Below are 144,179 nucleotides of genomic sequence, written 5' to 3'. Positions count from 1 at the left end.
GTCGCCCAGTTTACGTTTGGTCTCTCCATTGTAGAGGAGACCACATTGGGAGCAACGAATGCAGTAGACTAAGTTGGGGGAAATGCAAGTGAAATGCTGCTTCACTTGAAAGGAGTGTTTGGGTCCTTGGACGGTGAGGAGAGAGGAAGTGAAGGGGCAGGTGTTGCATCTTTTGCGTGGGCATGGGGTTGTGCCATAGGAGGGGGTTGAGGAGTAGGGGGTGATGGAGGAGTGGACCAGGGTGTCCTGGAGGGAGCGATCCCTACGGAATGCCGATAAGGGGGGTGAAGGGAAGATGTGTTTGGTGGTGGCATCTTGCTGGAGTTGGCGGAAATGGCGGAGGATGATCCTTTGAATGCGGAGGCTGGTGGGGTGACAAGTGAGGACAAGGGGGACCCTATCATGTTTATGGGAGGGAGGAGAAGGCGTGAGGGCGGATGCACGGGAGATGGGCTGGACACGGTTGAGGGGCCTGTCAACGACCGTGGGTGGAAAACCTCGGTTAAGGAAGAAGGAGGACATGTCAGAGGAACTGTTTTAGAATGTAGCATCATCGGAACAGATGCGACGGAGGCGAAGGAACTGAGAGAATGGGATGGAGTCCTTACAGGAAGCGGGGTGTGAGGAGCTGTAGTCGAGATAGCTGTGGGAGTCGGTGGGTTTGTAATGGATATTGGTGGACAGTCTATCACCAGAGATTGAGACAGAGAGGTCAAGGAAGGGAAGGGAAGTGTCAGAGATGGACCACGTGAAAATGATGGAGGGGTGGAGATTGGAAGCAAAATTAATAATTTTTTCCAATTCCTGACGAGAGCATGAAGCGGCACCGAAGTAATCATCGATGTACCGGAGAAAGAGTTGTGGAAGGGGGCCAGAGTAGGACTGCAACAAGGAATGTTCCACATACACCATAAAGAGACAGGCATAGCTGGGGCCCATGCGGGTACCCATAGTCATACCTTTTATTTGGAGGAAGTGAGAGGAGTTGAAGGAGAAACTGTTCAGCGTGAGAACAAGTTCAGCCAGACGGAGGAGAGTAGTGGTGGATGGGGATTGTTCGGGCCTCTGTTCGAGGAAGAAGCTAAGGGCCCTCAGACCATCATGGTGGGGGATGGAGGTGTAGAGGGATTGGACTTCCATGGTGAAGAGGAAGCGGTAGGGGACAGGGAACTGGAAATTGTTGATGTGACGTAAGGTGTCAGAGGAATCACGGATGTAGGTGGGAAGGGACTGGACAAGGGGAGAGAGAAGGGAGTCAAGATAACGAGAAATGATTTCTGTGGGGCAGGAGCAAGCTGAGACGATCGGTCTACCGGGGCAGTTCGGTTTGTGGATTTTGGGTAGGAGATAGAAGCGGGCCGTCCGAGGTTGGGCGACTATCAGGTTGGAAGCTGTGAGAGGGAGATCCCCAGTGGAGATGAGGTCAGTGACAGTCCTGGAATCAGTGGCTTGATGTTCAGTGGTGGGGTCATGGTCCAGGGAAAGGTAGGAGGAAGTGTCTGCGAGTTGACGCTCAGCCTCCGCGAGGTAGAGGTCAGTGCGCCAGACAACAAAAGCACCACCCTTGTCAGCGGGGTTTGATGACAATGTCAGGGTTGGACCTGAGAGAACGGAGTGCATTAAGTTCAGAGAGAGACAGGTTAGAATGGGTGAGAGGAGCAGAGAAATTGAGCCGACTAATGTCGCGCCGACAGTTCTCAATGAAAAGATCGAGAGAAGGTAAGAATCCAGAGGGTGGGGTCCAGGTGGAGGGAGAATATTGGAGATGGGTAAAAGGATCCGTTGAACTGGGAGAGGACTCCTGCCCAAAGAAGTGAGCCCGGAGACGAAGACGGCGGAAGAAGAGTTCAGTATCATGCCGAGCCCGAAATTCATTTTTTATGCCGAAATATCACTTCCATTCTCTCAGTCCGAGTCTTCCCAATAAAAAGCGTCGGATCTTTAACAAGGCCGAAGTTCAGTTTCTTAGGTCTTTCTTTTTGAAGGAAATTGATAAGTTTTTTATCGTCACAATGCAGAACTTGAGGATGGAAATATTCTGTAAATTAAATATGGCTATTTGGTGGTTCTTATTCATTCGAAAATCTAACATTGCTTTACTCTATATATCTTTACCTTGACACCTCCTTCCAGTGTTCTTGTGTAGCAAAGCAAATGCACATCACATTTCTCTGTAATGCTTTTCCCCAAAGTGGTGCTGACCGAGATTTATACCCTTGGCATTCAGCCTGTGAATTTTGTTCTTGTGTTCGCATTGATCGCTAGGTAAACACTTGTGCTTCCTCTCAGATTGACATCACGAGTATATATCGAGATGAGGCAAGTTATCCGCTCCAAAATTCACTTAGAATTTGGGAGGCCGGTGTTTAGCTCCGACTATCTGTCTTGGCTTTGTTACTAATTAAAAACACCTTTTGGAAAAAAAAAGGCCCAGTCTTGAAATGATGCGTTCACCACGATTCTCACTGATGCATGACGTTTGGGGTCGGGAGTGGGGGGTTGGGGGGGGGGGGGGCGGGTTCTATTGTTTTCTCCGAACACCTATTGCCACAACAATTAGTCTGCATCAACTCTTGAATTTATGTTTGTGTTTTCTTTTGAATCATTATTTAAAGTTTCGCCAATCAGTGGGAATTTCATCTAACCAACCAAATACTTCATTTTTGAGGAACACGTGAATTTGATCACCGATCAGCTTTGTGTGTTCAAATTAAGTTAAGGTTTCTCTGAAACTTCAATTGCATGAATGATTTTCTAAGCCTCATTCTATTTTGAATTTGCAATCCACTCCATGCCTAATCAGATGCTGAGCCAGAACTGAAGGCAGGAATGTCAGTAGGGTAATATCACAGATCTCTATAACTGAAATATCAAGGTGCATAGAAAATCAAAGTGTCGCAGGCACCTTTATTTTGCACAATATTTGTCCTGTATTTTTTTTTAAATACAATATAACAGAAAAAGAAGCAACATCAAAAGAAGGAGGTGAAAAAATGATTGTGATACCATTACTTAACAGCTGCAATGAAAGTCATAATGTTCTTGAATTTTTATCTTTCGATGAACAAGGTACGGAAAAGATTTTTGGGGGAGATCAGTGGACGGGAATTTTTGAAGTAAATGCTGCTTTTGCCGGTTTTTATTCAGATGATGTTGTGCTTACATCTGATCCGGCCTTCATGCTTTAATTTTTTACGGCACTGTCCAGAGCTTGTATGTTCGCAGGATATGGAAGTAGAAGACTGTCAGCATGATGCCTCCATGCATTTAAAAGCATTTCAGCCTGAATGGCAACTAAGGCATTTTTTTTTTTTGAGCTGAGAGGGGCATTTTCAAAGACCTGAAAGAATAGCCACAGAGGGTCGGTAGCGTCTGTGTTTTCGGCATTAGTACTTCAATTTGCTTAATTCATAATCGTCTAACTAAGTGAATTAGGTTGAATTACACAAGCAGGCATACCGGAAATAGGTCAGACGATCTAAAAGTTCTTTATCTGTGTTTCATTTTGCCCCACTGGCCCACTTGAAATATAATGGTGTACGTAATCAGCAACAATGTTAAGAATCAATGGAGGATGAAAAAAAAATCCGGAAACTTTCTAAGGATTCAATCCAAACTCCACCGCCCCACCCCCACTACCCCCTCTTCCCCACCACCATCCACCACCCCACCCCCCCCCCCCCCCCCACCAACACCCACCCCCCCCTCCGCTTTCCCTCTTCCCTCTTCCAGGTAAATGACACAAATGCTCTATGGGATATTTTGGCTGCTTCCGTATTCTCGATGCCATACACTTGACCTCTGCCGCCGTTGCCACTGGCTGTTTATAATCTGGTCGTTGCAACTGCTTCCCTGGCAGCTCCTCTTGGCATTTTATTGTACGTGTATTTCAACACTGCATACTAGCTAGGGCAGTTTCTAAGATTTGGCCAGGTATCCCATAACGTAAATTATGCCTCGTTGTCACATTTGTTGCGTATAAATTGACGTGTAGATTTCTATGCATTTTGCAATACATTTGACTGGCTATTTTTTGAGAAACCAATTTAAAAACAGACATTGAAAATGCTGCAAATTAATATGTTCATAAGTTCCTTTTCCTAATTCCAGAGCTCACCACATACAAAGAATCTTTGAAGGCATTAGGTGAGAACACAGACATGGGTTATGTAAAATCTTGCCAAATGACATGGAAACGTCTAATCTAAGAGAGAAACAGCACAGATGACATTGCTCTAGATGTGTTCTTTCTTGCACGGCGAAGAAATCTTAGTTTCATTGACTGCTAACAATCTAAATATCAGCTGACGTTTATAACAGATGGTCTGTAAGATGAGACCTGTTTACCACAATGGTCCAAAAGGTAGCTGTGAGGTCACATGACTGACTACAGCGATGATTTATTGATTTCAGCAATCAACAGCACATTGCTCTATATTGCACAAGGCATAGAAATGCTCCGCAATTGTAACAGTTTTCTCCTTATACATCATTAGCGATGCATTGTGTTATTGTCTCTCAAGGTCAATTTGTTTTGCTTTGCAGAAGAAAAGCTGAATGCAAAACAAAATGGTATTAAAATTTGAAGTTCAACTATTAGCAGTCTTCGCAAATAAATTTTGCAGTAATTGTCATTCAATCAGCCCTGCAATTCAGCTTAGTATGTAGACTTAATTATACTACATTAATACTAACACAATAAAAGTTGCCAGGTAAAAGCTAGGTCAGATGCTGGTGGCATTTGCCTGGTAAAGGAGGTATTGCTTTAGGTGATCTGAATATGGGTTTATAACAAAATAGAGGGTAAATTTCGTCATAGCAAATTGCAGGTATCGAGACGATATTGCAAATTAAACAAAAAAAATATATATTTTTGGTAACTACATCGCACCTGAGAGATGCAGACCGTTCATATGGAAGGTCACGTACTACGTTCGTCTTCGAGGGCAACATTAAAGTATATATGGCTTGGTATGCCTGAAGACAGTCGACCAAATTGCCCTTTCATTGACCAAAATGAAAAAAAAAAGAAATGAAGAATGCTAAACACTTGATTACTTACTGATGAAGTGAGGTTCAACTCATTTTAGTTACATAATTGATTAGAATTAAAAAAGCAGATATTGCAAATCATGGTAAGTCAATTACTTAATTAATGCTATTGCATAACCAAACATCAGAGTTCTGCTCTCTGCACTTTTACATAATTTTTAAAAAAGCTGACATTGCCAACCAATGTTTGGGTCTCCTGTGCAGGAAAAAGGCAGGTTCGTACATATGCAATCTCTTGATTATTTATTTCTGAAACGATCTGTTCCTCATTCTTCCAGAGCTGGGAGAAGTAAAAAAAGCCGCCGTTAGACAAGGTTAGCTAATGACGAAGACCGGGCGGGGAATGGTTCCTGGTAAACTGATTGAAATGGACGGACTGCAGAATATACGGCGATGTCAATGCAATTAAATCGACTACCTGATCCATGAGAGATCCGTTTTTTTTTACAAACGTACGAATGAAATTTGTAGGGATGTTTAAATTTATTTTGCACCCCAAAAGACCCAAAAGGAAGAAATTGTTTGTGACGGTTTGGGATGGCGCGGCAACAATGCAGATTCAACTTTGACAATCGTTATGTGCGCAAACCACATGTTGACGTTAACCAAACTCAACGACGGGAGAAATCTCCAAGCACAAGCAAAGGGTGTTTTTATCTTCTTATTCTTTCTAGCCCAACAATGATAAATTTCACAGCTATATACTTGATGGAAATTAGAGTTGAGCTGTTTTTTTTTCAGTATTAAGTAGCATTAGCAATGCAGTTCAGATTGACAGTCCATAAGATTAATTGACACATTCCAATTATAATACAGAAATTTGATCATGCAAGTACAGCTGATCAGTTGAATTAATGGACAGACGGTAACATTTTGGAGGGGTACAGATAAGCACTCTGCCATTAGGGATATTTATCCTTCATACATCCTAAGTAGCAATAGTGCGTTCCCTGCTCAATTATTCAATCAATTTCTCGTTATTTTCTTTTGATGTGTGAAAAATCGAAGAATTTGTTACAACATTGAATCAATTATTGATTTTCAAACGAAATTTTTTGACTGTAAACGACCTCATGAACGTTCTTGTGCTCATAACGACAGCATAGAAATGCAGGTTGTAGTTTGTGCTGATACCCAACAGAAACCAGAACAAGCTTACAAAACTTGGAGATATGAAAACTGTGATTATGGTGGATTATCATAAATGGAACCAATGAATCACATATAAATGTCTTGTAGCGCATAGGGAAATAAAAATAGAAAACACATCTGTGACGCCCGATTATGCAATTGCAAAAGCCTACTCACATTCATGAAGCAGAACGAAGGTAGTGCAATTTAGTGACATCACATTTCAGTTAGATCATTGGAAATCTCTAATCAATTATTCCTGTCCATCTTGTTGATGTTCGTCTTCAAATCGTGGCATTAAATATGATGGTCTCTATTATAAAATTGTGTACTTGACTGAACATTGATTGCTGTACCTGTTCCATTCCATCACGTACCAGCTCTGTTCCCATCCCCACAACATCAGCGAACAACAATGACCATCGGGCATCACCTCGTGAATGTTATTCATATCTTTAGCGAAGTTATTATTGCAGTATCACCAATGAGGTGAATTTCCTTATTTCCATCAGAACTACAAAGTATTGCGTTCATTTTGAAGACTTTAATTGGTTCACCCGCTAACTTTTGGTACTGAAGTGAATTAATGTATCTTCCTGTCTAATTGATTTGTGAGCAATTTCGAAATTCCTCTCCTTAATTGAGGTGAATCTGTAGTACTTCACTTCCAGGTCACCTCCATGGTATATCAGTTGCGGTATGGGTACTCCAAGCAGGATCATGAATTTGGTTGAACCTGAATGAAATCTAACTGCATAATTGAAATTTCCAAAAAAAATATATAAAAAAATAATATTCTAATGCTCTTGAACTGACACAATATTGTCAAATTGATTTTTATTTAACTTTGCAGAGCAAGAAATAAAGTCAAAAAAGGTGAAAAATTATGAAATCATGACTTTAAAACAGTAATTCATGTCATGTCCCTTTTACCCACAACTGGATAGCGTTGTAATGACTACTTTGCAGATTTGTGGACGGGAGTTGGGAAAACTGTTTGGCGAATGTTACGCTTTTACTTTAGATTCTGGTGAGCTTAGATTCTGCAATCTTTCTGTCTTTGATCTTGAACTTCACTGATGTCGGCTTCTATTTTAGGATGATAATCTCGTGCTGTGCTGTATGTGAATTTCATTCCTGCTTTGGTAATTTGAGGCAATCGATACTGAATGGCTGCGAAGGCATTTCTCCTATTCTGAATTGGGAGGAAAATTTACGAATACCTCAGCTGATAAAGCAGGGGCAAGACTCTATCATTTTCTCGAAATTGTTACTACAATATTCATAATTTATTACTGCCTATCTAGTTAGCGTATGCTGATCCATGTGAAAATGCATTAGGGAATCACGGCAAGTGATTCAAACAATCGATGTCTGAGATTGGCGTTGACCAACATGCCCCCCTTGACAATTTCATGAGATTCATTATTAGCAAAAAGTTGAAGCGTTGCTGATATTTGGAACAAAGACAACATCTCCCTAAATTGCAGAAGCTGTCAAATCCTTCCATACCATCCGACCCTCTTTCCTTGGAACTTAAACAAAGAGAATAACTTTCATATATTTGCACGCATCCAATTCTGACCAGTTGTCTATCACTGATTGCAGGTATTGCAATCTGTCCGCCATACAAGTCTGTTTCAATGTTTATTCCTCTTATGTTGTGGAATTCCTGATCAGACATGCCTTTGAGTAAAATTTGACCTCATGTTCCAAAACATCTGTGCCTTTTTTTCACACTTGTTGACCAGTATTTCCTCTGTAATTCTTTCAGTGCCTTTATGTTCCTTTAAAATGATTATTTATTGCAAGTGCTGCCATCAGCACTCAAGTTAATTGTTGTGCAAATGAATATGCTCATAGGTGTCTTTTCTTCTTTCCAGAACTTAACTCATGTAAAGACTCTTTGAAAGAATTAGGTATGAAAATTACCAGGTGATATGAAGATACTCACAGTGCGACAAGTTTTTGTTTAATCTGGATCGGAAACATTTTGCAAGTGATATTGTTTTAACCACCTTTCTCAACATGTCCCATTCATTTCAGCATTCACTTCTCTGCACTTAAATATCATGTGGAGTGGAAACAGGTGGTAACTAACATATTTCACCACATTTCCATTTCCCTTTAGCTCTGAAGAAGTCAGACGAATTTGAAACGTTAACTCTATATTTCTCTCCATGGATGACCTCAGACCTGCTGATTTTTCCCAGAATTTTGGTATTTTTTGTAAATACCATTTCACACATTTAGCACGTTGCCCCAGTTGAAATTGATAGGAGCACATGGCTGAATTTAGTGACTCTTTGTTCAGTACAACATCTCTTCGGCCTATTTTCCATGTTGGGCAGAAATACTCAGCAATTGTAATTTCCCTCGCAATTACATTTATGGCGATAAACTGTTTCTATCAAAGTGAATCAATTCTGCTTTGCAGACATAAAGCTGAACGAAAAGGAAAAGGGTATTAAGTTTTGACATTCATTTATTATAAGGGCATGGATACTGGTGCTCGCACAAGGCGGCACAAGGGATTGTAGCTCAATGATTCGTGCCATTCAGCTCAATAATCATATTTAATTGTAGTTCGCAAATACTGAATTGCAATACATGTTGCAAAAGGAAAAAAAGAATCTGAGCTCAATGCCATTTAACCTGAAACTCGCAATGTTGATGGTAACCCGATTATTTATAAAATTGACTTGCTTGCAACAAACAATTAATTGATTTGGAACTAGCGTTGAGAAATGAACATTTGTTGTCTTAGTAATGGAAAATTCAGTGTCATTATCTTTGGATATTTTTCGGGCTGAGGGAATATTTGTAGTCGAGTTCCACAGGAGTTAGTCTTGGGCGACTTGTTTTACTTTATACATTTATTAAATATCAGGTTTGCAGGAGACAAATTCAAAATTTGTCGATGATAGGAAACTTGGAAACATTGCAAAATGTGAAAGGGCAGTATAAATCCTCAAAAGGGCAGAGGCATGCAGGTGAAGCAGGCATATTGGTGGTAGATGAATTTCAATTCAGAACAAAAACCTTTGAACATGTTAATTCTGGTGGGAAGAGCATGGGGAGAAAACAGAAAATGATGGATGTAATAGCTAAAGGTGTGCAGGAGCAGAAGGAACTGTGTGTATTTGCTCAAAGATAAATCAAGGTTGCAGGAGAGGTGGAGGAAGCAGCTAATATAGCATTCGTCATCCTGGGCTGTATCAATTTGAGCCTAGAGTACAGGGGCAGGGTAGTTCTGCTGAATTTACGAAAAACACTAAATGAGTAAAGGAACGTTTACACACAGCGACTTGATTGCGTTTGGGATACAGTGCCTGGGAGTGTGCTGGAGGCAGGTTCATTCGAGACCAATTGTTGATTATTTTAAGAGAAACAACATAGAAGGGCACGGAAAACAGAAGCAGGATCACGACAATAAGCAATGATGCTCATTTGTTGAGCCAGTGCAGACAAGTTGGGCTGAATGGCCTTCTTCTGCATCGAAACAATGCTGTCATTCCGTTAAATTACTTAAACATCTTAATTGCCGCTTTAGACCTGAGAGTTGGACATCAATCTTGTGAAAGGCAAAGTGTTATATTCATCTTCGGAGACAACTAAATTTATGTTTATTGTTTCGAAAGGCTGCTTGCAGCCGACACAATTATCCCTTCAGTCATCATCAATGGGAAAGCTCAATAATGGAAAATATTTGATCATTCACCAATTACATGTTTTCAAAAGCATTTGATATTCATAGGTGATTGGATATACAACAAATATTTTCGCTGACATACACAATAAATTGAGGTATGTCATGTGGTCATGGCAAAGGAGCATCAAGTTGCTTTTCAATGCATTGTTGTCAAGTGGAATCTTTCTTTCAGCTACCAAGAGATTCGCCCTGATGTGCAGCACGAGGCAGGCTCTTCAAGTTACAGTCTATTGATTTTTTTAAATCTGCAGTGACTTGTTCTTCTTGCCTCCAGAACTGGACGACGTCAAAAAATCCGCCGGAAGCTCAGGTTGGCAAATAAATAGGGTTTTGTTGGGAATCAATCCTGGTAAACACATCGAAATGGAGGAGCCTAGTTTTGGCTATAGATTGTAAAGTGATATTGATGCAATGAAACCGAAAGCAGGATGTGAGTGTTTTTTTTTTAGCAAGCGCCTGAGCCGCAAACAGAATCATGCAGTTCTACGAAAATCTTTGGGGAACTTCTCATTCAAAATGCATCCTATTTGCCTCAACAGAAAAAGAAAATGGTATTCGGGAGAGATTGGGAGGGTGTGCTTAATATACAGATTAATTTTTGACAATAATTACACGTGCAACCAAAACTTTGACGTTAACAGAACTGAGCAATGGGAGAAACCTGCAAGCATTCATTGATGAAGGAACTTTTGGTTTATCTTTTCGTTCTCGTCCACCAATGATTAATTTCATCAGCACAAATCTGATGGGAATTAGAATTAAGATTTTATTGCAGTAGTCAGTGGGATGAAAAATGCAGTTCAAGCACACCGTCCAGAGAAGAAATTTGCACCATACCAATGACAATTCAGTGATCTGTTTATGGTAATCAGTTATACCAGATGAGAGAACTGTTCCTGTGGCTACTTTTCGGAGAAGAGCACATGAGCATTAAGGAGATTGATATCATTTTCTTCCCTTCCGTCAAGCAATCTCAGTAGGATAAATTTATGTGCTGCTCAAATATTTAATTAACTTCAAGTTCTTGTTCCCAATGTGAAAATTCCTGGAATCATGTCCAACATTGAATAACAGATCCATTTTCAAGCATAAAACTCTGTTTGTAAAGCTAGTTTTTTTTTGTGGATGTTCCTGTGCCTAGTAAGGCAACATAGAAATGCAAATAATACCGTGTTACTAAACAGGAAGCAGAGAATATTTAACAAACCTGGACAAATAGAAGCTAAGGTTGTGAGTTTCCCTTCCAAGGGTACAGATGAAATGTTTTATGTTCTCTAATGGAGAAATAAGGGCATGCAAATGCGGTTTAAAGAATGTAGCTAAGTGGCGTTTTCAAATCCCTTCAAATCTGTTACACCATAATTCATTAAACAAATGCATCAGTAGCGAAACAAAATATTAGGCCCCTTTGCTTTGCACTTGTCAACAGGCATCGAGTCGACGGCCCTACACATGCTTCATATTTTCTTTTCTGGATTGGATGTCTTCATGTGTGTCACTGGTTTGGACAACGATTATGGATTATCGCACAAATTAGGATGGAATAAATCTGGAAATATGGCGCAGAGCCTGAAAAAACTCAAATCACAATCTCTGACATCTGATTATGACGCAGCACAATCCAGCTGAAACGCGATGAAGATGGGGCATTTTAGCGGCTCACCATTCAATAAGTTTGTCGAATACCTGCACTCATCTCCAATATTTCGTTTTGGTGTTGTTCTTATTCGATATCGCATAATTAACTATGAGTATCTCGTTTTTGAATGCTACACAGGTGGCAATGTTTATTTTTGGCGATTGTTCCATTCCAAAACCTAGGTGCTCTCCCCCAACAATTTCAACACCTGTGCACAACAAATACTTCTGACATCACCTCGCCAAGCGTTATTAATCATTTCAGTTAAGTTACTAATTTAGTTTCGCCGATCAGTAGATTTATTTTATGTCCATTTAAAGTACAGAATATGTCATACCATTTGTAGTCGTGAGTTGACTCACCTATTCATGTCCGATACTCAAGTGAATTTATGCATCTTCCTGAACAATTGATTCACGAATTACTGTTTAATTATTCTCAATAACTGAGGTGAATCTGCAGTCACTTACGAGTCACCTTCATCCTATGTTGGCTGCGGTGGCGCAACTCAAAGCAGGGTCATAAATGTGATTAAATCTGAAAGTGATCTAACTGGATAGCTGAGGTTTCCAACATTTCAAGAAATCTCCAAATTCTCTTAAATTTGTGCCATATTTCCCAATTGATGTTGATTCACCTTAAAAAGAGAAATGAAATCAAAATATTAAGGAAAATGATTGTTAAATCATGGCTTTTAATCATTATTTCAAGTCAAGTTGTTCTTTGTCACCTGGAATGGGTGATATGGTATGACTATTTTGTTTAGGAGTGGGCTGGAGTTGGAGAACATTTTGGTGTTTTTTTTTTTCTTTCCAGCTTTGATAAAGTTTATGGTGGGCTTAGATGTCTGCCAGCTTTCGTCCTTTAAAGCTTGACTTTACCCACATAACATAGCATTTTAGGACGGATCCCAGTGCAGTATTGAATCTGTATTTTTTTTTTTTCTCCTGCTCATGCAATTTGACACAATGACTCTGAATGAATGCTAAAAGAGTTTCCTAGTTCTGAGTTGGGGGGATAATTCCCAAAGACCTCAATTGCCAAGAGCATGGACCGTGTCGTGCTTCTCGACCGGATATTGTTACCTCAATTTTCATAATCCACAATCAGCTGCCTACATAGCTTATGCTGAAAAACGTGAATCCGCCTTAGGGAAAGAAGTCAATCGATTCCAACGGAAATTGTCTGAGTTCGTCTTTGGACAAGGCGCTGGCTTGGCAAAATAATGAGTCCCATTATTAGCAGGAATGTGAGGAATTTCTGATCAGTTGGAAAAAAAAACACCCCGTCACCTCTTAACGCTCCCCCCTCCCCCAACCCCTAAACTGTGGAGGCTATCAAACCCATCCATGCCTTCCTTTCCCTCTTTCCAGGGAGCTAACACGAAAATGATCATTCTTTTATGTTATTGCACTATTCCCATCCCGACCAATTGTGCATCACTGATTGTGGCCATTGTTATTCCTACCGTTTTAAAATTTGTTTCGCTCTTTATGACTCTCTTCTGGAACTCCTGATTAGCCTTGTCTTTGATTAACATTAACATTTGGCCTCAGGTTCCATGACCTCTTCTGCTGATTTTTTTTTTCATTTTGGTTGAGAACAATGTCCCCCACAGGTCTAGCTGTATTTTATGCTCTTTTTAACGGAACGTTTTTGTGAGTGTCGCGATCAGAATTAAAGTTAATCATGCGGCAAAAGGAACGTGTTCATATGTATTTTTTGTTCTTTTCAGTGCCCAACCCGTGCAAAGACTCTCTGAAGGGATTAGGTACGAAGAGTATCAGGTATTATGACTGCATTGGCAGGACGACAGGGCATTGTTTCTTCTGGGTAGAAACACAGTGCAAGTGATATTGTTTTGAGCGTAGATGTTACCATGGCGCCTTTCAGCTTCATATTCACTTCTACGAATTTAAATATCAAGCCGAATGTAAAGCAGCAGCAGGATGGATGGGGGGGTGGTGTTCGCCGTAATAATACATCATCTGTGTATTACATTTGTCTGCTTGAAACCTATACTGGGCAATGGCTGAATGTGATGACTCTTTGTTCAGGTTATCAACTACCATTTATTTGACTTATAAACTATGTGGTACAAAAATGTTCAGCAATTATAATTTCTTCCGAAATTTCATTTCTGCCATAAATATACTCCTTTCTTTCAAAGTCAGTTATATACTGGGACTAAGATGATTGATCTCAAAAAAAGTTCAAAAACGTTCCTTTGTGCAAGGTATGACTTCCTTTTTTAAACCCCTTATCGCCCTGACTCAAGTTTAGCTTGGCCTTTTTGCGCCAACGCTTGATCAAAAGCTGTCTGTGAATGATGTTGACTTAAACCTCAATTCCTGATTTCACTTTTTTCCCCCGTTGTAGCAAATAAACATAGCATTCGTTAGCAGATTCTTGCTGACTGCTACTTGCTTGATAGCTCTGTTCCCTCTTTCAAAATTTTGTTGATGATTACCGTAAGCTGCTATGGCAGTAATTAGATTTCTCCGACTCCTTGTATAGCAGTCAAACCGGCGAAATTTTCTATATTGCAATTCCATTGCGGCATCTGGAATTTCTTGTCTCAGGGCACAGCTTCTTTTGGTGAATGTGCATGCAATATTATTGCCCAAATGTCGTCAGGGCCCACAGCCTTTACAGTATCCGGTTAACTTTATTCCTTCTTTTGTATCACGTAGAATGATGTGAATTCGCAGAAGACTGTCATCTGTGATGCTGTGGAGTTCAGGTGGGAGAGGGGGGAGATGCATCATCTAATCTTCGCTTCTGGGTGAAGATGTTGCAAATGCATCAAATGTGTCTATTGGATGGAACCAAGGTCACAACACACCCCCGCCCCAGTTTGATGTTTAACTATTCAATGCCTTGCATGGCTCTTTATTGCAAGGCTGCAGAGGTCAGGCCCTTTCCAGTGGGAGCACTTAATTCTGTTCATCGTATCCCGCTTCAAAGGCTTGGCATACAAGACATCAGGGGTTGCAGATTCATGATTTTGGCACCTAATTTTCTGGTATCGCCGGTGCTGCTCCTTGCACACCCTGCTAAACATTTCACTGAACTAGGTTTGAAACCATACTTGATGATAATGGTTGAGTGGGGTATATGCGCTTATGGATTTTGTGTTTCCTACAATTGAGCTGCTGCTGTTGACGCATGGTGCCTTGTGGGTGCCCAGCTCTGAGTTTCGAGATCTCATTGAAACCTGTCCCGTTTGGCATAGATGTAGTGCCAAACAGCACGATGGATTGTACACAAGTCAACGCTGGACTTCGGCCTCAAAAGGACATTGGTTTGTTCACTCCTACCAGTAATGCCTTGGGCAGATATGCAGTTAGATTGGCGAGGACGAGATCAAGTAGTGATTTTCCGCTTCCTTATTGCAGCAGGCACAATGGAGCTCAGTTAGCTGTGGAGCTTCTGAGCCACTCTTGGTCATCGATGTTTACATAATTGAATTAGGTGATGTTGCTTACGACATGGCAGCTAAGTTATCTGATGACACAATAATATGTTTGGAAATTATGATTTGAGGTTGAAACGAGGAGGTTGAAATGGTTATATTCGGTTGAGTGAGCGAGCAAATATCTGACAAATGTGGGTTAAAGTGTTAATAAATGTAGTTTTTCACATCGGCAGGAAGAACACCAAAAAGAGCATTAATTAAATGGAGAACATCTGCATAATTCTGAGTTGCAGCGAGATCTCGGTATTCAAGTAAGAGTCACAAAAAGTGTGTATGCAGTATAACAAGTAATGAAGAAAGCAAATAGAATTCTATCCTTTGTTACGAGAGGGATTGAACATAAAATCAATGATGTTATGCTTCAGTTTGCAAGGGCACGGGTGACACCGCACCTTGAAGCTGTATGCACTTTTGCTCTCCTTGTTTGAGGAAGGATGTAAATGCGTCTCAGGTGGTACAAAGAAAGGTTCCTAGATTGATACCTCGAATGAGCAAGGTTAGATAGTCTTGGCTTGTTTTGGTTGGAGTTTAGAAGAGTGAGGGTCGGCTTGAAGCATTCAAGTCCTGCACAGCCATGACAAGATGGACATTGAAAGGTTGATTCCTCTTGTGAGTCAGTGCAGAACTAGGGGGCACTGCTTCAGAATTAGCAGTGGCCCTTTTAGGACAGATATTAGGATATTTTTTGGTCGCTCTCAGTGGGTTTACTGGCTTTGGAATTCTTTGCCACACAATGTGGTAAAGGCGGAGGAACGTTTGAGGACTCTGGATCTATACTCGATGGAGGTTAGAAGGATGAGGGGGGATCCGATTCAAAATTACACAACAGTGAAAGGCTTGGATAGAGTGGATGTGGGGAAGATGCTTCAATTAGTAGGAGGGACTAGGACCTGAGGGCACATCCTCAGAGTAAAGAAAATACATTTTAGAACAGTGGTGAGGACAAACTTATTTTGCCAGAGAGTGGTGAATCTATGAAATTCATTGCCACAGAAGGCTGTGGAGGCCAGGTCATTGAATGTATTAAGACTGAGATAGATAAGTTCTTGATATCTAAGGGCGGTCAAAAGTTACCGTAAAAAGGCGTGAGAATAGGGATGGGATACTGATCAGCCATGACTGAATGGCCTGGCAGACTTGATAGGCTGAATGGCATAATTTGTGCTCCAATGTCTTATGGTCTTATGGCCTTACGGAGTCTTTTGAATATTTTTTAAGGCACAGCAAGAAATATTCGTGATGGGCAAAGGAATCAACAGCGATGGTTAGATAGGATTATTTAAGTCTAAACATAAGGAGAGCCTCCATGCCTTCATTAAAGATGGATCCGTGTCCGGGAGCAGAAATGTCTGATCCTGTTCTCATTTTGTATGTTATTATATTATTAGGGCATTGCAATTTCACATTCAGAACCCATTTTGTGCCAGTGCAATCCTCAGTTTTTTCTCCAACTGATATTAAACATGGAGGATTTCTGAGTTATCAGCTGAGATAGGCACCGGGGGTTTAGGGGGTAATGGGTGTTGATGGCGTGATACTGGCAACCAGCAGAAAGCTTCATTTCCCATGTTTCACCTGGTGAGCTAAGGTGTTATGTAGTCCAGGTTTGAAGTTGCGATCTTCAACTCCCTCCCGACTGTATCCCACTCTGCCACCAGCACTTTTGGTGAGGTGCTTTCGGTGCGACAGGCCATCCCAAGGGATCGTTCAGCTGGAATCTGGAAAAGTGTTTGTCATTAATTATTCCGTGAGTATGGCAATAACAATTACTTGACTCCTAATTTGGGATAAAAACTGAAAACGTGAAAAATCTCAGCAGGTCTTTCAGCATCTGTGGAGACAGAAACTGATTAAAAGCTTTGTGTCCTTATCGGCCTCCTTCAGGGCCATCACCCTCCTCCCCCTCTCCACCCCCTCTAATACATTCGTTGAGTAATTGGATAAAGGTTTGTGAAGGAAACGCAAGAAATATTTATTTTCTGTTATGAAATATGTCAAAGCCTATAAATGATATTCTAAATATATAGGTATGAGGGAGCTTATTTCAATTTAATCCTACAATAGTGTAAAATAAATGTAGATTAAAACCTGCTTTTAATGTTTCGTGAGCAAAAATAAATAAAGATAACATTCATTTTTGATCAAGAGCATGTCAGTTAATGTAGACCCAGTGCCAATGATATCCTTCGAATTCAGTTCGGTGGAGTCGATACTTACATGCACATGCCAGCTGGGCCAATATTTGTGGCTAATTTCAAAATACCCTTCGAGGTTAGACCTGTAAGTTTTCCGCAGTGCATTGGAAAATCATCATCCTGTAACTCCAAATAGAACACGAGATATTGTTAAGCACATTACTGAGGCAGATAGGATCAGATGTACTGGAGGGAATGAAGGCCCCTTTAAAGTTTACTTTGTTGCCTCAAGACCTGTACTCACTCCAATGTATTTGGCCAAGTATCATTAACATTAAATATCGCCTGATTATAAAATGGCGGTTTCGCATTAGAAATGCTGCACCAGATTCTGAGGTGCATTTTGGAGAATGATCGTCATCCCTGTACCCAACGCCCGTCACAAATTCGTCGTGTTTTTGGAAACATCCTTACATGGGGATCAATTTTTGCTTTAGTTCTGCCGAACAGTGTGCTTGCGTTAAATTTGTCAAATCTACCGACAGTCACATTCCACTTGAACACTTGAATATGATGATCCACAACTGTGTATTATTGGGTGAATTCAAGAGCATCCTTGAAAACATTATTCTTAATGTAATTTTTAAAGTCAGTCTATAATTGTGCTGAATCTGCAGTGGAGCATTTCCAAGTCCATTCTGTTGTAATGAATAGCGGTGCCAGAACTGAAAGCAATAACCTACATGTAGTAAAACCTCAGCTTTATATAATTGCGTAGTTGACCTGTGCAACAACACCAAAAATCTCAAAACGTTGTTCCTTTTGCACATTTTTCTGCAGTTAATTGAATTAAATGCACATTTAACAGAAACAGAAACGAAAACGAAAGAAGACGATAAATAATAGTGTAATCATTTATTAATAAAACGATTATATTTAAAGTTGTCCTCCGTTTGTCTTGTCTTCCCAAGTGGGTGTTCTGGAAGTGACTGCTGACAAACTGATTGAAATAGACGTGGAGATTGAATTCCGACTTTGCTGCTATAGGTTCGGATGCTGGAAGGCCAACATCTGAGAGAGCTTCCCTGTTTAAGCCTGAACGGTACTTTATTAGGCTCTTTTGATTAGACAAGACTCGCCTGCAATTCCGAAAGTGTCATAGGGCCTGTTGGAAACATTTTCACGCAGTTAATGCAGAATCACTGCAACGACAGTTTTTGTTCTGAACTGGGAAGTAAATTAATAAAGACAGTGACGAATGACCAGAGGGCAGAGCAGTGATTTCCTTTTCGTTATCATTATCTCAATTGTTACATCCTATAATGGATATTGCCTATGTTCCGTCGGATCACATGAATTTGAATCAGAAAACAGATCGAACCATCCAAATGCTCAATGTCGGAGTTTTGTTTTGGTCCATTTGTCCTTTGCACAAAGTGATGGGGCACAACATTTGCTGCAACATAGGAAAGTTTACGGTGGAACACAAGCAGCTTTTTTCACGAACTGTTTGCAGTTTTAAACCCTTGCATCCCCTCTGCCCTCTCTTTCCTTGGAGCTTATTTGGATATAAAAAAAAACTGCCAGAACTATGATTGCAGAACTTTGACAGCAGCACATATTGCTCTCAGCAGCTTAACAACTGATCACTGGCAGCCTCTCCCCTAAATCTCGTTGCTTGGCATTTTCTCATTCTAGTGGCATCACTTTCTGTTGCTTTGTAGTTACAAGCGATAATCTATTCAACGTTGTCTGACATTTTGAAATCATTTTGATTGTTTTTATCTTCTGTCTGAAAGCTGCCACATGAAAGCTATTTACTCATGTTCCAAAGGTCTGCGATCATAGGCGTATTTTCACAATTCCAGAGCTCACCAAATGCAACGAGGCTTCGAAAGAACTAGGTAAGTAAACGGATATGTATAATGAAAAGTCTTGCACAGGACAAGGCAGCAATTGCATCTCCAAAAGAAATGCAGCAAGGTTGATCGTGTTCAGGTTGTTCGTTTTACCGCATGATGCATCCCTAATTCAATTCACTACTACGAATTCCGATATGATGAGGGGTTGAGAACAGATATCCTTAAAATACCACATGTTTAGCATTTTAGCTGGCGCGATTTGTAAAGGCACATCCCGAAACGTAGGGGCGTTTTGTTGAGGTAGCCTTCTTTTCGGTCAATATTCTATGTTGTGCAAAAATACTCAGCAATTGTAACTGCATACAACTCCTTGAAACTTACAAAATTCTTACAGGGCGCGACAGGAGGGGTGTAGATATGACATTCCCGTTGGCTGCTGGCTGTATCCATAACCGGGGGCTTAATTTCAGAATAAGAGAAACACCCTTTAATATTTATGTTAGGAGAAATGCCTTCACACAACGGCTGTTGGCTCCTTGGAATTCCCACCCCAGATGGTTGTGGAAGCTAAATCGGTCAGTATATTCAGAAGACAAATGGGTTGGTTAAAAGAGGTCAATAACGCCACAGAATATGTAGACAGCATGGGATGGAGGACACGAGATCGATTAGCATCCTTTGTTCTAATTTAATGGTGGAGAACTCTCGACAGGCTGGAGAGCGTACTGCTTTTCCTTTGTTCGTATAATAGTGTTTATTTCCTGCATTACTTTTTTTTGGCAACAATCCTTACCGTGGCCTTTCAAAGTTAATAAACTCTGCTTTACAGAAGGGAAATTGAAAGCAAAGGAAATAGGTATTGCGTTTTGCAATTTAATTTTGCAAAGTTATATAGCTTTAAATGACAGTGTTCAAGAGAGCCCGTAATTAGATCAGACGTGCCATTCAATATCTATGTACCTTTAAGGATCAAGCGTTCAAACAACAAATAAATAATGTATTCATAGGCAAATGTAAACCTGAACGGAGCCGCATTCAGCTCGTGATATGTATGCTGATGCCCGCAGTAGTGGCGATGTGACTGACGATTCATAATAACATTTTATAATTTTTTCCATACTTATTTATACGATTCTGAACAGTTACTGTAAATGTAAAATGGAAATTACCTTTATGTATTGATGACAACTCCATGTCGGAAAGTTGCACATCCTTCTTCTGAAACGCAAATTGTTGTGCTCTACTAGGGAAGAAAAAACACATTTACATGGCCGGCCATGACTATTTGCAACCTTTCCAATTATCTTTGAATTGCAATCAAAGGCATAGGGGAATAATGCAAAACGTTGGCAGTCTTGCTAATAAATTGTCATCAACTTCTTGATATTCAGCGTTGAATGACAATGTAATGTCATAAATGTAATGACATAAAATTATTTTAATTCGCATTTGCCAGCTAAATGAACAACAAACTGCCGTGCTATGAAGCCTTCTGAAATAAAATTTCAGATCCGACCATCAATGTTTTTTGACTGATGTGAAGGAAGAGTCATTCCCGTGAATCTGCAAATGCGTCACTGTTTCCATCTGAAGTTGTCTGTTCTCCTTCCTTCCAGAACCTGGAAGTGTCAAAAAAGCCGCTGAGCACTCAGTTTAGCACATGGCGAGCGATACCTTGCGAATTCTTCTCGTACAATAAAGAAAAAATAAGGATTGTAGATTATCACCTGATGTTAAATCAATGAAACAGACTGCTTGCTGGGGGCCATAACTGATCCGTGTAGATAAAGAGTGTGGAAAAATAAGAGGTAGCCAGTTGTTCTGAAATTTTGTTGGAACTTCACATTTAATTTAGATCCCAACTGATTCAATGCATGGACGTAATTGAGAGATCTTTGTTCGGCCTGGTAAATGCGTAGGTTTGCTTTGGGCAATTGTTCAGTTTACAACAGGAATATTGACCTTAAATAAACTGTACAATTGGAGAAAAGTGTACCCACTCATTGATGAAGGAAATCCAGTTTGTCATGTCCAGCAATAACATATTTCAGCGATTCAGATTTAATTGAAAATATAATCAAGTTGCAAGAGCAGTGATCCTCTGACATGACCAGATCTACCAGAGATGTGCTGGAGAATTTGCGCCGTTTTTGAATGATGGTTTGGAAAACTGTTTAAGGCAATGCAGCTCAGTGACATATTTAATGGCATCAGTTCTGAGAAGATCACTGGATCCTTTCTGGTGTTAGTTGATAACATGTTATCTTTTAAGTCAACTAGCCTCAGTAAAAGAGATTAATCGGCAGGTCAATTATTCATCGAAGCTCCTGTTAATTTATTTATGTTTTCTGTACGCAATTTAACAGTATCTTTTCTAATAGGGAATCAGTGACAAATTTCCAAACTAATTATTTGGCTCTAAAGCGATTTTGGACGTCATTGTGAATGGAAATTGTTAGTTTTTTCTTGTAATCTCATACCGCGCTAGACCACTGGTAAAGAGACCAGCTTTTACAAACTTTCTGAGACTGTAGTTAAGAATGAAAGTTATTCTTCGAAAGAAAGAGTTTTTTTTTATCCCTCGACAATGAACTGAAGGCACGAGATGTAGGTCCGCAGCAGATGGGCGCTCCTTTATATTCAAAAGCTTAACCACCATTTACTAATTCACTGCACTTTCAAGGTTCGTATTTTGCAAAGCAGAGTATGCTCACTTTTCCTCTCCTTTCTGGACTGCATGGATATTGGGAAGTCCATTTAATGGAATGACATTTAGTTCGATTGAGAGGATCTTTTGTGTGTCTTCGCTAGCTAGGCCAATACATGTGCTTTGCCCTAAAATGTCCAAGTGAGTAGACATGGAAATTTGGCTAGCGTAATATCAAAGCTGCATTCTGTGACAATGGATTGGCATAAAACACAATTCTACACACAGTACTGAATCTTTGCTTAGGAACATATGAATATAAGGACTTATACCATTCAAGAACTGTACTGGTCTCAACCCTACGATCCTATGTTACTTTATTATATATTATTGCCCAATAAAATTTTATGGCTAAGTTTTCAATAGGCGCTTGAATCACAAAAATGCGTGTAGACTAGCGTCCCACTTTTACCTCCCCTTCCTTCCACCCTCCCTCCCTGCCATCGCCCCAAACAGCGACTTACACAAAATATTTCTGGCATCAAACCTCGACACTGTATGGATAATTATACATTGGAATTTTTTTCACTTACTAACACCTGAGGAATTTGTTTAAGCGCACTGAACCTCCGGAATGTGCATTTCCTCGAACAGACTTGCATGACGTCACCCATTCATTTGAATTGAATTCAAGTGTCTTTCTGGAAACTTTAATCATAATTTAAATCTTAACGCGTTAATGTAATTTTTATGACAGGGCATAGCGTCACTTTTGATTATATTCCGTCGTTAATCAGTTGAGTTGCCCAAACACGAAACCAGAATCTAAGTGTGGTCAAACTTGATCATCATCTAACCGAGAAAGTGACATGTGCAAAAGCTAAAACAATCCCAAATGCTCTTCCCTTTGTGCTATTATTGCTGTCTATCCTAAATGTTTTATGCCATTTTAACAGGAGATGGTGGGATAAGTGGATGAGAATTGGAAAATACAATAGCCGTTTGCCTGCCTTGATTCAAATATGTGATCTGTTTACATCTGAGCAAGGTTCCCTGGTTCAGAGCCAAACTGAACTGACGTCGACCTGTATGTAAGGGGGAATTCACGTTCAGCACTGAATGTGTGATTCCTTCTTACCATCGCATTTTGACCCGGTCGATGCTGTTCCGAATTGGGAATAACATTTCCAAATCCTCAAATTTTAAGAGCAAGTGGAGTGTACCGATTATCTTTCCGAAATTATTACTTCATTGTCAACCTCTGTAAATGACTAACAGCGTAGATCATGTTCTATCAAATCAATATGAATCGGGCATACAGGCCAAACAATCCAAATGGTGCACATCAGTGTCTTTTATGACCCCCCCACCCACCTCGCCCTGAGAAATTAAAGGAGAATATTAACAGAAACAACATTACGAATCTCTGCAATGTGAAACAGAAAATATTTTGCCCATGCTCTTCAGTCATTAAGTCATACATACTTGCAGTGTCTTCCTTCCTTGGAAATTATAAGAACACAATGACTCTCCGAAATGTTTGAGTTCATCCAATTTAAAGCAAGTGTGTTTCACCTGTTCCCGACACTTGAAAAATCACATTGTTTCTTCAGCTTTCCATCAACTGATCGCTGGAGTTTCTTCTGGAAACATCACTTCTTTGTTATTTATCAGCCTTGTGTAATTGAATTCATTATCAGCTATGCGCTTCTATTTTATTTTGGCTTCATATCTTATTGCCTGTTTTATTCCTTGTCATATTTGTTGCGAATGAGTTATGGTACAAAACTGTCTGTCCTTCCCAAATACTTTTGAATGACATTTTTCTTATGCAATCCACAATATAAAGACAACGTAACCTTGTTGCAAATTAAAATACTGGCATGCTCCTTTTCTTCATTGCAGAGCTCACCGCATGCAAAGAATCTCTGCAGGCTTTAGGTGAGAAATCGGAGATGAATTTGCAGGTCCGTCAACAGTTCCATCTGGGATTTAAAAAGCAGAACTGGTATTATCGGATTGCCCGACTCTTTTTAACCATTGTGCTATTTGTGATAACAGTTACTTCTGGCGTTTTAATTATCAGGTGTAATCTCAAATCCACGGGAATAAAATACCACCCCTTTAGGGTATTCATCTGAGTGGTATTTATTGGGCCACATGACTGAATGTAATGGTGCTATAATGAGGTTATTTAAACTTTGATGCTGCGGTCGATTTTAAGAATCACCCGCCAGTGAAAATTGTTTACTTCAATCTAACCTACATAAGGCCATTCCACCTGAATGAACCATCGATTATACCCGTATAATCAATTGAATAAATTCACGCTTCTTGAAATAAATATTCATATCTTAGTTCTCAGACGTTCGCTAGGAATGTCATCAAACTACACGTGAATACAAGAAGGCGCTTCGAACATCACTACATCCTCAATTCTTTCGGTGCCCACTAATGAAAGCGGTAAACAGGCATTCAAGTTTGAGTAATATCGAACTGTCGAAAAAAAAACCTCAAAACGACCCTGCAGTTGCTAAAGTGCTTACTGTGTACTCTAATTACTTCCAATGCATGTCAACAGAAGGAAAATTGAAAATAAAAGAGGGTAATGTATTGTATGATTTTTGTTTTACAGTAGCAATGAAAGTCGTATTGTTCTTTTTACACAGCCCCAAACAAGATTTTGCCAAAAATAGTTATGGGGGAGCTTCGGGATGGGAACTCGGGAAGCGATTCAAGTTCCACTCATCAGTCTGATCGTAGCAGGAGGAAATTGGCGTGAGATTTCCTTGTTAATGGTTGCACTGCAGTGAAATGCACTTGATAGTTATGGTAAATTTCCACTGCACCTTTGAATGGGCGTTTCGTGCCTGTAGATGCATGTTGGCACAGTTGATGCTGAATGCCTACAATACCAAATTGTGTTCTATGTTTTGAGGTGGGGGTTATCGGGGCCGGGAAATTTCCAAAGATCACGCTGAACAAGAGCAGGGAACTGTCCCAATTCATTCTTCTGTTTCAGTACCTCAATTATCACTATTTACAATCTACTAGCTGGTTACTTGCCAGTGATTTACACGAATGTGTATATGGTAAACGGACGATTCGTTGCTAATGGATTACATCGAGGTTTGCTTTACCCCAATTGGAGAGACAAATCAACGACATTATATGCATAATTTTTAGGGGTCTCTGAAAGGAAGAAGAAACCCTACTTCTACTCTGCATGGCCAACATTTAAGATGTCTCCAGTCTGGTCTCCTCTTCCATTTGAACATTAGCGAGAGCAATATCGATGCGAGAGATTTAGTCTATTCAAATTCTGACCAATTGTGCTTCAGCAATGTCAGACACTTCAGACTCCAAGTGTTAGATTCAACTGTTTGGAAGCTGATCGATGGGCTTCCACCTAAACAACACAACTTCAGTATGTTTCTTTCTGATCTCATGTATTCCATCAGTCCGATATTTTCGACGTAGGAATTGGCTACAATTCCCTTCACATGCGTTTGTGCCTCATTATCATAAATATCGCATGCCGATTGTTGTGTCAAATTGACTGCCCTTTTCCAATACTTTTGAATGATGGTTTATTAGCATGGTGCCATGTATAGGCTCCTTAATCTTATTGCAAATTAACGTGTCTATAGCTTCATTTTCCTCTTTCTAGAGCTCACTGCATGCAAAGAATCATTGAACATTTTTGGTGAAGAAAGTAGCCTTATTCATCAAAGCTGACAGACGGTAACGTGGCAAAATGTCATCAGAGAAGAATTGCAGCAAAGTCGTGCGGTTTTGGCTTTTTATAGTTCTATTCACTTCTGTGAATTTAAAAATCGTGTGGAGTAGAGAACAAACTGTCCTCATAACGTCCGCCGTACAGTACTTTAGTCAGATAGTAATTTCCAGATCCCTATCACTCAATGTTTTGGAATTGTATTGATGTCACCAGTCACTAGCCCTTTGGTCTATATTCTGTAAGCTTCAGAAATGCTCAGCAATTCGATGTGCTTTCGAGAAAGCCGCTCTTAGCGAAAGCTAGATGTGAAACCTCAAACTAATATCCTCTGATTTTGCTGGAGGAAAGTGACAACAAAGAAAAACAATACCATTTTTTGAATTGACCTACTAGTTATGCATTAAGATCAGTGTCATCAACAAATTGAAGAAGGGTCTATCATTCAATAAGACCGCCCATTTCCGTATTTTATGAGTTTTTTTTATAATATTGTGTTAAGCCCGGGGCAATTGACAGAGGCACAAATAATAATTAGAACAGAAACGCAAACTAGATAGTGATGGTATTCAACTAACAATGGAGTGTTTGGTGGTTGCTTTGGCAAGGGTGCTGAATAATGCTCATTAATGAAATTAAGCCAGTAACGTTGCATACTAACATGGACTTAACGGGATGTTGCAAAGTGGAAAGACAAATTACCATTTTCTATTTGGAGCCTGAAAGCAGTGTGACAGAAGACTGCCAGAAGGTATCCGAAAGCTGGGCGATGGTAGAGGGCACTGCATGTCTCAAAGCATTATTAAAGGAGACAGATACAGTAATTTGACGACAGTGCCAAAGGACGAGAACATGGTGTCTGAAAAGAGCGCGTGAGGTGCGAGAAGCATGTGACTGCAAATAACGCGAGAGGACAGAACAGCAGGAGCCATAAAAGGGAACGGTTTGAGTTGGAGGAGCTCAGTGCATTGGCACAAAGAGTGCTGAGAAAATTCTGTGTGACATCAAGAAACAAAGGGAATTCATATGCCAGTAAGTATTTTTTTCCACTTTAACTTTCAAAGCAGTGGCAACTTATTACTATTTGTAAAGTGTGTTGGTAAAAATAATGTTTCTTATTATTTTTTAAAACAACCATCTAACCTCGGAGTTAGTCATTAGAATGAAATATCAGCATTCAATTAATTAGCACATAACAGAGATGGCAGTTCCGGTGTTGTGACTGCAGAATGCAGAAATACTAGAACCATCTTTGCTCTCCAGTGACTTTTTGAACCTTCAGAAGCATCGGCTCAGACCAATTATGCTCATGACCGTGATGCACACACTCTGGTGCTTCATTGAATGGGGATATTCATTGGACACTTTATTCAAGGTGGCTTTCACAAGCTATCCAAAAGATTCAGATTTGGTCAGCAGTGATGTACAGGAGTTTGCGCGTGCAAGTGAGGTAGGTAAGCTCATTTAGCAAGTTGAAATGGAAGAACCTCAGCTTTGGCAATTCTCCAATAGTCTTGAATATGCTGCATGGAGGAAAGCGGGTCTGCAAGATGGATCAGAAAAAATGACATTATCACAGTCATACCGGAAGCCATGCAATAAGGGTAGCTAATCGGAATGCAAAGTTAGAAGGGGACAGTATACTCTGGGAGTTAGATATCTAGCTCTTCAGTCTGGTGCAGTATTCCTGAAGGCCGTGTTGCTTGACTAGTAGTACTTCTCGGGTGTCTGTTTGCTGTTGAAGAGGCACTCACGAAGGGAGCGGGTTAATCCAGTGGCCATCTCCACGTGCCCAATGACAAAATTGATAGGGCAAGGATCTAGTTTCTGCTTAGAGATAATGAGCAACTAGGGGCTAAAGTAAAAAGAAGAACATACAACGTTATGCACTCAGGTTTATTACCTGAACAACAAACAAATTGGCGTTGAGTAAATAAGAGTGTGTATTTGCATGTGTGAGTGCTGGGCGGGTGTGCGTTTGTGTGTGTGTGTTTGTGTGTGTGTGTGTGCGTGAGGGTGTTGGGGGGAGTGTTTGCTGGCCCAAAACCTGGTCTGGGAAAAATATTTTTTTCCAATTCCGGGACACTGGCTCATTTACTTGTGAATTGATAACTGTAACTTTGGGATTGCATTCACCTGGGTTGTGCTGGGACAAGTAGTCTGCCGAGTCGTATAACCACAGTGCCAGAGGGGGCTTCAATTATTGAAAAGAAGTTGATGGAAAGCATTTATACTATAAGACATACAGTATTTGGAAGGGGAACAACATGTTAAAAGGGAAGGGTAATGGTCTGTGTAATGATAACAATTATAAGGTAGGGATGGTGAGACAGTAGAAACTTAAAGGAAGAGATTGGCAGAAATAGCAGCAACAATACTGACTTAAATGCTCTGCATCTAAAAGCGCTCAAAAATATTAATGAATTGGTAGCACTGATGGAAATGCATTTTTATGCCACCATAACAAGTACATGGATACAGATTTTATGAGCCGAGGACTGGGACCACTAATGATGGAGTAGAAGAATAACCATGATGCTGCAAGTGGAGTATGCAGATCTTTTTCACTTGCATTATAAGGGCAGCTGCTAAGAGATTTGAAAAGGAATAGTGGAACTAAAGCGAACGTTGTTCTTTTGAAAGTGGGCCTTTGGACATCATGAGGAAGACAAGAAATGGGCAGAAGTATTGAAAACGTACGCTGTGTCCTCATTGTAGAAAATTTACAATCCTTCCCAAAGGTTTTTCAAAATCAATAGGTGAAAAATATCCTCATATGTACATCTACAGTCAAATTCTGTATGATTTATTTGAACGTCAACTTCAATAAAAGGCAGCATTCCATTTGAATTCTTAATCATCAAAGCATCTTTATGTGATTGCTGAAACAGGACACACATGTTCCAGTATATTCCTAGTTCTGTAAATTATACCTTCATTGAAATAGGAGGCTGCGCCTCTGCCAATGTGGACAAGTTTAGTTTTGTTCCAGCGTTGTACCTGAAGTGCCAATATTTTCCACAATCAAGTCAACTTTCTACATCCCATTTCAGATTCAGTATCTGGCCATCTTACTTTCGTAAATACATTGATGCAAAATTGAAAACCGTAAACTCGGTACTTCCATCAAAATAATAGATGTTAATTGCAAAAAGTTGAGGCCATAGCACTGATCGCTCCAGCACACTATTAGCATCCGATTTCCAACCGGAAGCAGAGCAATAGTTTCACAAAGCTCTGTTCCTGTTAGCTCAGCAATCTGCACCAATTCTACCTTGCTGCCCACTATAAGGTAAAATTTAATCTTGTCTTGTAATCTTTGATATCATTGCTTATCATTACACTTCTGGAAATAAAATTACAACACATCGATAGCTTCTCCTCCCGCACTTTGCTTGACGTTTACACAAGATGCTGTTAAATTTGAGGCAAAGTCATTGCCCTTTGACCAACTCTTCCGGGATCTGCCTACAACTTCCTTAATAAAGGATTCATCAAATGATCATATAACAAATGTGAGGATAACTGGCGTGCAGTATAAGGCTTTGTCTCTGTCCTCTTTTCTTGAATGAAGGTGTTGCATGAGCTATTTGCCAACCCAATGGGATCCTTTTAGAATCTAATGAATGTTTGGAAGATTAGAATCTATGGATGTTTTATCCCTGCAATCCATTCTTTAAAGGTATTCAGATGCAATAATTTCCTCCTAGGAATTGTCAAGCATTATTGTCAATATTATTGTGACGACCTCAAAGTACTGTTGGGCAGTAGATTTAGTTCCTCCCGCTCCCAGTCACCATTTGATTTCCAACAAACTTTGGGAAATATTCTAAATTTTATGCAATGAGTTAGAGCCAAGACACATGTGATGACACTTCTGCAATGTAGATGTTCTACATTATCCAATGTCAGAATCACCCTGCATTAGACCAAAACTAACATTAACTACATGTTTTTCCTATTGAAATACTTCCCAACGTTCTCCATTCTACTTTTGTTACCCTATCTGTCCAATCTAAGTACAGATTAAAGATTGTTGGTGGTTATTGGAACAGGATGAAATATGAAATTGTGTAAATTTTCCTGCAGCTGAATAGTGCACGAGCACAAATGGAACAGAGTGTACCATTTTTGTTTCCATACTTGATGAAAATAAAAACTTGTGCCCAAAGCAGTTCAAAGAATGTTCATCCAACTCATTTCCGGTTGAGATTGTTATCTCATGAAGAAAGGTTGAGCAACTTGGGGCTCTATTCGTTGGAGTTCAGAAGATTGAGTGGTGTTATCATTGGAACATATAATATTTTGTGACGTGTGAAGCAGTTTATAACGAGACTGCTCCAAAGCAATAATGTGTCTCCATTTCAATATGTTGATGAGGCGATTTAAAAAAAAAGTCGTTAGTACATGGATTTCTCCTCACAAGAAAAGCATGATGTTCCAGTCATGAATTTATTCAAAATGGTGTTAGAGATGTATTTGATGGACAAGGGTTAGGGTTAGGGTTAGGATCTTCTGCAGGGTGATTCTGACTTCGGAAAAGTGCCCAATGCCCAGTCAGCCATGAACTAATTGAATGTTGGTCACTGTCTTGAAGGGCTCTCTGGCCTACTGCTTTTCTTAAGTAATATGTTCCTATGTGCCTCTGTTTTTGAAACCAATATCATACCTTAGAGATGCAAATTGTTATTTTTTTTATGAAAGTTCAAGGATGACATCCGTCGTTGTTGGAAAGACAATTGTTTTCTACTGCCGGTTTATCATCGACCTAATAATCTTTTCAGTTGTTTTTGAGTGGAATGTGCATATCATTGAAAGTACCTGATTGCTTACAGTTCAAAAGTGTTTTAAATCAATTGATTTTCATAATTGAATGTGAGTGGTGGTGGAAAATGATAGCAGGTATACACGTAAAGTGTATATTTCTGAAGTGCTATTATGATAATCTAATACCAACTATGATTCTCTGATGCCTTCTTGAACACAATTCCACGTCGACCAACAAAGCAGCAGGCCTGATGTGCAACAAGAGCCATGTCCATTACTTGACAATCTCTTGAATGTGATTATTTCAAATGGACTCTTCTTCCTCCTGCCTGAACTGGACAAAGTTTAAAAAAGCCAATGATGACTTATGTCAGCAGACAACCAGTAGTACTGGTTTGGAAATGCTTCTTGGTCAATCAATCCAAATTGATAAATGCAATAATTGTCACATGTGCTGATGTTAGCTCAACAAAATAACGTGTTTGATGGGGTTTATAACTGTTCCCGTTTATTGGACGGTTCGACAGCAAACATCTGTGCAGTGTTTTTATTAATTAGGGAGAGAGTGACATCTAAATAAGATTCAACTGGGATGACGTAATTGAGTGGGCTTGGGCAGGAATGGCTAAATGCCAGAGTCCCTTTTGGGAGGCATCATATGTGTACTGCAACTGTTGAAGTTAACAACATCAGAATAGTGTAGGGGTCTGCAATAGCTGATCAGTGAAAGAAATCGTTGTCTCCGTCTCCATCAATGGCAAATTTCAGTCGAATGCATCGTATGGGAAATAGAGTGCAGTTGCCACGGCAATCACTGTGTACATGAAAAAGGCCAGATCAAGCAACCATACGATCGAAACCACACGTTACACTTGCCCTAGATAAACTATGAACACGGGCTTGATAAACAGTTTATTGAATGTCAATCATTTAGTTGAGGGAACAATTCTTCAGCCAACATTGCGTAGAAGGAAACTGGAGCCTCACTGTTGTCCTGGGGAATAGATATTCCACAAACAAACATCAATAAAAAAGGCAAATATAACATCCATTACTTTGAATACGTTACCTTTTATTTATTTTCCTTTGCATAAACACAGGACTTCACTGCAAAAATTGAAACACTGATAACATTTCAAGAATAGATATTTAGCTGGAATATGGCTTTGGCCGACTTCATTTCGAAAAAGGCAACATCAAAATGTAAGCTGCATTATGTCAGACCTTTTTCATCTCCATATTGTTTTCCTATATCTTCATACATTTTCAACATACCAGGAGATAGTGGACCTATTACTGCCTATTTCGAATGAAAGTTCTACTTCAAGTATTTCAGGCACAAGCTAAGCAAAAAAGCTCTGAAATATATAGCTAGGATAGGGGCAACCGCCTATTCAAAATTCTAAAGATAATTTCCTAAACGGAAATATTATTTGTTGGTTCTTTCATTTTTTGTAATCAGAAAGATACAAATGGCATTTGCTTTACCCAGTGACTAGGGCTATAGAGTCCCACCATTACACTTGATGGCTACACACCCCCGTAACGGTTTGCAGCTTTTATTATAGTCTTCGTCATAATTATTATTAATATCATTATAAACATCATCATTATCATGGTTATCATCCTTACGTTTTCATCGGTTGTGAACATACTTTCCTGACATCAGAAGCGTAAATACACAGAAACATGGAATTTATTTCCTTTTCCATAAGTTGTGTCCAAAACTCTACTAAATTAATTTTGGTCTTTGTGTTGCTTGCACTTTTTTTTTCTCCCGCACATTAACTGAAGGGAAAATTAAATCGATAGAGGAGATAATTGATTTTGAACCTATTTGCCTACACCAACAATAAAAATCAATTTGATTTTTTTTTTCCAAAGTGAATTGAACCGAAATGCCTGGTGGGGATAATAGTGTAGTAAAGTTGGAGAAGTGAGTGACGTGTTTTCCTGCCTTGATTCAACTAGTGGTTCGTCGATATTTAAGAGCACTTCCCTGATTTCAGACGGCATTGCATTGACATCAACATGTATGCCAGTACGATGTTCGAGGACATTGCCAAGTGTCAGTTTCCTTGCTATTGGTGAAATTTCGATTTTGACAGAGTTCTAGCAGAATGGCTGTCAGGCCAATTTGAATCCGAATTGTAGGGGGAAATTCACGAGACTTTGGCGACCATAGCGGAGCAGTCTGCATTTGTATTTTTTTGGGGCGGGGTTGGGAAGGGAGAGGGGTGGGTGAAAGTTGTTTGTGGGGGAGGGTGATCGGGGGGTTGAACTGGCCCGATCCTTCTTACAGTAGCATTGCTCAAAATGCCATTATCTCAACGACTCTCTGCTTATTTCGCTTCGAATGGTATCAATTTGATTGCGGAACTGGATGATATAACATATACACAAATATTTTTTTATCCATTTCGCTTCCTTGACAATGAAAAGAGGGAAATTATTATTACCAATTGAGAAATTTCCCGACATTTCAACAATTCCCAAGCTTTTGTCCTCAAAAAGCTCATGGTCTCATAACACACACATCCTGTCAGACCCATTTTTAGTTTGTAAGTTGAAAGAATACGCTACTTCCAGAGATTTTGGTGCTGCTCTTGTTCTGGCCATTTGGTCATCTATGATATCCATCTTAAAAGAGATTCCACTGAAATGTTCAGCTGCTTACGACACCATCACTGGAATTCGTCCCCTGAGCAACTTTTTCAACCTGACATTTGTCGATAGTCTGACACTCTTTAACAACAAATTCTTTGATGAAGCTTTCGGCGATAAATTTCATTTGCTGATTTGTGCTTATTTTTCTCATATTTCTTGTGCAAATGTTGCAAAGTACAAATTGCGATGCATTTATTAATTTCTTCAACAAATTAGAAAGTTCAAAGCTACATTTCAATGCATGTTACTCTTCTTTCCAATAAATACGTTGGCATGCTCTTTTCCCCTCATTCCAGACATTACCACTTGCAAGGAGGATGTGAGAGACTTAGCTGAGAAGAAATACCTTTCCCTGAAAACTCTTGCATAGTCACATCATAAAAATTCCATGTGCGACTGGGATGTGGCTAAGTGATATTGGGTCAGCATCATATTTTAACCACGGCCCAGGTTTTGTTCCATTAACTTTACAGATTTAAGTATTAAGAGGAATGTAGAACAAAACGTTCCTACATAATTGCCCATTCAACCCTTTAGCCAGAGATGAAAATGTAACTGGAAGAAGTGATGTTTTCTTGAGGCTACCGATCACCATCACTATGCCATATATTCACTGCGACACATAAATGACCAGCAATTACAGGCGCTTTCACATCCGCCATGATAAATCTTGCTGTTGAAAGTCAAATTCGGTAACTTGTGCTTTACTGAAGCAGAGCTGAAAGCAAAACAAGAAGGTGGGATGTTTTGAAATTAACTACTGGAAATGCATTAGACCAGGGTTACAAATAACATGAAAATGTTATCATTTAAACGAGCATGCAATTCAAAATGTTGGCGAATGTTTAATAATAACTCAATAAAGTTGAGGCGCAAACATATCTTAGGAGAAATTAAAATCCGACAATGATATCATTAAGATATCACAAAGTAGAGAACTGGTTTTCTTTACTTATTGATACCCAACTTATATATGCCAGATAACACAATACTTCTTGTGAATGAAAAAGTGAGGGATTTGTTCTGCGATTGAACAAAACTGTTTTGTACGAATTCATACCATTAAAAAATATACAGTCGACTAAATCAAACTTTCATTTGCCACGAGTGTGAAATGGAGAACAAAGGGAAATATTTGATTATTTAGTAGTCAAATGACTTTCAACACAAGTAACTTGAGCCATCAAATCAACGTACCAAAGGGAAATGGCCTCAAAGCAAGACGAAAAAATTGTTTTTATGGCACATTGTTAGTATAATTTAACCTAAACTTTGCTCACTAGTTCATCATTAAACACAATCAACATCGGGCCAAAGATAGGTTTAATCATGTGCAAGAACTTGTTGAATTTTCAACCTCTTGATTGCAGATAGCTGAAGTGGCCTGTTCTTCTTCCTTCCAGAACTTGACAAAGTCAAAAAAGCTGCCGAGAGCTCAGGTTTGCACTCAACTAATACTGCTGACTTGGGACGACTTCTTTGCCAATAGACATAGAATGAGGAGTGCAACATTGACTGCAGATTGTAACGGAATATGAAATGAAAGGACAATAATCACCGAAGTTATTGTAATAAACCAGTCTTTTTTTTTGAAAGTTCACAAAAAATAAAATTGCCTGCAACCCCTCTGCAAGTTAAAGTTCAAACAATTCAAAAGATATGAGGTGAGCCCAAGGGCATGAGTCAGTATGGCCAATTGGCAAAAAAAAAATACAACTATTATATGTGTAAGAGGAATATTGAAGCTTATTAAACTTCAACGCGGGAGATATCAATAACCGTTCACCCATGAAGGAAGGCCCGTGCGCCCATCTATAAAATTGGCAACCTTCATGGTGTATCTGATGGGAAATAAAATGAAGATCGTATCGCAGACACTCTATGGCATGAACATATTCAGTATAAGCACAGAATCCGGATGTGAAATTGGCATTTACGAATAATAATTCACAATTGCTTAAAATGAATATACTCGCTCAGCTGATGGAACAGACCTCATGGATACATTCAGAGTGGAACAGAGGCGCCTATTTGCTATTATTGGATATATTTTCTTTTTTCAATTCGCCAACCTCGTTAGAAATAATAAATCTGTTGGTCAATTAGTTGATTAATTTTCTGTTCCTTTTCCCCACGCAAACTGAAAGCTTATTTTCCAACGTTAGATCATTGGCAAATTTTCTGACGTAATTACTTATCAATTTAACGCCATTGAACGTCCGTGTGTCTGGAATGACGACATAGAATTGGAAGTTGTACTGTTGTATAATAACCTATCTTCTTTCGGGAAATTTACACGTTTTAATAACCGTGGATTAATTGAAGTTAAAGCCATGTATATTTGTTCGAATGGATGATGTATTTTTATTCATTTCAGGCAATTCAGAACTCAAAACACTTTGAAAGATACAGGTACGGGTGGGACTCCTATCTATACAAAACCAATACATTAATTTCATAAATACATTCAGATAAAAACAAAGTTGCAATGTTTACAGTGCAGCAAAATAAATGTATCATCATGGTTTGCTGGGGCATTTGTCCGCAGCTATAACGTTGTCCTCATCCTATTTGTTTAGAATTCAGTTTAATGGTGTGGAGATTTTTAAAAATTATCAACCGTTTAACGCACGTGAACGTGGCTGCCTGTGTGAACATTTGTGGATTATTCAAAATATCCCAAAATAATAGAATTGGAAATGTTGCGCAATTTGGAAAAAGTAGCCCAGATTTTGAAGCCGGATTACGATACAACACATTTCATCTCACATTAATGAAGGTGAAATTAGGAACAATCGGAAATTAGGCAGTTTAGCCCCTACAAATTGAATTAGACTGTGAATGATCTGTGTTCAGTTATATCCAGGCGCTTTTGCACTCAATTAGTAATGGCTTATTCAGGCAGAGCCTCAACAGTTCATGTCGGCTAATGTAGAAATTTTCCACGAACGAGAGCGTTTCCAACAGCCCTCAACATTAAATGCATAACTTACTTTTGCTGTCCCTTTCTTACAGCTTCGCCCATCAGTGGACATAACTTATATCTACCTAACCGATAGAACATTTGATATGTCTTATGCTCTTGAATGGGAAAACAAACCAACATTAACCTTGAAGTGAATTAAAGCTTCTTGAAATCATTATTCATCAGGATTTATTTTTTTAAAAATAGTTATGTCTTTGGTAAAAATCTGCTCTGTCGCTTCGAAGGCGATTCTATCCGTAATCAATTGCTCTGTACAGAACTGTAACCAGAAACCTGATCATGCGCTCAATGTTAGCTTTGTCTAGGTATAGAATTGAGGTGTGCAAACTGTAAAAAAAAATGCTACTTTAGTACAATATTTGTTACCTTGCCTAAATGAATATCAGCACCCATTAACTTTCTGTATTCAGCTGAGCTCAAGCCTTCTCATCAAATTGATAACTATAATGCAATTCTTACAGCTTCATTATAATTGAGGTGAGTATTTATAGCATTGATTCCAAGTGCACTCAATGGTCAATCAGCTTTTGTGTACGCAAATCACGTCGAAATGTACTGCAACATAACTTTTCTCTCGCTGTACACATGATGGGCGCAAAATCTCAAAACGCATCTCAAGTTGTGTGGCTTTAGGGATGCGTTCTAATTGAATTTTAATATGCTTTAACAGAAGAAAAAATGAAATCAAAAGACGAAGGTAAATGATTATGAAATCATTATCTTACAACAGCAATGAACATAACTTTCCAAGTGTGTGTTGGGGGTAAATATTCTGGGGAGATGAGTAGACAGGGCTTCGAGAAGTCATTGGCAACTTTATTTCAGATGCTTGCGGCATTATGCCCGAGGGGACCTCCCGGTATTAAGCCTGAACAGCGCTGTTGTGGGCGCGTATGGGAGCATTATAATGCTGCCCCGTACTGAAATTGTGATATGTTCATTTGGACATACATTGAAGCAGTTATTACTGAATGGCTGCCAAATAATTTGGTTTCCGTATTGGGAGGCAGAACTAAAAAGGCCATGACGAATGAGACTAAGGGCTCTAACCCCCTTCATTTTTCGACATGATTATTCTTATTTTCAGCATAAATAACAGACTCTCTGTCTACTTTAAATTGAATTACATGAATGGGCATCAGCGAAACGAGTCATCCGATATAAACTGATTATGCCTGGCTTTTATTTTGCGCTACACTTGAAATATAACGTGCCACATAAGCAGCAGCAACGTTCAGAATTCCTGAAACATGTAATAAAACCGATCTTTTCCAGAAATTTTTCAAAGTTTCCAACATGCTCCTGCTCTCGGGCTTCTCATTTCTTGAAGTTTACACGAATAAGTCTGAGCCATTTTCAATCACCAGTTGCTATCACTTTATAACTGCCTCCATTATCTCCAGCCGCTTAGAAATTTATTGCACGAGCTCCTCCTCTAAAAAACATTGTTCGCTATGTATCATCCTTCTGATGGGTTTCCTGTCAGCCACATCTTTGACGAATAATGTTGCCCTTACCCCATTGCTTGCGTGGTTGTCTTTGCAATGTTAGTAACACAGGTTTTGTTCTGTACGATTCGCTGTATGTTTGTAATCTTTCTGAAAGATATTTTTAACCGCACCATATAAAGACAGGTTAATCTTGTTGCAAACGGATGCACTCGTTTGTTCGTTTTCCTCATTGCAGAGCTCACCACATGCAAGGAATCATTGAAAAAATAGGTGAGGAAACAACCATTTGTTAAGAAAAGCCTCACACGACGACTGGTCAATGATGTCATCTGGGTCAGAAATGCCAAGCAAGTCATATTGCTCTGGCTGTCCGTTTTACCACAAGAAAATTTCTAATCTCCACCCAATTTTACATTTTGAAATATCAAGCGCAGTGTAAGGCAGGGGTCAATAAAATATGCCCTAGATAATAATTGCGCCCGAGTTGGTTTTATTGAGGCACAAGTATAAATGAGGTCACGTTCCGTTTACTAATGAGCATCTCTTTGTATTCCATCCATTCCTGAAAGGTCCAACGTTTACACAATCAGAGAAATGTTACTGAACCAGAAGGAGTCCATCAGGCCCATCGCATATGCACTGGCTCTTCGAATGGGCTATTCACATTGTACCATTCTCCTGCCTTCGCTTCGCAACATAGTGTATTAGATGCCTTTCAAATAATATTATAATTTCCTTCTGAATGCTTTGATTGTACATGCCTCTGGTACTCTGGCAGGCAACAGAATCCAGTCCATAACCATTCTCGGCACGGAATACATTTTTTTAACCTTATTTATTATTTTTTTTTTTCAATTTTCGTTATTTTGCAATTTTTAAAACATATCTGTGAGCTGTGGCTCGCGGAACTTTCATAAGTAGTGTCAATTTCTCCCTATCTGCCCTCTCTGGAGGCGTCGTGATTTTAAATACCTCTATAAAAAATCTCCTCCTGTTCCTTTCGGCCGAAAGTGAAACAGCCTTATCTTCTCTAATATATCCTTATTCTTGATCTTCCCGATCCGTACAAGCATTATCGTGAACATTTTAGTCACTCTTGCCATTGCTTCTTCCTAACATGTTGGGCCCAGAACTGCTGCAAGTCTTCAGCTGCAGCCGAACGAGTGCCCTCTACTAGATTAATGTCAGGTCCTAGTTAAAAAATATATATACCTATTCATGGGACGTAGGCTTCACTGGCTGGGCCAGCCTTTAATGCCCATCCTTATTTATCCTTGAGACGGTAGTGATGAACTTCCTGCTTGAACGAGTGCAGTCCATGAAGTGTATGTACATGCACAGAGCTGTTAGTATTTGGTCCCTCACTGAATGGCCATATTTATCTAATAGTTGTAATTTTTGCTTTATTAGCAGCTCTGTAAAGCTACCTTGTCATATTCAGTGACGTATTTAGACATATACACCCACGTACTCCTGTTTGTGCACACCGTTTAAAGATTTTTTCTTTATTTTAGATTTTCATTTCATGCTCATCATAACAAAATCTATCAGAATACGTTTCATACAATTATAACGAATATTACTTCAAAATTACAATGTTTTGTTCAGGTTTCTGATCGCCATGAGTTTGGCCTTTATTCCAATTTGTACAGTAATGCACAGCACTAATTGCTACTTTGCAGAATAAAATTGTAGGCGACAAATGTTGCTGTTAACTCTCAAACTCATAATTCTGTTTTACAGAAGAAAAGCTGAAAGGAAAACAAAACAGTATTACGTTTTGAAATTCTATTATTGTAAAGGCAATGAAATGAGCTCACAGTAAAATTGAACACGAGTCTGTAATCTATTCGCTCGTGCCATTCAAACCAAACGTAGCATTTATTTTATTGTGTTCCTAATGAGGAATGAAAACGTTTCAAGAGAAACTTAAATTCGACCGTAGTGACATATAGCTGACATGGCAATGCTTTTGTGGTTGCTGCGTGTGGTGATGCGACAAATAACCATTATTTATTTATTTTTTTTAAAGATTAATGCCATACGAAATTATACAATTTTGAAGAGATGTAGGAAATAAGAGAGGAAATTACTAACACTTGTGGAAAGACTTTACTTTGCACTTGGACCTTCTTGTGAAAGGTACAGTGCAGTTTGTCATGGAAGGCAACAGAAGTGATTTGCATTGCGGACTATGGCAGTTTGCAATAGCGGCCATGAGTCTAATACGCAAATCATACAAATTTATGGTCAATCACCAAATAAGTTTCAACACAATTAATATTCTCTGACTCGATGTAGCAAAAATGCTCATGAAAGAACAGGGCAATAATCAATTAATTTAAAGTTATTAAGATAATATAAGATAAAGTGATTCTCTCCACCATTCTTAAACATCAGTTCAAACCGGGCCATCAATTCATTTGGCCTGATGTGTAGGAAGAGACATTTTGGAGAATTTGCATTCTCATCATTGGCTTTTGTGAAGTGGCCTGTACTTCATCCTTTCAGAACTGGATGAAATTGAAAAAGCCGCCAATGACTCAGGTTAGCACAAAACGGCGGCTGGGTGGGAATCCTACTTCTTCAACAAATCTAAATTGAAGACTTCAGTATTAACTACAGGTTATAGTCTGACATAACTTCGATGAAGCAGAAAGCCTGGCTGGGGGAATACGTGCTTCGTTTCATTCTAAGATCTCAGAAAAAAAAAAATATGTACAGCCTTGGAATGTTTGGCATGAGGTTGATATTTAATTTGTTAACCAACTAATTCAGCACAGAAAAAAATAATTGAGTTCTTCATTGGGTATGAAAAATATAGCCAGTAACCTTTGGCTAACATTATGTGTCCAAACATAACGTTGACGTTAAGAGAACTGGGCAATGGCAGAAATTGGTAATACTTCATTGATGAAGGAACTTCCGGTTTTCGTTTCCACCAATGATAGATTTCACACTTATATCCCTGATGACAAATAGACCGTAGGTGCTAAAGCAGCAAACAATTCGGACGAACAATTAAAGTGCAAATGAATAGTGAATAAGATTAATTGGCACGTTACAAATAATAATTTGGATATCTATTTACGCAAATCCAATCGGATAGAAAAAAACTGGAATCTCATGGCAACATTCCATAGACGAGTACGGGAGCCTCACTGGCGTTGGTGGATAACATGTTTCCAGTTGAGCAACTTGAGTGGAACTACTAGATTTCCATAGTGTATACAGTGTTCTTCAGATTTCTGTGAGAAAATGTAGCATTTCGCACATAAAACCTGTGGCATTTATTGAAACATAGATTTTTGGCTCACAATGGATTGTATATATCCTTCTGTTAAATTGTATTATCGAGCTGTACGTGTTAGTATTCTCTCATACTGATATTCTGCAATAATACTTGATGCGATTTTCAGAAGGTTCAAGAGACTGAAACTATGATTGTGCCTTTCTCGTTGAAGCAAACAATGAATAGTTTTTTTTTCATGTAATGTCGAAGTCAAAACATGGAATTAATGTTTAAAGGGCTCCCTAAGAACGATGTTCTTCACCATTCAAAATACAAACAAAAATGATTTGCGAGGTAAATGCAGATGAGAACAGCTTCACAACATGTGTTTTCAAGTCAAAAGTAATGTCACAATGTGTTGCCATTCTTGTCTGCAGTTACTGTGTCCACCCCATTTGATACCCCGTCATTTGGTGCTGTGGTTTGGAATGCTTGTTGGTGTATGTGTGGCTCGGCCAAATATTTTGAGCTATCATAATTTGACCAACAGAATAGAACTGTAATATTGCTGCAGTTCAACATGACCGTTCCATCCTTTGGTGCTTCATCATGTTACTTTCTACATCACTGAATTTCAAAAAAGAAATGTCATGTGAAGGTGAAATGATTTAGCCGCGAACATTTAACTTCGTTATCAGAAGACTTGCACTCAACTGCATCTGACCACCTTGCTTACTTTCCTATTTAATATCCCTTTATTAATAACTGCACTCTCAGTTTGGAAGTGTTGAATTACCCATGAGCCTCACCAATGCGTGCTGGTAAGCATTCTGCTTTGTACCCAACATCTTAATTTGATGATGTATTTTTTTTTTTCTGGCATCATCCTTCGATGCTTTTTTCCATCATAAGCGTTTGGTATATATATTATTTTTACATTCACTCATGATTGGACATGGTTTATATGCATCCAAACTGTCGAACAATTAATTTCTTTCGAAAACTCGAATTGGATCTCCTGTCAATGTTCTGCACTCAAGTTCATTCAAGCATCGTATTGTAAATTTTATACATAAGATAACTGTTAACTTCTCGCAATAATCATGGTCAATCTGCAATCCGTCATGTGCAACTCCACTTCATCACTAATAATTGTGATGGCCAGAAGTGAAGTAAGGAAGCTGAATGCAAGAAATCAAAGCCTTCTCTAATTGACTTGCACAAAGTAACTCAACGAATCTAAAAAAAAAAAACTGTTTCAGTTGTGCACTGTTTAGTCTGTACTCTAAATGCTTCCAATGTACTTCGACAGAAGAAAAAGCAAAATCAAAAGATAAAGGTAATTGAGTTTGAAGCTATTATTCTATGCTTTAAAAGTCATATTGTTCCGAATTCACAACCAACCACAATGGCCCAGTACACCAACCACTCCACGCCCCCAGCACCCCAGCCCCAAGGAGTGTCATGCTGAAATCACTGGCGCAAGATTAGTTGTCAGGAGCTGGAGAAAGGTTGGGCTATTTTGCTAGTATTCCGCCTAATGTTCTTGCGTTGACAACCGAGCGAAAATTCCTGTTTAGTGGCTCAACTGAGCTCACATCGGCTTGAAAGTTACGATAATTGTGTGCTAGAGAATGTGCAACTTGTTCTTGCGGGTGCTTTGTGAAGCATTCGATGCCTAATGTCTGCCAGAACAAATTATGTTCAGGTTTTAAATGGAAATTTACAATAACCTCAGCAAATGATAGCCACGGCCATGTTCCTGTCATCTTTCCGGTACTAATGCCTCAATTATGTTTATCTGCATTCAAACGCATGCTGAGATTAGATTAAATTGCTTAGGTGTGCATTAGTGGGGTCCTAAATGCATTCGAAATGTTCTAATCCCAAGCCTTGTTCTCCTGCAATCATTCTCCTGACACTAAATATGACACACGGTTCTCATTAATTTTAGTTAACTCTGAAAGGATGAACAAAACAGCTTTCTGAAAAAACTGATCAAAGATTCAATAATATTCAACCGTCTCAGTTCCGTTTCATATTACGTTGAAAGAACATCATAGTTTTGTGAGCTATTTGCACTGCTCCAGTTCTGGTCAATTGTGTATCACGGATTGTCCACACATAAGTGGTCTAGCATTGCCTCCAGCTGATTAAGACATGGGTTTATGAACATTAGGCTTAGGAGCAGGAAGAGGCCTATGAGCTCTCTCCACCATTCAGTGTAATCATGGCTGATCTTGTTTAGTCATAAACCCCACTTTGTTATCTGCCCTCTAGCCCTTTGACGGCATTGCATAAGAATAGTGGATCTAACTTAGCCTTGAAGAAATTCAATGACCCCAACTCCACTCCTCACTGTGCGAGAGAATTACACATACTGAGGGTCCTCTGAGAGATTAAATAAACACTTCTTCATCGAAGTGTTTAAAGGAAAACCTCATATTCTTAAACTGTGTGCCATAAGTCTGCTCTCCTGCACCAGCTGAAACATTCGGCCAGTACCTTTCTTGTGAAATCAGCGTAAAGTTCATTGGAAATGATCCCTGAAACAAATATGTCTCCTTACTTTTCGTTCAGGCGTCATGGAAATCATTTTCAACCACATTTATGATGAAACTGCTGACAAGAAACCCCATCACCTGTCGTGTGACTCATTGCCATTTATTTTGTTCATCCTTCACAGAATATGATTGACCAATCTACAACTTTTGAAGTTCATCTGCAATACTCTATTTAGAATTAAGCTCAACTGCTTCAAATTATTGTTTCATAAACTTCTCTTCCTCATTCCAGAACTCAATGAATGCAAAAAATCTTTCAAAGTCTCAGGTGAGAGAAGGGCCATGTAAGCTGAAAACCCATACACGATCGCATGGAGAAAAAGGAACATAACATAGACAGCCCTGTATTATTACCGATTTTGCCCTTTCACTGGAGATTTATTTCCAATATTACATGTCTAGATGTAGTGATGTTTTAGTGATGTGAAGAATCATTACATTATTGGGACATATCCCCTGTGACACAGAAATGATCAGCAAAAAATAAAACCTTTCTAGGATGACATTCTCCACAATAAACTTGGTAATGAATCTCAAAGTCAACAAATTCTACTTTACAGAACAAAAATTAAAAGAAAAGCAAGAAGGTACTAAATTTTGAAATTTCACTTTAGAAACCGAAGGAGTACCTTCTTAGGGAAAAAAAAAACAAAGTGTCGTCCTTCAAGGAGGCTTGTTATTTCAATTATTTTCATAACTCCTAAAACATTGCTTTCAAACTGAGCCACCAACCATGTCACCAGGTAAATCTAAGCCATTGGAATTCCTCCCGAAACAAAACATTTTGACATTCAGCTGATGATAAAGACTTTGGTGGTGATTGCAATGACGAATTAGATGACAATTATTTTGAGAACTTAGTGTCTTAATGGGGCATATATAGGGGAGGCGGTGGCATGGCAGTATTGACAATGGATTCGTGTTCCGACGAACACAGGCATTGCTTCCTGGACCTGGTTTCGAATTCCATTGCGTCAGAGTGAAAAAAAAAAACACATTAACTTACATGCCTGATGGTGTTTCTTCAATAAACAATTCAAGTGGTTCATACCTGCGCTTAGGGAAGGAACCCTACCGTCCTTACGTGGCATGGCCCACATGGGACTCTAGACACAGATTCTTAAATGCACTCTGGACAATTAGCGATGAGCCATGAGTGCTGCCCTAACAAGCGATTCGCACATCCTTTCAACAAATAATAAAATTGAATGGATATTGTAATGTAGAGGGGAGCATGATATGTACTTGTTAATGTACACATGCAAACTCTCGCTGTGCGGCTTATGGCTTTTTATAGGCAATTTTGTTGTCATGAGCGGAAAAAGGAAATGATGTGGAAGGTTTGCTCACTAAATACCTAAATGAGTTTCACTTCAACTGATATTCACCATTGAATGCATGTCTGAAAGTTAAATAAACAAATTAGCATACGAAAGACATATGAAACACTATGAAAGTAACATAGCGTTAAAATATTTTTCTGCTTTGTTTTGATAAAGAGCAAGTAAAAATGCACCGACATTGCTTTTGGCCTGATGTTTAAGAGGAGGTGTACGCGTTAATCAGCAATATCCCTATTGTGGGTATCTGAAGAATACTCTTCTTCTTCCTTCCAGAACTCGACACAGTCAGAAAAAATGCCGAAAACTCAGGTTGGCACACACCGAATAGTGTTAGGTAGGAAACGTTTATTGGGCAAAAGAAAACAAATAAGGTATAAAAGAATGTCTAGAGTTTAGAAGGTGACACTAAATCAGTGAAATAGAATGCCTAGCAGAGTTTATAACAATTCTTTTTGTTCAGTGTTTAGAAACAATATTCTTGCTGTTCTTCTGAAATCTGAGGGCAAGTTCACATTTAACTCCGATTGGTACAGATTGAACAGAATGGGCGTGCTTTATAGACGTTGTGTGCCCATGGGAATTTGGCAGAATCAGTTTAGAAAACCTTTCTGCAACACATATGTTTGCATTATTGAATTAACGAGTGAGAGGTCTATAACCGTCCATCGATGAATAAAATCTGGTTGTCATCCCCATAAAAGACCATTTTCAGGAGTATAAACTCATGGGAAAAGTATGAATGTTGTGGAAGTGTAACCAGCTTGAAAGAACAAATCCAGATTTGGTAGATGCTCCAGAAGAGAAATGGACATTTTAAGAATAACTATTCGAAAATCTCTTTCTGGAAACCCTGCCAGCCAGATCAAATGCCCGATCGCAGGGCAACATTTTAGAGAAGAGGGAGGGAGCCTTTCTGACCTGAGGGGAAAATATTTATTTCACTCAACTAACTTCAATAGAAATGCTAAATCCACTAGCCAATTAGTTTTTTTTTAGTTTTGGAGCGTAATCTCAGATCTTCCTTTCAAACAGTAAATCAGTGTCAATTTCTCAAATGTAATTATTTGTCCGCAAACGGTGTTTTGACATCTGTCCATCAAGAAAGACATTATAGGAATGGACATTGTATTATTGTCTGATAGTAGCTCTTCGCAAGGTAAACTGATATTTTTTTTTTACCACCCAAGTGCAAATCAGCTTAAGGTTGTGAATTTCACTCGAAGAGAAATAATGCTTTATTTCTGCTAATCCAGAAGTCAAGGCATAAAATTATTTTAAAAAGAGAGGAAAAAGGGGGTGTCAAATCAATTCGAAGCTCTGCCAAATTAATACCCAGCACAGCTTAAGATTAAAATCAAATTTTGGATATTAATGTGCAGAAAACAAAAAAAGTTTTACATGACATTTTGCTTAGCAGTTGTCTGCAGATATTTCGTCGGCCTTTTGCTTGATGTTCAGTTCCGTCAAGTAGATTTTTTTTATTATGGCCATTTTATGTTTTGCGGAAATTAGTATCGCTGGTCTGGACATCAATGTAGCTTTTATTAAATATCCAAAGAGAACATAGCCAGAAATGGGTCGCCGTCCGTGCTCAGAGACATTCTACTGAGACCGGCAAATTTCTATACAAATCAATGAAAAAACATGTTGGAAGAAAAGACTTTCAGGCATTTAGGTCCCGCAAAAATTCACTCCGATCGAGGCTGTTGATTACTCCAGTCTATCTACCAGATTTTCTAATGTGACTGCTTAATCTCGAAGAACTTGGGAAAAATAAAAAGCCAGTCTCAGTTTTGAAAGTTTATATTGGACCTAACCACAACATTGCAATGCACGAACTGTGTGATTCTGTTGGATCACCACTCGAATCTTTATGTGTAATTTTCTCTTGTTGGCAAATTATCATTTTCACCCATCAGTGAAAACAATTCACTTTTGTCTAAGCGACCGAATTCTTCAATCGTGTTCAAAAATGAATTTGAATATCCATGAACTTTACTTACTCCAGTAAATCCAAGCGTCTTCATTATGAATAATGTAATTTTAAAAATCTTTTGGCAGCACAGCACTGGAGGATAGCTTAAGTAAAATGTATTTTTTGACGAAACATTTCGCCTTCAGCTCCTCAGGGTAAGTTAGAAGATAATGTCAATATCAAGGGAAACAACAAAGTCATACTGCATGAAAATTGGCTGCTGACTACTTCGCAACATTTTCTGCCTGGTGAAGAGGATGTTATATGCAAGAAGACTTTTTATAGCAATTAAAACTTATCTGTCAAGCGTTATTGGAAATTTATGCTAGGCAGCAGCATCTGATTGCTCATTACCTTGCATTGGGGAATGGGCCAGTGGATGGCTGTCAATTACTTTGATTGGCTGAAACAGACGAAATACCTGTCCATGTTCTTTATGTTTTGAAAGAACAATACACGGTATATTGATATTTCTGGACAAGCGATGTGCCACATTGCGATCCTGGCTCAGAAACTTCAGTTGCTTGACAGCTTAATGCTTAGCAATTGTCCCTGGCACATGGCAAACAGCAAACGGGCTATGATGCTTCATATGATCGTTGAGTCTCTGGGAAGTACGGCCTACATTACATCGTATCACACTGTTAAAGAAGTTCATATTCTACCTTATTAACTCATGAGATAGCCAGAACGTCGTTAATGTCTTGACGTTTGTGTCGTATTATTCTCCCACAGCTACACCATAGTTGCAGTGTGAAACTACTAACTTCATCAGTTGTGCTTTATTTTAGAAAACTTGCCCTTCCAGATTAAGCTGAGGTAGGCTAAGCAATTTTTAGCAGATGAAATTTAGTTCAACATCAAGCTTGCATGGTGAGAAAATGTCATCAAATACATTCTGCCGAAAAATGTGTACCCGGAGCAGAATGTGGTTTCCTGCACAGCACGCAAATTCATGAACGGGGCCACAGCTATAACATTCGTCCCTGTAAACTGCCGAATCTAGCAAACATTACCCTGGAAGTGGAAGGCACCTCAAATATTGAAGAATAGGTGAAGCTAGCTGTTCCATGCTGCTACTCTGCAAGAGCAACATGAGTGGTTTTCATCTCTTACAGTATAATGCCGTCAAGCCAAAAAGATAGTTGCTGATCGCATAAATAAGTAACACATTATATCAATTTCAGACCCAATGTTATGCTCGGTATGTAGCCGGTAGACCATATCAAACAGCATATTACTTCCACTGTTTAAAATGAACAAAATTTGCGGATGTACCCAAGCAGTCCGTGCTTGCACAACTCAAAACACAATGTCCAACATGAAAGGTGATTCCGCGATTCGACAACAATTTCTGGACAATCCTCATAACTTAGAAAGACAACTAATGCAAGATTATAAGTCTGGCTGCACTGTTGCCCATCGGCATGTTGGAAAGTACATTCACAGGATCATATTCTTTGCAAACAAAAATAATATGTACACACATTTGCACGTTTCATTTAGAAAGAATTAATTGACAGGTATTTGCTGGCAAAATCACCTGAACAGGCTACTTGTTTGATATTTCAAAAAATATTGGGCATAATGACCATCATCTGTTCCAGTCTCCATGGCAACGCCCCTGCCAAGCAGCATCCACTTGCCAAATCACCAAGACTGCTTTCTCCTACACCATAAATTTGCTGTCCCCCCGACATTGGAATTTTCTTGCGAATTGGCCTAATGAGTGCAATATGTGAAACATTGGAAAAATGTATTTTTCACTAATTCTCAAAACAATGCTCTAATTGCAGTGAATCTGGACTCCGTCATCTTCAAGGCCAACTTTCCATTCTTCAGTTTGCAAAGGCCAGACCAGAAAACTGGAGCCGATAGCTGATCAGCCTTCTGCTTTACTTAATTGTTTACTTGACTTGAGCGAACACATAATTAATATCTGCTGCAAGTTAAATTATTTTTAAAATTCACTTAAATAGTGGAAGAAACAAAATCAAAAGAAACGGGTAATTGATCGCTAATTTACTGCTCACTAATGGTAATTGAAATCATATTGTTCCTGTTTGTGCTCAAGTGAATTGTGCTGAAATAATTGTTGCGGGCATGAGTTCACAACGTGGCCGACTTTGCATCAGTCACTCTGCGCTTATATATGAACGATTCCACCCGCCACCTCCCACATCACCACCCTGGTTTAAGGCCGAACTGTCCTTACTTCAGTCTTGTACGTTAGGATGATAATCAAGTGCAAAACTGAAAGTATGATTTTTGACATCAGGCACATCGTAATGCGATGAATGGCAGGCACCAAAATTAGTTTACAAATTTGGAGAGGATCTTGGTGAATGCGAGCAGAAAGATGTGTTCTGATTCACTTTCCGAAATTATTACCTCGATGGACATAGTCTATCCCTGACTTTTGCCATGTTTACGTTGAGATATATTAATGTGCATCAGCATATGAAGAAAATGTCATTCGAGAAAATAAGGAATCTGAGTAATGTTTTGTCCCACAGCCCTCACCCCATCTCCTTGGTAATATAATAATCACATTATTCACAGCAGTGTTAGGAAATTCTGACACGTTTTAAAACATTGGTTCTTCCCATGTTGTTTAAGGTTCCGAAAACTAACCTTGTTTTGTTTTTCTTTTCTTTCCCTTGAACTTAAATAAACACCTCTATCTCTGAGACACTTGCATTTCTCTAATGTTGATCTACTGCTTATCATTGATTGTTGCCAATTGGTAGCTGATGGCAGTACTGAAAGCTGTTTAGCATCGAATTCATTCTCACAATCTGGCACTCGCTTATCTCCCTTAATGGAGATGGTTACCAAATAACACCTTATGCATATTGTGGTTTTCTGTGTTATATTTTCCGAAGGATGTTGTGTCGAATTCTCTTTTGTTTAACTCACGTTTCTGTGCAACTCTCTCTCTGAGGATAAGTTGGTCTTCTTGCAAATTATTGTTCATTTTGCTTCGTTGCAGAGCTCAGGGCATGCAAAAAATCTTTAAAAGACTTAGGTGAGAAAAAAGTTGTATTCTGAAAACTGACGCATGATGACCCGATAAGAATTTCTTCTGATGAAGCAACGCTGCACTGTTGATAGTGTTCTAGTTGTCTGCTTTACCCATCGACATATTCTTAGTTACATTCGCTTGGATGGATTAAATTATCAGGTGGTCTGTACAGCACTGTGTTCATAAAATGCTTCCCGTAAACACTTTCGTCCAAGTTGTATTTCCAGTGCGATATGACTTATCCAGGTAACATTGCACCGTAAGTTGGGCATATTCTCAACAGGGCACAGAGATTTTCAAAATTAGTAAGCGCTTTATAGGGTTACAGTTTCTGCGGCAAGCTTTCATGTTGTGCTCAAAATCAATATATTTTGATTTACAGAAGAAAAGCTGAAAGCTAAGCAAAACGGTATTAAGATCATAAATACAACTGTTATAATGTCAATGGTGCCAGCGGTCATGTGACACTGCAAAAAAGAAAAGGAAAACTGCACTGTAATTTAATCAGTCGCACCATTTATCTCAATACATAAATTTAATCATATTTAATTAATCCTGAGGCCTAATAAAAGTTGCCAGAATAAACGCCATTCAGACCCTAGTTGCTTTTATTCGATAACAGGGATATTGACGGTGATAGTTGCAACGATGTTCATAGAATTAATTAATGATATTGAATTGCGGACTTAAGTAATTACATAGATTTCAACAAATATTGCGAATGAGACAGGAAAATTACCTTTACTTGATGATAAATACATCTTGACCTGGGAAAGGAACATCATTCTTGTGAAATGGATAGTGCAGTCCACATTTTCAGTGGTGTGGAAAATATGGGTTTTCTTTGCCTATAATGTCTGTTTACCGTCGACCTAATTACCAGTCCATTTGCCATGAATGAAAAAGTAAAATAATGCAGAATACGTGACTACTTACGAAGAAAGTGATGTTTAACATATATGCCATTATTGAATGGGTATACCAAAATATAATTATATTAAAACAAGAAGATTGATATATTTATAATTGGCTGGATTAATTTTACGTCAAATAGTGGTTATCTGGAACCTCGTAAAATGGAATCTCAAATTAGGCTGTCAATGTGATTTGCCTAATGTACATGAGCAGGAATGTTCATGAAATTACAACCTCTTGATTGCACATATCTGAAGTGGCCTGTTCAATCTTTGTTTTGATGTGGCAGATGGTGCGTGCCGAAGAGTGTAATTCATGAGGTCGAACTGTACACATAGTTTTGCAATTTATATTTGTTTTCCGATTCCTGCACTGAATTCTGAGTTAATATGCTTCCAAAGTTTTTGGAGATATAAAGAAAAAATAAGTTGAAATTAATTGAATGAAATGTGACAAATGCACAAATAAGACAATGTTTATTACTATTATAATTCCAAAAAATGCTAATTAATCTCGCTCCCAATTGCACCACCGTTAAGGTAACGGTCCAAAAGTAGACTTCAGATTTGAAACAGATCCAGCAAATGAACAGTGGAGTTCCAGATGTTTTTTTCTTCAGCTTCAGTTCCAGTTGACAGCAAGTTTATTGACAGCAGGTTTATGCACAAATGCGGGAGACATTTCCACACTTCTCACAAGACTGTCCCCTGGCGTATAGCCTTGCTATTCCTTATATAAGTTTCTTCCTTTTAAATAAGTAAATTTTATGTTTTCATATGATTTGACACTGCACCTGCCTCACAATATAAATGTTGCTGCTACCTATTTTCAGTATTCTTTGGAAAAAAATAAACATCCCTTGGCCTTCCTTATCTGGCTAGTTGTAAACAGACTAAAACCCCTTTGAAATACCAATGTTCCTTCATCTATCAAAAATGTAAATTATCTTCACCATAATGCAAATGCAACATCCATTTTTACTAAAGTATGCCAAGCACATAGCGTATTTTGATTAGTTAAAGGTTGCAGTCTGCTTGATTCCAATGGAAATTAAACCGCACAAATATGAACAACTGGACTCCACCTCATAATCCTACTCGACTACAAACCAGAAAGATATTACGCTAATAATTATACTTTCATGAAATCCTTTTAGAACTGGGCGATGCCAACAATACCACCATAGAGGCAGGTAAGCAACAATGAGAAATTGGTTTGGAATGTTACTGCCATGACGATTTGTTGGTATCTCTCCTCGACATTTAACACATACTTTTTCACTGCGATCCTTTTATCATTCCGTTTATTAGTGGTAATCGTGTAATTGTCTTTAACATGGCGAATATTTCATTGTGCCGGACCTCTTGAAATTAATCACCCATTAATGTTCTGTTGCAATTTAAATTAAAGGCTAATTTTGAAAGCTTTATACATGTTATATTTCTTAAAGCCTCCCTGCAATTATGGTGAAGACGCAGTGTGTCTCTTCCAAGTTCAGTCTTTCGTTAATCAATTGCAGTGCCAGAACTGAACATGTGGTCCACCCTCAGCTTTATCTAGCTGCTTAATTGGCATATGCATAAACTCAAAGCATCTCAGAACGCTTTATATTCTAACTGGTTTTAATGAACTCTACAGATGAAAAAATGAAATCAAACGAGAAAGGTAATTCACTTTGAAAACAATACTTCATAAAAACAATGCAACTCAAATTCTTACATTTATTTTTCAAGTGGTTGCTGTGGAAATGGCGGAGCGGGAGATTAGTTAATGGGAGATTGAGAAGTCAATGACGATGTTATGCATCTTGGTTCATTTGGTCGTGGGCTTAGACCTGAGCGAGATTTCTGGGTTTAAGGCTAAGCTTCACCGGCTTTGGCTACTGTATCGGAACATAATATCATTTCATCACTGAAAATGTGTTTCCTTCCTTCCGGCACATTTTGGCTCAGTTTATGCTGAATTTCTGCCAAAAAAACTTGCTTTTAATTGGGAAGTCAATTTCCAAACACCCCGTGAACAAGAGCAAATGGCCTGTCCAAAATCACTTTTTTAAATTGACATCTCACATTTCATAATCTAAAACAGAAGATCCGCGTAATTTATAATTAAGAATATTAATGTGTATGAGGACAGATATCAGTCGATCTAAACACTCTATGTTTGATTTTTGCCGTGTCCTGCCTTCCCTTCCACAATGTACTGTCATAAACTACTCGCAGTGATGCCCGGAGTCTCAGAAATTTGGAGCAAAACCGACTTACTTTCCCCAAAACTGTTCACAGTCGCTGAATCAAATTCCAGGAACTCATTTACCAACAGCACTGTGGTCCTACTTAAAATCAAATGGACTGCAGCAGTTCAAGTGCAACTGGGGATTGAGAGCAAATGTTGGTCAGGCTATTGAAACCTACATCCATTGAATTAATTTTAAAAATGTTCTCGATATCTTCTTCCCTTAGAACATAAAGGAACAACCTAACCCTCCAGGATAATTGCGTTTCTCCAATGATTTGGCCGTGTTACCTGCCCTCTGATTCGCTTTCATATTTCTTTTTTGTCTAAGATTATCTCTAGTTTTCGATTGGTTTCCATGAGCATTTTTCGTTCTTGCTGTGGTTAGCGCCATATGACGCCAAAATAATCTTGTTGCAAACACATATTTTCCTCATTCCAGAGCTGGCTCAATGCAAAGAATCCTTGAAAGGCTTCGGTGAGAAAACATACACAGATTATGAAAGCCATCGGAAAACATCAGGGCAACAATTTCTTCTGGAAAATATATAAGTGCAGCTGATATTTTGGCCACCGTTTCCTTCCAGGACATTTGACTAATATATATAAAACAATCAAGCAATATATATAACAGGAGGTTAAACTAATAATAGACAGAGTGTTATTTGTGCTTCCACATGACTGAATGTAGTGACATCCTCTGAGGTAACCAATCAAATCCTCTTTGGTCTGTATCATATGTGGTAGAGCAATGCAAAACAACTGCATCTGTATTTCATAATTCCGTTGCTCACAATAAAAAATGATGTTAAATGAAAAAGTCATTATTTCTGTTTTACAGAAGAAAGGCTTAAAGCAAAGCAAACATGTAATGTGTTTTGGTATTCAACTACTATAAACGCATTAATAAAATGTGTTAGCAAGGAAATATTAACAGAGGCTGTGATTCATTTTACCTTGGCTTTAAAATTATGATTGGGATGTTGATGGTGATAGTTGCAAAGACCCAAATGACGATCTGTCAGAAAATTGACTTTTATTTATCGTGCATAATGACACGATTTTACATGTATTCGAAATTTACAAGGAACATTACCTTTACTTGTTAATACCTGCCTCATGCCTGAGAGAGACACGTCGTTCTTGTGAAAAGTGAAATGTGATTTTTGTCCTATATGGCAACAAAAATAGTTTTTTTTTTCTGTGTAGCAGGCCTTTTAGCAGTGGAACGAATTTTGCATTTGCCTTCAGTGGAGAAAGTGGAAAATACAGATGGAATTATTTTCAGCTCAAATAATACTCACCATTGAATTGATGGATTTTCAAAAATGTAGTGCAATCGGAAGCTGAAAATCGATTTAGTTATTTTTATAGTGGCAGTGTGATTTCAAATTTGGTAATATTCTCCAATTGGATGCAGAATTTCACTTCGGGCTACCAATACGTTTGGACTGATGTGCACGGAACGACATGCACAGATTTGCAAATCTCTCGATTGTTTATAGATGAAGTGACCTATTCTTCATCCTTCTAGAACTGGACGATGTTAAAAAGGCGGCTGATGCCACAGGTTAGCACACAAAGAAGGTTAAGGTTGGAATGCCTGTTGGTAATAGGCTGACATTGAGGATTACAACATTGAACACGTGTTATAATTTTTTGTTCAGTCAATGAAGCAGAATCTCTGGTGAGGAATTTAAGCCATTTACATTCTTCAACCGTCTGAGAAAGATAGGTTCTGCAGTCCTCCTGAAATCATAGGGTACTTTAACATTCAATTCAGACCTCAAATGAGTCTGCAAAGTGGAGGCGATCAAAGTGAATTAAATAGGCATGGAACATAAGCAAACTAACTTCCTGCAACAATTATGTCTGCAATTCAACTGTCCAATTTAGCGAACTCAGCAATGGAAGGAGTCTGTAACAACTTATTGACGAATGAATTCCTGGCTATCAGCAGCATCAATTTTAAAGTTACTTTTCTGGAGGAAATATAATTAACATGTTGCAACAGCAACAAAATGGCATGAAGAAGTCCAAGCCACAAGCAAAGTCCGCAGAAGAAATTAACACGTAGCAAAAAATAATTCGGACATTTCTTTACTGGAAATTTAATCGCTCAGTTGATGGAGCAGTTCCTTTGGAATCACAAAACTGAAATTCACGGAAGCCCTCCTGACTTTCGAGGGTAATTGGTCTTTTTCACTCAGCGAATCTCAGTTGAAATAATAAATCTGTTTGCATGCTATTTCTATTGTTTTTTTTTTGTTTACTGTGTGCCAAAAATGAGAAATTCACTCGCAAAATTGCATCAGACACATATTTGCAAAAATGTGTATCTGCCTGTAAGGTGTTTGTGGATTGACAGAAATACATTTTACAGGTCACCAATAATGCTTCTGTCAAATAGGCAGCCATTAGTTTTGAAAAACCTTGGCGAGATGCATTCTAAGTTTTTGAGTCTCTCTTCGAAGGAAAGAGATGAAATGGTTTACTTCCTCAAAAGCAGAATTCGAAGCATAAAAGTAATCTTTTAATTGGACACGTGAGAGGAGTCTTGCATACACTGATGACACTAACACAGCTATCCACGAAAGCAATGTTGAGTGAAACCTCGTTTCAATGAGTCTATGCAGCAAAAGAGAGTTGTCATCACGTTTACTATAGTCCATGTCTACAGCAATAGCATCCACAGGCATTTATAAACTTCACATTCAATTCTGTGGATTAGATTAATGCGTGCCCATCACTGGCTAGATCAACAATTTTCTCTAATCCCAAATAGCCCAAGGGAGCATAACTGCAAAGGTGCCACAGTGCTTTAGTGAGGGTCTACCGTACCAAGCTCATTGAGATGCAACTCATCTCTACCCACAATTATGAAGCTTAAATTAGGAACATACGAATAGGCAACTTAGATGCTCAAATTTCACATAAATCCGGGAAGATATGGACTGAGCGATTTTCAAAGCCGTCTTGGTGGCTTTCATATGTAACATTGTCTAATTTAAAATGACGTTTGAAGTTCTGTAGCCAAGCACTGAGGGAGTCCCTAAAACAAGCACATCAGTCGTTGATCAGTTTCCTCCTGTCCACATGCTCTCATGGCATTTTATTGACATCACCCCAAGATGTTTTATAAATAATCTTAAACAGTTCTTTTTATAGCTTTGCTAATCTTATATGGCGTACATTTTACTGCACTCGAGCGTTAAAATTGCTAGGCCATTAACGTTCTGTCCTGAAGCGAATTCAAGCTTATTTTACCAAATGTTCATTCGTAATTCATATCTTAAACCCTCGCTGTAATATTGGTGAATGTCCAGTATATGTCATTTCCAGGTCCTGCCCATCTCTTTTCAGTTGTGGTACGAAAACTCAAAACGAGGTTAAACATGATCATTATCTGAATGCATAATTGATATAAACACAAAAACTCAATTCATCACACAACACCCTTCATATTTTTCAAATTGTACACTCTGTTGTAATTAATATTCATGCACTTTTGCAGTGAAAGAACTGAAATCAAAAGAAGTGGGTAATTGATTGTAAGATCATTATTTCAGAAACGCATTGCAAGTGAAATGTACCCATTCTTTTTTCGAGTGGATGTTGTGGAAATAGCTTTTTGGGAGATTACTTACAAGGAGCTGGAGAAACGAATATTATTGCCCTTTTGATTCAAACGGTGGTGAGCATACATCTGAGCAAGATTTCTTGGTTATAGGCTGAACTGCACTCTCTTTGGCTTGTGTGCAACAAATATATTCTATTTCAGCATTGAGAATATTTTTCCTTGCTTCATGCGCATTTTGACTCAATTGAGTCCGAATTACCGTCAACGTACTTTGAGCCCCGATTGGAATTACAATTCAGAGGGATGTCGTCCAATCTCTTTTCAAATTAACAATTCAAATATCATTACCCATGATCTGCCTAGTTTGCATTGAATTACACAAGGACAATAGGCCAATCAAAATAAACTAAACATCTCTAAATTTTGTTTCCTCCCACTTTCCCAATTTATAATGGGTTTGGGAAACAATATTCGCAGTCCTGTTAGGAATGTTTGGAAGTTTCGGCAACATCGATGTGTTCCCCCTTACTGTTAAAGGTTAACATAAAAGCTCAATACTCTCCATCTGTTTTCTAGTGCACAAACAAACAAAACAGCCCTCCTACGTCCATGCACTTCTCCAATACTGACGAATGTGCATCCAAAATGTACGCCCCATGTCAGCAGCCAACTTTACTTTCAACTTGGTATAATCTGGAATTGCTCGCCTGACGAACTTTGCTTCGCTGTTTATCACTCCAAAGTTTTGGCATTCTTTGTTAGTTCCATGCTTTAAAAAAATTCATATGCACATAGACCCATTATCTGTCTCCTGCCACGTTGCTGTTTTTGTTGCACACAGGTTTCACTGTTAGCAGATACATAGCCCTCAAATGTATTTCACAAGCCTTTTTTGTTGAAGCTGCCATATGGTGGCACATTAAGCTTATCACAAATTAGCATGTTCCTCATTCCAGAGCTCACCGAATGCAAAGAGTCTTGGAAAGATTTAGGTAAGAAAACATACTTCTAACGTAAAAGAACTCCATAGTAATGGCAGGGCAGCAACGTCATCTGGGACAGTAATGCAGGACACGTGACAACGATTTATATGTAGTTATTACCCCGGGCCATTTTATAACAGATGGGTCCTCGTCACCAGTATCGTATTTGAACAGTTGCTTGTCTGAATCTATTGACGCGACCAAACTTCTTTGCGTTGGCCAATATTCCAATTGCTACAGGGATGGGCACAATTAGCCTGCTTTCTGGAAGTGCACTGTTCACACTGGAATCTGCCGTTGTCTCATGATTTACAGAGGAAAAGTTGAAGGACGTTCAAAAAGGTATTTCATTTTTAAATCCAACCGGCTAAGGAGGCATTAGTAACAGTGATGTGAAGAACATATTGCAAGATGATGAGAGTTGTGATAAAGTGTAGGTGGATTATTAATTTTATTGAATGTTTTTTTTCAATGCATAATTGCACTCTCATGAACAGTTTTTTTTTTGCAAATATCTGTTTTAAATACCCTTTACATATTGATAGCTAGGTCATGCGGACAGATCCAATCAATTTTTCTGAAAGTCCAGATGTGACCTCCGTCTTCTAAACCAAGGAATAATACAAAAAATCCTTTTCCTGGCACGCCTGCTTCTAGTCAACCCAAGTTTCGTGTTGTTTGTCAAGAGGGTAAAGTGAAATCATGCAAAATATGCATCCAATGGATCTCAACTCAAAATGTGTTAGTCACTGAATGGATATAGCATCAACCCTTCGTCATAGCACGCAAGGGAAATTTGTTTGTTTAGTGCTATTCAGACAACCGCTTAAAATTAGGTTGTGTGCATCGTTGGAGCATAATTTTACATTGAACCACCTATGGATTTGGTCCGTTGTGGAGGAAGGGGCATATATGGAATTTATAATATCTTGATTGTATATATCTGAACTGATCTATTCTTCCTTCTTCTAGGAGTGGACGGTTTCAAAAAAGCTATTGGTGACTCAGGTTAGCACACAAACAATGCTGGGTTGGGGTTGCCTCTTGGTAATGCATCGAGATTGAGGATTGCAGTTTTGAGCACAGATTATTACCGACGCTGAATTAATGACCCAGATTGGCTGAAATTAAATTTATGCATTTCCTGTTATTCAAAATTCGGGAGACAATAAACTATGCAGCTCATCTGAAATGTCGATGGAATTGAAGATTCCATTCAGATTCCAATTGGCTCAAAGTGGTGAAAATAATGGAGATATCTTGGCAATGTTAAATACGCAGTTTCACATTTGCAAACTATTATATTTCCAGCCCTCGATTGACGGTAGCAGACCTGAACAATGTAGCAGTTCTGCAACTAGGACATTGATGAAGCAACTCACGGTTTCGTTCTCACCCAATGCAAGTTTCAGCCCTTTGTATTTGTTGCGAAGTAGAATTAACTTGTTTCAGCAGCAACAGTCTAGCATGAAGTTGTCGAATTTAGATGTGCATTCTACAGCAGAAATATGTTTATGTTAATTCAGCACTCAATTGAATGAACGGATCACTTTGCAAAAATTCGGAGAAGAACTATGGAAACATCATGGCATGGGGTTGATATGCATTCGAACTTAGCCATCCTCGGTGGAAAGTCTATATGCAGTGGTCAAACAATCAACCCATTTTCTACTCGTTTGTGTGCGCAAATTCAGAGCTTTGTTTCCAACATTGAATCAATGATATGTTTTGAATTGCCATTATTAGGCTGTAAAGCGTTGCTCGATGTCCCAGTGTACAGAAAAAAAACAATATAGAATTGCAATTGTATTATTTCCTCTTACTGGCTCTACCAAATATCTGCGTTACATTATTAACAAAGCTGTAGACTGAAGTTCTAATATGACTTTTAATACGAAACTACAGTTGAACTGTAGCCTTTTTCCGGTATACAGAATATAGACATACAAACAACATTTAATGCATAAAGGTCGAAGAAGAAAGTGCGGGGGACGGGGGGTGGGTGGGCGGCGGCGGGGAAAGAGTTCGTCCTATCCCTTTAAAACTCTAAAGCAGTTATTCACTACATGATTACAGATTAAATCTGCTTTCCAATGTTTTGTGTATCTAAGAAACAAGCATTAGTATGAGTGGCTGCCACACTTTCCAAACGTTTTAGTGTCATCAACCATTTATATATTTGCCATTCATTTTTCTGTAGTATATGTTATGTGCTGTTTCGTAAGGTGGGCCAACATTCGTAGTTTTTCCCAATATCCCAAAAATAGAGCGGGAAATCTTTCGCAGTTTATTACAAAATACTTGTTTTGTGACAGTGGTTTATCATATCGTTGATAACAACTTCTCTGAAGCTGAAAATTCAATAATTTGGGAAGATGAAGCAAATTCTGTTTTACATGCAGCGCCAATTATCACCACTTTGCACCATTAGTATTCAATATCACCTAAGTGAAATTGGCGGTCTCAGTTTTGAAATGTTTCTTTAGCCAGGAGCCTCACTATGCCTGTCAGGATGTGTTCAATTGTTGTCAAGATGGATGCTGCCACGGCTTTTGGTTGGCATCACCACTGGAGGTTTTGCATATGATGTTACTTTCAGCACCCCTGTTTAATCATTTGCTTATCTTTTATGCACCTATGTATTTATTCGCTTATCGGTTTATGTATTTACTTATATGTCCTGGATTTATTTGCATATTCATTGATTCAATCATTCATTAATCTGGTTTTCTGTTTGTATTTCTGTGTGCTTGTTTCATTCTTTGTTCTTTTATGTATATATTTGGGTATTAGTTTATTCGCTTGTTAATTTATGGATTTATTGCTGCATTTATTTCTATACCTATTTATGTATTTAATTACTTACTCACTTAATTAATCGCTTGCTTATTTATTTATGTCTGTATGAAACTGCTCATGTATTTATTTTTGACTTTGTATTTTTCTCCCATCAGTGGAATTGGTTTACATCTTGAAGTTTTGAATATGCCCTTCCTCAACAAGAGTAGTTTTGATGACATTTTAACGCTGCAAACACAAGTGATTTCAAAACTCATCTTGAAAACATTTTTTTGTAATATAATTTCAAAAGCCTCTCTAAAGCTTGGAAAAGCTGCAGTGCGTCAATACCAAGACTGGTCTATCGTTAATCTGTTTTGGTTCCAGAGCTGAATGCAGGTACCTAATTGAACACAAAATGATCTTTGTCCAACTGCATACTTGGTGTGCGATAATAAATCACATAATCACAATATGCTACTGATTTTGTATAATGTTTGCTCTAAATTCTAATTGCTTTGATGCACTTTAACAGATGAAAAACTGAAATTAAAAGTAAAAGGTAACTGACTGTGAAATCATTACTTCATAGCAGTGGAGCAAGTTCTTTTTTGCAAGTTGATGTTGTGGCCATGAATTTTGGCGATATAAGCGGGCTGGAGGTCGACTAAATAATGATTTTGCTGGCCCTGGCATAGGTGGTGTTGGGCATTTATCCGAATGAGCGTTGCTGACTAAAAGCTGAACTGAACTGATCAGAGCGTAAAAGTTAGGGGGACATTCGCATGCACTCCTGAACGTGTGATTCGTCCCTCCGGGTGCACTCTGAACCAATTGATGCTGGCTCGCTCCCATGACAATTTTTGTTCTGAACTGCAAAGGTCATATCCAAAGGCCTCCATGGATAATGGGAGCGGGCCTACAGCGTGTTATCATTTTTGCAATTATAAACTGAATCAACATGTTTTATTATCCACTGTACGTACATATTGCATTGAATTACATAAGTCTGGATTAATCGATCCATTCGGTCTATGCCTGTATTTTTTTTTTTGCCCACATGCCTCCCCTTCACAACATAATAATGTTAAGCATTAATAGCAGCAAAGCTAGGAATGTCTGAAGGTTATTGCAAGAATGTCTACCCTACTCTCCCCCACCCAACTGTTCAGGACTTAATTCCCACCATGCAATCATTATCCAGTTCTCTTGAACTCAAACAAACAGCATATCTTCTGAGATATCTGTGCACCTGCAATTTTGACCAATTGTGCATCACCGATGCCGTCATTTAATAACTGTTGGTGTTACGAATTTCTATTTAGCATCTGGTTGGCGGAATTCCTCTCATAAATATTCAGCTTTGAGATTTATCATTTAGAATACATTGCAAACCTAACATTAAGGACACAGGTTTTGGCCAATTATCTCGTTACCAATGAGACATATTTGTCATATTTCTTGAAAACAAGCAGTTGTTTAAAATTACCCAATGCTTTGTAAAATAAAATGAACATTTCATTGAGGACACTGCCAATTGCTTGCATGTGAATCTTTTCACAAATTAATACGTTCACAGTGTTTTTTCCTCATTGCAGAGCTCACCGCATGCAAAGAAACTGTGAAAGCTTTAGGTAAGCAAACAAATATGTATTGTGGAAGACAACATTGCGACCATTTCATCTGGAAAATAATTGCAGGATAGGTGATATCACGTTTATCATCCAAACTACCCGAAGCCTTTTAATTTCTACGGATTGAAATACCAACTGCTTTGCACAAAAGGGGGTCCATAAAATAGCATCCGTTTACCACTTTTGCCCGAGTTGTTCTGTTGGGCCACCTGACTGCATGCAGCATGCAGTGACGTTTTACTGACATTACATGTAACAGCGACAATTCCATGTGGCACAAAGATGATCAACAATTACAACTTTTTTCTAGTGTAATATAAGTTGAGATGCACTTGGCTATTGATTTCCAATGTCAGTAATTTCTTCTTTACTGAAGCAAAGCTGGAAGCAAAGCAAAACGGTATTAACTGTTGATATTCAATTGGTATATGGGCATTAATGCCTATGTTGGCAAGAAAATAGAATGCAAGTCTGTCATTGCAACAGTTGTGTTAATTGACTCAACACATAAATTTCATACTATTTGAGCAGAATAATCATTGCAAGGGAATCATAAATCTGACAGTAGCAGTAGTTTTCTGCTGATAGGAAACTTACTGGTGAGAGTTTCGATGATATCAATGTTGTTTTCTTATTACCCAATGCACTTATAAGATATTGAGCAGGTTTTGCAAATGAGCGAGAGAAGTTACCTTTCTTTGGAAATAAGTAATTAAATCCTAAGGGTGCCCATCCATCTTGTGAAAGTATGACATTCTTATACAGAAGCAACAAAAATTGTATTGTGCATTATTTATGGTTACATTAAACCAAGTATCCTTCCACGTGTTGTGGGTGGAAAAGGGAAATCGTATGCAATGTTTTATTACTTACTAATCAAAAGAGTTTAAAATTAATGCATCTTCATGATTAAAAGTTTGCACCAAAAATGGAATGGCATACGAAAAATGTGTTTAAATACTGCTTTAGGATAATTGAACACCAAATTGGAGCATTCTGCACCCTTGCAAAACAGGTTTTCCACATTGCATCACGAATATATTTGGCCAGATGTGCAAGAGACACAATTGTGTATTTATACCCCATATGGGCACTGTCTATTGCTCTTCTTTCCAGAACTGGAAGACGTCAACAAAGTCGCCGATTGCTCAGGTTGGCACACGCCCAAAACATGGTTGTTAACGCTTCTTGGGCAACAGAACTAAAATGCGAAGTGCAGCTTTGACTGCTGGTTTTATTTCAATGATAACGCACTGAAACAAAATGAATGCCAGTGTGTATAATGTACGCAAAGAGATAAAAAAGCTAAAAACTGCGGATGCTGGAAATGCAAAACAGAAACAGAATTACCTAGAAAAACTCAGCAGGTCTGGCAGCATCGGCGGGGAAGAAAATAGTTGATGTTTCTAGACTTCATGACCCTTCAACAGAACTGAGCAAATATAAGGTAGCATGATAAGAACAGATGAGACGGAGGCGAAGGAACTGACAGAATGGGAGAAGTCTTTAACAGGATGCTGGGTGTGAGGAGCTGCAATCGAGGTAGCTGTGGGAGTCGATAGACTTGTAATGGATATTGGTGGAAAGTCTATCCCCAAAGATTCAGACAGAGAGATCAAGGAAGGGAAGGGAAGTGTCAGAGATGGACCACTGTAAATGATAGAGGAGATTGGAGGCAAAATTAATATTTTTTTTCCAAGTCCTGACGAGAGCATGAAGAAGCACAGAAGTAATCATCGATGTACCAGAGAAAAAGATGTGGAAGGGGGCCAGAGTTGGACTGGAACAATGAATGTTGCACATACCCCATAAAGAGACAGGCATAGCTGGGGCCCATGTGGGTAAAAGGTGTGGCTATGGGTACCCGCATGGGCCCCAACTATGCCTGTCTCTTTATGGTGTATATGGAACATTTCTTGTTCCAGTACTACTCCGGCCCCCTTCAACTCTTTCTCTACAAACCTACTGACTCCCACAGCTACCTCGACTACAGCTCCTCACACCCCGCTTCCGATAAGGACTCCATCCCATTCCCTCAGTTCCTTCACCTCCATCGCATCTGTCCTGATGATGCTACCTTCAAAAACACTTCTGCTGACATGTCCTCCTTCTTCCTTAACCGAGGTTTTCCACCCACCGTCGTTGACAGGGCCCTCATCCGTGTCCGGCCCATCTCCCGTGCATCTACACTCATGCCTTCTCCTCCCTCCCAGAAACATGATAGGGTGCCCCTTGTCCTCACTAATCACCCCACCAGCCTCTGCAGTCAAGGAATCATCCTCTGCCATTTCCGCCAAGTGCAGCATGATGCCACCACGAAACACATCTTCCGCCATCACCCCCTGTGTTGAAGTTGATAATATTATCTAAACCAATGTGCTAATTAAGAATGGATGGTAGGGCACTCAAGGTACAGCTCTAGTGGCGGTGGGGTGGAAAGACCAGCAGGGCATAAAATATTTTTTAAAAAATGGAAATAGGTGGGAAAAGAAAAATCTATATAAATTCTGGGTAAAAACAAAAAGAAGGGGGAAGAAACAGAAAGGTGGTGGGGATGGAGGAGGGTGTTCAAGATCTAACGTTGTTGAATTCAATGTTCAGTCCGGAAGGCTGTAAAGTGCCTAGTCGGAAGATGAGTTACTGTGCCTCCAGTTTGTATTGGGCTTCACTGGAACAATGCAGCAGGCCAAGGACAGACATGTGGGCAAGAGAGCAGGGTAGATTGTTAAAATGGCTAAAGACAGGGAGGTTTGAGTCATTCATTCTGACAGACTGCAGATTTTCTGCAAAGCAGTCGCCCAGTTTACGTTTGGTCCCTCCAATGTAGAAGAAAGCTCACTGGGAGCAACGAATGTTGTAGACTTAGTTGGGGGAAATGAAATTAAAATGCTACTTCACTTGTATGGAATGTTTGGGCCCTTGGACGGTGTGGAGAGAGGAACTGAAGGGGCAGGTGTCGCATCTTTTGCAAAACAAAAGCATGATAACCTGTTGTTTTGTCGCTTGGCTGCACTTATAGTGACAATCATCCTTCAAATGCCACGCATTCCGTTCTGGGAGTGTAGTTTTGTGTCTGCTGCCTCAGTCAATCTTTTTGACTGACCATATAAAGTAAGCTTATATTGTTTTTTTTTTTTTAACTCTGCAGTCCTAGCAACATTTGTGGAGCGAGATACATAATTAAATTTTAGAGGCCAATATCTGGCTTCGGTGAGTTATTAGTGTGATGGGTAAACGTTGTTAAAACAACGGGGGAGGGACAGGTGGAATAAAATAAAAGGTCAGGTATAGGTTAGAAGTCAAGAGTTAATAAAAGACAGTGAAACCATGGGACTGAAGGTAGAGAGAATTTGAACGAGAGCAATAAATGAACAATGATCCGTCCAATCTGGATATATAGAGCAGAATGAATTCAGCACTCTCAAATAAATTACACGCAACAAAGATAAAATCTGAAACATGGGAAAAAAGAAAATCAAAATTAGACAGTTTACATGCTCTGAAATTGTTGAACTCGAAGTTGATCCCAGAAGTCTGTAAAGTATCGAATAGGAGATATTTCTCCAGCTTGCATTCGCCATCTCTGGAACATTGTATTTGCCAGAGGGGAGACATGGAAGCAGCACAACTGGATGATCAATTAGAGTGACAAACGACAGGAAGGGCGGTGTCATTGCTAAGACATGAGCGAACAACACTGGGACAGAACTGGTAGTGTGCCATGGTGTAAGACAAACATGGACAAAAGAGCTGAACTCTAGGTGTAAACTGAGGTTGACTGCCCTTGTATCAAGAAAATATTTGAACGAGAATGACATAGTTGCATCTTGCACAACTGGAACCAATGGAAATCAGGGAGAAAAAATTCCGCTGGTTGGATTCATTCTTAGCAGAAAGGATGCTTGTTGTGTTTGTAGGAGGTCAATCATCTCCTTTGAAGGGCATCACTGAATAAATTCCAGGAAATAGAATCCAAGAGAAAGCGATCATCAATTGCTTTATCAATTACCTTCCTTCCATCATGTTGTCAGAATCAGGAATATTGGCAGAAGATTGCACAATATTCAGCACCATTTGCGACTGCTCAGATGCGGAAACAGCCCATTTCCAAATGCAGCCAGATATGGATAATATACAGGCTTGAGGTGCCAAGTTGCAAGTGACATTCTTGCAACTCAATTGCCAGGCCATGAACATCTCCAACAACAGAGAATGTAACAATCACTCCCTGACATTGAATGGAATTACCATTGCCAAATCCCCCTATGACAGGATCATGGTTTTGACTATTCTGCAGAAGATAAACTGGAAAAGCCATACAAATTATGTGGCTTCAATGGCTGGTCAAAGGCTATGAATCCTGCAGCGAGTAACTCAGCACATTACTACCCATACATTATCCAGCACCTACTTTTCAGAAGTAAGGATTGTGGTCGATAAAGATGCAATTGCCTGAATGAGTGCAACTCCAGCAACATTCGGGAATCTTAACACCATCCGGAAAAAAAAAAAACACCCCCCTTGGGTGGCATCGTTCCCAAAAGCATTCACTTAATCCACCACCGATGCATCGCATGTACCATCTCGAAGATGTACAGCTGCAACTCAACGAACGCTCCCTAGACTGCAAAGTCCAAATCCATGACTTCTAAAGTCCAGAAGGTCAAGAGCAGAAGGCACATGGGAGCAACAGAACGGGGAATTCGCCCTCCAGGCTCCTCACCATCCTGACTTGGAAATGTATCATCGCCCCTTCACTGCCGCTGGGCCGAGATCCCGGAACATCCTCCTTAATACGACTCTGAGTGTATATAGGTGACATGGACAGCAAAAGTTCAAGAAGGTAGATCAGCAGCACGTTCTCAAATGTAATTAGGAATGGCCTTTAAATGTTGACTAAGCCTAAGATTCCCACATCCCATGAGTGAATGAATAAATGGAGGCCCATCCCGTAAAGCCAGATTAGGATACAAAACACTTCTAACGACATTAATGAAGCACAGTTTATGGTCAAGGGACATTTTAATAGCTAATAATTTCACTTAGAACGTGGAAGACCTGTACGTAATCTCCTTTATCCATTATTTTGATGTGACTATTCCAAAACCCCGAAATAAAAATGGCATTCTCATCTTTGAAGGGTTGCAATAAACACAAATCTCCACAGCGCATGTCGAAGAGTGTTCCTTTGTCCCCCGAACCGATTCTCACAATATTTTTTTTTTTAATGGTGCAATCCTTCCATACTTTTTGTAACTTTTTATGTTAGTGCCCTTTCTTTTGCTTAAACTAACAGTGGAAATGGAATATGCCTATCTGACCTTCCGAACAATTGAATTGCATCACTCTTTAATGCACTCTGCTCAAATTATTTCAGGCCCCGTTTTGCAAACATCATTCATAATGTAATGCTTAAACCCTCGTTATAAGTGTGTTGAATCCGAAACACGTTACATCGAATCGCACAATATCTTTAATCAACGCCGTGCCCGGAAGTGAAAATAGAACAGCATGTATAATCAAATTTGCAATTCATCTAATTCATCGAACCTCAAAACTCCCTCTACCATCTACTATGTTTACTGCATAGTCTAAATGATTCCAATGCATTTTAACAGAGGAGAAAATAAAAACAAAATAGAAAGGTAATTGGTTTTAAATTATGATTTTAGAACAGCAGTAGAGTTCATATTGTTCATTTATTTCTTTGTTGTTTTTGCGGCTTTACTGGGGAAAAAAACTATTGGGGATACCAGTGGGAGGGAATTGGAGAAGTGAATCAGAAATCTGATAGTCTTGCTTCGTATGTTTGCTGGGCTAACATCTGATCGAGCTTCCCTGCTTTATGGCTGAACTTCTCGAACGTTTGCATTAAAAAGGTAATCATATTCCATTGCATTAGGGAATGTGTGATTCCTTCCTACCTACGCATTTTGACACAGTTGATGCTGAATGTCTGCCACAGCAAACTGGTTTACGAATTCGGGAGGTGCAGGGGGTGTTAATAAAAGAACGCTGTTTGTCCCGATTTTCTATTCGGCTTTACTACCTCAATTATTCTAAATTATAACTGATCATCTGTTCAACTGGCACTGGATTACACGAATCAGCATCAAAAATAAGAACATTCGATCTAACTAACCGATGTACAAATTTTCTATGGTTGCTCGAACCTCTTTGAAAACATTAAGTGACATATTCTGAACAGCAATTTTAGGAATCCCTTAAAGGAAATTGGCAGCGTGTCAAGACCCTGAAAACTCTCGGGCTGTTTCAGATTTATTTATGCAAAAATTACCACTCTCTGTTCCTCCAACTCTGCCCAACTGTGCATCACTGAAATGCACAGGTTAGGAGCTCCTGGCATACCTTCAGTAGCCGAGCACATGTTTACTGAAATACCTTCTCTTAGCAACTGCGCTTGGCATTTTTCATAATTATTATTTTGTGACACACCTTAACATTTATGCCTTCTGCGAATAATGTCTTTACAGGCCCCAAATTATGTGTTCTAAGCAGTTAACAACATTGTTGCTTAGATGTGATTCTGCAAATTAGTTATCACTTTGGAATACTATTGAATTACCTTTGTGAAAAATACTATTTGAATACAAGCTAGTCTTGTTTTTTATGAATGTACTCATAGGTTAGTTTCTCTGATTCCAGAGCTCTCCACGTGCAAAGAAGCTTTGAAGGATTGTGCTGAGAAATTAAACGTATACAGAGGCATTGCCAAGGTCTGAATGATGGATTGCAATGAAGTTTTAGTGGGATATCTAATCATAATCTAATCACCTTGCGTTGTGAATTTCCTGAAATAAATTGAATCAACACTTTCACTTAATTATTAGTTTACAATATTAACAACACTCGCTGGACCATTGTTCAAAACTCTGGTGAATGTCTATTGGGAAGAGGAAGCATTTGGGAATCATACATTTTGTATTTGTGCATCGAGATTTCCAACATTATGTCGGTGAAAGCCTCTTTAAAGCTCAAAAATTAAGTTTTTAATTTTACCAATGATTCAATATTGGAAAGAAAGTCTTGAATTTCAGCCCACAATTCTGGCATGTTCCCAAGTAGCCTAAGAGATTTGAAGTAAAAAAAAAAGTGGGGCTGTGTTTGCCTGTAGGCTCCGTCCTGCCAAGCTGCTCTAGTATGCAACACATTTCTATCCACCTTACTGTATCAGAAATTAATTATAGCCAAAGAATGAACAATTTTACCAGCGACACGGACACCTACCTTCAAATTTTCACTTAGATCATGGATGAAATGAAATCAGTTCCACCAATCAAAAATGTTGATTTCACGTGCTGAATTTTGCCTTACAAAATAAAATGCACTTTGGAAATGTTGCATTGAATCTGATTCTCAGCGGTGCATGTGGGTTAGAGTTTCATTTTTCACGTGACTCTTGTGACAATGTTTTGCTCGAACGATTCTGGACACTTTGCCTATCATTTTATCTCTGATTGTTTTTTTCTTAGATTCCCACTTCCATTAACATGCTTTATATCTATCAAACCGATTGATTGTTTCATTCCACTTGAACTCTTAAAATGCATCCCCAATTAGTATGGTACACTCAAGTTAAGTCAAGCCGCTTCATCAATTCATAATGCAATTAATAAAATTTAACTTTATTTGTGGTGAATCTGTTTTGCACCCTTCGAAGCTGCAATCAGTGTCATGCCTAACACTGAAACCAAGATTCCAAATGTACACCAACCTGAGATTTATCTCAGTATAGAAACTGGTCCAAACCAAATTTTAACTATAAACTTGTGAGCTTCATATGCTGTATGTGATATGTAATTTAATTGTTTTTTTTCCCCATGCAATTTAACAGAAGAAAAACTGAAATCAAAAGAAAGCGGTAATTGATTGTGACATTGATATTTTATAGCGGCAAGATAAGTCAAATTGTTCTTCTCTTTCTGTTGCACCAAGCGGATACAGTGGAAATGATTGTTTCTGACATGCATGTTGAAGAGTTGATGCAGTGATTGAGGATCTGGCCAAACCTAATTAAGATGGTGGAATATGACATTTGCATAGCCATTATTGGCTTTAGGCTGCATCTCATTGGCGTTGGCTTGCCTGTTAGAATTGTGTTCCAGCATAGTATTGACTACTGTGGGCACACTTTGACGTAGTTCTTGCATTATAGCTGTCACGTCAATTTGTGTTCCGAATTGGAAGGGGATTATCCAAAGACCTCCAATCAATAAGAGGAGGGAACATACCCGAATCTTCATTACAACATTAATACCTGAATTGCCCTAATCTATGACAGGATACCTGCTTACTTTGTATTGAATTGCACAAATACACATCACAGAAACAGAGCATGTGACCTATCCAGCCTATGTCAAGTTTCGATTAGTCCCACTAGTTCATATCAAAGTATCATAGCACATTATGAGCAAAAGTATCATTTATCCTTGAAAGAAAGAGCTAACCCGAATGGTTCACCAATTGTTCATGATTTGAAAACTCATGCATCCTCTCAGTTTCCATTTGGTTTTGAATCTAGAAAAGGGCATGATGTTTTATTCACACTGGTGCTCATCCAATTCTGCCCAATTCCACCATTTTTCGATTTTTGCCAAATTCAGCTGCTTGGTTCACGGTTGCAGAAGTAACTTTCTTGAACAACTTAGCTTCATTTTTTTACTTTTAAAACGTCCATTTCTTAGGTTTTGTCACACCTTTACATCTCCGTCTTTCATGAAGCTTTTGGCCACAAATAACTTTATCTGTTGTGTCCTTCCTTGTCATGTTTGTCATGCAAACTTGCAGCATATGATTGACTGTACTTTTCGTAATCGTATGTTTGACATTTTTCCTCACACAGCTCCACATAAACGAGTGCTCATCCGGTTTCAAATGAAAGTTCTGATAGGATAATTTTCCTGATTCCAGAGGCGACCCAATGCAAAGAAGATTTCAAAGCTTTAGGTGAGAAAAGCCACTTGCCTTCTGGAAACTTTCTCATGATAACCTGACCTTTACGTCACCTGGGACAGAATCGCAGCTCTAGTGATATCATGTTGGCATCCCATTATAAACACAACCATCAAATAGCTTCATTAAGATCAATTGGATCTCAAAGGAGTGTATGAAATGAGGCAAATAACATAGCATCCAATTATCAATTTTGCAAAGGAGCTAGCTCTGCGCCCTATGGTTGAATGCAGCGATATTTTACTGAGGTTACCGATCACTGAATTTGGGCCTATTATCCACAAGCTACAGAGATGGTCAGCATTTACAGCAGCGTTACATAATGACATTTCTGGTGATAAACTTTGCTGCTGAATCTCAAGGGCACCTTTTGTTTAACAGAAAAAGAGCTTAAAATAAATAAAGTAGTTACAACGTTTCGACAATTCACCTTTACGAAACTCATTAGGAGAATTTTGGCAAGAAAATTGAAGAAACTGTTTCAATTCAAACATGACAGTCTTTCAAATTGCTGATGTGTCTTTAATTTACTGCTATAAACATAAAAATAAAACATGCCACAAGATAAACATAAAATGAAAAGTTGTGGCATTGATCTGATGATTAGCATTTTGATGGTGATTTGATTGACAATGTAACTAACAATTCTGAATTAAAGTGATATATGAATCAAAAACGAATGCCACTGTAAATACATACAATAAATTAGAGAATATAAATGCCTTTAATTGTTCATATCCATTTTATATCTGTATATCATTCTTCTGCTAAAAGGCAAAGCTGACATTAGGATTTGCAGGCACAGAAAGTGGGCCCTAGTGCATCTAGCCAAATATATTTTCATTTGCCATGTGTGATTAGGGAATAAGGGGAAATGCTTGATTACTTACATATAATCTGAGTTCATACTCAATCATTGTTCAACGTTCAATTTGAATAGCTAATTGCTAAGACCACAATGGCATATTAAACGGTTGTCTTTTGACTTCAAAACAAACACCAATGCAGCATTACCAGTCTAATATGCCTGATGTGCAGAAAGAAGCATATTGGTTAACTTGCAATCTCCTCACTGTCGATACCAAATGTGTTACTTCCCATTTTAATTCCAAATCTAGACAATGTCATAAAAACTGCAGGTACCGTTGATTAGCACCACCCGAACAGTGCTGGGCTGGGATTTTTTTCTTTTTCATGCAACTACACTCAGGAAGTCAAGACTAACACCAGCTTGTAAGCTGATCATAACTTAGTTGAAAAAAAATTCCTGATGCGAATTATAAGTAGCGTTTTTCTAGAAACTCTGGAAGACTAATTCGTGTTGTTTTTCTACAGGCAAGTTCACATTTAACTCGGACTCGAATGAATTATCGCCATGAGCGGATGGAAAAGGGTATGAGTGGGCATGAGAATTTTGGAGAATCATTCGGTACCATGTGAAAGTAAAATATTGGCATTATCAAACTGAGAATTGGAAGAACACTCTAACAACTAAACCGTGAATGAGCTCCACATGTTCGTCTCCAAAAATGGCCACTTTGTGGATATATATCTGATGGCAAATAGACAGATGTTGCTTCAGAGAAAAGTATTTGGCATGAACATATCCGGGTTTGGTATGCATTCCCCATGTCAAATTGACATGGTATGCATCTCAATTTAGAAATCGGTTGATGGAAATATTAATCACAAAGACGAGGGATTAAATTCTATGGCACAATTGTGAATAGAAAGGGAACATTTCTAACGTTATGCAAAAATATGCTTTTCACTCAACCAACCTAAGCTTGCAAATACAATGGACGTCTGTTTTATTTTCTGTTAATGTTCCATGGTCATTGCAATTTTAAGCTTCGCCAATGAATGATAAAGGCATAATGTCCATTCAACCTGTCATGTATTTCATTTGTCTCGAACTCCTGTACAGAGGGCAAAATGACTTTATTAATTTACCTTAATTCAAGCTTTTATTGTACTAATTATTCACAATGGAATCAATGAAGCCTCGTTTTAATTGCATTGAAGATTTATTGCATTACTTCCAAAGCCACTCCATTGTTTGTCATTTGCGGTGCCTAGAACTGAAGCCAGCAATTAACGTGTAAACAACCATAAGCTTTATCTTAGACATTGATTTGGCTCGCAAAAATTTATTGAACCTCAAATCACTGTTAAGGTTGTGTGCTTTTTACGTTTTGTTCTAATTAGTAATGTTCCTGAACAGAAAAAGACATCAAATCGAAAGAAAATGGTAATTATCGTTAAAAATCGTGTTACAATTTAATTTTGAACATATTGTCCAAGCTTTATTTTCCAATATGATGGTCGGCCAATGATTGTTCGGGAGTTTTGGTGAACCGGAGTTGCAGAAGTGATTGGCGTTTTTTTCATTCTGGAACCAGACAGGAGTGGGCTTGCATCTAAATGAGATTTTCCTCGTTTATCGCTGACCTGTGCTGGCCTAGGCTTGTTTGTTTGAAGAATATGACGGGTCACTGCTGCATAAGTGATTTGTTTATTCGAGGGCATTTTGACGCAGTTGATGCGGAATGGCTGATACGATGCTTTGTAATCCGATTTGGAGTGTCATTTCCAAACACCTCGGCGAGTAAGTCTATGGAGGCGCCTCCAAGTACACTCTCAGCAATATTTGCTCCATTTTCATAATCTATAAAATTAGGTCTGCCTAGCTTTCTTTCAATTAGAAGAATCATGAGAGAAATAGACCATTCGATCCAAAATGTTAATGTGCGTGTTTCCTTTGTCCATTAGCCATCTGGGAATTATATGAGGCACATTATTAAAAAAAAAAGATTGTTAATCTCTGAAATGCAGGACAAAGGTCACTTGGTTGTAACTGTTCACGGTTTAAAAGCCATTCATTCTCTCGATCTCCTCATACCTTGGAACATAAACAAACAAAATATTTCCCTGAGATCTTTGTGTTCCTCCAATTGTGACCACTTGTTTATCCGTGATTGCCGCCAATTAGCAGCAGGCTGCATACCTGCAGATGCTTTGAAAATGTTCAATGAAACTCCTCTCCTAAACAGCTCCGTTTCGCTGGTTATCATTTTTACATTAAAACACTCTATTTCAGCCATGGCATTGCCGAATATTTTGGCCACATACCACATTACCTAATTTGTGCTTCATTGCGCACTCAAGGCGCACAAGTTGCTGTGCAAGATTACATGTGTTTTTCCAAATCTTTTGAATGGCCTAATTGTGAAAGCGACCATAAGAACGAGAGTTAACGTTGTTGCAACGTAATGTTCTCATAAGTTTCCTTTCATCCTTCCAGAGCTCAGTGATTGTAAAGAATCTTTGAAAGTGTTAGGTGAGAAAACGGACACATTTCATGAAAGCCTCTCAGGAAGAGAAGCAACAATTTCATCTGAGATTGAAAAGTACCGCTGCTGATATTATTTGTTGTGGTCTGTTTTTACCCAATACGATTCAATACTACTGATTGAAACATTAGGTGTGGTGTACAACAGGGGGCCCATACAATGCCACATGCTTTGCACTTTTTGCAGATTGGTATCTGCGAGGGAACATGACGGGATGTATTGACTTTTTTGATGTTATCAATCAGCACGACTTTGTCCTATGCTCCATGTGGTACACAAATACTCACCATTTTTTTTTTAGAATTAAAAGCTTGGCGCTGAAACTTTGCTGTTGCCCCTCAAATTCAATGATTTATGCTCTACAGAAAAGAAGCTGAAAGCAAAGCAAAACGGTTAAGTTATGAAAATTAATAATTATAAAGATATTGATGCCAGTGTTTACAATAAATTAAGAGGAGAACCTGCAATTCAATCTGTTGCATCATTCGATTCAATATGCATTTTAAGCATAAAATGTTAATATTGAGACACATTAACTGATAACAAATAGGTAAATTCGATGGTAGTGACATTTAACTGACAAGGAGGATCATCAATGTGATAGTTGCCATGAAGTGAAAGACGAATATTTAAAAAGAGTATTGTTTGTCTTGCCTAAGCATACAATGTTCAAAAGATATTGCAAATAGCAAAGGTAAACATTGATTGTGGATAATTACTTCATGTCCAAGAAGTTCCTCAAAGACAAAGTGTGATATTCGCCTTCAGAGGAAAGAATATGGATTCTCTGTCATGTTATGCTTTTATAGAGAAGCATGCATACAGTATACTGTGTGTTGACATACAATGGAAAACGATTTGACTTCTGACGAGTAGAAGAAAGTTCAGCTCATCTCCAATTCAGCATGAGTTTACAAACAAAAATAAGGACCTCAATAATACAAGGGGAAAAGCAAATTATTCGTATTCTTTGGAAACCTTAACGTTACAATATGCCTGTATGTAGGCATTTTAATCGATATTTCACATCGGATGGCTGATGCTTCAGGCCTGGTGTGTAGAAAGAGGCATATTGGTGAGTTAAGAATGTTTTGAAGCTGTATGTCTGAGGTAAGCTGCCCTTCTTCCTCCCAGAGCTGGACGATGTCAAAAAAGCCAACGATGGCTCAGGTGAGCACAAACAAAGACTGGGTTGGGAATTGTTCTGGGCAGACAAATCAAAATTGACGACTGCACTTTTTAACTTCATTTGATAATTTGTTCAAACAAATGAGTTGGAAGACTGACATAAAAACAGAAAACATTGATAAAGCTCAGCATGTCTGTCAACATTGTGGAGAGAGAAACGGAAATCCTGTCGAGTTGGAAGTGATTGGTTTTATTAAAATATCTGATAAAAACAACTGATGTAGTTCTTCTCAAATCTAGTGAGAAGTAAACATATCTTATAGATCCCTACTCCCTCAACAGAGAACATAACTGAGCGGACTTGATTGGGCATGTTAAATGGTTATTCAATACTGGGGACAATTATCTGTTCAAAAACATATTGAGGTTAACGGAACTGAGCAATGTAAGATGTTTGTAAGCACTGACTGATGAACAACTCTTGCTTTTCAACGATCCGCGGTATATGTCTGTGGATAGAATCAATGAACGTGCTGCAGAAGCAACTATTCAAAAAATATTTTCAGATGCCGAGTCCACAGGAGAAATTGACACGTTACGAAAATCAATAAGAAATCTGCCCAAATCTCTTTTATGAATGAACGAATCTTTTGGCACCATTTTGCCGTCGAGCAAGGGTGGTTTCTGTTGTGAGGGCATTTAATGTATTTTTCTCATTCAAACACCGTAGAAAGAATAAATGTGTTCGCCGTCTGTGCTCAAATCATGAACTTTCTTCCCAGCAATTGAATTGTTTGCAAATTGGCCAAATTGTTAGGCTGTAAAATAGTTTTTTGGACCTCATTGTGTCCAGGCAGAGTAAATAGAAATGTGGTTTGCTTGGTTCCATCATACTGCCTCTTCCTGACATAAATCGATACATTTAGAAAGAAAATCAAAACAACTTGTTGCGACTGAAGCTAAGGTTGTGATTGTTTTTCGAAGGGAAGCGACAAAGGGTTTTATTTTTCGTAATGCACACGTCAGATAATGCAACACATCTCTAAATATACCGAGTTATGAGTGGTTTGACATCCACTCAATTTTCAACATCATACTCACGAAAGAAACATAGATTGAATCCACCATTCAGTCTTTGTAAGTAGCAAAGGAAAGGCGTCATCGTGTATTACTCCTGTGCTTGTCAGCAGGTACAATGTAGACTGCCATGTATGTGCTTATGTTTCAGCATGTTGGAGATTATCTATTTGCCCGCTTGCTTTGCCATGATTTGTTTCAAATCTAAAACATGGCTAGAGATTGCAGATGGAAATATGCTGCAAAGCATAATAAAACACCTCATTCTGTGACTCAAACATTACATTTGTACTATTACTAATAAAGCACGACTTAGAAACTTACGAATATCAGGCGATTTAGCTCCCCAAAATTCGAATAGGTCCGTGGGAAACATATACTCAGCCCCAGAAACACTCGTTGCTTACTTCGCTAATAAATAACAGAAAATACCTATATCAGTTTTGCATTGTTGCATTGTCCCTGAACATCAGCAGTTTTTTTTTTTCTCAATGCATGGAGTGTGTCGCTTTGCTGACATCACTCCTCGATGCACATTGCGGATCTGACTTGATTGCATCTGCATGTTTTCATTTCGTCCAATGTTGGAAATGGTTTATGTCTATATAAACTACCAAATATTTGAATCCACTTCGACACTTGAATTTGATCACCAATTAACCTTAGTTGAGTCAATCAAGGCCTCTTCTTGGAAGCATCCATGAAGTAATTATCAAAGCCTTGTGATAATTTTGGAGAATCTGCAATCTGTCTTTCTCAAGGCCATATATTGATATTCAGTTTGGTTCCCAAAAGGGAAACCAGGAATCCGAATGTAATTAAATGAAAACTTTATCTAATTGAGGTGAACAAACATTCATCAAATTTAACTTCACTGGGCAAGTTTCACAATGTTTCACGTAAACCCTGCATGTTCCTACTGCGCGTTTAGAGATGAAAAAGTTAAATCAAAAGATGCGGGTAATTCAATATTAGGTTATCATTTTATAATTTTGCAAAGCTGTAGAATTCACTTTGCACTTTTACTTTACTCTAAGAGGTTATTTAATATAAGTCTGTTGAAGATAAAAGTGATAATGAACGGGAAATGTGTTTCAGGATTTTGCAAGTCTTGCTTTAGATGTTGATGGATTGACATTTGTGCGAGGTTCTCGTCTTAAGGCTCAACTGCACTAACGTTGGTTTGACAGTTACGACAATATTCCAGTATGTTCCTGAATGTGTGACTTGTTCTTGCCGCACGTGCTGACACAGATGATGCTGAATTGTGACCTCATCCAGTTGTGTTTATAACATGGAGATAATTACCACTAACACCGGTGAATGACACTGTTGGGATTGTTGGTACGGTGAGGTGTGTGACAGGCCTGTCGGCATTTGCTTTTCAGCTTCATTAAGACAATTATCATGATCGATAACCAGGCTGTCTGTTTGGCTGACAATATAATGCAGCAATTTGCATTGGCTAAATTTAGCATTCAATCGCAAATCTTCTATGTCAAATACAAAAGCAGAAAATGCTTAAAGGAAGCTCAGCAGGTCAGGCAGCATTTGTGGCTAGAGACCGAGAGCGAACATTTCGATTCTGTATGACTCTTCTCCACATATGCTGTCATACATGCATAGTTGTTCCAACATTTTTTGTTTTTGCTTCAGACTTAGAGCATCCGCAGTATTTTGCTTTGGTTCAATTACAATAGTGGTTATCATGCTCTCTTCCATTGAACAATTGTGACTGATTTGGATGATCAGCCACGATCATAATGAATGGCGGAGCAGGCTCGAAGGGCCGAATAGCTTACTCCTGCTCTTAGTTTCTATGCTGCTATGTAATATAATTTGACACATTTGTAAAGGTAATGCCAGCTCCATGACAAATGTGCATGTTCTACGATCTGGCCAATGATTTAGCACCAATTTATGGCACTAAATAAGACCCGTGGTTATCTTCAGATATTATGGACGTGGTAGCTGGAATTCCAGGCCTAAAAATCACTGCTTCGCTATTTTTTAAGTTTGTGTTTTGTCACAAACAGCCAAACAGCTGATCTTGAATGAAAACTTTGGTCTATATCCTTTTTATCAGCTCTTTACCCCTTCAGCTGCTGTAACAGATTGGCTGTCCTTTCGAATGCTGTTAAATATTTTTTACGTGAAAGACAAAAGAATATTTAGCGTCACATCAGTGTTCGCATCGGGTTTCGATTCTCATTCAACAGCTCCCCGCATGCAAAAACAACTTTAAAGATTTAAGGTGAGAGAATAGATCTATTTTGAAGGATTCCAAGTGACTACAGGAAACGGTCACTTGGGACTGAAAGGATGTGATATGGTTTCAGCTGTGCGTTTTACCAAACAACGTATGTTTAGTTCATAAATTTCAGAAATGTAATTACCAAGCGGAGCGTATAATAGTCATCCGTTGCACAGCTACCCGTTTCGTGCTTCCACTGGTGAAGCATTCTCAGGCTTCATGATTGATTGTAGTGGCGTTTTTATTGATTTTAACAATAAGGAGCATTTTGGCCTATATTCAGTGAGGTACAGAAAAGTACAGCAATTAGAACTATTTTATAGAATGATACTCTTTGTTGTGATCTTTGTTGTTGAACATTAAAATAATGCCTCTACATAACAGAAGAGAAGCTGAAAGTAAATCAATCCGCTGTAAATTTCGAAATTCAACTATTAGAAAGAGATGGAGCCCAGTGCCATTAACAATCACTAAGTAGCACTAAGACACGCACACAAACAGGCTCAACACACATGTACACACCACTGGTCAAGCACAACGTAAACACGATCGTAGTGATGTTTAGCTAACAATGGATACAATAATGGTGATGGATCGTGAAGATGTGGATGATGATTGATAATAAAATTGAAGTACTTCCGATACAAAGTAATATGATTTTGAACAGATGTTCCAAAAGTGAAAGTCAAAAAGCCCTTACATCTAGCTTTCCAATTCATATCTAGGAGACGTAGATCGTATTTCTTTTGTCGAAAGCAAAAATGACGTTCAACTTATGAGGCAACGAAGATGATTTGCTTCACGTCAGATAACTGTTTATGGTCGGCACACCTATCTTTCCATTTGTAAAAACGGGAAATGCTATAATCGGTAGGTATCTTGATATTGGATTAGATTTAATGGGTGTTGGGTGGGGGGGTGGGGTTCGAAGGCCAGCTCCAAGAACATTACTCAGCGTCTCCAGAAAGCAAGTCAATTGATTGGTGTCACTATGCCGCCCCCTTTGTCTGCCTAAAGTATTGCTGCTTCCTCATTCCATAACTTGTCAAAATCAAGAAAGCTGCTGATGATTCAGGTTAGCACAAAACGAAGGTGCTCTTCTTGAGTAATCGATCTCAATTGAGGAGTACAATACTGACCACTGATTGTAAATTGATGCTTGAGCAATGCAATTGAATTATAGATGTATTTCATAAATGGGCCGTTTCATTCAAGTAGGTTTGAAGGGAGTAAGAATTGTACCATGGAGGTACCTGAGAAGATGTGCTTCCCTACTGGGCCCCTCTCTGAATTCTACACTAAATGTCTTCATGGCAGCTTCATATGAAGCTCTAACATTTGATGGATAATTACCCTGCATGGCAACCAATGCTCAATGTTAAATGGAAACTTTGGATGATTCTTTCTCTCTGAGTGGATTAGTCACCAATGGAGGTTTAGATGAATTAAAACAAATTCCAGCTCTTGAATAACTAACATATTCACCCAATGACACCAGCCACCCAAATACCACATTCCACCAAGACTAACTTGTACTAACTTCAGCCACACCTCCCAACACAACTAACAACACCTACCATCTCTACCAAAGCCAGGAATTTGTCCTGCTTCCAAATACGTCAAAAGATAAGAGCAGAAAAAAATGTGTGGCAGTGCGTGACAAATCATCGTACCCTATGATGCCTGATTAGCATTCATACAATTCTAAAAACGTTACTGAAGAGGCATTTAAGAACATACGAAGAACAAGCAAATTAAATCCACCAATTTTCACATATATCTAGTGTAGACTGTCCATAGTTTCTGCTACCCAAATTGGTGACGTCACATCTTGCCATACAAAAAATGAAAATTCTTACATACCAAGTATTGCACTGACTGGGAGACTCAAGGGTGCAGCTCTGTGACTTTTTTGTTTTCATTTTTACCCAATTTATATTTCACTCATGAGGAAAAATGGTCATTTACTGTCTATCAGGACGATTATTTCCTTCACTCTGAACAATGTAATGCCCTCAAACATTAACTTTCTGGACCGAAATAAATTTAAGCACCCTCTTGAATATTATAATCACCGCATAATTCTTAATGCCTCATTATGGTTGTGGTGAATCTGCACTGCATCGCTTTAAAAATCATTGCCTACTTACAGAGGTGACATGCCATGACATGATTACTAGGCTGAGATTTCTCTCACTGTGGACCTGTTTTTAGCAATCACCAAAACTAAGTTCACTGTTCATAATTTAAATTATTTGCTGCATATTCTAATTATTTTCCTTGCACTTTTACAGAAGAAAAAATGAAAATGAATGAGGATGGTAAATAATTCAGAAATTTTCAGCTAACAGCGGCAATATGAATGATTTTGTCCTTTTCTGAGGGTATTGCGCAGAAGTGAGTGTTGTTGCAATCGAGGAGGGAAAGTGTAGGAGTGATACACAATGTTTCCAGCCTTGATCCATATTATGGTGGAGAGCTATCTGACTGGGCTTCACTAGAATAACTGCATTGACCTCGGCTTTTGTTCGTTGTTCATTAGAACACTGAATAACTCATTGTTGTGGGCGCATTCTGTCATTTTACTTTCTGGATGCCTGCTATGCCAATTTGTGCTGAGGATTGGAAGGGAAGTTTCCAAAGACCTCGACGAGTAAGAGCACGGGGTTATGCTTCTTAGTATTATTACATTAATTGGCATAGTATATAATGGGCAATCTGTATATTCCCTTTTGAATTTCATTAAAATGTGTCAGAGAACAGATCATTCAATCCATTTGCTCTACACCAAAGTTTTAGTTTATCCCACTGGACCCCTTTACAATTGCTAACTTAATACCATCAACGATATGAGTCTCAACAAAGGACATGGAATCCTACTGTTTCTCAAACTCTTCATGCTTTAAAATTCTAACATTTATTTCGGTCTCTTTGCCTCCCCCTGCTTAACTGTACTCCAATATTTACTTTCCTGACACATTTAAATACCTCAATCCTTGATGTAAGTAATGGCCCCAAATCCAATTCAGTGTTTTGTGCCTCATTGTTATATCTGATGAGCAAATCTTTCAACCTGAGTCAAGAGAGCACCTTTCTAAACATTCTGAAAATTATTTCTGTTTCCTGCAAGTCACCATTTCAAGGCCAATGTAATTTGTTTCAAAAGAACGGTCTGATCGTTTGCTTTTTCTCATTCCAGAGCTCATCGGCTGCCAAGACAATTTAAAGTATTTAAGTGAGAATAGAAACTTGTATTCCTAAAACAATTGTACGATTACATAGCAAAAAAAAAAACCTATGAAGGAACATAGCACGCTTGTTATAGTGCTTAACTACCAAGCAGTCTTAGATGTAACCACTTCTAAGGATGTTAATGCAAAGAGGAGTGTAGGAAAGGCGGCCCACCTGCACAAAACATGTGGCGCTTTCGACCCAGAGTTCTGCCACCCTTACGTCTCTGGAGGTTTTAAGGTTCCATTGAGGCAGCCGGTCAAGATTCTCTGTAACACTCTTCGTTAAAAAGATGGTGGAAGGAGACTATTTGCATATTTCAAAGATAAAGGTGGATAGATTCTTGTTAATCTAGGGGGTGGTAGATTATCTGGGGCACATGGGATGCAGGTTTCAGCTTGCTATCAGGTCATCATGATATTATTTAATGGCGGACCTGTTTCATGGAGCTGAATGGCGTATTGTTGCTCCTTGGTCGTATGTTTATCTTTTTGGGCCTATACTATCTGTGCTGCAGAAATGTTCAGCAATGACAACAGCTTTCGAGCACGAAATTCTAGGCGGTAAGCATTGCTATTGAATCTCAAAGACAATAAACTTTACTTTACAGAAGGAGAACTGAAAGTAAAGCAGGAAGGTACTTTTGTTTTCATATTCAATGCTTAAATGCCACATGGCGATGTCCAGCAAGAAAACAAAACAGTTATTGAACGAAAAGTGCTCTCAACATGTTTGCATGTCTTAAATATTGTTGCTTTAAAACTGACATAAAAATAATGTTGCAAGTCAAAGGTGAACCTGGCTGCTGTAGTATTCAGCCATGGGGATATTGGTGCTGCAAATAGTGACGTTCTCGGTAACAATTATTAACACAACTGAAGGTTTTCCCATACATAAATGTATGATTTTTGAACAGATAGTACAAATGCGACATTTGCCCCTAAATGTTATGAAAAGTAAAGAGGAACAATCATCTTCCCGGTCAAAGAAAACAGAATGTTTTAGTATGCCATATGTCATCCTAATCCATTCAAAAGTCCTTGTATATGCCATGAGGGGAATTATGGAAATATTTGATTACTTAGGAATCAAATGAAAATTATTTCAAATCACATGCACTGCTAAATTGTCATAATAAAAGGTAAGGGCAGAAATACAATATGAAAGGGTTATATCTAGGGAATTTTTTGAGCTTCATTAAGTGTTAAAATATAATTCTTGGGTTCTTTATTAAATGGCGTTTCACATTGCGCCAACAATACTTTGCCCAAATAACATTATGTTGAAGAATATGGAACCTTTTGCTTGTAGATGTATGACATGTTCTTTCTGCGTGCCTTACAGAACTGGATGCAGCAAAAAAAGCTACTGATGATGCAAGTTAGTAGACAAATAATAGTTTTCCCTTGGAAATGTTTCATGGCAAAAATTTCCAAATTTTGGAGTGCATTTCTGACCGCAGAATAAAAACTGATGATAGTGAAACAGAAAGCTTGACGGTAATAATTTAGGCCAGCTTTGCTCAATGTTCCGAGGCAATAAATCATGCAGTTCATCTAAAATTTATTGGCAACTTAGACTTTAATCGTATCCCATATGACTCATCATTTAAAAAGTACATAAAGGATTTATTTGGCAGGAATATACGGCAAAGTCAATTTTCTAACCATTATATGCACCATCCCAATTTTGATATTATGCAACATAAAGGTGAGAGAGGTCTCTGAACAAGCAAGGATGTTGAAGCTTCCTGATTCATCTCAATTCATAAAAAGCACAATTTTATATATCTGATGCGATATAGAATGAGGATGCTGAAGCAGCAGATATCTGTGTTGTGGACCGAATCAGTTAATGGAGCTCAATATAATTATTTGTTCACAACGTAAGCACGCATTTTGCTATATAAAGCAGATCACAGTTAACAGTAGTTCTGCCTGTGGAGATTTTTATGACCAGCAATAAAGTTCCATCTGTAGGAGTTATTATTGGTTTCCGTTTGCATTTCCAAACAATTATTGGAAATTAACATTCTAGCACAAAGAAATGTGTAGGTGATATAAAGGTTATATCTGGATTAGTAGCAGGATGCGAATAATGATATTAAAATCTGCTTATAAAAATCTAATAGCTCAGATGAGGGAACATGTCCCATGTTTCAGGGATAAGCAATGCAACCAATCTGTAGTGAAAGGATAATGTTATTTTTTTCTCTCAAACAACCTCAAAAAAAAAAATCACTGCTCAGTTAGTTCATTAAATTTCTGTTCGAAAATACAGGGTTTCCTTTGCACTTGCAAAGCAGTGGCAAATTAACAATCATAATTATTTGACATTAAGTTGCTATGGGACAGCAGTGGGAGAAAGGCGATGTAGAAATGCAAGATGTATTATCATCAAATTGCGTACATTGGGCTAAGCAAAACTATCCCTTTTTACCAGACGTGGAATAATTGATGTTGCAATTGTGAATGTCCATGCACAGGAAATAGTTGAGGTGTTTTCTTTCAGCTAATGCAGAATACAAAGCGTGCAAAGAATCTTTAAATGATATCAAAAAGAGAAGGACTACAGTCTATTCAAACCTTTGAAGAATTTACTTTCTAAATTCATTTGAACTGTAGCAGCGTTTCAATGTTCATACGCAGCAAAACAAAGGTGACATTCCATTCAGTTGGAATAGTTGGCTGCAGATATGGAGAGGGCGAATATATATGTTGTGGTCAATCAGTGGCATTGAGTGGAATTGTTATAATTGTATGGCTTTTCATTCAGTGGGTGTGAAGATCGCTGGCTGGGCCAAAAATTGTGGCTCATCCCACAAATGGCAAGAGGGTAGAAATGCTGCAGTGTAGGCAAGAAGCGCATCCTGTGACTCCTGTTTAGAATACAACACATATCGAGTCAAACTAATGGAAAACAACTTAAGAACACTTGGAGGACAGTAGCTTGGACCCATTGCAAATTCTACTTAATTATTAAATGAGCTGACTCCGTTTCATCAAACTACATTGTTTACTTCAATGTTTAGTCGAAGTCTTGACAAGTAGCATTGTGCCCGAGCCTCAATTCTGATGTTGGTGACTTTTCCAATATCCCGAATCGTGGTTTTGATGGCTTCACTCCTTGAACCTTCATGTAAAATTTTATGATGGCATTTTTTGTTTGATGGTTTCGTTTTGCACATCCAAAATTCATGCATGCCTTGGCCCTACTACCAACTATCTGCAGTTGCTTTATTAATGACCTTCCCTCCAGAAGTGTGGACATTCCCTCATCGTTGCGCAAGGATCAGCACCATTCCCGACTCCTCAGTTACAGAAGCGAAACATTTCCAAATTCAAGAAAACCTGGAAAAAACCCAAACTCATGCTGACAAGTGGAATATGCATTTCCAGGAAACAATGCAAGGCAATGACGAATTCCAAGATGAGATAACTGAACTATAGCCACTTGGAATTAAAATGCATTCCCGTCACGGGATCCCTACTATCAACATCCTGGAGACTGACTTTCACAGAAACTAAACTGGACTAGCTATTTGAATACTGTGGCTACACGAGAAGTGTAGAGGCTAGTATCCCTGCGGGCCGTAACTCACTTTCTTACCCCCAATAGCCTGCTTAACTTCTAAAGGACACAAACAGGAAATCTGAAATTCTCCACTTGCCTTGGTCAGTGTAACTCAACAGCACCGAAAAAGCATGAAGCCATCTAGGGCAAAGAAGCTCGCTTGATTATTAGCGTATCCACAAACATCCAATCCCTCCACAATCGAACCAAAGTGACAGCAGTATGTGCTATCTACAAGATGCAACACAGAGACTCACCAAGTCTTATACAGAACCTACCAAAGCCACGACTACTAATGCCTGGATGACAATGAGAACACTATGCAAGTCCCACGCCGCCCACCCCCAAACCACACACTAAGCTGACTTAGAAATATAGTATTATTTGCTCACATTCGTTGGGTCATAATCCTGGAACTCCCTTCCTAAAAGTGCTTGTTGGTATACTGGGAGTTTGCCGTGCAACAGAAGGTCTCTTTTCCAGCATCTTCTCAAATGCAATTTGGGACCACAATATATGTTAGCCGTTCCAGCGACACCCACGCCCCAGCTTAGAATAAGAAAATACAAAAAAGCCGAATATTTCAATTGGCTTTATAATTCAGCGCGCTTCAACTTTTTGTACTCAAGAGAATTGAAGAAAATTATTGAAATCGTTATTCGTAATCCAAATCTCAACTCTGGCTATAATTCTGGTGAAACAGTTCTGCATCACTTCGACACCTACTTCATGGTGATCCAAGAGCGGAATCCTGCAATCTGAACATGATCAAACCTGAGATAAAAGCAACATATTTCGGATGCTGAAAATCCGAAGCAAAACCAAAATCAAAAACATATATTCAAGCCTGAGATTTGTTTAACTCCATAACTGGCTTGCACAAAAGCTGAGAAATTCTTCATACTTTTTCCCAGTTGTACAATGTTTCCGATCTATTCAGAAAGATTTTCATGCACTTCAACAGAAGAACAAAGGAAATCAAAAGAAGCTGGTAAGTGACTGTTGTTATTATTTCACAAAGTCAAATAAAGTTAGAGTGGCATTTATTTTCAAGAGGATTTTGCAGAAACATTGTTCGGAAGATTGGTGAAAAGTAGTTGAATAAATGACTGGCAATTTTTTCAGTATTGCGTCAGATATTTTGTGGTTACATCTGAGCAACGTTTACTGTTTAAACGCTTAACAACACTGATGTAGAGTTTTCTTTTCCGGTAATATCCCAGTTCAACAGTGGATGCGAAATGCCTGCCCACATGCGCAGTTGATTGTAACTGACAGCAACGATAAATTTGAACACAAATTGGGAGAATAATTTTGAAGGGCCTCGACGAATTTGAGCAGGTAACGTCTTCCCACCCTGTTCTTGACGTTACTACCATTATGTGCGTTACGCATAACCCAAGTTCCCGCTATTTCAAATTGGAGGACATGAACGTGCATTGGATCCAAATCGTTTTTGTTTCAGTTTTCTTTTGTCTTCTGGACAATTTGTTGAGGCACATAATTAGCAGGAATGTCAGGAATCACTGAAATCTGAAACAAAATCGGCATTTACAAAATATTTCAGGTGTAAATTCCTATTCAAGCTCTCAGTCTCATTTTTTTTTGGAACTTGCAAAAATGCGATAATTCTTCGAGATATTTGCAGTTCCGCAATTATGAGCAGTTTTGTATCTCCGATTGCCATCATCTAAAAGTGCACGCGTTACCTTGAGCTGTTGCTCCTGCAAACATCTCTGTATCGCTATTTATCCTTCATATGGTAAGGCACTCTTCAGCAGCTCCGCCTATGAAGATATTCGCCATATGTCCCTTTGCTTGTTATGTCCATGTGTTTCATTACTACTCGCGCCCAATTTTCAATGTACATTTCAAATCCCTTTGCATGACCGATTTTCATGAAAGCCTCAATGTAAATGCAAAGTAGTTTTGCTGGAGAAGAATGAGCTCCTTTTTTTTTTTTGCCTCGTTCCAGAGCTGAAAGCATGCAAAGAATCGGTGAAAGATTTAGGTGAGAAAACAAAATTGTGAAACTCTCGCCTGTTTACGAGGTAATGAATTGATCTGGGGGACAAATGTTTTTTTTTGCCAGACCGTTTTCTCCAAGACACATTCCCTGCTCCATTTGCTTCTGCAGTTTTAAACGTCAAGTGGGGTGTTTAACAACAGGGAGTATAAAGTACCAGCCGTTCTGTACTTTCATCAGAGAGTTGTTTGTGGGGCCATTTGACGGGATGTCGCAAAATGTTATTGAAATTACTAATCAACACTTATATTCTAGCTAGTACAGACAGCAATTACAATTATTATCTATAATGGCATTGCTGCCGATAAACTGTGCTGTTGACACTCAACTGCAATAATTTCAATAATTTCAATTTTCAGAAGAAAAGCTGAAAACAACGCAAACGGGTGTTAAAGGTTCTGACGCAACCATGATTAAGTAAAACAAAATGTTTTAATTAGGATAGAACAAGAGGCCTTAAGCCAAATTCATATATTTTATTGCATTGTGTTTATACAATACTGCAAGGGTATCGCAAATCTTAACGTCGTGGAATGTTGCTGGTGCTGTGTATGATTATAGCAATAGATCTGACGATGTTAATGCCGATTATTCATTTTTAAAAACGTCTGTCCTTTTGCCAGGATCGATTGTACGATACTGACCAGATTTCTATAACTAGAGAGTCAATTATCTTTAGGTGTTCTTAATTATTTCATGCCCGAGGGACCCACATAGTTCTTCTTGAAAAAGTTGGTGCGACATTGGTCCGTGGAGGCAACAACAGTGATTGCATTTTCTGTTATGCTCGCATACCATTGACTCAATTTGCCCTTCCCTTGCCATAAGTGGAAGACACGAATAATGCAAAATATTAGAGCACTTCCTAATTCAGGGAACTTCAGTTCAATAAATATTTATCATTCTTGATGTGTACAAAAAGCGATTGCAAGAGCACAGGAAGGAAGTGGAATTGCCTAGTGAAACTAACGTATTTTAAGGTCAGATGTTTGTCCTTGAATCCTTGTTGAAAACATTTCACCTGCTTCTTGAACAATGCAGTTACCCTGGTGTGTAGGAAGAGTCGTCCCTGTGAATGTGCTATGACTTGATTGCATATATATGAAGTGATCTGCTCTTCTTCCTTACAGACCTGGATGGTGTCAGAAAAGTCGCTCATGACTCAGTTTAGCATACGCGTGGTGGGTTCGGAAGGCAGCTTCATCAATTGGAATTATTTGAGAAGAACAGCTTTGCACACAGTTTTAAACTAACGTTAACCCGCCGAAACAGAATGTCGAGATTTGTTTTCCTCAAGTTTCTGCCGCAATAATTCTATGCCATTATCCTGAAGAATAAATAGAAGGTTAGCATTAAATTCATATTTGAATTTATTAAAAGTGAGGACTGAATTGAAAGGGCAATGGCGGGTTTGTAAATACTCAGATTGCCGTTTTTCAACTGTTAATTTGCAATCCAAATGTTAACATTAGTGAACTGAGAAATGTCAGACGTCAGAAACTGTAAATTTTTCAAGGGTAAACCAGTTTTCGTCCCGATTGGTGGCACAATTCAGCGTTAGATATGTAATAGAACATAGAATTAAGGTGCTAGAGCAGCTCCGAAATTGCAGAAATAAGTCCCGATCAGAGGTACTGTTCACAAGTTAAATTGTGCGTTAGAAATATAAATACCAAATCTAAATATAGGAGTCCAAACTTTCAGATAATAGAACTAATCCACTGGCATGATTTCACGAAAGCATGCAGAACTGTTTCTGGCTTCTGGAATTGACTTTTTTTTTTACTGAACGTACCTCAGCATAAACGTGGTAGGCAATTATATAATGAAGTACAATTTTCAGCTCCCAGTGAGCAAATTTAGTTGTTTTTTCTCTAACATTGAATAAGTTCCAGTTATAACTGGTAAGCTGTAAAACATTTTTGGAAAGCACTAGTCCAGAAAGACAAAACGTTTTGGAAGTTTGAATTCGATTCAAATACCACCTGTACCAGATAAAAGAAAGGAGAAACGCTTTTGACAAATGTGGAAAGACTGAAACTGAGAGTGTGATTTTCTCTTCGATGGAAACAGATTTTGTTTTACATTATTTCCTTTAATGCAGAAATCAATTCATAAAACAATCTTAAAAAGATATGATGAAGGGAGAGATCTGATTGATTCAAAACTCGAAGCACAGATATTCACTAAATAAGTGTAGAATGAAGTTCTGTTTGAACGTACGTGCGCATCAAAGAACAGGGAACCGCATGTTTGCCTGTGTGGCTTGTGTGCGGATAAATAATCGGCTGTCATTTAAAAGTTTAGCATTCACTGCTTTGAAGTGGATTTTTCCGTATCCATCGGGGACAAGGCTTCAAACGTCGTTTATCCTTAATTGCCCAAGATAAGAAAACTGGGAATGTCCTGAATTGAAGCACAAGAAGGCCCACATTGTGACGTCCCATTGGAATACAGCAAATTCCTCCCAATTAGCTGGAGCAGAAATGAGGAACTTGCGAAAAAGAGGGAAATTGTCCCCTTCAAATTCAATGAAGATCGTTGCAGGCTTTTAATCTATCCACCTTGGTGTGGTAATCGATGAATAAGGACCTCAATTTTGAAATGTTGCACTGAGCAGGAGCCTCTACATTCCATGTCGTTCTTTGTTCCAATTCCCCATGCAACTCGGGCTAGGACTTTTTAATGGCATCTCACTTCTAATCTTTACGTCTAATTTCACGACGTTGCCTTTTATTACTCTTTGCAGTATTGACCAGCAGTCGGAATGGTTAACAAATATCTCTTAAGTTGAATACTTAACTCCAATTAGGCGCTTGAATCGGGTTACCGTTAAGGTACAAAACATTGAATTCAAGCGTCTTCTTCGGAAGAAGAAAGCATCATAATGCAAATCGCAGATCCTGGCTATAATCATCATCAATCTGCAGGAAACACTTCCAAGCCCATTAATTGTTGCGATGCCCAGAAGTGAAACTAGGAATCTAGAATAATCAGGCCTCTGCTTTATCTAACTTTCGTACTTATAAAGGCGAAGATTCTGAGTAACCTCGTGAAGTTACTCAATGATTATTGTATGCTAATTTTGTCAAATTTATTTTAACAGATCAAAAAATAAAATCAGAGGAGAAGGGTAGGTGATTTTAAAATCATATTTAAAATGTCCTTAGGCGTTAGTTATTTTCCTCTTCCCGCCCTCGGCCCACAACAGGCAGATGCAGAAGGCGATGTTGGGAATACACATCTTCGGGAATTAGATAACCGGTTCAGGATTGAACAGCCTTCATTTTGATGTTTCAGGTCTGCCATGTGTGCTCTGTACAGCTAAACCACACTAACTTTTCCGTTACAGTTACGTTATGATTGCTGATATTGTAGCCCGTGCGTTATTCTATGCATAGTTCGCTCCTGCTGTCGCATTTTGCCGTAGTTGTTGCTGAATGTCAGCAACTTCAAATTGTGATACGAACAGGGAGGAGTGGTCAATGACCGGGGCGTAAATAAAAATGGCATGAGTGGATTGTCTTTTCGGCATTATCACCTGATAACCCTTAACCGTCTATCTGGTCAGTGTAAATTGAATTGGAAGCGTTTTCTTCAAGTAGGCAGAGCATTCGATCCATTGTGTCAATGCCGAAGATTTGTTAGGCCTCCCTTGCTCTCTTGACAATACAGAGTGTTATATTATGCAAAACCTTTTTTAGTAATTTCTGAAAGAGGAGCAAAGGGGGCACATGCTCAAACTGAGCTGCATTTACAACGCAGTCCATCCCATCGTCCTTTCCTTTATTCGGAGCTTGCTCCAACATTATAATTGCGCAAGACATTTTTGCTCCTCCAGTTTTAGTCAAATTGTGCACCATCGATTGTCTCCACTTAACAGCGTCTGGGATGACCTTCTAGTGCTCCTGAGCTCATCACTGGCATTTCCCCCTTTGAAAACAAAACTCTTCTGCTCTACTCTCCATTCTTGTGTCATGACATTACTTAACACCTACGTCCTTGACAGACCTCGGCTACAAGTCCAGTGACGGGCTTTGAGCCTCATCTTCAAATTTCTTCTGCAGACATTTCAATGCAAAATCGACAGTTTAAAGCATTTCATATTGTTTTACTACGTGGAAGGCGTGATATCAAAGCAAGGAAAACTCGTTCTAAATTAATCTGCTGATGCTTAGCGATTTTCCCCACTGCAGCATTCATCCAATGCAAAGAATCTTTGAAAGCTTTAGGTGAGATTATGCATTTGTATTCTGGAAACGATTGCACAATTGCATGGCAAGGATATCATCCGTGACAGAAACGTAGGGGAAGTGAAGTTGTGTTTCCATCCCGTTTTAACAAATAACCATTTTTGGCTCAATTGACTCGTTGGTCGTTAAAGATAAAGCGGAGCGCAGAACAGATGTTCAATACAATACCACTAGTTCAGGGAGTGACCCCGGCAAGTATTGCCAGCGACACATATCAGGTTGTAATGAACTTTCATTCCAGTTTACAATGCAGAGCACCGTTATCCTATCATCCCTAAGGCACAGAAATAGTCAGCAATTACGACTGCTTTGAAAAGAAAAAAAAAATATTGGCAATGAATTAAGCTGTTGAGTCTCAAATTCAACAACTTCCGCATTACAGATCAAGAGCTGAAAGCGAAGCACAAAGGTACTTTTTTTCAGATCGACTGTTGAAATGCATTATGACAAGGATTAACAAGAAAAAATAGATTATGTAAGTCAGCAGTCTTGCCGTTCAATTTGCTTTGATACTTTGTACAGCATTGCATTTAAACCGCGACACAAAACAAACCACAAGAGGAATGTAGACAAAACAGTTTGGACATTGGCAAATGCAGGAATAAACGGTGATGGTACTTAAAATATATAGATGTGTAATGTTATTAAGGTTGACCATTTTATTATATATAATTATGCTTTCTCTGAACAAAAAATTCAAAGTAGAGTGAAATTCTTTTCCTTTTTTTTTTATTTAACAACTTCCTGTCTGAGAAATGACCGTTGTTCTATCAGTTAAAGGCATATATGGACAATCCTCTTCGGAGTCAACCAACATGGGATGCCGTGGGATGCCGTTTTTTTTTATTACAGTCGACTCAACAATGCTTTCTTTTGCCATTAGAGGGAAACGTGAAACATGGGGGAGTATTGTATTATTCATTAGGCAAATAATCACCATCTGAATTAATATGCACTATTGGATATGCAGAAGGGTTAGGGTCACAGGACAATACGAAGCGCTAGCTGTTATGAATTCTTTTCAGTTTAAATGAAGTTTGAGATATTGTTGCAGTTGTCGAATTAAATGGCATCCATAGTTGCATAACCAATGATTTGGGCAGAAGTGCAGGAATTTCGTTACTTGAAATCTCTTGATTGTGGGTGTCTGAAGGGGACTGTTCTTCTTTCAAGAACTGGATAAGGTCAATAAAGGCACCGAAGACTCAGGACAGCACGCAAATAATGCTGCTGCCTTGGCATCATTTATTGAGGGAATGATATAAATTGTGTACTGCACTACTGATCTCAGAAAAAAAAAGGAAGTTGGGATTAACTCAGCGCAATAGAGAGCCTGGCCGGGTTGATAAATGACCAGTTTCCATCAAACCTCTCAGAATAAATCAAACATTTATTCTTATGTTTTCTTGCAAGCGAACATTTAGTCATATTCCATGTGAATTTAAATTGAGGACATCATTGAAAGGGCTTGCTTGGCCTTGGCATCAGGTAAGAATCGCGTTGTGAGCATATTATGTAAGGATCACTTTGCGACATTGTTATGTGCAAGGCACATATTTACGTTATTGCTCTGAGAGTTTGGAGTGTTCTACAACAGTCCATCGATGAAGAACTCCCAGTTCTCATCTCTTCTAATGGAAAACATACACGTTTGTGTTTTCACCTGATAGAAAATAACATGAAGGAGGTACAGCGGCATCCATATGGGAAACAAGCCTGGACTGTGGACACATTCCACCCAGAGAATTAGCACGTGGCGAATAGGGATGCTAATTTCTGTTCATGGAAAACTAGTCGCTCAAATGAAGTAACACAAGTCATAACTATATTTCAACTAGCATCACGGTTGTCACGCTGGAATTTGGAGATAATGTCTTAAATTTTACTTAAGCAAACTTAGTAGAGGTAATAAATGCGCTGGGCAAGTTGGAAATTAAAGTGCTATGTCTGCTGATGTTTAATCCTAAATTTGTTAAATTAACTGAGCGCCCATTTTGATCAGAGGATAAACTATTAGCTTATTTTGTGCCTTATATTAGTCAAAGAACTTGGCCATTAATTTATAGTTGAGCAACTTAAAGTAATTTTGAAATGAAAATATATTAGCAAAACACTCACTCTGTGATTTACTCAATTGTATCAACACTTGCTGATATATTTCACTCTCTTCAGCTATATTACATTCTACCTTTTCTTTGTTGTGCTGCTTGTGTCAGATTCTTCTGCTGTATTTGAAAGGTCCCCAACTCTGATGCACTATTTAGGATCTTCCATTGCCGGAATTTCCCGTTTTTTTTTAAAAAAAATTGTATTTAATTATCTTCTCTGCTGCTGCTTTTTTGTTGTTGCAATTATTGCGTTTGGCATTGTCAATTGTTCAATCGCTGTTACGAAATGCTCTATTATTTCCAATACAGCTGCTGCGGGTAGTTACTGCACAGTTTTTAACATCTCTTCTCCAATGTTCTTTGGTGCACTTCTGCATCACTGAATAATATGATTGAATATTACTACCTTCTGGAGAGGAGCAAATCTTAATTGAGGAGTCGGCGTAAAGCTACGGAAAATGTAATGCATGCCTGTTGATTATGATGACCTAAAATTGCGTCCTTGCATTCCAGAGTTAAGTGACTGCCTGGAAGCTATAAAAAAATTAGGTGCGTTGTATTTTTCATACCTATGCAGATCCCATTAAGAAAAATTCGACTGAAAGTAAAAAGAGGCCTTTCAAAATCCCGGATAGAAACTTCAATGCTGATTGCTATGAAGGGCTAAATACTTAACTGGGTTGAATTGCGATATTCATGTTGAAATGTCTGTCAATGTGGAGGATTTAATTTTTAAATAATATATATTTGTTCAATGGAAGTGGAGGCCCCTGACGGTCGTTGCCAATCCATAACTGCCCGTGAGAATGTCTTATGGAGCTGCTTTCTTGAACCGCTGGAGCTCATGTGATGAAGGTACACCCACAATGCTGTTAGGGACGGATTCCAGGATTTCAATCAAGCAACAATTCCCACATGCAAACGTCTATCAAGCATTAACCACTGTTTTCTTTCGTACACACCATTATCCTTTTCCAATGCCGTGAGTTGAAGAACAGTGGGGTAAAGAAGTAGTTTTCAACAGAAGCCAGAAAACGGGTGAATCTGGATAAGACGTCTGTAATAGGGTCAGCCATATATTATGCTCCTTAATTTCAATAGAACTGATTGGAAATCTACGTGCATTCAGGCTACTTCTGATTTATTGTAAAGATGTGTTTCAGGGACCTCACCAGTTCAGAGAATCATATCATAGATAAAACCGAATTGTCCCTGCACCTCTTGAATAAAAGCTAAAATGTGTGTCCAGTCGTACTTACACCACCAGCTAATTTGAACAGTTTTTGCAGCACTTCCTTACAGAAACATATCATGCACATTCACGTTCGCATTGAATTTCCTGTCAGTCACATTTGCTTCAAGGAGAACAACCACAGTTTGTCCAAAGTAACTTTATAGATAAAACATTCCGTATCATTTCCGACGGTTTCCGTCGTGATACATCTGTGCTACATCCAGTCAAGCACTCTTACACCCTTCTTCAATGTTGGCAAGCAGAACTGGAGGCAACATACTGTTTGGCACCTAACTAGAACTTTACTAAATTTCAACATAGAATTCATGCTTTTGTTTTCAATGCCTACATTAGCAAATCCAATTATGTTTTTGAACCAATCGTTTACCATATCCTAGCACCTATAAAACTCAATCCACATGCACCCGTGTACTTCTATGTCTGCACACGCTTTAGAATTGTTCTATGATACAGATGCATTATTTCTCCACCCATTGCACCAAAGTGCTTCATCTCACAGTACATTATATTGAATTTTGTCTGCTGTGTGCTTGCACATTCCGCCCTTCCATTCCATGCTATTGCAACATCCAAATCATGTATAATGGAGTAAAGAAAAATCAGTGGTCTTGGAAGTAACCCTTGGGGAATACAATGTCTAACATCCAACAGCCTGGGGGTAGTGGGGCGGGGGGGTGGTGGGGGGTTCGTGGTGCTGCGGGGGGTAATGCATATTTGCTCCTTTCTGCACAGGAGAAAATTTGCATCCTACAATTCTTATATCCCTCTCCCATGACCCTAAATTTTGTTTGCCAACCTGGTTAGGATTACTTTTTTGACAGTATAAATTATTTTAATACATAGGGGGAGTTTCCTCTCATCGCTTTTATCAACATCTCTGCTGCTTCACCACAACTGCGATTAAATTATTCAAGCATGATCTCAATATATAACCTCCCCAAGGAGATAAACGTTTGATATCCCGAGCGGTTCGCAAGTCCAGGATTAATGACGTCTGTTATTTTGCATTTTCTCTCAAGTCTAATGTACGCAAAAAAAAATTGCATATAAAATATATTTAACACAACACAGCATGATAATAGCGCCATTTGCAGTTCTGTCGGGAGGCAGCTTAGCAGCCAATTCTGGCATCTTAAATTCTAGACAATCTAAAATGTATCGTTACATTTTTTGCTCCCTAACAGAAGAAAAGCTAAAATTAAAAAGTACAGGTAGATGCAATAATGTTCATTTTGTAGAAGGAACAGCTGTTCATTGTGTGACCATGGTCCCTTTGTAAGATGTGGTTGACAGGGTCATAACGTCATAGAGATATGCCTCACGGAAGGAGGCCCATCAGCCCATCCTGCCCGCGCCAGAGATCAAGTCACAGTCTACACCTATCCCATTTTCCAGCACTTGGCTCATACTCCTGAATGCTATGGAATGTCAAGTGTTCCTCTAACTACTTAATTCATGAGGTGGGGGTCCGCCTCTACCACCTTTTCAAGCCGTGATTTCCAGGTGTGCTCCATCCTCTGCGTGGAAAAAAAAATAATTTTCACTCCTCTAAGCCCACTGTCCCTTACCTTAAATCTATGCCCCCTTTGATCCACTAAGGGGAAAAGTTTCTTCCTATCCTTCCAATCTACGCCTTTCATAGTTTTGTGCATCTCAATCACGTCTCCTCTGAGCCTCCAATTCTCTAAGAAAAACAATCCCATCTGTCGAAACTCTCTCCAAAGCTGAAGAGCTCCAACCTAGGTAGCATCCATGTGAATCTACTCAGCACCTTCCCTAATGAAATTACTTCATTCTTACAGTATGGTGACCAGAACTGCAGACAGTACTCCACATGTGGCCAAATTAAAATTTTATATAGCCCGATCATAACCACATTGCTCTTGCATTCGGTGTCTCGAAAAATATTTTCAGGATAGCATAGACATTAGTAGCAAAATTATCTACGGGTCCTGTGTCAGTCTAAGATCTATACACATACACACCAACGCCCCTCTGATCCCTGCAATAAATCCTGTACTCCCTTGACTTGTCAGTCCTCCCAAAATGCGTCACCTCAACTTTTCAGGATTACAATTTATTTGACACTCTTCTGTCCATCTGACCAGCATGTCTATGTCGTCCTGTCATATAAGGATTTCCTCCACGCTACTTAACACACCAGCAAATTCCATGTCATCAGCAAACAGTCTAAACCTAAGTCATACATCCATGTCTAGACCATTACGTACACGGCAAACAACAAGATACACAGCAGCGAGCCATGTGGTATGCCAGAGGACTCAAGCTTCCAGTTTCAAAAGCAACGTTCCACCATGACACTCTGCCTCCTGCCCTTAATGCAATTTTTGACCAAGTTTCCCAAAATGCCCTGGATCCCTTTGGCTCTTACGTTCTTGACCAGTCACCAATGCGAGGATATTTCAAAGCCTTACTTACGTCCATTTAGTCTAACTCAACCACACTATCCTCATGTACCACATATGCAGCTCCTCAAAAAATTCAATAAAATTTGTTAACCCGATGCCTACCAGTCAAAGCTATGCTGACTAAAATGTACTAAACATTGCATCTCCAGTGGAGATTAATTGGAACATTCATTTTTTATTTGCAAAAGTTTCCCTACCACTGATGTTATATTGACTGGCCTTTAGTTTCTTGCTTTATCCATATGCTCTTTTTGAATAATGGTGCCATGTTCGCTTTCCTCCAGTCGTCTGTCATCTCCCCCGTGTGGCCAGACGGTGTTTGCAGTTTGACATCAGGTTCCCTGTAACCTCCCGTTTGCTTACCACAGAAGCTGGGATTTAGCACAGTGGGCAAGGGAATTATCGAATGTTATGTCCCCTTAAAACGGCAACACTTCCTTCCTCTCTGTGCTTATTTGCTCGTGTATCTCATAGTTTCCCTTCCTGATTTCTCTACATCTTTCATCCTTCCCTACAATGAATACCGATGAAAATTGATTACTTAAAACAACATCCGCGTCTTGCAGCTCTTCACACAGGTTGTCAATGTGGCCCCGAATGGGCCCTACGCTTTCTAATGTTATACTCTTGCCCCTAACGTACTTATAAAACCCTCCTTGAATACGTTTATTTTACCCACCAGTGTTTTACATGCCCACTCTTCGATCTAGTTATTTAAAGTAACCTCCTGCACTTTTTTATACTCCTCTGAGGCTTCCACATTTTTCAGCCCTCAGTATCTAAAATAATCGTTACTTTCTTTCCCTAATTCAATCCTACACATTAATGGACTTACGGAGTTCTCTGGATATTCTGGCTCCATCTTGTGCCTTTACAGGAACATGCTGATCATGCACAATGACTATTTTATTTTTGAATGACTCCCAATTCTCTGAGTAGATTTTCTAAAAGTAGCTGGTCCCGGTCCACTTTGGACAGAACTTGATTTAATATATTAAAATCGCTTTCACACCAATTTAGAACCTTTGAATCCAGTCCATATTTGTCCTTTAACGTTACTACCTTAAATATTACTTAGTTATGGCCGTAATCACTGAAATGCTCCACACAGACATTTATACCACTTTCCCAGCTTCGTTCAATAAAATTAAGTCCAACACTACTCCAGTTCCCTCTCTTACATGACTTTCTACAAGCTGAATAAAAAAGCACTTGGAGATAATTTTTAAGAATACCTTCATGTCGAAGCCTTCCATATTTAGTCTATCCCAATCAAAATTGGGGAATTTAAACTCTCCTACTGTTATTGCCATATTATTTTTACGCTTCTCTACCTAAACATCTGCCCCTCGATACGTCCCTACCTCCTTGCAGGCCTATAGTACATTATTAGCAGTCTGATTGTCCTCTTTTTGTTAATAAGGTCAATGCATATGACCTCGATTGAGTAACAATTGTAGGCATCAGCCATCCGTATTGCTGCAATTGACTCTTTGAACAATACTGCGACAACAGAAAATCTTTCACGCAACTGACACCCCGCGCAACCCCACCACGCTCCCTCCCACCACCCTCCACATCACCACCGCCTGAAGATTGTATTTCTGGAATATTGAGCTGCCAATCCTGTCCCTTCCTCAACCACAGAGGTTTGACACCAACGGTATCGTATCCCCATGTTTTAATCAACACCCGTGGCCCATATGCTTTACTTGCAAGACCGCTTAAGTTATGAGAAATGTCTCCAGCTTTTCCTTGCTCCCCATATAACATTTTTTAACTATTTCTGCTCTGCCTTCCAGACCGACTTGATTTTTCCCCTCTATTTGCTGTGCATCACCCTCCACTATACATCTGTTCCTTACCCATTCCTCTGTCAAATTAGTTTAAAGCCATACCAGCAGTAAGACCAACGCTCCTCCCGCCGCTCAACACCCAAGGCTGCTGGTGTCGCTCCGGTTCAGATGCAACCCGTCGGATTTGCACTTCTCCAGAGGAACCACCTATAGAACAAAAAAATTAAAGCACACCCTCCGGCATCAACACTTCCTTCACGCATTCAGCAGTTCTAACCATCTATTGTGATACTCACTCGCAAGTGGCATAGTATCAAACAGAAGATTATAACCCTTGCGGACCTGCTTTCTAAACTGTAGCAAACTTCATAGGTTCCTGATGCAAGGTCTCATCCCTCTCCTTTCCTATATCGTTAGTACCAATGCGAATGATGAACTCTGGCAGTTCGTCCTCCATCTACAGAATGCCCTGCATTCGACCAGTGACAACCTTCTCCCTAGAGCCCGGAGGGCAGCACAGATCCCTGGAGCCATGTCTGCAGCCGCAGAAACACCTGTCTGTACCCCTCACTATTTTGTCTCCTCCAACCATTGCTTTTCTCTCTTTCTCCTCGCCCTCGTCAAACTGGGCTTTGGCTGCTCTCCCCAGAAGAACTGTCACTCACACCGTTTTCCAACACCGAAAAAGAAAGTTGTTCTTGAGGGGGCAGCAGTCTGAGGCTTCCCTGACTACCGACCTGTGTCCTTTCTTTTGGCCGGGGTCAATTCCATCTCTTACTCCATTCCCTTAAACTGTGGTGTGACCATGTCTAAATATGTTCTATCCACATAGCTGTCTGGGCCGCAATTGCACTGCTGTGCCTCCAGCCGACACTCAAGCTCGGAAACCCGGCGCTGATGATTGTCCAAACTACCAGGAGCGTCCAAGATTTATATCTTTACAACTGATTCTGTTCATTACATTTTTACTCATATTTTACAACGCAATGAACTTAAAGTGCCATTAGTGTTCATCTGGACTAATCCAATGAAGGGGCTGCACAAGATTGATCTGAGGAAAATAGTTCTGCTTAAGAGCGCTTTTAAAACAGAAAGCCACAAAAGTTGTACATCATAGTCACCAGTAGATCCAGCAGCAGTTATTGTTCGAACCTCTCCCAGTTTCTGGTAGCAACATGACATTCGCCATCATGATGTTTTGTCAAGATTAATGGCAATGCTGTATTTAGGGTAAAGTTGCATTAAGAAAGGAGAGCTGAGCAATATACGATGCTGAAAAATTGATGTGTGGTTAAACACGATGGACAGTATGATTCCGGTCATTAACTTATGCAAATGACTCGGCGTTTCCTATGGAAAAAGCCATTTATAATGCGTGAGGAGCAAATGTCACGCATCACATGTTCAAAAACATTTTCAAACCCTTATCTGTACCATGCTGAACTCGTTGCCAATAACCACACCATTAACCGGGGCAGCTGTAAAAAAAAATACAATATCTGCAAAAGCAGTATTTGGTGATTCTGCGGCTAGTAAATTATATACTAACTGTGCATACTCGCCCATAATTTAAATGGATAAGTCTGACATGTGATGCAAGGGTCTTTACTTGCAAGGAAGGATGCAGCTCCAACAACCTTCAAGGAACTCGAAATTTTATCAAGGCAAAAAATCCTGCTTTATTTGTACCCATTGCAGAACTGAAAAAATGCTGAAATCCACCCCCTGACCCCGGATGTCAACAGTCTGCAGCACGTAAAAAGAGCCCTGCTGCAGCTCAACAAGTCTGCTGTGACAAAACCTTTAAGTGCCATGGAGCACTAGGGATCATCACCAACATGCAAGTTCCTTCTCAAGAACTTCAATATCCTCGCTACCAAATGTACCCTATTTTATCATCATCGTCACGCCCAACTCCGACATCTTCACAGGTGACAGTGTTGGGACAGCATGTACAGTGCTTGGATTGCAGCAATTCAACAACATGGTTCTTCTTCACCCTTTCAGTTGCAAAAGGTGTGAGGAATAAATGTTGATCTTATTAGAAAGGACCAGATTACATGATCAAACAGAAATGGAATTGGAGGAGAATGGTGCAGAATACCAGATAGCATAGAACAGTTGGTTCCACCTGGCCCACTCTATGAACAAAACCCTAAGATTTATTTTAATTGACATTGCGATATTCAATGGCAAACGACATTTAGCCTCAGTCGATTTCCCTGTGTTTTATCTTAACCTGCAGTGGTGCATAATGGACGATTATCTGTATATTCGCCATATTATGCTTTTTCTCTAAGACAGTTATGCTACAAATATTAGCATTTGATAAGGATTAGGCGTTCCTTTAACATGCAGGGCAAAGCATTTAACCACATAAGTTTGCAGCAGAAATAAAATCATTGGCGGTAAAGCCGATCCATAACTGCTCATCCAGGTGTGGAATTAATGCAAATATTGAATTTTTTTGTATTTTGGCTACGTTACATAAAATTATGTAATTCATCACAGAGACAGACCGCTCAACATTCCCAGTCTACTTTACCATGGATACTACATATGATGCTCTGTCTTGCTAAATTCATGTAACATTATTTCTATAGCGCTAGAATAAGATCTATGTTTGGAACGTTTTTCGAAGCAAAATTGAAGCACGTTGTAGTTCCGACCCCAGCGTTTCAAAGGGCCTGTATCAGCACTGAGAATGGTATGCAGTTAAAAGGAAATAAACTTTAACGTTGATACAAGAATGCAAAATCCAGAACTCTGATGCAAATTGGATGGGTTGGGAGCTTGTTTTTCAGAAACATACGGCTCACTTGCCTTTGTCAGGCGCACAAATATGTTGAGTTAAAAACGAGACGGAATATGCATCACCGGTATGACATAACGTCAGAACCCATCCAATAAGAGCTTCAGGGGAGACATCTTGAAACACTTTGCGGAGAAAGTGGATATCAGTCTCCTAAGGGGTAGTTCAAACGAATAGTGTAGGAAAATGTAAAGAAGATTAAAAATATGTTCATCAAATATCATTTCATATGAGCGCATGTAGTTATTTTGGAGGAGAAGGCTTTTGGATAGACCAATTGCATAAGCTTATATTTTGTTTTCCCTAAATCCTATGTATTAGCACTGGGTAGAGGAGGCATTTTTTTCTGAAACATAAGTGTTTCAAAACTAATTTAATGAAATTGCAGATCTTCTTAAATGCGAAGAATCTTCAAAAGAAACAGGTGAGCATTTTAATTCTTGCACAGTTCTGGTGTTATTTGTTGAGAGAAAAAGGCAATTTCGATAAAGACCGTTATACACATAAAAAAATCAAAATTCCCATGAACTTCCACGCGTTTTTTTTCTTAGGCCCCCGTCCCAATTGGCTGCACAGGATCAATTTCTGTCTAAATTGCTCAAGTTTGCCGAAGCTTTTATTCAAAAGCCTCCTGGACCACATTTGCATATGGTTGAAGGCAAACATCAAGTTCTGCAGAAAACTGGCAGCAGCACGGCAAATAATATTTGAAATGCCTGTTTTACTTTTGATCTATTCCATGATATAGTTAAGCTCGGAAGTTTGTGAAAGCCGGATCAATGTCACGTTTCTCTTATGGCTATTATCAACAAACGTAAGGTATGTTAGCAACCGTAATTGGCCCACTTCCGAATAAAGGGATGTTAAATTGCGAAAGGGCGCTTGCATTTAGGTTGCTGAAATACGGGCTCGCCGCATTCAACGGCAGCAGCTTCTTTCCTACGAAGTTACTGGTGAATCATATTCAACAGCTTTTAAAATGATCAAATAGCATAATTATGCCACAAAGCTCCAGTTTTATTTCATGCACCTCCAAAAGTCGCAAAAACAAAGCAAAGAAAATAAATAATGATAAATAATTCATTCTGTTGGCCTTGCTTTTTTGTTGGATCTAAAAGTAACTGGAATGTTTGCCTTTGAACAAATGCGAAATATGTTGAAACATAATTGGGCATTGGACCTTATTTTTTGCCTTGACTTCGCTGAATCAATATCAATGTAATTGTTTCGGGGCAACTTTGTGTGATAAAAAACATCAGTGCAATTCTCTGGACATATTAAATGGGAATTTTGGCGTCACATTGTCGCGTTTTTTTTATTGCGTAGATCAAACCTCCGGCTGAAGTTGCCTATCATTCACTGCAGAGGTGCTGATGAGCTGTCCACAAGGGCAATGTTCGGGACGCTTAAACTTCTGATGAGCAAACCCGCTGCCCCCTGTGATCCTCTCTGAAAGCCCCTGACTCTGACTTTCAGTAGGATATGTCGAACAGTTCTATGGTACTTGCCTGAATGGTTGCCCAGGGAATGGTAGGCAGGTTAAAACACAGCTTAACACATGCGTGACTAAACTACACACTACAGCACTTTCTCCGTATATAACACAGAACACACGACTACACCCCCACTCACGTGACCAGCTTCATGACCTGTCGCGATCGGACTACCCCAATTACATATCCCGACTAGACTTCGGACAAAACCTGAAGAACCTCATGACGACATGAGCAAACACCCTACCGGGCCGCTCCCAAATACCGCCCGACCATCCAACCAGACCCCAAACACCCGAGTAATTACCCGACACAACTGACTGACACAGCCACCTAAATACCACAAGACCGGTGCTGAATACCCACTGAATACCAGACTCCACACCAGATCCTAACCACCACACTCTGAAAACCCTGCCTGCACTCCGAATTGCACCAACTTAAACCCGACCAACGGAATAACTGACACATGTCTCAACCACCTTCTGATCACTCACTGCACCCTAAGCGTCATATTACATCCCCGGCCAGAAACAACTAAAGGCCGACCTCCCGTCACGCCGGCTAACCGCTAACTGATTGAACCACAAAATGACTCACCTACCCCAACTGGACTCGTCAACCCCGCCGAACTGATTAGCTGCAGACGCGAGCAGACAGCACTTCGATGGCCAGGCTGCCCCAAACACATGGCTAGCTCCCTAATATGAGTCGACAACCCGAATGCCCAACAGACACAGCGACTTTTCCACCACCCTGGACGCAACCAGAATGCCCCCTTGGACAGGAAACTACACTTCAGAGGTGATCTGACTACCGCCGATGCAAAACTGAAGTGTGCTGGCATGACTATGTACTGAACCACCAACCTATGTCACCCACCTATCAATCACCCATTTACCCACCCAAATATTCGAACCAACTCAACTCTACAACACCTTACCCACAAGCTCACAATGTCCATATTAGGAACCTCACTCACCTGGTCATCCTTTCAGCCATACCCACGCTTTCACGGAGCCACCTACCTCACCCGTCCACACTAAAACTCTGCCCACGATCCCACCCTTCCAATCATACCCTCCAAGTGCCACCTCACCGACAGTAACCACCTCCCGTGCAAACCAAACTTTCAATTACCCAACTATCCACATACTCACTCGGCTCCACGGAACATCAGCAATGATAAGCAAATGGATCCTAAAACCTAGGGTTTCTCGACTGGATGCTGCCGTGCATATCTGCGGTGTTTTCGACGGTCAAACAAATGTATAGCTCAGTGTCTCTTGAGGAATTCCATCAGAGAGCGGTAAAGTTAAGGGAAGGAAAAGCACTCCCCATTACTTCTGGTAAGATGTGGCATATGCAAACACTTTGGCTGAACCAATGAACCGATGACTATGCAAATGAGCGATTGAGCTAATATGGAGGTGGGTTATGGTACAGTGTCTAGTTGGACAGCTGCGTAAGCTGGTTAGGGTGGGCAGGGTGGATAAGATGTTCGGTGGATGGGGCATGTCCGTCGATGACTGAGTACTTGAGCATGGTCTTACGTATGCAGCTGGGCAGCACAGGCACCTGGGAAGGTCGCTAAGTTGTTTAGGTTGCTCAGTGAGTAGGATTGGTAGTTGGATGAATTGTGCAGGTGGGTGAGTTAGGACGTAGGTAGTGTGGGAAGGTGGATAGGTCGTGATTGGATAATTGGTTAGGTGGGCAAGTAGGTAAATGTGTGACGTGGTTCTTAGTTGGCTTTGAAGGCGGGATGATGGTGCGTCCTTTGAGAGGTTAGTGGGATTTTTGGATGTGGACTTTATTGGTCGGTGGTGGATAGGCTAGTCAGGTGGTACTCAGATCGGCTGTGTGATGTTCGGGTGTTTGAGCTGTTCGCTGCGGTTTGGCCGAGAATCGTTCCACACAGGAAGCGTTCAACAGTTCATCGCAACTGTCTTGATGTGTTGCAAAGCTACCCAATGTTTCCCAATAATACCCAATAGCAGCAATTATCAGCTTCCCCTTCCAGTGCCCTCTCAAATGAGGTTTCTGAAACACCTTCCGACAAAAATTATGTTGCCACATTCCGGATAATAAAAAAAAAAATTATGAGCCTACCGAAAAACACTGCAATCAATTTCTCACTACTTATGGTGTCAGAAATATGTCAATGCTTTCAGTGCTTCAATCATGCCAACACCAACAACCTCCCTGGTTCCAGCTCCGCCCCCACCCCATCCAACTACCCCCCCCTCCACACGCGCCCCCGCCATTCCACGAGCGCCCAATAAGGCATTCTTACACCCCCACCACATCTCTTCTGCTCCCCCCAGCACCGCCCAAACCACTGAACCACTAATTTGGGCATTCACTTTAAATATCGCCGTGAACCAGACTAAATAAGAAATTTGGAATTAGGCTCTTGTTTGTCAGATACAGGCACGGTCGGTCCAACTACCTCATCCCAATACTGGGCCTTGTTTTTTTTTATGTCTCCGTTAGCTATGTTTTAACATTCCGCACATTGTCCGACTTATATTTTACTCCTTAACAGAAGCGAAGTTAAAAGCAAAAGAAAAAGGTAACCTTTTGGTAAAGCCGGCGTGGAAACCCCAATTAGTTAATGTATTTGCCTTTTTTATTTTTCAATTATCTTTAATCCGTTCTACTTTTTGCTGCATTTTTCGGTAGAATCAAGGAAGCGTAGACATTTTAACTTGTCAGGGCAAAGGAGATAGAGCTTATTCAGGAGGCCATCGTGGAGCGGTATTGTCGCTGGACTGGTAATCCAGAGACCCAGGCTAATGCCCCGTGGACCAGGGTCCGGCAAAAGTTGAAATTTATGTTCAACAAATATCTGGAGTTAAAAGCCAAATGGTGATTCTGAAACCATTGCTGATTGTTATAAAAACGCATCTGCTTCACTGATGTCGTTTGGGGAAGATAAGCTGCTGTCCTTACTTGATCTGACCTATATGTCATTTCAGTGCGATTGAATCATAAATGCCCTCGGAACAAGGGCTATTGGGAATGGGCAATAAACTGCTGAATTTGCCAGCGACGCTCACATCCCATGGATGATTGTTTAAAATTATTAATAATTTCAATGAGACAATCAAGACAGTAGTTGCAATCTGCTAGTTCTGGACCTGCTTTGGTAACAGACGACTTTTGGAAAAAAGCCCACAAACAAGTGTCCATAGCAGATCACGGTAATAGGGGCTTTTAAATTAAATGCAGTTTTAAAAATTCAATGAGATAAAAAAAAGCTGGTGCACGAATATACTTTTGGAAATATATCGCCTTTCCTTGTCCAGACTGTGCAACAGGTGACTCCAGGCCAGAAGAGCAATACATTCAATGATTCAATGGACTACCAAACGTCACACCGCCTCATTCCCAATGAAAATGGTCCATTGGCAATGAACACTTATATTCCCAGAGATACCAACATCCGATACATGTATGTTTTATTCCCGTCTCGGAAATGATTAAAATGTTTTCTTTAAGGCAGATAATCAGGGCACATTTGGTAAAATAAGATGAAGTACAAGGGATCAAAACGTCGTGCCGATTTGTGTCTGACAACTGGAGAAGGAAAAGTTTCACTTTGTGCGCAGAAAGTTGCATGTTACTGTCGGGATGAATACTTTTCATCCTGTCTGCTTTGTGGCAATTCTGCAGGAAACCGGTAGAACTGATTTTTAATTGAAGGCCTGTATTTACATTCTGCATGATTATACACCGCTGTTCTCTCGATGTAAAGACCAACTAAATAACGGGCATGTCATACATTCGGAAGACAATCGGTAACACTCGGTGGCTAAATGTCTACCTCTGCAGAATTGTTTTGTTTTTCTTCTGCGCTTGTCTTTAGTATGACCCAGTTCGATGGGCACAACGATAGATAAATTGCATTCAGAGTGGTTTTCAGGATCACATATCACAATTTGCTCAAATATGAGTTTACACACAGAAAATCGCCAGTTATCAGTCAGAATTCTCCAATAATTTAATAAAATCTTTTTTTGATTCAGGTGTTAATTTGCATTATTTTGGCAGACAACAACGTGCCCTGCGTTAGGCGTTTTGCTGTCAAATGCAAAACAATGGTTTTAAACCAGCGCTGGAATTACAACACGTACAGACAATTAAACATATGTGTGGACCTTCACCCTTCAATATGAAAAGCAAACAATCATGATGAATTATGCCACATCTGTTTAGTTAGAACTAACACTACTATCTCAGGAACCTACTCTGCGTCAGCAGCCAAGAATAACAAACTTTTTTTTTCTGGCGATGCTATTAAGATACTTTTTCAGAAACAACCCGTTTAGCTATGCTCCGCGTTGATTTCGCCAGCGCAGAACCAGAACTTATTTCAAAATCTTGATCAAAGGATTAGGCAAATAGCTGAATTCGAGTGGTGAGATGAGAGCAACAGCCCTGAAATCAAGCTGAATTTGACCAAGTGTGTCATTTCGAACCCAGCAAAGTGAAGTCAAATTGAAACAGCGGTAGCAATTCTCCACATGTTGCAGTCATATCCGTCAGAAAAAAAAAACATGACTGCTGTTGTTAGACGCCAATTATCTGAGTACTGAGACATGAGTTTCACGGAGAAGCGTATTTGGCCAAGTTTATTCAGCTGTTTCATAGGTGAACTGTCTTCATAAAGTGTAGATATTTGCTGATAATTGCACTTGGTTCATGGCCAATCACGATCCCATTTTTTGCGATGTTCTCCATGTTGAATGCAACAGAACTCGGAAAGAGATCAACAATGGCAAGTTACATTTGCTTTGCACAAGTATCAGGACATGACCATGCCCAACAAAAGAGAATGAACCACATATCCATGGCATTAAATAATATTGGCATCACTGACGTCCCAACAGTCAACATCTCCCGTTCATCATTGACCGCAAAATTTACCTGACAAACTGATTTGTTTTGCTTCCCCAGGAGCAGGTCAAATTCTGCAGTGAACAAGCTACATGCAATACCATCAAACTCCCCCCACCTTGACTATCTAAAAATATCAATTATCCACAAGAGACAAGCCTAGGATGTGATGAAATACTCTGAATCTGCCATGCTGAAAGCATTATAATGCGGAAAATTCTACATATCATCCAGTACAAAATATATTCATGCGAACTCTAGTCAACTCATTATATACCTACTTACTTAATCATAGCGCAATGTATAGTATATACAAGATTCAGTTTAAATAACTCACCAACCTCCACTGGCAGCACATTTCAATCTTGTGAATTTTATAATCATGAAGAGATAGGCCAGCAAATAAATGGAGAAAGCATCACCCAAACTTCACCCCAAAATCCCTCAATACAGCATGTAACAACAAGAGCACACAGTTGCTGCCAGTGTAGCAATATTCTGGAAATCACACACACGAAATTTGCTAGTTTAACAAAATTGTATGAACAGCAGGGCATAAAGAAGGCTGTTCATCAACACTTTCTCTGGGGTAGTTAGAAGCAGTTGATTCAAAGAAGGAATATAAGTCGGCCGTATCCCCTGCTCTACGGATCGCGAGAGCCTTCAAAACGACTCAGTCTGCCTGTCCGGAAGCACCATCGTGCTGTTAAACGTGGCAATTGCCCAGGAATATTTAAGATCCTATTGGCAAATCTCTTGTAGCAAAGGACATTTTGCGAGTGCCTGTGACTCTGAAACATCGCATCATAAGTCAATTATAAACTAAGGTTTTGTACCCAAAGTAACCAGACAGATTGAACGCTGATCAAACAATTAGGTAGCACCGTTACATACCCAGACCACCCATGTTACCCCGACTACCCAAATGCACGATGTGATTAGCCCCCTGAGACTGTGCCATTGCCTTCTTAGCCGCCTACCACACGACGACCCCCCGGGCCAATCCAGCAACGAACAGGCCATTCCAGTACACAAGACAATCCGACTGACAATCAACCGGATCGAATGACCGCCAGGCCTGACCAGAGTACAACAAAAATGTAACGAGCCCCAAAGACAACAGAATATTCACTTACACATCCGAACCTCCTCCTCACTCTATCCAGCTCAGGCACCTACCCACTTACCCGTCCTCCAACTGAGACACTTCAGCGTATCTACGCATTCAGTTATTCCCGACGAAGCGACACAACCATTCTTTCGATCAACAGTTCATTCGTCCTTTCACACATTTGACAACCGACTCCAGCTTGTGCCATTAAAAAGTGTTTATCCTGTTCTCTCCCAATTCAATTATGTTCGGAAGGACTTCGCCAAGGGAAAATGGATGCACAACTATCTGAGCATTACACAGCAGTGGAACACTCTTCGAACAGGGTGTCAATCCGCTCATTATCTGCGCTGCGGGGAACATTGGGGCAATATGACTCTGCTCTACATGTAACTGAACGTTTAACTAATTTTTTCTCAGTCTTCTCATAAAAAAGGGATTGTTCCTTCAGAAAAAAGTGCTATGGCTTGATGACTTTTAGGTGCAGCACAATTCTCTGATGAACTCATTCTCTCAAAATTGGGCCAAGGGAGGTTTCGCTGTTCACCCTATACTTATGAGATCATTTAAATTACTTTATGCTTCCGCCCTGTAATATTGGCAAGGAAAACAAAAAAGTAAATTCTGCTCATGAACTTCTAAGCATTTTTGTTTTATGCTTAGAATGCGGAGATCTTCAGAAAATGTGCAGTGAGTATCAAAATAGTCTTCACTTTCGGAAATTAACCTTCTGGACACGTTGCTCACGATTTGCATATTCCTGGATTCTTCCTTTATTTTTCCAGACTTTTTAATTATTCAAAAATAATTTATTGAGTCGCAACAATGAAAAAAGTCACTCAGCTGAAAACTGAAAGCTCCATATGCAAAGTTTAGTATTGCCCACTCGAGGAAACCTATCAGTATTTATGTTCCTCAAATCAAATCAGATCTGGTGTCTAGAAGCATTCGTTAACCAAACTAGCAATGCTGCCTAAATATCCAATTTGCACATAAAATAAAATCAAATTTTGGATATACTCAGCAGGTCTGAAAGCACATGTGGAGATTGAAACATGCTTAGTGTTTCAGACCAACGATCTTTCAGTAGATCGATCGGAGGCCATCGGGCCTGAAATACTCTCCTTAATTCTCCACAGATGCTGTTTGCCGTGTTGAGGATTTTCAGCATTTGCTGATTGTTTTTCAGGTTTCACCTGCCCGCATTATTTTGTTTTTGTTCTAGGTTCTATGTATCTTGGTTGTCGGTTGTTAGCAAACTGTGCATTACAGTGGTTCCATTGTGCACTGTTGAATTCCAATGAGTGCACTTGGTACAGATATCATTCCCAGGTGCCTTGGATAGATTTAAGAATAGAATAAACTAATCTCTTCTACATATTTAAAAAAAAGAACATATAAAGCACCAGTGCAAATGTACAGAGATAATTAAGTAACCATAACTGTGCTGAGCGTTTCTACCTTATAGGAAAGACTGTCAAGATGTGCCTCGTCACTCTGGAATAGATAATATTTATGGTCTGGCGATTTAGGACTTGAAATAACATATTATTTTTATGGGGTCGATATAGCGAAGGAGTTTCAATTTTTGAGCAAGTAGAACATTTTCACTCACTATTTCGTGAATTGTGGAATCAGGCTTATCATTATATTACTCACATAGTGCTACGAATGAACAACTACCCAGCAGAACAAACATTTCTAAAACAGCGTTGATGTGTTATCTGAAAAATTGATAAGTTGGAGGAAGAAATGAATGGTACGTTAGACTAATGAATGGTACGTTAACGTGGAGCGGGAGGACGGCCATGTGTAGCATGAACGCCACAGAGTAGTTGAAACAAGGTGCCTAGTTTTCTTCGTTCAAAGAATTGTGACGTTTTAGGGTGTTTGTATTTGCACAATTTTATTATTTATAGTCAATGGGCTTCAGGGGCCTGGAAGCATTTGCCAGAAGAGCATGTACATATCAGTTGCTCTGGTAACTTATTGAAGATCAATGCATTAAACGATTGACCTCAGCTGGCCAGAGTAACAGAACTGAATATTAAAAGCCACGCTGGGGAAGGAGTTATGCCTTCTGCGTTACTGTAAAGCTTCCAACAACATACTTGCAGCATACGTTTCCATTGCCATCATACCTAACAAAAAAGGTTTCTACATTCTCTTACAGAAGCCGAACAGGGGGAAAAAGATGCAGGTGGAATACATGAATAACTCTGCACTGCTTTGTTTGTTTACATTGGGGCAGGGGTGGGAGGGAGGTGATGTGTGGGAGGGGAAGCAACTTGTGCATTTGTTCTTGTGGATACCATAAAATAACCAGACATGCAGGGAAAGTAATATTTCAAAGGGCATCACATCCCACCGACTGTCAAGTTCCTGTGTGCTCCCCGGGACAACGTAGAATCCTGAATACAAAGCATGAGTTGATAATGCTAGTATGCAGCACTGTTGAATTTTATCACTGCCGGAGATACTTTCTAATGGAAAGGACTAAAGAATCCTGTTAGGCGGATGTGACAAATCCCCGTGAACTATTTCAAGCGATATGTTTGTTTATCTTATTCTCGCTTGTCTTTGTCCATGCGTGTTTTTGAACAAACTTCACAAACTATGGTATATATATAGTTTCAAAAACCTAACAGTTATTTATCGGAGATACCTGAATGAGAATGTGATGCACTGTTCTCCAAATTGCAATGATAAGTACATTTCAAAGAGTACTTCATCGGATGTTGAATCTTTAGAAAATCCTGACTCTCTGAGCTGTGCGATAGAACTACAGAATCCACTGCTACTAAGCTTGAAGTGCCATGACAAACGGATGGTAGGTAACGTTGTCTGGCAATTGGAAAACTTTTTTATTTGATAAGATGTTTGGTAAAAAAAAACGGTAATGTGAGGTGTAAAATGCTTTCGTTGTAATTTTCAGAGATACAAAGGCTAAACAAAAATATTGAAGCATTAGGTGAGCAAAATATTAAATATGCAACGAAAATATATCGTAAAATAGATTTAATCATTAATTTAACCATGTGGTATGTAATCCCTCCAGTGTTGACGGCACATTTTGCCCACTTTGGCATTCCTATACATTACAAAGCCTTGGATGGCGAGTGGTGAATAAGCGACAGGGAGTTTCTTTAAGTGTGCAGTCAGTTGCTATGAAGTTCCAGAAAGGAGGGTGTCAATGCTTTGTGGTTGCTAGTGAGTTCAGCAGAGCGTGGAAATTACTGTCCTTGAGTTCTTTGGTTGAAGAGAGCAGATATGACAGAGTTCAGCTATTGGAGATATGGAACATGGGTGCTTTAAATTAAAATGCAGAGTCGACAATCCGGGACTATGGCACCAGCGTTGGAGACGAGATAGAGTGGCAATAAATTTGCATCGGAATTTATAGTAGCCATTCAGTATGCTTCAGATCAGGCATCTTAACTGTTTGGCATGGGTGGTTTGTAGTATTTGTGAGTCTTGGTGCAGACCTCATAACGCAAAAAAACTATAAAACATTTGAGCCAACGTCTTAGTTTATGGTCAGTTAGGGGTGAGTGATTTTATTGGTGAGAATATGTCCGAATAAGATGGGGTAAATGCACGAACCGTTGGAGGGAGATATCATGTCATTGTTAGTTCTAGTGGATCTGTGAAAATTTGGATTGTCTTGGCTCTTAGTTTTGCACATAGGTTGGACTGAAATACGTTATTGAGGGAGATTTGATAGGAGTCCGTTCATGTAGGGTCGAACACTGAGACGAGTGAGCAAATCAAAGATAAGGCGCAACATGCCAAGATGAATCGAAAATGAACAGTGGACAACAAATTAAGTTAAAAATTGCTTTAGACCAAATAAAGTGGCTTAATAGGCTGACAGAACAATCAATATGCTCGAATAATTGGGAGATTAGAATCCACAAAAGAGTGATCAAGAAAATGATCAAAATTGGGAAAGAGAATGGGAAGGAAATCCAACGAGTATCAACAAGGCAGACTTTTGAGAAGTTTCTTTATGAATGTGAAAAAAAAAGGAAAAATATTAGGAAAGGAAACTATCAGTACATTTCAGGCGGGGAGAAGATAACCTATAAAGCGGAAGAGCACAATTGCGGAGAAGCTAACATTTTCTTAGTGTCTCTCTTCAAGGAGGAATACACAGAAAATTTCCTCAGTAATACTAGGGGACCAATAGATTTATGAAAAAGACAACAGGAAGAAATCAGTATCGTTAAAGGGGCGATAATCACAAAAAATAATAAAACAATTGGATTGCTGTTTGATAAAAATAAATCTTGTACCAAATGGATAGCAATTCCGATTATTGATAATGGAAGTTACTGAAATAGAGAATGCATTCGTGGCTACCTTTCAAAGTTCTATATATTTTGGAAAGATTGCTGCAGACTTGAAATCACGTAATGTAACCCAGCTACTCATGAAGGGAGGGAAAGAGAACTACTGAGTTTCGACCTGTTAATTTGACATCAATAGTAGGGAAATTGCTCGAATAAGTCTACTTATGAAAGGGGAATCGTGCCTGACAATGCTGTAGGAGTGACTTGAATATGTTGCTTGCAGCATAGAGATAGGAGAAATAGTTGTCATGGTGTATTTGAATGTTCAGGATAATTACCTTAAAATAAAAAAAAAACATTGATTGGTATTGTTGGTAATATGAATTGCAAATTGGTTGAAGGACAGAAAGGAAAGCTAGCATTAAACAGTTAATTGTCAAGTTGGCTGGTTGTTACTAGTGCGGCATCACAATGATCAATGCACGGGACACAGCTGTTCAAAATCTCTATAAATGATTTGGATGTGGGAGCCAAATGTAAAATTTCCAAATATGCTGATGACAAAACCCTAGGCGGGAATCTGTATAGTGAGGAGGATGCAAGGAGGCATCAAAAAGATGCAAAAAGTTTAAGTGAATGGGCATACACATTTGTTGGAAGATGAATCACTTTCAATTGATCAACTTTGGGAGGGAGTGAGAGAGAGGAGAGAGAGAGAGAGAGAGAGAGAGATAATTCCTTAAACGGTGAGAGGTTGGCAAGTATTGATGTGCAAATGGATCTGGTTCCTTGTGCACGAATCAATGGAAGTCAGCATACAGGTGAAGGGCGCAATTAGGAATTCACATGTCATATTCGCATCTAGGAGTTTTGAGTATGGGTTTAAGTAATTTCTTCTGCAGTAAAATAGAACTTTGGTGACAACGCACTTGGGCTAATGTGTATAGTATTGGTCTCAATACCTAAGGAAGAATGCATCTGCAATAGCGTAAGCGTAGTAGATGCTCACCAGAATAAGTCCTGCAGTGGCAGGATTGCCTTCTGAGAACGGTTTGAAGACTCTGGCCCTTTATTTTCCAGAAATTCTAAGAATTAGAAATGTCATTGAAAAGTACAAAATTATTGCAGGGAATCACAGGATAATTGTGGATAAGAGCCTGGGACTAGAGAGATAGTGTCAGAATAATTGGCAGGGCATTCATGATTGCAATGATGAAGAATTGCTTAGTTCATGAACTCTCGGAATCCACTACCCCAGAGGTCTCAGGAATCTCAATTATTGACCATGTGCAAGAAAGGAAACGACAGATTTATGGATATCAATGACATCAATGGGCATGGGTAAAACGGAGAAAAATGGTGTAGAGTTAGTTGAGCCGCCATGATCTGTTTGAATGACGAAAGCAGAATCTATGCGGCGAGTGGTTTACTTCTACCCCTAACCACAATATTCGCACGTTGTAGCCCATGGTCTAAAAGGAGCAATAAAAACAAGGTTATGAAAGCAAATATAAAAGAAGAAAGAAACAGCCTATTAATTCATGCATGTTATATTTATACCGGAGACATGTTCGTGGTGGAGTTAAAGGGTCTTGCTTATGGAGCCATGCTCTTTCTGATCTGCATTATTGTCCTGGTCAGTATTGCACAGGGAACAATTTCGAATTATTTAATAATATGCAACTCAAGAGCTTTCTGAATTCCAAGGAGGAGTCTGTAGGACTTTAAAAGTATATGAGCAGGTTTTATATTATGGACAACCGAGCAGAAGATTAAACTTAAAGCAAGGAAGTATGAAGTGATTAATTTTTCAGGATGAATGCGGAGACATGATATAAAATAAAGAGGTCAACGCTCAAGAGAATGCAGGAGAAGCGAAACCTCGGTCTCTCAGTGAATACATCAGTGTAGCTGGCACAGCAAGTTTATAACACGAAGAATAAAACTTGGACAATTCGAGGTCTTTTGCTCAATTGCGGCATAGAAAATAACAACAAGGAAGTCACTTTAAGCCTTCAAAATAAGCGCCAAGTGGAATCCTGTTTCAAGTTCTAAAACCACCTTCTGTAAATTTGAGAAGGCAGTGGAAAGAACGTGCACGGAAAACGGACATCACAAAAATCGTGGCAAAATTTACATTGGCAGACTGGAGAAGTTAGAAATTGAAGTTGAGAAGTGAAAGTTGAGGGGGAAAATCACTGTGGGAGTGAAATTTATAAGAGGGCTGTCCAGAAAAGATTAGAATCAAATTAAGTTTCCAGCAGTGGAGGATCGGGGAGAAGAAGCAGAGCTGGGCGTTATTTGGCAAAAGAATCAATGGCAGCATGAAGATTATTTTTTTAACTCACACAACAACTGGTTTGGCTCAGGAAGACAATGACAACGAATCTTATGGAAGAATGTAAATGCGTATGGGGGAAGGCAGGACAGTGGCAACAAGTAAAATGATCAGGAACAGCAGCATGAGTGATGGGCCGAATGGTACCCTATTATTTTGGAAAAAAATATGTGACTCTGTGACCCTGCCAGTTGAGTATGCATGAGGTAATTTGTGACTGTGACTGAAACATCCATCTGAAGTATTGAAGCTAACACCTGACTGTCGGTAAATTTGGAGATTTTCAAAAGTAGGTGGAGTCAAGTGGATGATTTCTGATATGGATGAGATCAGTTATGATTGAATTCTAGCATCGTTCTATGGGTATTTGTACAAAATCATTTGTCCATGAAATACTTTACAGGTGTTACTGCATGTCGGCCAAGTTTTCCAAAATAACAACATTGCATGAATTAAACATGCCCTGAAATGAAATGGCATACATGAGACAGTTTGCAGCAACTTCCAACAAGCCTTTACTTGCTTGGCTGAAAAGAAAAATGAAGCACATATCGGCATGCTCTGTCGGGCTAGATGCAAACCAAAATGAAAAAAAGAAACAAAACGTTTCATTAGTAATGTTATGAAGCGAAATGTAGTGAAGCAGATCAAATCAATGCACACGTGGCAACGTCTGGAATATGAGGCGTAGTATTGTATGATTGTGCAGGGTCTTGCTGAACTATTACCCATAAAACATTGCTCATTTTTGTTCTCCTCAAGCAATAATAAATTTGTGGCCTGGAAGTGAAGCAGAAGAGGGCATTAACATTCCGAATTTCAATTCTCGTGTTTCTGATAAATGGGTAAAAATATATTTTTTTTCAAGGAAAAGTAAGAGGATCGTGTTTGTGGAGCTGCTTTCACTGAAACTGAAAACAGAATAGAGCGTTATTTTTTTGCTCCAGTTCGAAACTCCGTATATTACAAGGTGGAGGAGAAGTTTTCAACGTTGATGTAAAAAAACATGCGTTATGCCAGGTTTATGTCTTAAGGTGGTTCTATCCTTCTTCACCATACCCCCCACCCCATTGCCTCCAGCCCCAGCCCCCAGGCACCCTTCAAAAAAAGGTCCTCTGTATCAATCTGCCAGCTTGAGAGTTGAGTTCCTTCAGGAGATTGCTGCAGCAATGTATGGTTGAGTTGGATATCCTGCCTTACTAATGATGGGGATATGAGCAATAACTCAACATGAGTGCACTCTTTGACTATTTGCACTCACCTAGACATGTTGGAGAGGGAATTCAAAGATGACTGTCCCATACTGCCATGTTAGTTGAAGTTGTATGTTCGCCTCTCCCATGCGGAATTCAAGGTGTGTATTATTCCAGGGCCAGTGGCAGCTTCTAAAACAAATAGTGTCCAATTAGTAACCTACTGGTTTTAATGCAATAATTAATGTGTCCCACACTCTAACATAATTGCTTCATATATGTTAACATACGAACATATGAATTCAAATCAAGAGTGCATCACTCTGCTCCTCTAGACGGCTTCGCCATTCTGTGATATTGTAGATTCCCAACTGCACCCGCTAATCCTTCATTCTCTTGTTGATGATGGATCCATTATCATAGTATTCAAATATTCAACTTCCCAGCATCCAGTGCCTCTTGAGAATGATAAATCAAAAAACTCACGACCACCTGAAAGAAAACGAAATAATTTATCATTATCCCTGTTTAATATTGCAGATCTCTAATTTTTATTTAATAAAATAGACCAGTGCTTATAGACTCTGCCACAAGGGAAAAAAACCCTATCCAAACGCAACCTGACGAGACAAGTAAGGATGTTTTATGTTTCAGTCATGTCACCTTTTCGTCTTCCAAACTCCAGAGGAACAAGCCTAGCCTGTAGACCAGTTCCCCATAACATCAGCTAAGCATTCTACGTATTAGTCTACTTATCCTTACCTGAACTTCGTCTAAAGCATGCACATCCTTCCATAAACAAAGAGGTCAGTTCTGCAAACAACGATGTCCCCAGTGTTCTTGTAAACTAAAGAATATCATCCCTACTTTTATATTCTATTCCCCTTGCAATGAACGATTACACTGTATTCGCTTTGCTAATTACTTACTGTTCCTGGCCTTTTGTGGTTTTGCACTAGGACACCCAGTTCCCTCTGAACCAAGGAGCTCAGCAACCCTTCACAATTTAAATTATATGCTCTATTATTCTATCTGCCAAAATGGACAATTACACGTTTGCCAAACTCCACTCTATTTTCCAGATGTTTGCCCATTCACTTAAGTTAAAGCTCCCATTCGAACTTCTTCACAACTTAATTTCCTATTCATCTCTGCGTCATCAGCAAACTTTGCAACCATAACTTCGGCCTCTTCATCAAGGACATTTATAAAATTTCTAAAAAGCTGAGGATCTCATGACACACAACTGGTTACAACCTGTCATCCAGGGAATAAGCATGCATGCCTAATCTGTGTTTAATATTTACTAGAGGATCTTCCATCTGTGCCACTCCGTTAACTCCAAATCGAGGGATTTGATTTTCCAAAGTAACCTTCGCTGTGGCATCTTATTACTGGCTTTCTGGAAATTAAAGCAGAGTACATCCACTGTGGCTCCTTCAAAGAGCTCTAATAAATTGGTTAACAATGATTTCCATTGCTCAAAGCCATGGTGAATCTCTTTAACTGCATAAACTTTCCCTCCACTAACATGTTTAGTAATTGATGCTAACATTTTCCCTATGACAAATATTAATCTAAATGGCTGCCAGTTCCTGGTGTTCCCTCTCCCACCAGTTTTGAAGAAATTAGTTGCAATATCTATTTTCCAATCTAATGGATATTTCGAGGAATGCAGAGACATTTGGAAAAATAGAACTTAATCATTATATGCAATAGAGTACAAGACAAGACAATTGAAGGCGTGGTTCAAATTTAACAAATCCACGATCAGCATACTCCTGAACTTCCATGAAAAGTTCTGAGCTTAATACTTTATTAAACATATGTTTATCTCCGAGGCAATATAACGTACATTTTCCATAATGTTATGTATAAAAACAAGCGGCTGAAATGCGAATAGAGAACCCAAGGCATTAGAATGAATGTCCTGCAAGTTACAAAGCTGCGGGTAGATTTGGTCAGGTTTAACAGGATATTAATGCACCAAACTATGAAGGCGGAAATACACTATGTACAGTTTCAAGGGGATTTAGGGCAAAGGGAATCATTTTATTAAAAAAATGGAATATGCGATTTCATGAGGTAAATTTGGAAACAATGCCATACACAAATTATTATCGAAAGTTGACCGTCTCTTTCCCTACTGGCTGTCATTCATGATCAGCTGTTCAATTACAGTTGAAGTTGATGTATTTTTGCAACACAAGAGTATTAAGGGGCAGAGTGAAAATTCCATTATAGACAACTTTCTCTCGAATCAGCCATGAGCCCACTCAATAATGGAAAATTTTCAAATAGTAAATAGCATAATCATATTTCTATGTTTCAAGATATTTGAAGTATCATTCCTTTGCTCTTGCTGTCGTTAGTGCTTTCTATATTGATGCTCAATGACAATTGCTGTTTGTTGCAACTAGGAAAGCTAAAAGTCTTTTTATATGCCTGCCTTGATTCGCAGAAAACGCAAGGAAAGGTAAGGATGTGCATGTGATTGCAATACATTCCTGAGGTAGAGATGCTAGTTGAGGAAAAGCTAATCAGCATTCAAATATTATTGCAGATTGATACCTTGTGCGACGAAAGGCAAAGACATTGAGCATTGCTCGGGAAGTATAAACACACAACCCCCCCACTCCCCCTCCGGGTGTGTTATCATCCATATTGTCCTATTAGAGAAGGCAAATTTATCATCAATTCACTTTGTTATGCCAGACCAGCAGTTGAGGCGCTCTTCCAATTATGGTTACATATTGTAATGTCTTGCTCGACACAAAACTAAGTAAACGCTCTAATCCATTACATTTCAAATGGTCCGATCTTTCGCAATGCTTTACAAATTACAAGCGAATTGACTTGACACTGTCTCACCGTATTATTAACCAATATTGGTCGTACCTGACGGTCTCTTGTGGATTCAATTGTCTAATATTTAATGTTCCAGAATTCTACCTTTTTTTTAAATTTAGGGAAACTAGTGTTCAATAAGCCATGCTCCCGCCTTCTGTTCGGTTACATTTTACAATAAAGAAACAGAAAATTGTTCCTAAACACTGCTGGGCATCTTTAAACTGCGGAAATAAAGACACGTATCTTTAAAATTGGAGCTAGGCAGTTCAGCGATGATTCCAGCAGCATTTCGTCCCACAACTGAGGATTGGAAACCTTGAAAGCCTCCAAAAAGTCATTGTCACCGCTATTTGCTTGGAATGGGAACAAATGATTGAGCTATGTTTGTACTGCAGGAGTGTCAAGTGACATTGAATCAAGGCAGGCAGTGGAAAGTAATTTCGATCTCGTCAATTATCTAATTATACGGAGGAATATGAAAGAAGAGCTGACAATCGGAATCCAACTATTAAACTGACAATAATATTTTCCCAATAATCTAGACATGACTGTTTTTCACGATTACTTCTGCCCTCCTCTGTGACCTATGTTTTCATTTTTTCCTTGTTCTGGTAGTGCAGCCTCTCATAGAGACATATTTTATTCTTTCTGCAAAGCTCATTAAAATCTAATTTCAATCATTGTTGATCAATAGAATGCAACGATACTGAAATAAGTCAGGGAAGTGGGAATATATGGAATGCTCCTTCAGAATGCAAACGTAGACTCGATAGATAATCGACCCCTTTTGTACTTTAAAGGAGCTCTGGTGCTGTGCAAACGTGGTAAAATTCAAGGTTTTAAATCAACCCTTTACGGCATGACACTTGATCATTATTTTTCCCCATTATTGTTTTAGAACTCGAAGCAAAGAAACAGATTGAGGGTGAGAAGAAAAAAGCATGGCAAAGTACGAAGCTCCCATTACGTAAGCAAAACTTTCGGGCCTAAACCCTTCAGTAGGGTTTTTCCTCATGGATGCTTTGTGCCGATTTCAACCCTAGCGAACACTGTTTTCTCATTGATTTAATGTGTTACATACTGAGCTAACACATGTGAAAAAATGTGAAAAAGTACGGCAAGTGCATTGTGGCAATTGAATAAACGGGATTTGTTATACCAGTCACCCAATAAATTCTCTGTTTGCGATTGTGCTTTTTTTTCCCACAAATAGAGCTGAGTAACTGTCAAAACATACGGTCCAGCCAATATTGTATTAATACAATTTTGTTATTTTGTACACTGATCCTGGAAATTTACTTAGGTCACATCATATCTATGTCTTGTTGTTCAATTCTGACCTTTGCTTTCAATAGCCTCCATGACCTTGCCTCCATCTCATAAACATTGCCATTTCTCCATCCACACTGGTTGCTATTTTTGAATTCTATACTTTTGATAGTCCCTTATATCGGTTGCTCCACCACTGTTGCTCATGGTTCAGCATCATGGGCTATCAGATTTCAATCATCTCCCTGAGGGATAGCTTTAAGAAAATCCTAAAATCCAATCTCAGAGACAGAACTTCTGGAATCCGGTCCTAACAGTTCTGTGTCCCCTGTTTAAATGCTTAACTAACAAGCAATAGACACAAGAGTATTAATGCATGCATTGGTTATATATCTCTTTTTCCCTGCATTAAATTACAGATGAGCGGACAAGGGAAAACAAATTCAGGTAATATGCTGAGATAAATAGTTTAGTTATTGAAAAAGTGAATTATGACTCGTATGTTGGTCAGCTATTATATCACAGCGGTGCTCTATTCAGCAGCGAATTATTTTGGACGAGGAAAATCCAGTGTAGCTAAGGGGAAATTGGAGTTCTGTCACTTTATTTCAGCAGGGAGATATATATACATATATATATATATAAAATAAAGTGATTTCCACGAGATCATAGAGTCGAAAGCCGCCTTAAAGCCAGTATGACACTTTGAAGTTAAATCAAATTTGTCATGTGGGAAAATGTCACGCAAATTGCGTACAAGAAAATCTGAAAAACATAAAAAAAGAGACGTTATTTGTCTGTAATGTTGTCGGACCGATGGATCTTTACTCTGCTATGTTTTCGTTGCAGACAAGGGGGCATACGGGGCCTCAGGTTAATGATACATTCGACACATGACGCTTCTAAATGTGCTACACACTACAAGTACCTGACTAAAGGCATTTTCCTTGATTTTAAGAACAAGTCTCTAGAGTGGAGTTTATAACAAAAACGTTATGATTCAGAGGGCAAGTCATGAATCAGCTCGGTGAACGCTGAAGTCAATGTATTCCGCCTCTCACCTTCAAAATCGTATGGTTCGTTTCATGTCTCCTTTTCAAATTTGTAAACGGCTTGCAATTAATGCAGGTGGGGAAAAATAATAACGGTTCTGAAATTACTGCTGAAGTGCTATTGATGCCTATTCTTCCTCGATGCATTACAGAAATAACAGCTTTGAAGAAAACCCTGAAAGTTTCAGGTAAGCACAAAAATGAAATCGAAACTCCAAAGTGCAACAGGTGACTTCGCCCTGAAGCTCCAGATCGTTTCTGCCGTTTAGTGCGATAAAAGTTGATATGTGAACGAACCCACTTGCCCAAAATTAAACATTGGTGTAAATACATTCGGTTAAGAAAAATAGGACGATATTTTGTAAAGGTAACAATCAAGAGTAAATTCTGCACGCAGAAGATAGTCCCGGATTTCTATTAGCTTCTGCCTATAAAATGTTTCACATCTACACTTCAAAATAAATCGGGCTAAATTATTTTTGAGTTATAATTTAAAATCACAAACTAACGAAAGGTCTCCGTTCTTACTCCGATTTCTCTTTGCTCTGACACATTGGTCAAACCTCGCCTTCACTGTTATTTTATATCTCCAGATAACACAACCATAGTTCCTCTAAGTTCTACTCTTCTTGAGTAATTGGAGGCTAGGTATCATTCAATAAATCTACCTTTTTTGCAATACCTCTAATTCTAAGAAATCCACCCTAATGTGTTTTGAACAGAAATGAGCACAGCAAACGATTTATCTTCCAACGAGGAATATGCATAATTTTAGAATGAATTCCAATTCCTTATTTTGTTTTCAGTTATGTATCAAGAGCAGGTTAAATTCATCCCTGCGTAATTATCAGCACAAACATGTTTTTGAAAGTTTAGAAGGCACGATGTGTAATTGCTTCTCTAGTCTCACCATTCATTTGTTTATCCACTGGAGCCTTTGCGAATCCAGTTCTTTTCCACAGCTGTGGCTGCACATTATATATTAGCCGCTAGGACCATAACTCCAGTCATTTTCGTGTTGTCCCTCAATGTCACAACGTATCGGCAATGGTTACATAACATGGAATACCTGTCTCCTAAATAACCAGGTCAGCAACATTTTTGCCTCCGTAATTTGTGCGGTATTTCCTTCAATTTGCTTACTCTATGAGAGCGTCGCTGTCAAGATCAGTTTGTCTGGCCATTTTAATTGCCCTTTATAAGCACATAGTGGGAACATTTTTGAACCCCTGTAATTCATATACTTACGGAGCTTGTAGGAATAGAATGCATGGTATTTTGCAAAACTGCAATGAAGGGACAGCAATATATTCAAACTAGGATACCTTTCGCAATCTCTACTACTTTTCTTGCTGAATCAGGCTTGAATCTCTGTCTTAAATGCAAGGTCCGAGACCAGGACATGCAGGGAGCTCGGTACAGAGACAGTGGATGAACAGAATTTCATTTGGCTGCTCTTTTAAAATGTGCCATATGTCTACAATCTTGAGTTATCAGGACCTAATCAATGTGAACCGTTTAGCAGGCATAGCAGAAGAAGGAGGTCATTCTTAACGTGTAGGTGAGGTACCTTTCTCCTCGAGGACAATGTGGTGGGCACTCATAAAGTTACTAGGGTGGGCAGAACCATCTCTCAAAAAGATGGATTTGGAATGGCTGGTTGTCTGCTTCCCCCTCCTCTTAAAGCACTGCCACCTGCAGCAGGGAAATTTCCACAGATAGTCCCTTTAAGAATTATGGAGGTTGATCAGCGATTGCACCACTCAGCCTGCCATGTTGTTGGGCATTGCTGACCATTTGGATTGAATTGATTTTTTGCTGTTATTGCCTTCAGTGCTTCTCCCATGTGCAGCATTGTTTCATTACATCAACAAAGTCTGCAGGTTATAAGCAGAATGAAAATTCCTTGACTATGTTAACTTGATGCCATGAAATGTCCTCGTGCTGCAAATGTTGATCTGCATCAAATAACAATATTATCCGGATGCTTGGCCAGTAAGTGGGGAAAATCTCCGATGTTTGGCGCTATTTCTACGATGCTGATATGGAGGACGTTGTAGGAACTGTCGTTTATTTTTCAATGTCAAGATCGATGCTAGGCTTTCCCTCCGTTTTATCTTTCCACAGTATTAATCTTCGCTGCAGAAATTTAACAAGGATCAATTCATGATCTGCATTTTCGGAGGGCAGTTATGATTCATTGGCGTTCTGAAGCTCAGGATAACCATGCAATGTAAATGAAACAAGGGTGATGAGGCATTCTGTTTTCAAATTACATTTTGCAACCGAATGAGCTTTTAGGACAATCAGGTAACTTTTTTTTTAGTATGTTAGCAAATGCATTAAACCCCACCAGCTGTTGCGGTAGGATTTGAACTCGCGCCTCCAGAACATTAGTTATTGCTCGGCATTAGGAAATCATTAACATTAAAATTAGGGGAGAATTCATGCAGCAGGGAGGTGATTGTACCGTGGTAGTAATTTATTTTGCTAAAGGCCTTGCTTCCAGTGCTCTCAGAAGAGGGTATCTTGCCGAATATTTCAGTTCCAACAAGGAGCACAAAGGCTGAAAACTCTCCAGAGCCCTTATCATATCTGTTCAGGCCTCTTCGATACTTCCCTATCCCTAACACTAGGAAGGAAAAATATTATGTGAAGCTCCAAACCGGACATAAGGAGAAAGAAAAAACATTTTCTCTACTTTAGTCGTTGAATTACACATAAACCCCGCATTAAACCTCCCTTTTAAGTTCATTTTGGTACACCGATGCCCACAATACCATGGTGAACATTTGTTTTTCCTGCAAATGTATTCATTTTTTCACAGGTAGAGAGCTTTATATTTCCAGGATGGAATCAATTAGGACACATTTTCGTTCCCAATTTCAATGCAGAGTTGATTATTCTGTAAATTAATGTCCGTTCTTCATTGGTTCAGATCATTTGCTCCCTTGTGAGGTGTGACCAAAGTTTGGAACGCAAATTCCTGAAGACTTTAAATGTACGTTCCATGGTGCAGATGGGGCGCCCTTCTTTTCAAAACAAGTTGTGGCTGCAGTTACTAAAATAGGAATTTAAGCCGTGGGTTAAGGCAGCACTAGTTAAGGCTAATTACTTTTACAGATCCGAGAACCAAGCATTAAAAAGGTTTCCAACGCCGTTGAGAAGTCGAGGTGATGGTTTATTAGATTTGCCTCGTTGGTATATAGTTTAGATAGGGTAGCGATCAAGCAATTTCTAGGATGATGAGGAGAATTAATAGGAGTCTTAAATTGGCAGTATTTTTGATAGAGAAATTATTTAAAATCAGCTTTCTCCACCAGTAGGCTGTAGATTAACATTAACATACCTTGCTTCCATGCCGGCTCATTCCAAAGGAAGACAGTCATTCCCATTGCGTGTAAGACATAGCATTTTATTTCCCTCTTGTTTCCATCCAATTTCCATTTGAGTCAATGATATAACTCGATACCAACCACGGCTGCAGACTATGTAATTTTCAACCCCATTGTAAGGAAGTTCTACCTCATATTACTGTTTTATACATCCCTGCGTAAAATATCTGCATTTTCACTCGATACCTCAATGTTCTGAGCCCAAGATCGCATGTCTGTTTATAACTGCTTTATCAATATGCCATGCGAACTTCAAAGGTCCAAGGAAAATAAGCAAATGGCGCAACTGCTCTTGAAGAGTAATGTGAGCAGTGCCATTTTTTTTCCCTTCATGTCCCTATTACTTATGCCAAAATACTGTTTCAGTATTAACTTTCACCCTCCAGAATTGTGTCTATACTCTGAGGCTTTTATATTTCTGTCTGAAACTTCTAGTATAGTCCTAAAGGTATAAATCACGTAAACTTTGTTATCATCAGAAAATATTGAGAATTTGCAATGTGTTTCAATATCCAAGTGATTTAACATACAACGTAGAGCACAGCCTTATGTGCTTCACCATCCAACGACACCTAGGTTTGGCTTGACTACATCTTCCTCTTGTTCGAATATTCAAAACTTGATCCGAAAACATGTCTTCCAAAAAGATCACCACTTATTTCCCGTTGCATTTTTCATTTAATTGCTTTCATTTGAGCCTGGGCAGTTTCCCTGGCATGCACCTGAAGATAACAGTGTGCTTATTTAAATGTTCTCTGCCAGTTTAGCTTTATGCCTTATTGTACAGTAAACAGAGGGCTATATTTACGACAATTTTCAAAACAACCATATGATTATATTGATAAGCTCTTTAATTACTCGAGAATTATTATGATATAAGATTCCATACCGCAAATGGTGGTGGACACACCGTTTAATATAAGCTTCAAAAGGTAATTGGAAACCATTTGCGAAAGAAAAACATAATCAAACATGGGGGTTGCAGAAAGAGCAGTGAGAGTGAAGATTTCAACAAGCCAGGTATGGTGAATCACATTGTCTTGGCATATGCTGTATGATTTGATCAGGTTGTTTTTTTTTAATAATAATCATGCCATTGTAATATTTTAAAACAGAAGAAAATCTGAGGAAGAAGAACAAAGGTAACCAGCTGCCAGGGTCCCTTGTCATTCATTTAAAGGCAATCAAATTAACCATCATATTAACCATGCACAAAACTTATCGAAGGTTTCCCGTTTGTTCTGAATATCTTGCATCAGATCCTCTCATGTCAAGGAGTGGAAGTTGAGCCTTTCGCCGGTATTTCCGTATAGAATAGAATTGGAAGGTTCAGGGTGCTGAATTATTCGGGGACATCGGCCTTCCAGTTGATCAGCCCAACTCCATGGAGAACCTGCTGATGGTCTCACGGGGGTGCTGCAAGATTCAAGAAAAAAACTTTATTTTGTTTAACCCCATTCCCATTAGCCATAGAACCTGATCCAAAAGAAAAACCCTTTAAAACGAGCATAGTGAATTCACCATGCTTCAATCATGGCACAGTAAGCTATCTCCACATACCCAACCACAGCCCAAGTGACTACCATTTCAGGCCATTCATACTCGCACCTAGCTGAAACTACTTCTATCCAAGTCCCCTTCAACAACAAACCCCCAACTGCCTCCGAGTTCCATTCCTCTCCCCAAAGAGGCACACCACTTTTATTAGTTCCATTGATGTTGGTCGACGGCTGGTTGTCTTTGTTGTGGTGGGCTGCCTGAGCGGAACTGGGAAGTGGCGGTGATGGGAAGGGTCCAAGCCCTGTGCGTCGATGTTTAGCTGGCTTCTGCAATGTGCAAATAGGAATTGTGCAGCGGATCTGACAGTTTGTGCAAAGCAAGATGGATTATGGCGAGTTGGCAGTAAGGAGAGCCAGGACCTTATGGGAACTCAAATGCAAAAAATGGATAGAAATATATTTTCAGCTATTTAAAGAAAATAAAGTACCAAAGACAATCGTTAAATGCGATTGCATGCATTTCCTATCTTGCTGAAAGTTAAGAGAATCCTGGAACAAACATTGCTTCCAACCTGAATTTGAGGATTATGTCACTTCACTTGAGCACAATTGAAGAAGAAAGTGGCGGTAATGAAAGATGCAGAACTTCCTCTTGATAATGGTACCAGCGATAACAACATTTAGATCCGAAAATACTTTGGAGGAGTTGGGGCTCTGCTCTTTGGCAAACAGGAGATTAGGTGGGAATTCAGAGATGTGATCAAAGTTATGAAGCATATGCCCAGTGTAAATAGAAAATAATGGTTTGCGTTTGTTGAAACATAAAGAACCAGGCAGCTGTTATACAGTGGTTTAAAGAAGAGCAATGGCACCAAAGGAAAATAAGGCAAGGATTCCCAACCCAGCATTGTAACTCAAAGAATCAATATATGGAACGATTCTGGAAAATCTGTCCCCCAATTTGCATGGGCATTAGCATCCACTCATATGTGTCTTGTGCAGAACTGGGCCCAATGTTCAATTTGGGGCTTGAACAAAGATTTTAATAGGATCATCATCACGCCACTGCTTTTATATAATATTGCATTATTTATGAAGTTCCACACCCATGAATTAGCAAACCATTGTATAAACCTGCGCTGCCACCTTCAAATATCGATGCACATGCACACCCAATCCCTCTGTTCCTGAATGCTCTGTGCTGAAGTCGCCGTATATGTTTTTTTTCTTGTAGCTCATTTTTCCAGATGCATCACCTCGCTCTGACAAGCATTACTTTTTTTTTGTCACCTGTCTGCATTTCCTGCCACTTATTTTGTCACTTCCTCTAGTGTATCAATGTTTTGTTGCATGACATTGGAATCATTTCCACTGTTTCCCATTGCTGCAAGATTGGTATAATTGGCAAATTTTGATGTTTTCATCATGAACTAGGTTATATAGAGAGGGGATCGCAAAAAAAAAAAAATAAAATCCCTGGCATTGATATTTTTTATGGGAGATGGGGGGTGGTGGAGGGCGATGCAATGTCTACCAATTAACGATTAGAAAAAAAAAAAACAACCTTTCACTAAGATTTACTATTATAAATCCGTAAGACATTTTTATTCAATTGTGCACTTGGCATTATATTCCATAAGCCTCAATTTTGCAAACCAGACTTTAAGCTGATAGCATTTTAAAGTTAACATAAATTCCATGATGACAGAATCCTCCGCATTCCATTCATTAATCCCACACCCCCACCCCGCCCAACACGTGCCCCCACCAATTCGTGAAAATAATTGGATTTGAACTCTGAAGAATCATCTACATTTGTCAATTCAACACAGGTTTACCCTAAATTAACTCAAACATCTCCAGGTGCCTTTTGATTTTTTTTTTATCCGATAAATGCTTCCAAATAAAAGGCTTTAGTTGCTTGGAAGGACCTTGTATCCTTTATTAAATAAGAATTTGACATTCATCATTGTATTACCCGCTGTAACCTCCCCCATATCCAAATACATTACATTATCAAAACAATCACTTGTGCTAAATAACTTCTAAAATCCTTAACCAAGCCAGCGGAGGAGGTGAATTATCTACAATAAATGTTGCCAGGCTTTCAAGTAGTGCCTCTTTGACTGATAGGGCCAACAGCACATGTATTGGCCCACAGTTAACATATTAGTAAGTGACTTCGTCTGCCATTTTATGATGGATACCTTTGGAATCTCTTGCTCGCTCTTAGCCAGTCTTATTTGCGTCTGCATCTGCAATCTCAGCATATTCTACTCTACTTGTTTCTGACTTGTTAACTCAGCTGGCATGCAGCATTCTCCCATCATCATTTATTTGTTTGTTTTTTTTGTTGTTCGTTTATATATTTAGATATTGATTTAGAGTGGCTGCTTGATTGATTGATCGATTGATTGACTGGTTAAGTGATTATTGCTTCCTCATTTTCACCATTTACCTCCTCATCCATGAAACCACATTGTGGCTTGCTTACACTTCGCCCTTCGGAGAATGAACTGAGAATGCCATCAGACTCAGCACTTCGCTAAAGATTGCATATTGTTCTGTTGATGTTTTTCCTTTCTTTCTGTGGTAACATTTTACCTTGGCGAACTGCCGTCTCGTGGCATGGAAATAAGTTATTTTTCCACATTAGACGTTTCATGTTAGATTGATTCGTCTCCTTCTCCATTACAGATCCAAATCTTATGATATGATTATTACTCGCATACAAACATTTCGTCTCAGGCTCTTGGTCCAGTTGGCCCACTCGCTTTCCCAGCAGCAGATGTAGCATTGCCTTTTCCTTTGGTGTGCCAGGAACATACTGATTCAGGAAGTTCTACGGAACATAGCTGCAAAATTCTCCGTAGTCCCAGTACCATTTATCCTAACAGGATCTCAATGGATGTTTGTGTAATCGAGTTCCCAAAGTCACCGCACTGCATTTGTTGCTCATCCCTGTGACTTTTTGATAATTTCTCCTATATCACAAACTCATTTCCAGGGAGCAAATATAATGCCCCAAGTATTGTGACATGACTTTATTTTATTTTCTTGATGCTGAACTCTAACCAAATTGTTTGTGTCCATGCACCCTCAAATAACTCATCCTGCATGGTGTGGAGGAAGGAGTTAAATTTGCAAGTGTTGCATCTTCTGTGGTAGCTTGGGAAGGTGCCGTAGGAGGACTTGAGTTGTTGGGTGTGATGGAGGATTGAACAGGCTATCCCAGAGGGAAGAGTCCCTACAGAATGTCATCAGTGGGTGTGGAGGGTGTAGATGTGTTTGGTGGCTTTCATGCTGAAGTTGATGGAAATGTCGCAGGATGACCCTTTCTATGTGGAGGCTCGTGGGGTGAAACTTGAGGACAAGAGGAACCCTGTAATGGTTCTGGGAGGGAGAGGAAATTGAATGGCAGAGGTGTGAGAAATTGGTTGGGCATGGTGGATGTCCCAGTCAATCACTCTCGTTAGGAAGCCTCGGTTATTGAGGGAGGAAGATGTGTCAGAAACGCTGTTATGGATTATTGCATCATCAGAACAGTAGGGACAGAGGGGAAAGACCTGAGAGAATGGCCTGGTTCCCTTAAAGCAAGCAAGGTGTGAGGAGCTGTAATTGAGGTAACTTTGGCAGTCGGTGGGTTTGTAATAAATATTGGTGGACAGCCTATCACCATAAATTGAGACAGAGAGGACAAGGAAGGGAAGGAAAATAAGTACTCTGGACGATGTGAAGTTGATGGAGCGGTTGTGATTGGAATCAAAATTGATATTTTTGTCCAGGTCCAAACGAGAGCATGAAGTTGCACCAACACATTCGTCGATGTGCTGGAGATAGAGTTGTATGAGAAGGCCTGAGTAGCAAAGGACAAGGAATGTTCCACATACCCCATAAAGAGACAGGCATAACTGGGTAACCAGAGCAAAAACCTTTTATTTTGATGAAGAACATTTACAATATATCTACGCAGCTGAGGAGCTCCAACCCTCGAAACAATGTCATGAATCTTCCGTTTCCTCTAATCTCAGCATATGTTCCCTAACATTCGGAGTCAAGATCTCGAAATATAGCTCTCATTGAACCGCAAAGCTCTTGTTTTATGCTTTCTGAAATATTAAATGTAGCTTTCATACTTACCCGCTTTACATAACGTTTGATAAACGTCAGGATATTCTATGGTTTATATTCTTCATTATCAAATTTCCGGCATCTTAGACGTCTTATGTACATGTAAGACCAGGCCCATTCCTTCTGCCCAAACAGTAGACGTATAGCCTTTATGTTTCTCCTGTCTTTATGTATTCATCCGAAAAAAGGAAGATTTGACATTTGTTTGCATTAAGTTTCATGAGCCACGTGTTCGCACATAGTAACAAACTCTTTAAGCATTTCAGAAAATGTTCGTTTTTCTTGCTAATTTTCAAAGTTTCTTCCAAGTCCCGTATTGGGCTCATTTTTTAAAAAAGTCTCCATTATTAGTACTTATCAGGAAGAGCGGAGTTAATTACATTGACCTCTGGGGAAAGTCTGTATAAATCATAATTCTTGTTGAATCACAAGCATTAGCTATTACACTTGGCTTTGCGTCACTGAGTCATCATCTTATTCATGTTGCCAATCTCCCTTTTAGCTATGAGCTGTAAAATGCTTCAAAAGTATGTTGCACAGCATTTTAAAATAGGTCTGTTTCAAACTCATGTGCATCAGCTCAGCAACATGAACCCGTCCCTTTCCTGTGGTGCTGGTTAGCTCAGCTTAAATGGAAGGCAGCCTGTTGTTCGCATTAATGCTAGAAATATGAATTTCAAACCCCTTTGCACCTGAGAAAGAAACAAGTCTTAATTTCTGCAGTCCAAATATGTTTTTATTGCACAGAGAACTTTGCTATGGTCCAACATATCATTACAATCAAACATATAAAGTGAATAAGAAAAGATGCTTATTAATTAGTAACAAAAATGCATTATGCAAGAGGTCAGGCATTGGAAAATATTCAGTCTAAATATTATCGAACAGGAAGTGGAACTGGAACAGAATGCCCAAATTAAAGGAACAGGTCTCCAATGTCCCTAATAGTTTGAAAAAAGATCAGACACTTGGCTCATTTCCAGATGATGACATGTAATAATAAAAAAAAACATAAGAATGTAAATCAAAACTGCACTTACCCTAGTTCAAACTGTGTTTGTGGGCATGTGATGGCCTTCATGTGCCATGATTGCACACGTGGTGTTCCGTGAAAATTGCTGATGACCCTTTAGCTTGGAAACACTACAATTCCAACTTTCTGAACAGTCTCATACCCTTTTTGGGAATAGATGTGCATGCACAGAAGAAAATAAAAACACACAAAACGTTTTGGATCTGTGGTACATGAACCAAAAAATAAAAAGTTTAAAGAATGCCTGAACATAAAAAAAAACTTTGGTGGTGGTGCAGTTAAAGAGCTTTAAGACTTGCATAGGGGGAAAGAGGCTGAGCTAGTTTTACTTTCAGTCTGCAAAATCTTTTGGGGAGGCACTATCTATATTGTAACCAACAAGTAGAATCATAAATGAGAGACATGTGAATTGTTAGATTATGACCCCCAATGCTATTTCCAACATTTGTGGAGAATAACAGTGATGCATTTTGATTTGTGGGAGGGGGTTCGGGCGGGGGGCTTGGCAAGTACCCCGCAACAAAAAGATTGAAGATAATACCGATAGAATGGGCGGTAGGGGCGAGGTGGTGGGTCGCATGGCCGGGGGGAGGGGGGGGGGGGGGGGGGGGGGGGGGGGGGCATTATGTGGTGGGGCGGATGGGGGTGAAGCTTCAATGCAGCATAAAGATTTTGAGAGAGGAGATCGATTGATTTGTCAGTTTCCGTGCTGCAGATTGCATGTTTTTATGTTTCGAACTTATCCTTGCCAAACACTTTTGATTAAGGTTCGTGCATTCTATTGGTGTTACCTAATCATTTTTTCACAAAATCAACATATAAAATGCCCCCCTTTTCACCCAAATTCACGTAGAAAGGAAAAAAATCAGCACTTTCCGTTGCCTAAAATACAGAAACAAGGGGCTGAACGTAATACAACTTCATTAAAATGTAACCTATTCAAAAAGCTTTGGCGAAATTTTTGAAGAATTTGAACTAAGCAATGGTCAATTCAGCATAATTTTCACTATCTAAATGTGACCCCGAATGGCCACATCTTCCGACAGCTAACATGAGAACATACGGGCAAGTAAATTATTATTAAATTGTATATAACACTATTTATACTAATCATAAAGTAGAAACATTTATGGTCATCGCATGTCAGGAGAGGTCTCACAACATTAACAAGGATACAAAGGAGGCTTCCGAAGGTAAGGTACTAACAAGAATAAACGACTTTAGCTATGAAATAACAATATATAGGCTGAGTTGTTTTATAAGCAAAAGAAGGGACTGAAGAATGTCACGGTGTATAAAATCATGAGGGACACACGACACGTGGTTAAGGTCGATGATTTCCTCTTTGCATATCAACAAGCGATCATGTACTTCAATAAACCAGTCAGTATTTAAGAGGCAGTTTGGTAATGCTATTTTTTCAGCCAGATTTGTATGGGGATCTGCTTTTTTAGGATGGTGTATGGAGAAATCTTCTCCATATGTATCTTTATGTACTACTTCACTTCAAAGATCTATTGTAAAAGAATGTGCTGTTGATGTTGAGATTATCCAACAACTGTCTCCACCCATTAAACAATCTGGTTATTATGGATTTTCTTTTTCAGAAATAGAAGAAGTGAATGTGCTCTTTGTTGAATGCAGTGAGCAGAAAATGTTACATTCACATGACTTCATTGTTAAATTATTAATCATGTGATAGAAAGGTTACCAACAGAGAAAGTCTTTCTTTCCATGAGTAATTCCAAAGCAAGTAACCATAAATAGATGCTCCTCACCACTATCTGCTGTAGGGAGTTCAGTCGAAATTATATTGACAAGAGGTTAGAATGTGCAATTCGCTTTCCCAGGGGGTACTCCACGTGAAGGATGCAGACATCGTTATGCAAAAGCTAAGCACTGTGGATTCATTACATAGTGCAAACAGAGTTGGATGGCTTAGAAAAGAAAGGAGGCAACTGGGTTCTAAACAGAGAAGTGGAGTATATGGATAGAAATGCATAGCATTCTGATGTGAGCTGTTTAGGATGTTATCCTTCCATTCACAAGTAACATTTATTATTTTGTCTAATATTGTAATGTGTAAAAATACTGAGCCTTCATATTGAAGGGCCGTAGCTTCCGGCTCATATTCTCCTAATGTAGAAGTACAAATGGGTGATATCAACTCAGCCACTCATTAGACATACAGTCTGATATTCAGTTTGTTTGCTTAATTGGTTATTTTGTCACAGGGAATGATTTTTGCTGACTAGGCTACCATTTTTATCATCTTCCCATAATTGCTCATCAGAAGGTAATAGCGACCTGCCTTCTTGAACAACGGTCCATTTGGAGCTGGTACTTCCAAGATTCTGTATAGGAGGGAGGCCAGGAATCATAGTTCCAATTCACGTTCGTGTGCAGGTTGAACGCAAATTTGCTGGAGAGACTGATTCCATGCTATAGCTTCCCTTTTTCCTTCTAGATGGTAGGGATCGTGGGTTTGGAAGTCGCTGTTAGGGACCCTTGCTAAATTACTGCAATGGAACTTGCAGATGATACACACTGCGGCAGCTATGGGTCCCTGATGGATTAAGTGGATTTTGGAGGTGGTGTTTAGGGTGTCAATCAAATGGGATTATTTTGTCCTGCATGGTACTGAGCTTCTAGAGAGTTGATGGTGCTGCACTCAACCAGGCAACTGCACTTTAATAATGTTTTTCCAAGGCCAACTGAAAAAGAAAGTGGGAGAAGCGCGCTAGCATAGTGGTATTATTTCCTGACCAAAAATATTGAGTTCAAGGGTAATTATCTTAGAACCCCTGAACGTACCCTATGGCAGCATGCAAAATCCTACACCGTCTCCTGCAAATTGATCTCCAAGCTAAAACAGATGTCATCAAATCAACTGCTAAAAAAATCTTGGAACTGCATGACTCTCGGTTGATGTTCTTATTATTTCATTCTATTACAGAATGTGCACTTGACTGGCTGTGCCAGCATCCTGTGCATGAATGTATAATATATATTACGTATTGATCATGATAACAGAGAGTGTGTGTGTAAATTTATCGTTAATTGTGATATTGCATTTGTTAAAAAAGCACAGGAATACAAATTCATATTTAATTTAATTTTATTTCCAAATGTTATTCAAAATCTGGGAAAAAGAGTTTTTTTTTTGTTCTACGATGTGAGTCTCAATAGATTTGGCGGGAATTCTGTGTAGTGTCTCTGAAACCACACAACACTGGCGGTATTAGGCAGATTTAGCATTTAAGATTTTTTTCCTCCAGTGGAGGATACCGAACAGCAATGCACAGCGTCAAGATAAATGGAAGACAATGTATTATATTGTTGAGGATACATGTATTTTTGGACAGGATAATGAATATTTGGATGTATGTTCCACAGTGGATTTTAGTTGTTCCATAACTAAATTTCATTAATCCTGAAGTGGATATGTGAAGTTATATGCTGTTATATTCTCTGGTGCGTCCATATTGACGATTATTTGTGACATTGTCACCCAATAGAATCCTTGTAATAAGAACATTTTGCAATTGAATGTAACTTACTTGCCCCTCAAAATAGCTGTCCTTTCAAATGTTTATTCTCTTGATTCTCTGTCAGAATAAACTGACGCTTCAAATTCGCTAGGGTGTAAAGGCTTAATATTTCACACATTTGCTGATGGCTGAAGAGAGTAATCCATGACAGTCAGGTCTGCCAAAATGTTAACGTATGAATTGGCTATTGATGTTATTTGGGTTTTTGTTTTTAGTGTTAATGCCTGAAAGCACGTTTTTTTTTTTTCTGTCATGGCAGTATTTAGTGCATTGTCGACTTCACCATTTCCCTTTGTAATAAAAAACAGCCTACTAGCAGTGAAAATCAATGTTTGCATTTCAAAACATCCTTGAGGATGAAATATAGGCGTCTGGCATTTCTTCTTACTCAGCTAACTAGTCAAACGGAGAATATGTTGGTGTTTGTAAGAAATCCAACCTGAGGACTGTAAACAGAAAGTGAATTCGGCTTACTTGATGAGCACCACAATATCAGCAAGATACACCAACCGCCCCCGCCCCCCCCCCCCCCCCCCCCCCCCCCCCCGCCCCCCACACACACACACACACCCTTTATAACTTATTGAAAGTATGTATGCTTATATCGCTGGTTCATGACTTAAAATAGTTTCAAACGATTTTCAGTCAGCGAATAAATGCATTGCACTGCAGTCTCATGGTTAATGTTAGAAAAGCAGCAGCGCATTTGTGGCCAGCACTGCACTGGCTGAATCAGTATAGATTAAACAATGTTTCCAGTACTGATAGAGATTTTATTATTATTATTATTATTATTATTATTATTATTATTATTATTAATAATAATAATAATGTTATTGTATTTTATTGAATTTTGATATAACAAAACTGTAACGTTCACAAGTTCGGTTAGGGGAAATTGCGTTATTATTCACTCATTGTTATTAACATTAAAGTATGTGCGGAGATGGATTTTTTTATTAGCATAACAAATAATCACATGGTTGCAAATCGCATGTCTATAAATGCAAATATTAACTGTAAAAAAATAATGTTTCTGTTAAAGGCATTCATATTTGTGGTATCGCTTTTAAATATTTATCATTCCCATGTATTATTAGATTCAAAGATAACAGAGAAGCTACATGGTATTGCCATCAAATTGGGAACACTTTTATAAGTTTTGTTTTTCATATTTGTGGATGATTCATGGTTGTTGGAACATGTCTAAGCTGTAAGGAATTGCATTTTATTCTATGGGCCCTCTCGTGTTTGAAGTTAGCTATGCGAGCTCGGCTTTGACGTTCACATAATGGGCAGTTCATGATTCTTTGAGTAAAAACACTGAAATTGAAGGTGCAAATGGCTACATAATAACCTGCACCGCCTACCTCCGCACACGCACAGACACACACAGACACACACACACAGACACACACCACCTCCCCATTCAATGTTGCACAAATAGAAGCACAACAAGGCTGATGCAGCAGAAGAAAATAGTAGCATTAAGGCAGATTTGTAGAGCTGAAATTGTTGTATTTATTTTTGAGTCCAGACATTTGTAGAGTGCCGATTAGAAAGACAAGGTGTATTTATTGCACTTGAATTGCATGGGAATGATGCAGCAAGGCGAGGTGAGAATGGTCAGCCGGAGAGCACAGGGGAGACTTAAACCAACAAGCTATATGAGCCTTATTGTCATACTTTCGTGATAAATGCGGGTAATCTTTACATTGATATCCAGTCAATGCTCATCTCACAAAGGTAGAGAAGGCCACATTGTCAGCGGCGAATTCAGCATTCCAAATGGTAGGATCTACAAGTAAAGCACGTTCAATTTTTAAGGGTCTGAAATTGTGAGAAGGAAGAAGCTTGATAGATTTTTAGGAAGAAGGACTGTTGTTGATCTCTTGCTTTTGCGTGGAATAGTGCCAAGAGAAAGGAGCGTGTTTCCTCAGTAGGAAGCTGAGGATCGGGGGAAAATATTGTTGAGTCATTGCTGAACTTCACAGTGTTAGAACGTAATGGCAAGAGAAATATGGTTGTTTGTGGAATGGCACTGCAGTTGAACCCATTTATCACTAAATGTCTATTGAAAACGAGGGCCGCTGGGGTGGAAGGTACCAGGAAGGGGAGGCTCAAAATTATTGTGCAAGAGGAGCGATTGGATGAGTGCAGATTTTCATCAAATAGCAAAGAGTGATTAACACTTTTGCCACATTGAAGAGGGATGATTGTGTTGGGGAGAGGGAGTGGTGGGAGGAGGGGTGGTGGGGGGGATGGAATCCCACAGGTGAAAATGACATAAGCTATATCAGAAGGAGTACAAAGGAAAGTTAGATCTTTGAACAAATGTGAAGGAGGCAAAGAAGCTTAGAGATGAAAGAAGGTCCTTAACAGAAGTGGGGTGTGGGAAAATGTAGCAAGATATATGTAGACGCGCGTAGGCTTGTGATGAATGTCAGCTCATGCCCTACCTCCAGAAATGCAAGACAGAGAAGCCCAGGAAGTGAAGAAAAGGTTTGAGGTCTTTCATTTGAAGGGACAAGGTTTTTAATTAAATCTATCAATGAAATCTTGAATTCCGTGGGAAGACTAAGAAGCACTCATACAGATGTCAATATAAAGGTGGTAAAAGAAAGGGGGAGGGATCCTGAATAGCACTGGAAGACGGCAGTCTCCATAGTAGCAATAAAAATGCATGCAAACATCAAAACTATGCAGGCACCCAAAGCAACATGTTTTACTTGAACTAAGTAACTGGATTTGAAGGAGAAGCTGTTTAAGTTGAGATAAAGTTTGACCATTCAGAGGCGGTTACTGCTGCTTGGGGCAGCTTTGAAGACACCAGCAGATTTTTCCCAGACCTTCCTCGTCGTTTATAGGTTTAGAGGTATCTGAGATTTATGTTGAGGAGGAAATGTATAGGGCAAATAGAATTGATAACTTATTTATTGAAGCACCGCATTAAATAAGAGATGGATAATAATCGTTAGAGGGTGGCCAAGGAGAGAAAATATGGAGCCTAAATTGAAGACCTAATTTGAGTGGGCAGGAACTGCCTGAAGAAATGGATCAACTAGGGCTGTCACCTTCAATGCGTTTTGGGAAGTAGGTAGAACTGGGATCTGTTGGGTTGGACATGCTGAAGATGCAAGTGGTGGATAGAAGAGATTCAGGCCAGTTGATGTCAGCTACTTTACTCCACGGCAATTATTCGACATTGGGCAGTGACGTCCTGGTCAAAGATTGGGCAGGATCGAAGGATGGATGTGTAAGCATTTACGCACTACTATCTACCGATCAGTAAGTCTCAAACAAAGCTCCAACTATGATGATAATTGGTTATCAACTGAGAGGACCTAGTGCTGCAAACTCTGAAGGAGATATTTAGGAGTGAGCCAGGGTATCAAATGAGTTGATAGATCAGAGGTAACGCCAGGTGTTTTCCATGCAAACATCTAGAGAGTATACGACCCTAGAGAGAAGATTCCATCTCCAGGGGAACAATTTTGAAACGTTTCAAACGGCTTGTGAAACAGGAGAAGCTTCATTGTCAAATGCGTGGAAAAGGAACTGAAGGCCTGAAATTCCTATTATTCGGAACCTGAGCGAATGAAGTGGGTTATGGAAGTTTTGTTCTCATTATTTGTGTTTGGCAGCTATACCGCCTCTGTGCTTTGCTTCCTCTGCGGAGTCTTGAAAGGATAGATATTTTACTTTACGATTTGCTGATTTTCTGACACAGTTCTTTCATTCCATTGCTGTTCTCATTCACTGTTGAAGACTGTCACTCACAGTAACTCAGGTACTGGTGGGCTTGTATAGCTCAGCTTGCACTGTTAATTTAGAGCTTGTGTGTGTTTTATTTGAATACCAAGTGTTCAACCTCTATGGAAACTTGGCACAAAAGCACAGGGGAATAGGGCGATCTTTACACTATTTTGGTCCTCAATTGTAGGGAATATATAAATAGATTGATTGCAAATCAAGAAGCCACTGTTCACTACATTGATGAGGTTAGTTGACCATAAATGTTTTTTTTTTATTAAGTGTCTGTATACTAGCTGGAGATTATAACAACAAGAGATTACCTCATTGATGCATATTTTCTGATGAAGCTGCACAGGGGGAACATTGAAGTGCTCTTGCTTTTGTTCATAATATATAATATAGGGGCGCTGTCTATGGAAATAATATTGCTCATTTTTGAGTGAGATGTGGACGGCCGTCTAAACTCCACAATGGTTCAAATTTGAATTTCCCTATCCCACCAGATTGTATGCTATTTGTCACAAATGCAGTTAACTTTGATGTGGGCAGATCTTCGGTCACACAGGGAATTAATTTGGAATGCACTACAAAATGGATTTGACATGAAAGATCAGTTTCCACATACGAAGTGGCAGTAGATTAGGTTTGAACTTATTGAACATTGGACAAGAATCATCGAGTGGTGCTCTAGCGTCCGCTCTCGACTCCTAATATATTTCAAATCGTTAATTGCATGGTTCAATTTTATTACTGTTGAAGTGAATGGAGTTTGATCCAGATAAATCGGACTCACTACTTGTTTTCCTTTCTTCGCTATGGCATCATTTGGATAAATGGTAATGTGTTGGCCTGAATGGCATGAAATGCCCACTCGATGGAAACAAAAATATAGGCATTCAAGGGAAGAACAGTGGATCTATCAAGCCTGTCACATACTTGTTTTTGGCAACCTGGCTTGAGGCATCGCTTCGAATGCTCTGATCGTGTATTCTCCTGGATGACACAAATAGACTGAGAAAAAAAGGAAACATGAATGGGGTGAATAAAAACCAATGAGACTAGAAATAATGCTGAATCAGAACGGAGTAAACCATTATACTGAACAATTTGTGAAAAGGAGAACGGTCATTGTTTTAAGATAGGAAAATTCTGAATCTGGACGCATCCCCAGAACCTTCATGTATTGCTTCATATATTGTTGCCTGATTTCTGTGAATTTTGATTAAAAAAGCAAAACTGCAGGAAAATATCTCAGCACTTTCACAAAAACTCACCGAAATAAGGTTTCAAAAGATGTTTTTTTAAATGCGTTTTCTTTTGTAACTCAGCTGGATCCCAGATGGTGATTCGGAGAACTTCTTTTCTGATATGTCCTTGATCACCTTTGGGATGTTTGTTTTTTTTTTATTTTAAATAAAAATCGGGGCAAATTTTCGTGAGATGCTGCTTACCTTTTTGGCACCAGGGAAGAAGTGGTTTGCTTTTGTTATGAGTGTTGCTCGCTGTTCTTTTTTCCAGTTTGTTCGTTTCAATGTACAAGAAAAACTATCTCACCCCACAATCAATGACATTCACTATGTTGTTTGCCCCAAGAAATAGAAGCTTTGAAAAGAAAATTTGGAGATGCAGGTTAGTGCAATTTATTGCGTATCACCTATCGGCCCTGTTGCATTTACTAACACGCTGTTGTTATTCTTTTTTTTTCCTTTGTTAAATGTATAATTGATTTTGTGGTTAAAAACCTTTTGCAAGTTTTGAGGAAGGACAACAACAGTCATTGTCAAACTAAAACTAACAACTGGCGATGTTATGGATCTGAAATGAAAGATGAAATGGTACAAGGATTTTGCAGAGTAAGTAATATTCCAGCAGAGGAAAATCAAGAGAACAATTCATTGTGGTGAACTTTCATCTGAGGTGGACGGATTTCAACCTTTACCACTTTATAAGTACGTTTGAACGCCGACAGAATGCAGGACTGAGGGAGAAAATGATAGAAAGCTTGGGATAGGGCTAAACAGAATAATGATTTATTGACAAGTTGCGTTTTACAATGCGAAAAGCGATAGTATTGGGAGGAGTCAACACAGTTCAGGTGAGATGTCAATAGCACCAATTGCTCCTTGACTAGTGCATGCTCTGTTAGCAATCTTTAGTGCTGCTTGCGACCTGAAATAACCTTACACACTATTGTATGCAAAAGGCTATAAAATGTGAAGACATTTTTCTCCACGTTTCAGTAAGAGTTATTTGAACAGTAGAGGAAGGCAAGAACATAATGCAAAAAAAGTCATTTTCAAAGATAAATATAGAACCTAAGCGCAGATAACACTTCATAGTTTGGTTACTCATCAGCAAGAATAATTATATTGAATTGCGCTGACTTAATTTTCTTAGTTATAGCGGCTTCAGTTTATGAAACTGCACAGGATCTCAGGAAGTCCCATGCTCTCTACAACATATTATGTGCATGCTGAAGTATTATATTGAGTGAAGACAACCGTTAATATTCATGCAACAGCTCGCTCAAAATAGAATGCTATGCTGCCCATTCCATTTGTTTCACAATGTTGGTCATTGAGAGATAAATAATAATCTGCGAGACGAGATAGATCACTACAATTCTGTTTTGCAGTAAGGCTATGGAAGATTTAGCACAATAGCTGAACAGTTGCCAGGGAACCATGAGTTTGGTTTAACGTCAGGAGTTCTGTCAGTCCCACAACATTACGAGTCCGGTGTTGTCGATCTAATTCTTTGATGTCAATGCTCCTGGGCGAAACATGAAAGAAAAACATTCTTATTGGGAGTTGAAATTAGCATGCATGTCCCAAGGCTCCTCCTTAATATATAACTCTGAGGAAAATGAAACAGCTGCCAAGAGAAAAAAAAAACAGTATGCATAAGTGTTTGTTCTAATACTCCATTATAGCCTTTGTCTATGGAAATATCACAGATTCTTTCAAACACTCCCTAAAATGTTAAAAAGACAAATTACTTCAATATTTCACCGTTATTGAGCTTTCAATTCCGTATGATTTAGCAATGATCCAAGCTGATAAGTACTTTTTAAAGAAAATTTGAAATAACATGTTTATGCTTTTGTATCAATGCAGAGTGTGACCAAAACATGTTGCTTATATTAGATTTTGACGTGAGCCTTTGCTCAACCAGTAGCTGTATCTCTGCTGTTATAATATTTGTAGTTCCAAACCCGAATATATTATATCGGCTGAGACCTTATATAGCCGTTGAAATCATTGCATCATCAGTAGCTACGCTATTAGAAACATAAATGCTTTGGAGCATGAGCCAAAGGAAATATTATAATTGGCAGAGGCCGTACTTCCCAAATACACTGTGCAAAACAATTCTCAAGAGTGTTTATACTATAACTTTATATACAATTCCATGACCGTTTATGGGAGCTTTATGTAATATAGCCAAACACAAATCAATAAATTTAAAATCAAGCATTGTGTAATCAGGCTGTTTTAATTAATAATCAGAAACTAAAATAAACCTTGTGTGTTGTTTTGTTTTAATAGCAGTTGAATTTCACGTTAAGTTTGAAATATGAAACAACAATCTTGATCTTAGACTAAAGGTCATGACAATACATTCCATCATAACAAATTGATTTGAAAAACAACAATTCAGCAAAAGGCTGTGGCTCGCTCAGGAAGTGAAGGATTGTAACTGTTTAAAAAAACGTTTATACATTTGCAATTAAGACAAGTCTGAGGTCTGCAAATGCTTTTAAATTATCAGTGAAACAATAAATAAACATAAACACTGGAAAGCATAGAATAGCAGAGCAACCAGTTTGGAAAAAGTGATAAAAGAAAAATGACAGATTATAACATTTGGAACTTTATAAAAAGGAAGGGAATACCAAAGAAACAGAACCATGTTCGATTATTATGGGGAAAGACGAAGAGGCAGATGTATTGTTGGAAAAAAAAACTTTTTCTTTCTTCACTGTAGAGTACTATGCGTTAGCCATGGATAACATAGGTACTAAAATTAAGTGTGGAAATGAAGGTAATTATGAATAACAGAGACAAAAAAAGGAACCTGAATAAGCTTAACATACTAAAAAAAACGGAAATATCTAAGAGCAAGTTACATATTTCAGTGGGCTCCAAAATTTATAACTGGGGAGAAAGTGGATACTCTGGCTGTGATCTTCCATTAAAAATATCTAGATTATAAAGTGTTATCAGCTAAATGCATGTTCTTAAATGCGACATCGCTAGTCAGCAAAGGGACAGGTAGAACATTAACAAATGGCACTGCAGTTAGTCTGAGATCTGTGGTCGGGGACATCTTCGAATTCAATTTCCAGAACATATAGGAATGATAATAGAAAACGTTGGCATGGCCAAAATGAACATCGTTCTATCGAAGAGAAATGTTGTTTCACACATGTCTTAAAGTATCTGTGGATGTGGCTATGAGGAATGATGATGGGGAACCAGTAGAAGTAGTATACCTAGGTATTTTTAAATGGCCTTCTATA

This window comes from Carcharodon carcharias, chromosome 29 (genome assembly GCF_017639515.1).
Source record: "Carcharodon carcharias isolate sCarCar2 chromosome 29, sCarCar2.pri, whole genome shotgun sequence".
NCBI classification, from domain to species: Eukaryota; Metazoa; Chordata; class Chondrichthyes; order Lamniformes; family Lamnidae; genus Carcharodon; species Carcharodon carcharias.
Note: the sequence above shows the minus strand (reverse complement) of the source record.